The sequence below is a fragment of the Pan paniscus genome, chromosome X (assembly GCF_029289425.2).
Source record: "Pan paniscus chromosome X, NHGRI_mPanPan1-v2.0_pri, whole genome shotgun sequence".
Taxonomy (NCBI): domain Eukaryota; kingdom Metazoa; phylum Chordata; class Mammalia; order Primates; family Hominidae; genus Pan; species Pan paniscus.
Window position 1 is genome coordinate 42,261,618 of NC_073272.2, and position 137,616 is coordinate 42,399,233.

Below are 137,616 nucleotides of genomic sequence, written 5' to 3' on the forward strand. Positions count from 1 at the left end.
CTGGGGGCTGCCTGCATTTTTTTCCATCCATCTTCAAAGCCGGCTATGGAGAATATCCTTCACGTCAAATCCCTCTCATGTTTTGAATCTCTGAATTCCGGTCTCTGACCTCTAGACCCAGATTTAAATGGTTCCTGTGGTTACGGGAGGCTCACTTGGGGGAATCTCTCTATCGTAAGATCTACTGACTCAAAACCTCAATTACATCTGCAAAATCTCTTTTGTCATGTAATCATGGGAATAATGTCTAATGATATTCATAGGTTCCACTCACACTCAAGGGAAGATTATACAAGGGTGAGGGTCATTGGGGCCATCTTAGAATTCTGCCTACCCGATAGCTTCTGCTTGATTCTCTTGTTACGTTTACTCCTGGAACTTAGCCACCATACTGCGAGGAAGCCTGAGCACCCTGTGGAATGATCCACATGGAGAGAAACTGGCCCCTTAACAGCCCCAGCTGAGCTCCCAGCCAATAACCAGCATCAACGTGCTATGTGAGTGAGCCATTTTCAAAGTGGATCCTCCAAGCCCTAGGCTGAAATATCCCCACTGGTGATGCATGGGACAGATGAGCTGTCCCTATTAAGTCCTGCCCAAATGGTAAATTTGGGAGTAAAAGAAAAGATTGTTGTTCTAAGCCACTAAGTTTGGGGATGATTTGTTATACAGCAATAGGTGATCAAAACCAAGTAACTTACGTGAGACAGTCTGTAAGTACTGAAAGATTCTGTGGAAAAGGAGCGGTAGCTTCTGTTTCTTTTAGGACATTGGAGCATCTGGCAGTGTAGGCCTAAAACGTCATTCAATACATGCTTGCTGATTTATTAGTTCAAACTTATACTGACCTGATTTACAACAGTATACCAGTCATCCATATTTGGAAGCTCCGCATTTTAAAAGGGTTATCTAAAAATTATGCCACTTTCCTTTGGAGGAATGGCTATACTATATATTTTTAAGCCATATTTGTAAAATGTTTGGGGTGTAAATGAACACAGATAATGAATATTCATTTTAAAGGTACAATAGGCTTGTATGTAAATCACTACATAAAGCATTAGTATTTCAATGCATATTCAATCACTTTTCAACAGTTGCTGTTTTTGTTTTTGGTTTTGGTTTTATTTATTTATTTATTTTTGAGACGGAATCTTGCTGTGTCTCCCAGGCTGGAGTGCAGTGGCACAATCTCAGCTCATTGCAACCTCTGCCTCTGGGGTTCAAGTGATTCTTCTGCTTCAGCCTCCCGAGTAGCAGGGACTACAGGCACGCACCACCACACCTGGCTAATTTTTATATTTTTAGTAGAGATGGGGTTTTACCATATTGGCCAGACTGGTCTCGAACTCCTGACCTCAGGTGATCCTCCCACCTCAGCATCCCAAACTGCTGGGGTTACAGGCATGAGCCACTGCACCTGGCCAACAGTTGCTGTTTTTATTGGAAAAAAACAGAAAGCACTGGAAAAATAATCACCAGTTTTGTCATTAAGGAATTTGCATCCACAGATATCAAAACTATTAGGTGAAGGAGAGGCCAGGAGAGGTGGCTCATGCCTATAATCCCAGCACTTTGGGAGGCCGAGGCAGGCGGATCACCTGAGGTCAGGAGTTCGAGACCAGCCTGGCCAACATGGCAAAACGCCATCTCTATGAAAAATACAAAAATTAGCCGGGAATAGTGGCACACACCTGTAATCCCAGCTACTAGCGAGGCTGAGGCAGGAGAATTGCTTGAACCCGGGAGGTGGAGGTTGCAGTGAGCCAAGATCATGCCACTGCACTCCAGCCTGGGCAACAGAGCGAGACTCTGTCTCAAAAAAAAAAAAAAAAAAAAAGAAACTGTTGGAGAATAGAATATCCATACACTCTCAAGGCGGCTCCCCCTGGATTATTTGAAGGGAAAAGGTAACTTTACAATGGAGAAACCAGGCGAATAACTTTTTTTTTTTTGAATATATTCATTTTGTTAAATGCATCTGGTCTGAACCATGGAAGATACAGAAACAGTTTCGAAGAGCATTAAACACTGGTTCTTTCAACTGTGGACTGAAAAAATATAAAGCATATGGAGACACTGAGTCTGATAGCTACTCAAACAAGTGGGCCAGAGCTGGTTTCAATGGTGCCAAAAGTACAGGTACTCTACCCCCTGCCAAATGATCCTACCAAAAAAGATGCCAGAAGTACACAGAGAAGATGGGTAACAGACATCTGGAAGGTACAAATTCTCCATGATATGACATTTTCAACATACTAGTGGAACCCATATATGTAGGCTCCATTCTGTCTTGAACAATTCCAAAATATTAAAGAAAAACATCAGGAAGTAGATAGATTACTTAGAGAAAAATTTGAGTTACTTTTAACCAAAGTTATTTCTACTATGCTTTATCACTGACTCAGTAGCTGCCCTCAAAAAAAGAAATATTTTATATATAATATGCATTTTACTAAAAGTATTTTTTACCCATTTCGACTGTGTGGTAGATAGAGCTCCCTCTCCCCTCTCCCCTCTCCCCTCTCCCCTCCCCCCTCTCCCCTCCCCCCTCCCCCCTCTCCCCTCTCCCCTCTCCCCTCTCCCCTCTTTCCACGGTCTCCCTCTGATGCCGAGCCGAAGCTGGACGGTACTGCTGCCATCTCAGCTCACTGCAACCTCCCTGCCCGATTCTCCTGCCTCAGCCTGCCGAGTGCCTGCGATTGCAGGCGTGGCGGCGCCACGCCTGACTGGTTTTCGTATTTTTTTTGGTGGAGACAGGGTTTCGATGTGTCGGCTGGGCTGGTCTCCAGCTCCTAACCGCGAGTGATCCGCCAGCCTCGGCCTCCCGAGGTGCCGGGATTGCAGACTGAGTCTCGTTAACTCAGTGCTCAATGGCGCCCAGGCTGGAGTGCAGTGGCGTGATCTCGGCTCGCTACAACCACCTCCCAGCCGCCTGCCTTGGCCTCCCTAAGTGCCGAGATTGCAGCCTCTGCCTGGCAGCCACCCCGTCTGGGAAGTGAGGAGCGTCTCCGCCTGACCGCCCATCGTCTGGGATGTGAGGAGCCCCTCTGCCTGGCTGCCCAGTCTGGAAAGTGAGGAGGGTCTCTGCCCGGCTGCCCATCGTCTGAGATGTGGGGAGCACCTCTGCCCTGCCGCCCCGTCCGGGATGTGAGGAGCGTCTCTGCCCGGCCGCCCTGTCTGAGAAGTGAGGAGACCCTCTGCCTGGCAACCGCCCCGTCTGAGAAGTGAGGAGCCCCTCCGCCCGGCAGCCACCCCGTCTGAGAAGTGAGGAGCGTCCTCCCTCCTCGTCCGGGAGGGAGGTGGGGGGGTCAGCCCCCCGCCCGGCCAGCCGCCCCGTCCGGGAGGTGAGGGGCGCCTCTGCCCGGCCGCCCCTACCGGGAAGTGAGGAGCCCCTCTGCCCGGCCAGCCGCCTCGTCCGGGAGGGAGGTGGGGGGGTCAGCCCCCCGCCTGGCCAGCCGCCCCGTCCGGGAGGCGAGGGGTGCCTCTGCCCGGCCGCCCCTACCGGGAAGTGAGGAGCCCCTCTGCCCGGCCAGCCGCCCCGTCCAGGAGGGAGGTGGGGGGGTCAGCCCCCCGCCCGGCCAGCCGCCCCGTCCGGGAGGGAGGTGGGGGGGTCAGCCCCCCACCTGGCCAGCCGCCCCATCCGGGAGGGAGGTGGGGGGATCAGCCCCCCGCCCGGCCAGCCGCCCTGTCCAGGAGGTGGGGGGTGCCTCTGCCCGGCCGCCCCTACTGGGAAGTGAGGAGCCCCTCTGCCCGGCCAGCCGCTCTGTCTGGGAGGGAGGTGGGGGGGTCAGCCCCCCACCCGGCCAGCCGCCCCGTCCGGGAGGGAGGTGGGGGGGTTAGCCCCCTGCCTGGCCAGCCGCCCCGTCCGGGAGGTGAGGGGCACCTCTGCCTGGCCGCCCCTACTGGGAAGTGAAGAGCCCCTCTGCCCGGCCAGCCGCTCTGTCTGGGAGGGAGGTGGGGGGGTCAGCCCCCCGCCCGGCCAGCCGCCCCGTCCGGGAGGGAGGTGGGGGGGTCAGCCCCCCGCCCGGCCAGCCGCCCCGTCCGGGAGGGAGGTGGGGGGGTCAGCCCCCCGCCCGGCCAGCCGCCCCGTCCGGGAGGGAGGTGGGGGGGTCAGCCCCCCGCCGGGCCAGCCGCCCCGTCGGGGAAGTGAGGGGTGCCTCTGCCCGGCTGCCCCTACTGGGAAGTGAGGAGCCCCTCTGCCCGGCCAGCCGCCCTGTCCGGGAGGGAGGTGGGGGGTCAGCCCCCCCGCCCGGCCAGCCGCCCCGTCCGGGAGGTGAGGGGCGCTTCTGCCCGGCCGCCCCTACTGGGAAGTGAGGAGCTCCTCTGCCCGGCCACCACCCCATCTGGGAGGTGTACTCAACAGCTCATTGAGAACGGGCCATGAAGACAATGGCGGTTTTGTGGAATAGAAAGGGGGGAAAGGTGGGGCAAAGATTGAGAAATCGGATGGTTGCCGTGTCTGTGTAGAAAGAGGTAGACATGGGAGACTTTTCATTTTGTTCTGTACTAAGAAAAATTCTTCTGCCTTGGGATCCTGTTGATCTGTGACCTTACCCCCAACCCTGTGCTCTCTGAAACATGTGCTGTGTCCACTCAGGGTTGAATGGATTAAGGGCGGTACAAGATGTGCTTTGTTAAACAGATGCTTGAAGGCAGCATGTTCGTTAAGAGTCATCACCACTCCCTAATCTCAAGTACCCAGGGACACAAACACTGCGGAAGGCCGCAGGGTCCTCTGCCTAGGAAAACCAGAGAACTTTGTTCACTTGTTTATCTGCTGACCTTCCCTCCACTATTGTCCTGTGACCCTGCCAAATCCCCCTCTGCCTCTGCGAGAAACACCCAAGAATGATCAATAAAAAAGAAAGAAAGAAAAAAAAAGTATTTTTTACCCATTTCCAATGGGTTGATTGACCAATCTCACTAATCAGTAAGAGTGCTCAACATTTCCCATTTTGGGCCATTTCTATCACTCTCAAATTTTGGTGAATCTGCCCTAAGTTCCCAGCATCACAGCATTCGTGGATCTGAGTAGACATTCCGGAAAACACAGAGATGTTCCAATACTCTCTGTTCTTAATTTCATCTAATTAGTTTTAAAATTTATTCTCTACTCACAAAGAAGCATAAATAAAGGTTTCACTCTTATGTAAAGACCTGACAAAACATACAATGGTCCTCTGCTGATGTGGAAGCAAAGACAGTTTTCTACGATAGTCTGTTCTTTATAACCTATAACTGTTGTGGGAAAAAAAGAAAATCCATTTCTTATTGTAATTATTTTTCTCGTTTGAGGTTTCTTTTCCACACCCTGAATCTACAATGACCCAACCACAAGTTTGGGAACATTGCTTCTGAGGCCCATTCTCTGATGAGAAATGTTCAGTCCCACCTGGGGAAAGTACCTGAGTCCCAGCCTTTTCAGCCTAACATTACACCTAATATCTAAAGTAAGAAATCAGGCTAGGTGTGGTGGTACGCACCTGTAATCCCAGCCACTTGGGAGGCTGAGGCAGGAGAATCGCCTGAACCCGGGTGGCAGAGATTGCAGTGAGCAGAGATCGCACCAGTCACTCCAGCCTGGGCAACACAGTGAGATTCCACCTCAAAAATAAAATAAAATAAAATAAAACATCCAAGTATCCACCTTGGGTTGCAGGAAAATAGTTAATATTATGCATTTACAAAAAATGTAACTATATAATGTGAAACACCATAAAGTCAGATGGCACTGCACGAGGCATTTTTGCTTGTTTTTCTTAGGGAAAAGGAGTTCTACGGAAAATTCTCTCATCCTCTTCTCTCTGCCGCCGACTCCTCTATGTCCAAAGTTTTTTTTTTTTTCTCCCCCCTGAGAGGGAGTCTCACTCTGTCGCCCAGGCTGGAGTGCAGTGGTGCAATCTTGGTTCACTGCAACCTCCGCCCCCTTGGCATTCAAGCGATTCTCCTACCTCAGCCTCCCAAGTAGCTGGGATTACAGGCACGCGCCACCACATCCGGCTAATTTCGTATTTTTAGTAGAGACGGGGTTTCTCCATGTTGGTCAGGCTGGTCTCAAACTCCCAACCTCAGGTGATCCGCCCACCTCGGCCTCCCAAAGTGCTAGGATTATAGACGTGAGCCACCACACCTGACCTAGGTTTTTGTTTAAAATTGGGCCTTTGTTCTTATTCAGTAAATCTATGTCACAGGATGAGCCAGGATTTAAATATATAATTTTTTAGTATCTTTCACGTCAAATTAGAAACACATATTTGGAATTTACTGCTGCAGTCTCTACTGTGCTTATCATGGTAGTGGCTGAAACTGGAAGACATTTTTTTTTAAACCCTGAAGTCATCCATACTTGCTACTTATTTAGTCTTCTTGCTTGGAATGAAAAGTATTCACGAATACCACCACCTAAGCACCTGTTTAAAATGAAACTCAGCCTTCAGCTTGCAAAATGATGTCTTTATAATTAAGCAAACAGCAGAAGACCCATGCAAGTTGTTTCTTTCTTCCTGGAGAAGTTGGCAGGATAACTGGAATCCTAGGAGCTCCTCTGTATTGAATTTGCCAAGTCCTGAGTTCAGAATTTTGTTTTTGAGATGAATATAAAAGCACCTAATGGTCAAGGAAAATTTTCTTCCTGTGATAAGGAACCTTTGCTTTAGTGTAGATGACCACTCCCCTCTGCAAGGTAGGGAGGAAGAATGTTCGGTTAGCTCCTTTCCTCTGGCCGATCTCTTTTTTTCTTCTCTTCGCACAGTCCAACAGATGCGCTCGGCCTCCCGGGAGCTAGCCCGCCCCCGGCCCAGAGGCCAATTTACAGCCGCACGCCTCACTCCACCATCCTCGCAGCTTCTCCGCGGATAACTTCTTAACCAAGTGGCCGAACTTAGTACCACCAATGCTGGAACAAAGTGACATCATGTGCCTCGCATTGTGATGCAACTAAGAATACAACATCTCTTGTGAAGTTGTTTTATCAAAAAATGTTTAACCTAAATCTAACGAGAAAACAGACAAATCCAACTTACAGACATTCTGAAAAGCGACGAGCTTGGACTCTTCAAAAATGTCCATGTCATGAAAGACAAAAAGCCAGGGAACGCTTCTAGATTAAATATTAATCAAAGGAGTTAACTAAACTTGAATTTTGATTGAATCCTGACTTCCCCCTCCAACAAGAAGGAAAAAAAAATACAGCCGTAAAGCTATAAAATTTAAATATGCTCTGCATATTATAGTGTGGATTATTGCATTGTGGTTAAGTAGGGGTCCATCCTTGTTTTTAAGAGACAGATGCTAAAATGTTAAGGTGAAATGTCACTATGTCTGCAAGTAACACTCAGGCAAATTGTGTTAAGGGCTAAAATTCTGAACCTGGTTGAGGAATTTTGTATCAACATCTAGTCAACACTGTCCAGGGACTAGGCAGAACAAGCAGTTTCCCTTTGCATGGCTGAGAAGCAGGCAGCCTGACCCTCGCCTCTCCGGGTGGCACGAGTAACCCTCAGCACTTAAAAGCAGCTGCAGGCCTGTGGGGAACGAAGGCTGAGGCTGTGGTTCCACTTCTGCCAGAGGACACAGACATGCACGCATGCTGTATGCACTTTATGGCAGTCCACGGAAAGCGCAAAAGTGCAAGGGTGAGGCTGCGCCCCTCCCCTAACCCCCACAGGAACATACGACAGCAGCACGTGCTGTCTGGAGCACTTTACAGCAGTCACGTCTGCACAAGGGCGAAGCCACGCCCTTTCACCCCCACAGAACAGCGGCAGCTGCTGTCTGGAGCATTTTACGGCAGTCAGGCAAAGGTGCAAGGATGAGGCCAGGCCCCTTCACTCTCTCAGAACCGCTGCACGTGCTTGTGGAGCACTTTACAGCAGTCATGCAGAGGCGCAAGGGCGAAGCTACGCCCTTTCATTCCCGCAGAACATTGGCATGTAGTCTGGAGCGCTTTACAGCGGTTACATGAGGCGCGAGGGCAAAGCCACGGCCTCGCACGCCCGCAGAACAGGAGCACGTGCTGTCTGCAGCACTTTAACGGCATTCAGGCAAAGACCCGCGGGTGAGGCCACTGCCTTTCGCCCCAATAGCACAGCGGCACGTGCCGTCTGGAGCACTTTACGGTAGTCAACGCGAAGGCGCCAGGGTGAAACCACGCCCTTTCATTCCGACAGAACAGCGGCACGTGCTGTCGGCGCACTTTGTGGCAGTCACGCGAAGGCTCGAGGTCGCGAGCGTGTGCCCAGTGAGGGTCGGCTGCGGGTACTCGGCTTTGCGCTCTATTTCGTTGTGGTCTGGCTGTTGATCCGTAGGCACGCCTACGGCTATTCCATCATGGCGAGGATGGCGGTACTGTGGCGGAAGATGAGAGATAACTTCCAGAGCAAGGAGTTCCGGGAATACGTGAGCAGCACTCACTTCTGGGGTCCCGCGTTCAACTGGGGCCTTCCGCTGGCTGCCTTTAAAGACATGAAGGCGTCGCCGGAGATCATCAGTGGCCGCATGACAACAGCGCTCATCTTGTACTCGGCGATCTTCATGCGCTTCGCCTACCGCGTACAGCCTCGAAACCTGCTGCTGATGGCGTGCCACTGTACCAACGTGATGGCGCAGAGTGTGCAGGCCAGTCGCTACCTACTCTACTACTACGGCGGCGGCGGCGCCGAGGCTAAAGCCCACGACCCTCCGGCTACCGCCGCCGCTGCCACCAGCCCGGGTTCCCAGCCCCCGAAACAAGCTTCTTAAGAACTGAGAGGGCCTGATCTCATCTCTGCAGGTCACAAGCACTGAACTGCCATTCCTCCTGAAAAAAGACCAATGAAGACCTCGGTTTTGACTCTAAAACAGTGCGAATCTGACTTAAACCTGCAGTTTGATTAATAAAGAAATACAAAGTAACATTGAACCGAAGTTGAGTGTTGCCTTTTTTGTAAACTGAAAATGTTTTTTAGAAGGGGAGGGTGGATTAGCTGGTCTTTCTCTTCACAGGACCTGCAACTCAAGATAGTTTATATGGGGGAGGAAGACTTTGAATGAAAAGCACTTCACAGTATTCACTAACTCGTAGCTTTTTTGTTTTTTTTTAAAGCTCTCTTGGGAACGTATTTCTGTTACTTGTTTTGGATGTCCAGAGCGAACAGCGTTGCTTAGTATCACACATGACTCACAACTTGGTGCAGTCACAAATCTGTATATCAAAAAAAGTCTGGGGGCTCTACTGAGGGAAATGTTTCGAAGTGGGTTTTAAATGAATGTCGTGAGGTACAGTGTAGCCTCAAGAGAACCTAGGATCTCTTGGCGACGGAGAGCAATTATAGAATCTGCCATGGAGACAGGATAAACAATTCTGAGGACAATTGCCATCAACCCTGGATTCTAGGTAAATAGGTAAAACGACAAAATCGTTCTTTCCTCCTTTAGTTATCCTTAAAAACGGGGGAAATGGCAGTTTGCAAAACTGGTTACCTATCAACTCTGTTGAATGCTAGCTAGAGCTGGGGGTGAGGGGTCAGTGGTCAACAGCGGCAGCTCAGAGTATTCCCCTAGGAATCTTGGGGGTTCCTACGGATTCTTAAACCACAGAGCCGAGAAAAGGGAAACGAGAAAGGTGGGGTGGTGGGGCAGTAGGCTAAGGCCATTACCTACATAGCAGAGGCTGCCCTCTACGATTTGACCCCAAAATTTCCCCTGTCCCTGCCTCTGAAGGATGCGGAAAGTTCCAGTGTTTACTGGTGAACCCCAAAGTAGGTGTTTAGAAGTGTTTGAACCCTGCTTTAGATAGAGGTTTCAAATGCAAAGAAATTTAAAAGCACTATCAAAGATTCTGAAGACGTTAGTTCTTGGACAAAACAGGCACATTAGTGGAATTCTAGAAGATTCCCCTTTATCTTCTCTGGCATTAAAGCAGAAGTCCTCTTTGTGGGCAGTCTGTGTGTTTCACGAAATTCTGCATGTGGGGACGGGGTTGGGGGGGAGTGGGGGGTAAGGGGGTGGGATACGAACTATGGGGGTAGTGTATTAATTATCTATGGCCGTGTAATCACCCCAACACTTAGTTTAAAACAGTTATCTGACGTAATTTCTGAAGGTCAGGAATCTGGAAGTGATTTAGTGGGGGACTTCTGGCTCAGGGACTCTCAGCTGTCAGCTGGGGCTGCAGTCTCTGAAGATTTGACTGGAGCTGGAAGATCCGCTTCCAAGCTCATAGTTGTTTGTAGGAGGCTTCAGTTCCTTGTCATCTGGGCCTCTCCATATGGCTGCTTGTGACGTGGCTTCCCCCAGAGTGGTGTTCCAAGAGATAGCCCAAGATGGAAGTTCTAGCCTTTTACAGCTTCATCTTGGAAGTCACATACCATCACTTCTGCTGTGTTCACACAAAACAACTCTGGTACACTGTGGGAGGACAATATGAGGATGGGAAGCAGGCATTGTTAGGGGCCATCCTGGATGCTGGCTACCACACGTGGTGCTAAAATAAGAATTCTCACGCCTTTCTAGTAGTCAGTAGGAAAGTAAAGCATGTAAATTTGTTGCTTACCTTCCCAAAGAGAGGTCACAAAATGCTCAGTTTACAGTTTTGTGGTCATTACTAACATGCATATATCATAGAACATGGGTTTGAGAAGCAGAAATCTCTGGAAGATAACAGTGGGTCTTAATGTTTTAGATAATTCAGACTACAATGCAGTATTAAAAACCAGTGCTTAAAGTTATGAAATGAGTAACTTTATATCCACTTCACTAATGATTTCATGAGTAGAAATTAATATATTTTTAGGTTGTCTTAAAATATGCATTTTGTAATTTGAGTCTATTTCAATAAAAGGCCATTGTCTGTTGAAGACATTTCAGAGCCGGTAGGTTTCTAATTAACCTGGTGAGGGAAAAGGAGGTAATCTCTGCTGCTAATTTCCTATTACTCTATACTTACAATTTAGAGGTCAAAACGATTCGAGGAAATATCCAAAAGATTGCAACACCTCCACAATAATGCAATGCTCCACTTACAGCATCTAATTCATAATATGCCCACCCAACTAAGTTAGCTGGGTTCACTTAGACCCTTTGTTGTCTAGGATATTAGTGTTTAAAGCCAAGTAAGTAATTCATACTTTAATAAAAATGAACTTTTTAAATCATTAGGGTAACAATCATTTCATAATCTTCCCAAACTCTCAAACGTAATCCTAACCTTGGCAATTTAAACTGTCTACAGATCTCCACAACTTTATAAAACCAGTAACATTTTCTGAATTGGCAGAGCTAGTTTTCCAGTTTTTGTCACCAACACACTTTAGTCATTTCCCAGAATCAGGTGTTTTACTCTGAGTTGAATATGTAATGTCTTCCTCCTTAGGTACTCTGAGCTCCCTGGTGAAGAATAGGCTAAATCCAAAGAACTGCTTTATCTTTGCAACTATAATGCTAATACCATTTTTTTCCTCTAATTCTTTCAAAACTACGAGCCACATATTGTGTCCCAGGGAGAGGCTGAGAACAAATCATATTGCTGGACGAAGACAAGGCTCTTCACGATGAAACAGACAGCCCTATGTAGAAAGTGATCCACTTGCTGGGCTTCTTCCCACGACCCTGACAATTTGCAGGTGACCCTGGAGGTGGAGCTACAAAATGGAGGAATGGAGGCTACGACATAGTCCAGGAAATGCGACACAGCCAGCTTGCAGTTTGAATTTATATTTTATTATTTTGAAATACAAAAATTTAAAAACATTTCAAAATACACCAGTACATGTTTGTTGTAAAAATTTCACCCAGGAGGATATAAAATAGAAAAGCCGAATATTCCTTCTAACTCTCCCCTCTACCTCAATTCCCTTCAGAGGTAACACAGCAAAAAAAACTGGGGAAAAGCAAACAACTTTCCAGACCTCTACTATTCTAAAACACAAAGAGCATTACAGCTTGCTATGCATTTTTTTTTTTGGGGGGGGGGTTGTTTTTTAGAGACGGAGTCTCCCTCTGTCACCCAGGCTGGAATGCAGTGGTGTGATCTCGGCTCACTGCAACCTCCACCTCCCCATTTCAAGCGATTCTCCTGCCTCAGCCTGCCGAGTAGCTGGGATTACAGGCACGCGCCACCACGCCCAGCTAATTTTTGTAGTTTTAGTAGAGACAGGGTTTCGCCACATTGGCCAGGTTGGTCTCAAACTCCTGACCTCAGGTGATCCGCCCTACTCAGCCTCCCAAAGTGCTGGGATTACAGGCGTGAGTCACTGCGCCCAGCTGCTATACATTGTTAAACCTTTTGCTTTCTAGTTAATATGTCTTAGAGATCACTGCATGACCACAGTGCAGCATCGCTTCATTCTTTCCAACAGTTGCATAAGATCCTGTAGTATGGATGTGCTACACTTTAACAGTGCTGCTGTACACATCCTGTTGTGCACACCCTTGTGCCCAGGTGCACAGTTCTGTTAAATAGAAAGATATGAACAGGTTGATGTCTCTATATATGATGCTACATTGCCTTAAAGCCCTCTCTAGGGCTTTAAAAAGTTTTCGGAACCGTATCTTTAACAGAGCGGACAAATCCAGTAAGATGACAGTTCGTATACCATCATCCATACCTTACACATCCTTGTATTTATATCTACTTCAGTGGCTGGCACATGGTGGACCCTTGATAAAAGCTTCTTGGATAGATAGGCAGAAACTAACTAGACACAGGTATAAAATGGAAGCGTTCATAACCCAAAGTTCCTAAAATTAGAAGTCAGATCTTAAATTGGTTAGTGAATCAAGATTCCATTTGATCCCAAGTTTTGTACCTCACATCTAGAAGCTCTGAAATATTTCACTAAGTTTCCTCGTTTGGAAGAGTTGTGAGATGAACGAAATTTCTTTCTTTACTGTTGAAGTTTTCTCAAGGAATTTCATGAAATAAAGGGAGAAAGAAAATGTAAGACTAAAGACTAAATACTACCTGGACAGATTAAAGGAGGAAGTTACAGGCACATTTGCACTCATCTGCGCTTTACAAAGTGATATTAAGTGCATTTTAATGTAAAAATATACACCAAATAAACCCCTGCCCTCCACCCATTCTACAGATGACATCCTTGGTGGGCGGCTGGATAGGCACACATCTTCACTGGGCTTGGAATGGAGCCTTTCCTGCAGGCAGCGAGGAACATGGCAATTCTGTTCCTGAAGGTCCACAGGCAACTTGACCCAGTTAAGTACCACTGGCCTTGGAAACAAGTAGATGCGGGGAAAGGCGAAAGTGAGGCCGACTCCACGGACCACTGCCTATGATGGGGCAGTCATTGCGCAGTTTGGGAAACCAGCAGGAGGAAGTCAGGAGTGGATGACTTTAGGGGTAAAAGGTATAGAAGAAGCATGAACAAATGTGTGAATTTGTTGAAAGAAAATGATGTCTTTGAATTTCCACAAGAATGTTGCAATTTCATTTTTAAATTTCGTAACAAAGGATCAGGCTTAGTTAATAGTATAACTAACATTTAGGCCTGTGAATACTCCCAAGCTATGAGGGGACCCTTCAGTCAAATATTCACTGAGCATGTGAGGGCCAGGCCCTGGGAGCTTACTTTTCAAAAGTGTACCATAAACCAGCTGCCAAGCGAGAAGCTCCCCTGCTCCTGCCTGACATCCCCGCTTGTAATGCTGGCCTGGGTCCTGCCTGTCCACTGGTCACTCGAGTCACCATTCTCCAGCTCCCCACAGACCAGCCTGGGCCCACCTCCTTGCCCTACTGCCTTAGGCTACTCCAACCTAGTAGTAACAGTTTTTGGGGTTTTTTTTTTGAGACAGGGTCTTGTTCTGTTACCCAGGCTGGAGTGCAGTGGCATGATCATAGCTCACCACAGCCTTGACCACCTGGGCTCAAGGGATCCTCCCACCTCAGCCACCTGAGTAGCTGAGAATAAAGGTGTGTGCCACCATGCCCAGGTAATTTTTAAATTTTTTTGTAGAGATGGGGTCTCGCCATCTTGCCCAGGTTGGTCTCAAACTCCTGGGCTCAAGTGATCCGCCCACAGTGCTGGGATTACAGGCATGAACCACTGCACCCAGAGGCAGTAACATTTCTGTACTAATTGGAAATGACTAGAAAATCACCTTTCAGGCAATGTGTCTTCTTGCTTTCCTCTAAAAAGGAAATATTTCTTTCCTATCCCAACATTTATATCCCAGCCCAGCCTTGGGGATCCTGGGTGAATAGGAATAGGACTTGCCTGCCAGTGGGTGGAGCACTCCAGGTGAGCCTCTGGCACAGGCCTGGCCGAACACAGCCTTTACTAAGTTAAGCAGCTACAGTTTAGTACCAGAAAAGAAATTCACCTTTTAAATAGCAGAAAATCCCTGGATGGTAGCAAGTTTTGTTGTTGTTTTTTGTTTTTTTGGGAGACAGAATCTCGCTCTATTGCCCAGGCTGGAGTACAGTGGCATGGTCTCAGCTCACTGCAACCTCTGCCTCCCAGGTTCAAGCAATTCTCCTGCCTCAGCCTCCCGAGTAGCTGGGATTACAGGCACATGCCACCACGCCCGGCTAATATTTGTATTTTTTTTTTAAGTAGAGATGGGGTTTCGCCATGTTGGCCAGGCTGGTCTCGAACTCCTGACCTCAGGTGATCCGCCCGCCTTGGCCTCCCAAAGTGCTGGGGATTACAGATGTGAGCCATCACACCTGGCCTGGTAGCAAGTTTTGGCATAGAGTATCTAATATTTTTTATTGCAATAGATTATACAACCCCAAGTTTATAAATATTAAAATAGTTCCAAAGAGTTAGAGGAAAGTCCAGGACAAAACAACAAAAATTCCTTTTTGTTTGGGTACAATACTCTGGTAACTTTTTCCTTTTGCACAGAAAAGGATGTCTGAGATGGAAGCCATGCTGACTTTCACAGAACATGCCTGATTTTTGTTGACGGGCAACCTACAATGAAAGAGAATGTTTTATTTATTTATTTTATTTGAGGGGGGAAAAAGTAAAATGCTGAAGACAGTTACTCATTTTAAGAAGTTCTCCTTATGGACATTGACTAGTCAATTGCTATTAATGCCATGGTAAGAGCTAGGCATCAATGGTGTCATTTTAAGGCAGAAATGCTTTTTGATTATGTTATAAAGCTGATTCATTTAATTCTAGACCAATGACTTCAGGTGTATTTGGCTAAACAGGGAGTTGATGCTGAATTACTTCACAGACGTAAGAATCATTAAGTGAAGAACACAAACCTCAGTGTCCTTTCTTTGAAACAATAAGGACAATGGCAAACTTCAGATTAGATTGTTGTGTGTTCATGATGGCCTCACATGAGAGAATAGACATGAAAGAGATGAGGTGATTCTGTCCTTCTTTAACACCATCATCTGCCTGAACTCACCTCAGGCCTTCCTGTCAGGTGTTTGTCTCCCAGGTTCCTGTGAATCCAGTTTTTGATGTAGACAGAGGCTGTCTAGCTTCTGCATATCTTCTGTAAGGCCATTTCTAAGATCCTCATTGTTTCTCAGAAATTCCTTCACCACTTCCAGTCGATTTGAGAGCTGCAAGAGGAAACCATGCAATGTACAGCTTAGACGATTTTATAGCAGATTTGTAATTCAAATGAAAAACCTACTAGCTTCTAGACTGGCTCCTACTCATGTGCCCAAGAGACAGAAATCTTGGCTACAGGCATCTGTCCACAGACAGGTTAAAGTTTGAAAAACAAAACAAATCCTTTAAAACAAAGCATCCTCCACTCCAAAAATAAAAAAGTGACCCAGGATAACTGGTTCTGGGGGTACACAAGGGAATATTTGCTTGTCTCCTTCCATTTTTTTGCTTTAAAACTTCCTGCCTTTACATGAAAGGGCTTCATTTTATACATACACACCCGTGTGTGTGTACAAATAAATAAAATGCCCTTTTCTTTTGAATTCTGTACCTGAATTATTATATATATGGATATATACATATGTTCATATATACGTGTGTGTGTACATATATATACATGTGTATATATATGTGTGTATGTGTATATATATATATACACACACACATGTGTATGTGTGTGTGTGTGTATATTTTTTGTTTTTTTGAGACAGTGTCTTGCTCTGTCACCCAGGCTGGAGTGCAATGGTGTGATCTCGGCTCACTGCAACCTCCGCCTCCTGGGTTCAAGCGATTCTCATGCCTCAGCCTCCTGAGTAACTGGGATTACAGGCACATGCCACCACGCCCGGCTAATTTTTGTTTTTAGTAGAGACGGGGTTTTGCCATGTTGGCCAGGCTGGTCTCAAACCCCTGACCTCAGGTGATTCGCCCGCCTCGGCCTCCCAAAGTGCTGGGATTACAGGTGTGAGCCACTGTGCCCAGCGATGAATGCTTTTAAATGGGGAACCCTCAACTGCAAGTTAAGTCAGGGTTATATAAATCTAATGAAGAAAAATAACGGAGCACCCTGCCCTAAGAGAGCAGTAGTTCTTAAACTGCAGAGCGTACATCACTGATTCCCATGCAGTAGGTCTGGGGTGGAACCCCAGCAAATACTCACGTTATCGTGAAGTAAGCAAATGAAAGAGCCAGATGCCAGATCATGGCTGCTGGGGATGGGAGGGAGGTGGACGGCTGTGGCCAGGATGCATGGGGAGCGGGGAGGGACAGGGAGGAGCTGCAGATGACCAAAGGGTTTCAGATTGGTCAGTAAGTAGACCGGGAATGTGCCCTTCAGGAGCTGGTTAATACACAGCTGGAAACTAGCCTAGAGCTCCTGCAAGATGCTTGGGCTTTAAATAATAAATCTGGAAACCAGAGACATGTGAAATGAAGATCACACGGATGACACTGTTCACAGCAAGCGTTAGGAACTGTGGGCACTGCATCGTTAGCTCTCAGTGACCGTGCCCGGTGCCCTAGACACACCTCAGGGTCTTCCTGAGGCTCTAATCAGATGTCCGTGATGGCACCAGCAGGGCCTGGGCACCACACGCATGATCGCAGATGGACTTTTGCCCTCAGTGGGGTGCCCCTCCACTTGAGCGGAGACTTTCTCACATGATAACCCAGGAACGGTGGTCCTTGTGCTGCTACCTCCTGACCCCCCCTGCAGACTCTCAGGACTGATGTGCTCTGTTCCACTTAGTTTCTTTTCTTTTGCTCATGGTTTCAGTTCTCTTTTCCACCCCAAATTGCCTTTCTTTCCCATTATCTTCAACAGGAGTGTCCCATAGCTGACATTTCTTGAAACTTGTTTTCTCCTTTGTGAAATGCAACAAACGCATGTACTCTTGAAATGTGCTTAAGAGGTGTTCTGGCTGGGGTGATTATTTTAGCTTGGGGTTGGGAGGATGAATCAAAAGGAGGCTTTTAAAAAAAAAGTGTTAAGAACAGGGAAGGTTTTGCATGTTTATATGTAAAGGGGGAAGAGAAAGTAGAGATGGAAAAACTGAAAGTACTAGAAAAATTTGGAATGTAGAAAATTCAGACTTGGACACTGAAGCCCAGCTTTGCCACTTAACTAGCTGTGTGACTTTGGCCAAGACATTTGACCTCTCTGAGCTTACTTTTAGGTATACAAATTAAGGATGATGATAACAACACCACCTAGGATTCTTATGAGGATCAGAAATAAGCTACTAAAAGCACTTAGCAGCATCTCTGGTCCATTCCCTCCTTTTTAACTACATTCATTTAATAAATGTCCAATTTACTGACAGTCTACTACATGCTGGTCTACTGTTGGAGGTAAAAGACGCTCGGCAACTTCACTCTTCCAGTCACCTAAGCCAAAACTCTTGGCCTTGCTTTGATCTCTTTCTTTCTCTCACATGCCACATCTGCCCACCTTCACATCACCTCTACACTTCTACCTTCAGCCTGGCTACCACCATCTTTTACCTGGTCCACTGCAGTAGCCTCCTACCAGTCTACCTGCTTCTATCTTGGCCCCTCCCCTCCAGTACCCCGTAGTACCCTCACCACTGCAGCCAGTGGCTCCTTTTGTCATCCCAATGGCTCACAAGGCCCAGTAGGAACTGCTTCCTCTCCCTCCATTTCTCTGACCTCTTCACCCACTATTCTTTCAAGTCCTCTTCCCCTAGATACACGCATGGCTAATCCTCACCTCCTTCAAGGTACTGCTAAGTCTCACCTTCTCAAAGAGGCCACCCTAACTACCCTACTGCAACCTGACATTCGTCCCCACTCTGCCAATCCTGATCGCCCTCCCTCTGCTCTACACTGGATTTCTCCTTCTACTGCCCCACATCATTACCTTATTATGTTTACTGTTTAGTATCTGTCTCCCACTCTGGAGATATTTGTCTGTTTCATTCACTGACGCATACCAAGCTTCTAGAACTGTGCCTGGCACACAGTAGGTGCTCAATAAAAATTTCTAGAATATAACGAATCAAGTGCCATTTTCTATCCTTTCCCCAATGGCCTTGAGTACACGCTGTCATCGTCCCTTATCCCTAAGCTTCCCCACAGGTCTCTGTGAAGGTGGCTCCCTCACCAGGATTTAAGAAATCAGTCATGATTTTAAAGTCTGTGAAAATTATTTTCAAGTTTTTTAGCCACTAACTGTGCTCAATGTTCTTTAGTTGGATTTTTTTTTAACTCCCAGATCCTAACAGAGCAATGAGGGCTGGCAGGACTATGTGAAGGGCACTTAGGTGGCAGCCGAATTCTGGGGCAGATGAGCCCATGGCCGACACAAACTCCACATGTGTTACAAGGGGGCCAAGCAGCTGCTACCCCCATTTGGCTCCAAAGCAGAAAAAAAAAATCTCACAGTCACAGCAATACATGCACAGTGTATTTTAATGTGAGCCCACTTTTTCTAATGTGCTATACCTTTAAGGGTCACCAAACGAATAGAAAATTGTGGAGATGGTGAGCTCTCTGTGGCACTCCATGATGTGTTTGCAGGAGCTGTCATACTGAATTACCACCATCAATCATTTTTCTCAACTTAGCTTTCTAACCCTACCCCTACTTTTTTTGGCTGGTTGGTCTGTTTAAGAGATGGGGTCTCCCTACATTGCCCAGGCTGGTCCCAAACTCCTGGGCTCAAGTGGTCCTTTCACCTTGGCCTCTGAAAGTGCCGGGATTACAGGCAAGAGCCACTGCACCTCGCCTTCACCCCTACTGTTTTAACAAAAACAAGAAACAGGTCTTGATAACATTTATAACAAAAGTCCTGGGGTCATAATATAATCACTGTATTTCCTGATCCCGGGATGCACATTTTTTCCTATTGTAACGTCTCAAATGAGAATGCATCTTACCATTGATAGTGTCTTGTAATAAACTGGCAGCATTATTTTTTCTTTCTTAGAAGTAACTGAAATAATGGTATGTTTTACAATTGACAGCATTTTACATTCATTGAAATCTGGTCCTAACAAATCCTCTGACTTTGGCAACTAACCCTAAAGAAGATGGAAAATCATATAGGGTACTGAACTTTCTGAAGACGTCAAATTTCATATATGTGGAAACCTGACCTCCAACTTTTTTGAGGTAACATGCCAATCAATCCTCACATTTTGACCAACTGAAATATTATGAGAAATGCCATGGTCTGCTGAAGAGAAAGCATGAAAAATGAGAATTTATCAACTCCACCTAGAGACTCCACCCAGAAGACAAGCCAATTAATCCCTATTTCCTTTCTGTAAAACAGATAATGGGGGTTCAAAACGTACAGCTGCCAGCTCCTCATTATATAAGATCTGCAGCACAGCAGGCGGGAAGCCACAGGATCAGAAGGGGGAGACCTGCGGGCCAGCCCTCAGCCCCAGTGCAAGCTCCTTGGGGCCCTTGCCTCACATGCAAAGCAGGGGATATAAGATGACTGCCAGGTTCCCTTCCAGCTCTCAACTGACACAAAATCCTGGCTCTAGCTTCTGAAAACAGCAGCAGAAAGAAAACTGGGGCTCTAATGGCATTATAAAATAAAGACAGAGGAACTCAAACACATGGATTTAGAAAAGAGAAGATAAACATTCTAATACATCATTTTAAATACCTATGGTGTACCATGGTGGGCACACCCAAAAAACCAGGGGTACCAAGTCCTTGTGCTAAAGGGGCTCACCATGCTGAATAAAGCACCTGGATCAAAGCTGGAATGGTTAATACAGGCATAGTTATCTGCAAGGAGCACAGCTCCGTGAATTTGCATTTAATAAACTCTCCCTATGTTTAATGAGGTAACCAGCAAAACTACTTTCCTTGGACAAGGAGGAATGGAGAGGTGAAATGATTTTTCCAATATCTCCTGGTGATCTAGAAGTCTAATCCAGCCAGTGCTGAAATATTTCTGAACCTTACTGGAATATAATTCTACTACTGTTAATTTCTTTTATACCTTGCATGTGACAAAGGAGATTTGTTTCTCCTGTACTTGGGAGTTTAGACCATCATTAGTCTGCAGGTCCTAAACTAGAAACATTGATAATCCTTTAAACATTCCTCTCCCCACCTTCTCCACCCTTTTCCAGCCCCATGCCATGCTCCAAGTAATCTCCCTGGCCACCAATATCCATCAGTTCTGCTCAGGCACTGCCTCCAGAATCCAGTTCCTCCACAGCCCCTAGTTTCTGTTCTCTCTCACCTTCACACGACTGCAAGAGCCTTCTGGGTAATTGCTAGCCACTCATCCAACCTCCAACTACCACAAGAGTTAACTTTCTAAAAGCTATATCTGATCCTATCACCCTTTCTTGACTGCTTTTTGGGAATGAAGCCCAAACCCCGTGACATGGCCTAGAAAACCTTTTGGCATGTGGCTCCAGCCCACTTTACCATCCACAAACCTGGCCATAGCTCGTGTGCTCACCTGTTCTTGCCCAGGCTCAGACTATCCTTTCCTGCTTTTGCAAGTACTGTGCCCTCTGCCAAGAAGAATCTTTTTCTCTTGCCAATTTGTCAGACTCTTATTTGATTCTGTGAGCCACAGCTCAACAGCATCTTCTTGGCAAAATCTTTTTTGGCAATCCACCTGACCAGCAGAGAACGTCTAGAGCATTTTTTTCAGAATTCTATTGTAGCCTTTATCACATTTTTCCACTTTGTGGCACAGATTAGGCATTCAAATGTTTGCTGATGTGAAAGCGAAAATATTTGTTAAGAGGTAATATTACTCTGTGCCAAAAGCATATTCACACTTCTGGAAATTATTTAACTTATAAATCAAAAACACAATTAATTATTTGTTAAGATGAGCTACTCTTCCTCCCCAGAATCTTTCTTTGTGTTGTTTACTCACACAGAGCCTATAATACTTTTCTTTTACCTCTTCAGGCAACACCTCTTGTTCTTCTGCTTGAAGATATATCTCTTGAAGTTTCTCCTTTAGTAACTGCATTTCTATTTCATTGACTTGGCTCTCACTCAGGTAAGTTCCCATTTCACATTCACACCCATCTCGCTGATCTTCCTCGGGGATGTGAACAGCCCAGTCAGACGTCAACAGCTGAGGGATTGCCACACAAATATATGAACTGATTTCATGAAGAAGGCATTCCACTGAATTACTCAAATAATTTATAATTAAACATAATGAACTGGATCCATATTAATAGTGCACTGTGACCACAGAAAAGCTTCTCAGCCCAGCATAATTACAGATTTCATATCGGCATTCTTTCCCCTGCTTACATTCTAACATTTAGGTTAAATCTAATAAACTTCAAATTCTAAATGTGTGGCTGTTGTTGTTTTCTCTCTCTTCATTCTGTATGCCAGAACTATTAAACATGATTTTTACCTGTTCTATTCTGGAGTATACTGCCACAATCTCTGGGATGTTCTTGAATTCATTCAGAAAATTTTGGATCTTCATCTGAAAATCTCGAAGCCACGTAGAAGATACTTTCATCTCTGAAGAGTGCATGATCTCATTACGACATTTAATTACCTGCAGAAAGACAAAAAGATAAAAGGCTTCAAAATCAAACAATGGGGTAAACTGAGATCTTTCACTCCAAAGAAAAAATCATAGAGAGGCTTTGTTAATTACAAAATCAACAAGAGCAGTCTTCAGATGAGAAGGACTGGAACTTTCTTGGGATCATGGGCATAATCTGGCATGTACCTGTACCAGAGTGGAGGACATTTCAGCCCTCCAGCCCCGCAAGTTGGATCCACATTTAGTTTCATCCTGTCTAGAGGGCAGACACCAAGAAGTGAAGGTCTCCTTTTGCCTTCAAAGGTCAGGCAGGTAGCCTGAGGGAAGCTGGCCATGTGTAATGGTAAGGAGTCATCTCCCTACTAAAAGACTGGTTCAGGGCAAACTGGAGAGCAGAGGCCCTATCTCAAGGGGCAGCCTCTACTTAACACATGGCTTGTTGCCATGGGAGTTACATGAGCCCTGTGTTCCCAGATCTTCTGATTTTTCATGAGAAACTGGAAATTTAGATTTTTATGACAACTAATTTGAAATTTTAAAAAATCATGCAGGACAAATAAGACATGACAATAAGCCAGATTATGGCCACAGGATTCTAGGAATAAAAACATCGCTCCTGGGCAACAGTTCGGCCTTTTCTCCCTCCTTGAGTCTCTGGAGCAGATTTCCAAGCAATCCAGAAATTCCTAACATAACCTGTAGGTACCTGTCAGTGCCGTTGAGGCTTGAGGGGGTGTTCAATCCCCAGCCACATGAATAATACATTAGTCAGGGTAAGAAATACAAATAAGCCTACAACTATTCTTAGCCCTTGAAGTCTTGTGGCCAGCTGGGTATTCCACATTCCCCCAAAATCCCTTAACTTAAAACAACCTGCCAAAGAGCAAGCGCATCAGCTCTTGGTATACCCAAAGGATGAAGCAGACAATACAAAAGTCTTTTAAATACTGTTGGAGCACCAGGAAGCTGGGTCCAGGGAGTTTCCTGATGTGGAAACCATGATGAAAAGAAAATAAACTTTGGCCTCTATCTTTAGAAAAATGGTTGTCTAATCATGTATTAATATATAATTCATATAGAGTCTTCCACAGTTTGGTTAAAAGATATCAAAGGGGTCAACTACTATGACAGTTCTTTGTTTCTGCCGATATCATAAAGGAGTCTCAATCCTGGTAGTTGCTGGTATGCAGACAAAAGATACATGCATTTTCTCTACCTATTATAACTAATCCGGGTATAGCTATATACTCTTTCCAATGACCTTCAGGGTAATAAATGTATGAGTTGTTCTCTGGTGAACTAGAGAAAAATCTAAATTTCCCAGAGGAAATCTAACAAGCACAGTGATCTATTCTGACACTGTTATCCATCAGTGTTCACATTTTCTTCAGTTCCATACCATTTGGCCTTGCAGCTGCTTAGCCAATGAGATTCAGAAGGGTAGGATTCAAATGCTGGCATACAACAGGCAGAATGATGCAATGTTCTGTATTTTTTTTAATAAGGAAAATTACTTTGGTTCTGTTTATGGCAGAACAGGGAAGAGACTTTTAGGTTCATCTACTTCAGTGGCAAACGGCACAATGAGTTGTTAGGAAACTAATTCAGGAGAACTACTCTTGATTGCATTTGCACTGGGGTTCTTGGACATCACGGAAGACATGATATGAGCCACACTAGTTTGCTTAGCGATGCCAACTTCGAACCCAAGTCTAACTTTCTTTGTACACCACTGTTCCGGGGAGCTACTACGTGCTATACCTGCATGGTTGGCTTAGCATCACAGGTGTAGCTCATGACTGGCTCTCACAGCACAGACCCAACTGACTCGGTATGCTTTTGAATCTGACAGCTCTTACCTCTGTGACTTTCTTTCGATCAACCACGAAGTGATCGCAGGAGTTGATGAGACTTAAAAGAGCAACTGCATCACATTCCTCAGGTCCTCGTTTGTCTGCTAGTCCTCGGGGCATGAAGGCCTATAGCAAGGGAGGGAGGAGGGGGACCTGAGTCTCTTCCAACTCTAGGAGATGGAAAGGCAATGGTTACTTGTCTATTTTCCAAATGATGACTGAAGTTCTCTTATGCACTGAGGTTTCAACTTAGAGCCTCATGAGCCCAAAATGCAAGTAGGGAAACTGTCACAGCTAAACCTTGGCCAAGGGCAATAACTGAAGGGCTGTACTATCCCTGCTATTAGATACATATGATATAACAGGCTTTCCATTCTGTCTTAATGGAATATAAACAGAAAGCATAACTAGAAGGCATCTTTTTTCTTTTCCTTACTGAAATTTCAGTGGTTGAGTTGTTAAATAAGAAGATTTAAAAATAAAATAAAAGTGGACACTTTCTAAATGACTTGAGGAAGTTCCGTATGGAAGTATTACATTAAGAGTCTGGGCTTTGGAGTGCAAACTGGGTTCAAATGCCAGCTCTGCCATTTGCCAGCTGTGACCTTGGTCAAGTTACCCTCAGATTCCTTATCAGTAAATGGGGGATAACTGTCCTTATCTACTTCAAAGGATATTGTGAGAATGAAATAAGAGAATGCAGGTATAGCACTAGCACAGTGCTAGGCACGTGCTAGTAACCAGGACATCAATGCTGGCAATTATTATGTAGATGGTGCAAGGCGAGTAGGACCCACATAGGAGTTACAGATGGAATCCGGGGATGGGAGATACTAGATATGCCAGAAGGGCCTCAAGCTAGCAGGATCTTGCCTTTAGTAGGAATTTTATGGCACAGACCCCCAAAATGGTGTTATGGGAAAGCTTGGGCGTATTTCTTTCCTGAAATATTTCTCAACTTATATTGGGATGCAACAACTTTACTAGGCTAAGAATCACAAGGGTACACTCCTGCCAAGGGACTAGAACAAAAAGTTACTCGCAATAAGAACTCTAAATAGGCTGGGTACAGTGGCTCTTTCCTGTAATCCCAGCACTTCGGGAGGCAAAAGCAGGAGGATCATTTGAGCCCAGCCTGGGCAACAAAGCAAGACTCCCATCTCTATTAAAAAAAAAAATTAGCCATGCATGGTGGTGTGTGCTATAGTCCCAGGTACTCAAGAGGCTGAGGCAGGAGGATTGCTTGAGCCCAGGAGTTCAAGGTTGCAATAAGCTCTGATTCACCACTGCACTCCACTCTGGATAAGAGATCAAGACCCTGTTTCAAAACAAAAACGAAAACAAAAAACAACAAAAAAACCTCTTTTATTTAAGAGACCTGTTCCATTGAAAACACATATCAATAGGCAAGCAACTACAATGCCTCCTACAGGGCTGCTCATGAAAGCATTCTGAAAAGGCTGGGGTAAGTGCTCATGTATGCCCAGGAGAGTCAGGGCTACGCTCCTGATGGTGGTGAAATCATACACCTGAGCCCCACATAATTCAGAATTTTGTAAACCCTGGCTGGCCCCTGTCAACAGGTATAATAGCCAGTATCATCACTATCTTTCTGTGCCTTAATAGCCACAGACATGCCGATCCTCTGAAAGAAGTCTATTTTGGGCCGGGCGCACACCTATAATCCCAGCACTTTGGGAGGCCAAGGCGGGCGGATCACCTGAGGTCAGGAGTTCAAGACCAGCCTGGCCAACATGGTGAAACCCCATCTCTACTAAAAATACAAAAACCAGCCAGGCGTGGTGGCACGCGCCTGTAATCCCAGCTACTTGGGAAGCTAAGGCAGGAGAATCACTTGAACCCAGGAGGCGGAGGTTGCAGTGAGCCAAGATTGCTCCACTACTCTCTAGCCTGGGCAACAGAGTGAGACTCTGTCTCAAAAAAAAAAAAAAAAAGTCTATTATGGATGCTACAAAGGTTAACAAAGAAGCTAACTAACTTATCACAGGCAAACTAATGCCATGAAACTGAAGAAAAGAAGCTCTGAAAAATACAAAAAAAAATTAGTCAGGCATAGTCGCACATGCCTGTAGTACCAGCTACTTCGGAGGCTGAAATGGGAAGATCACTTGAGCCCAGGAGGTGGAGGTTGCAGTGAATCAAGATTGTGTAACTGCATTCAAGCCTGGGTGACAGTGCAAGACCCTGTCTCAAAAAGGAAAAAAAAGAAATTGCTGAATTCAGCTGTTGCTGGGAGGAAAATGCAAAGTTAGTGGGGTCTTAGTCACCTCCGAATCAGGTGTAGTAGTTTTCTTTTCCATTATAAGGTAGGTCCTGTCTGGCATTTTCTCACCAATATAAGCCAATCTCTTCCATGTTAAAGTTTTTGTTTTGTTTTGTTTTTGAGAGACAGGGTCTTGCTCTGTTGCCCAGACTGGAATACAGTGGCACAATCACAGCTCACTGCAGCCTCAAACTCCCAGGCTCAAATGATCCTCCCAACTCAGCCTCCCAAGTACCTGTGAGGATTACAGGCATGCACCACCATGCTTGGCTAATTTTTTGTATTTTTTGTAGACATGGGGTTTCGCCATGTTGCCCAGGCTGGTCTTAAACTCCTGGAGTCAAGTGATCCGCCTGCTTCGGCCTCCCAAAGTGCTGGGATTACAGGCGTGAGCCACCGTGCCTGTCCTTGCTACAAGTTTATTTTAGTAATTATTCCCTTTCTTCAGAACTGGAAGCCAACAGGGAAGCTCTGCTGCATCCTTACAGTGAAAGCAGTGTCTTAAAATTGTATTGCATACCACCGTGTTCCACATGCCAAACCCACAGCAGTGAGAAACATGTTTTTGCCTCTATCCTCCACTGTCTCTTCGCTGAGTAGGAGATGGGGCTGGAAAATAAACAGAGGCCCAATTGTGCAGGGCCTTATTGGCTCTGGAAAGGTGTGGGGTTTATTCTAAGGCCATCAGGAAGCCATCCAAGGGTTTTAGGCAAGGGTTATAGAACGATCTAATTCCCATTTGAAGACTGCACATGCTGCTGTGTGAAGGACCGACCACAGATGCTCAGAGCAGCAGAGGCCTGGTAGGAGAGGGTGAGAGTTGTGATGTGGAGATGGAAAAGAAGATTCCAAAAGTATTTTGCAGGTACAAACAAGGAGAGAGGGGGTACTGAGAGGGAAAGAGCTGAAACAAGAGTGACTCTAGAAAGTTGGTAATGGGGAACGGGCATAGGGTGGGGGGCAAAGACAAACTGTTCTACTTTAGAACTAAATAAAATGTGCTCCACAGGCGATGGAGTGGAGGGGGCAAGTAAGCAGTTGGATGTGTGCGTCTAGAACTCAGAAGAGAGGGCAGGGCTAGAGCCATCAATTTGGGAGCCAGTTAGCATTTAACTCCACAGGCCTGGACAATGTCACCAGAGAAGAAGGGAACAGAAGAGGCCCGGCCCTGAGTCCTGAGGAAGGCCAAAAGACATTCAGAAGGAGGCTGAGCAGGAAGAGCCAGGGAGATGGGAGGAAAGCCAAGAGGGTTTCAAGAGCAGCCAGTAATGCCAAATGGCTCTGGGAGGTAAGAGAGACGAGGTCACAGATGCAGTGGAGTGGCAGGGGCAGAAGCCAAGGCGGAGTTGGTTGAAGAGGAAGTGGGAGCAGAGGAGAAGATAACAGGCATGAAACCTCTTTTTTGAGATGCTCTGCTGGATTTGTGTATGGGAGGCAGATAGAGAAATGGGGAGACAGCAGGAGAGAATGGATCAAGGGACATTTTTTTCTCTTTTTTTTCTGAGACAGGGTCTTACTCTGCTGCCCAGGCTGGAGTACAATGGTGCCACCACAGTTCACTGCAGCCTTGACCTCCTGGGCTCAAGCAATCCACCCATCTCAGCCTCCCAAGTAGCTGGGATTACAGGCACACACCACCATAGCTGGCTAATTTTTTTTTTGTATTTTTGGTAGAGACGGGGTTTCACCATGCTGGCCAGGCTGGTCTTGAACTCCTGACCTCAAGTGATCCACTCGTCTCGGCCTCCCAAAGTGCTGGGATTACAGGGATGAACCACCGCGCCCAGCCACGCCCGGCTAATTTTTGTATTTTTTTGTGGAGACAGTTATGGGGTTTCGCCATGTTGCCCAGGCTGGTCTCGAACTTCTGAGCTCAAGCAATCTTCTCACCTCTGCCTCCCAAAGTGCTGTGACAACAGGCATGAGCCACATCCGGCCTCTTAAAATCTTATTTTCCAATTATTTATTCATGTGTTTTTAAAAAAAACAGCTTTCTTGAGATATAATTCACCCATCTACACATTATAATTCAGTGGTTTCCAGCATATTTAAAGAGGTGGGCAACCACCACTACAGTCCATTTTAGAACATTTTCATTGCCTCAAAAAGAAACCCCATACCCATTAGCTATCATCCCTCATTCCCCAAAGCCCTGGCAACCACTAATCTACTTCTGCTTCTATAGATCTGCCTATTCTGGATATTTCTTTTCTTTTCTTTCTTTTCTTTTTTTTTGAGATGGAGTTTCCCTCTTGTTGCCCAGGCTGGAGTGCAATAGCACAATCTCAGCTCACCGCAACCTCCACTTCCCAGGTTCAAGTGATTCTACTGCCTCAGCCTCGCGAGTAGCTGGGATTACAGGCATGCGCCACCACGCCTGGCTAATTTTTTGTATTTTTAGTAGAGACGGGGTTTCTCCTTGCTGGTCAGGTTGGTCTTGAACTCCTGACCTCAGGTGATCCGCCCACCTTGGCCTCCCAAAGTGCTGGGATTACAGGCGTGAGCCACCGTGCCCGGCCTGGACCTTTCTTACAAATGGAGTCTAAATGGAATTTATATAAAATGGACATTTCATATAAATATAATATGTGACTAGCTTCTTTCACTCAGCATACTGTTTTCAAGATTTATCCACATTGTAACTTGTATTAGTACTTAATTCCTTTGTTACATTGTTACAGCAAAACAATATTCCATTGTACAGAGATACTGCATTTTAAAAATTCCATTCATCAGCTGATGGGTATTTGGGTTGTTTCTACCTTTTGGCTATAGTGAATGGAGCTGCTATGAACATCTGCGTACATTTTTTTGTATGAATGTATGGTTTCATTTCTCCTGGGAATATACTTAGGAGGGGAATTGCTGGGTCATGTGGTAACTGTTTAATTCTGTCTTTTAAAAAAATTTAAATAAACCATGGCTATATTAAAGCTTTTTCTATGGAGATGGGAATGAGCAGCAAGAGAGAGAGTGGACAGCTGAAGCCTCAAAGGCCTTGAGCAAGAGAAAAGGGATAAGATCCAACACACGAGTGGAGGTATGAGGCAATAAGAGGAGAGACACCCTTCCTCCTCTGTAGCAGAAGGAAATAGATGGTGCACATGGAGATTAGTTGGTGTTGGCAAAAAGAAGAGGAAGTATAGTCAGCCCTCCATATCCACGAGTTCCACATTCATGGAATCAACCAACTGTGGATGAAAAATTCTCAGGAAAATAATACAACAGTAAAAAGTAATCGAAATTTTTAAAAAATATAGCATAACGACTATTTACATAGCACTTACATTCTATCAGGTATTATAGGTAATCTAGAGATTAGATTTAAAGTATATAGGAGAATGTATGTAAGTAATATGCAAATACCACATACATCATTTTATATCAGGGACTTGAGCATCTGTGGATTTTGGTATCCTTGGGGGTCTTGGAAGCAATACCCCATGGATAAGGAGAGACAACTATATATGTCCAAGGGCCTCCATCAATTCCGTGAAGCATGAGCAAGGGCGGAGGAACGGGAGCAGGGATTTGCCAGGGAAAAGTAGTAGTCTCCAGAAACTGAAGCCTAGAGAGAGATGTGGCCAGACCACTGGGGCTCATGATCAAGAATGAAAGTGAAACCAGTCAGTTCCCTTGTGAGATTCTTTCCCACTAATCAGAAGCAGAAAATGTCATCAGGACTGGAGTTGGGCCAGGCAAGTTCAGAGAAAGGAGAAAAAAAAAGCTGAGATAAGAGCAAGGGACGGATTATAATGATGGGCCATGGAATCTGGGCTAGCTGAGGTGACAAAGGCAGGCAGGAGGACAGAGGGTGCTGGGTATTCAGGAAGCAGTGGAAGCCTCAAAGAGGCGGAAGTAGTATGGGGCACAGGGTTGGGGGCAGGGGTGTATGAATAAGTGTGCCAAAGGCCAGCAGGATGTTAGACACTGAGACTTTCTGTGCCAAGGTCCAGGGTGTGGGCATGCAAAACGGAGGCTGAGGGGGAGTGAAGCAGAGGATGCTGGAATCAGGAGCCCAGAAACTGAGAGGATGGGGTTGGACTAGAAGGTCTGTAGGTGACAGCAACCAAGAGGAGCAAAGAGTGGTATAAGTAGGTAGTACAGGCTACAAGAGGATTCCAATGGTGTGAAAGCAGCAACGCAGACCAAACAGATGAGGGACAGGCATTGTAAAGGGCAGAGTTTTCTTTCTTTCTGTTTTTTTTTCTCTTTTCTAGGTAGAAGTAGAAGTCAGCAACTCTATGGCTGCAGTGGAAAAAAATGGAGAAGAAGGTGTAGGTGTGGTGGGTTTACCGGCTCGTGATACCCAAAAGTCTGGGGACCCCTGATACAGTTCAATTTTTTAAGACAGGGTCTTGCTCTGTCACCCAGGCTGGAATGCAGTGGTGTGATCACGGCTCACTGCAGCCTCGACTTCCCAGGCTCCAGTGATCCTCTCACCTCAGCCTCCTGAGTAGCTGGGACTACAGGCATGCACCACCACACCCAGCTAATTTTTGTATTTTTTTGTAGAGACGGGGTTTTGCCATGTTATCCAGGGTGGTCTTGAACTCCTGAGCTCAAGCCATCCTCCCACCTTGGCCTCCCAAAGTGCTGGGATTACAGGCATGAGCCACCGCGCCCGGCCCCAATTCCTTTCATTTTTGAGACTGGGGAGCACAAGCTGGCCCAGTGTCACACCACGGCAGCTGATCCAGGACTCAGATCATCTGCTTCCCAGGCACTGCTCCTTTCCAGTGCCCACCCTGTGCCTGCTGATAACTACTGGCATGTAGACTGACTGCTAAAGTCAATTTGTGTTAGGAAGCCACTTCTGGCTGTCCCTCTCCGTCCTTTACTGGGCAAAAAAATTTCCTACTCGATCTACTTAGTAAGTGACATTGCCAAGATCTGAAGACAGATCCGGCTGCCTATCCCATTCCCAGCTACCCAAAGTGCCTTTAACTGGGCACTTAAGGTGCTATTTTAGCCCTAACTTCCCTTGGCTTACTCTGTCATCCTATAGCCAAAAAAGAGCTGATGAGCTGTTCAGCGAGCCTTACCCTCAAACAGGCCACACAAGAGTCTCCCTCCCTCCCTGCCTGTGCTCATGATGCTCGCTCTGCATCTTGCCCCAGTATCTCTTGTAGAAATCTTTCCTGTAACTTTCCAAGCAGGGGTAACAAACTCAAATGCCCTCAGGAAGCAGACGGGTAGAAGAAAGCTTCTACTTCACTAAGCTGGGTTGGGTCCCGCATACCACCCCTGAACCGCCTAGACCCTTGATCAATCTCTCTCTCTGCATCTGTTTATGAGGCCCCGGCGTCCACAAGACCAGATAGCCACCCCGAGTGCTGGGTGACCCGCCGCTTCCTCCTTCCGTCCCCGCCTCAGGCGCTTACCTTGGCCACCTCCCAGGCGTCCACGGGCCAGCGGCCCGGCCGGCAGTTTCCCCAGTGCACATCTCCATTTCTGTTGACATGATGTCTCAAAATCTCCCTTTTCCATTCAGCGCACACCTGACACTGAGGCTGAAACTACAGGGGGCGGCGGTGAGGAGGGGTCCAGGAGGGAGGGACGTCGCGGTGGGCCCCGCCTCGCGGAGGGAACAGGACACTTGCGCTCTGGGTCTGGGACAGCAACGGGGATGAGGAGGGGTGGGGTGGGGGCGGTGGTCAAGGCCCCGAGCCAGGTGCTCACCTGGCGGGCGCGAGGGCTGCACCGTGAGCCGCCGCGGCAGACGGCGCGGGGCCCCAGGCCGGGGGCTGCGGCGAGTAGGCCGCGGTGGAAGGAGAGCACCTCGCGGCCGACGAAACCCTGCAGGCAGCTGCGCAGCAGTAGCAGGCAGTGGCCCGCCTTCACCCAGTTCTTGTACTCGGCGCAGTTGAGGCGCGCCGCTAGCTCCGACAGCACCATGTCTCCCACTTGGAACCATGAGGTTGCGGGGCGTGGCGGACGGCAGTGCGCAGGCGCGGAGCCTGGGAGGTACCCGAGGCAGCGGCGCCTGCGCCGGCGATAGCGACGCCTGCGCCTGCGCGGCGCGGTGCCACCGATCCCGGGTCGGGGCATCTTGACTTCCGGGGCACGTCGGCTCCACCCCACTTGGATGACGTCTGACGTCTGACGTCTGACGTCTAACAACTTTGGTGCTTGGGGAAGCAGTTAACTATTTGAAACCCTTAGGCCCTCTTTGTCCCCCAGACAGAGACCCTGTCAGCATCCGATTCGACTCCCTCTCCTAATGTAGGGCACTTCTGTTTTAACTTTTATTGTACAGATGTACAAGGTGCTCAGGGCACATTGCTTGAATCGTGTATGTTCTTTGCATTATACAATTCTAGAGTTACTGGTTCCTAAGCCCACAGACCAGCTGTAGCAAATTGAGGTATTAGTGAAACGTGACCGCTGGCTGCCTGCGGTGTGCCAAGCTAACCCAAAACTCAAAATCCCCCGCCACTGGACCACCTAGAAGGGGGCGTTTGCCTGTTTAGGGCAACACATCACTTGGATTCTAGAAGGCTGCACACCTGAGCCAGATAAGGGCATCCTGAAGCACCTAGGAAAGGTTAGACGATAATTATCTAGTATTCTTGATTATATGATAATTAGTGCTCCTTGCACATGGAAGTCTGATTTAAGTTCCAAAGAAGTGCCACAAAGGTCAGAAGGCACTGGGATTGTCAACTCCAAGTGACAGGTCAGTTTTAGTTGTTTTTAATGAGCTTTCTGAGCTTGGAAAACATGTCAAAATTGTGTGTAGTTAAAAGCCTCTGAGGAAAGAGTCTAAACATTAAACCTTCCCGACTGTGGTTCACAGCAAAAATGTCCGGTGTTTAGGAGCACTAGCTCAGACTCAAACTGCCCCTTCTTAGCAGTTTGATCTTAAGCAACCTTAATTTGATCTCAGGCAAATTACATTTCTCTGGGCCTCCATTTACTCATTTTTAAGAAGAGGATATCAATAACCTACCACATTGGGTTGTTGTGAGGATTAAATACACATTGAAATATTAAGAAAATGCCTAGCACACAGTAAGCTCTCAGTAAATACTTGCTATTATTTTATATTGACCTAAATATGCCCTTTCATCAATCAGTTATATTCTTGGGCAAGGTATTTTAACAAATCACTGGCCACTTGGAAGTGGAGGCAACTTACAGAAAATTGTGAGCATACCATGGAGTTCCTGGAGTTGTGCAGCACAGTGCTGGTTGGCCTCTGCTAACTTTGTCTTAATAACCTCAATGCTAAATCCATCCTAAGTAAATTTAAATCACATCCTTAGACACACTGTCCATTCTCAAACCGAATGAAAAAAAAATTCCACAAGAAACAATGAAATACACATTAACATTTTCCCTCTATGTCCCTTGAATGTAAGTTCTCTTAAAATTTTCTGTATACTGATTTTATATCAAGAACACTTGGATGATAAATAAACATTAAGGTAAAATGTAATAGGCACTTCTTTTGGGGGGAAAAAACTATGAAAGGAACAACTTTTTATATTGAAATTGGATCAGAATCCAGGGTAGCAAAGTTATAACTTCTTGAAGTTATCAAATTAACCACAGTCCAAAGAATGGCTGTTAGTATCCTTTGGCTGAACAGATTACTGTGTTAATTAGAACACAGTTATTAGTGGTTCTTAAATTCAAAGTCATATAAATTTTACTTTATGCTTGCACTTAACTCACTCAGTTAATTTTCAAACATAAGGTTCGACTCCTGTTATTAGCGACTTGACACGTTCTGCTGAAGCTCTCACTTTTCTTCTAATTCTGAAAGTACTTTTATACATTCTGAAATGGCATTTCAGCAGATGGAAAAATGAAGGTGGCAAATCAGGACCAATTTCTTATTTCAAGGTTAAATTAATACTAAACCAGACTATTAATGAAAACATCTTCATCAAAATTAACTAGAGAGTTGGTAGTTCTCTGAAACTTTGTATAAATTTTATTTATTACTGTAAATACTAAAATCACATTGAAAACACCTTAAAGTTAAGTCCCAACCCGATTATTAGAGAAAATCACTTGGGCATCCAGTCCCCTTGATTGAACCCGGGTAACAAAAGAGGCAAAAGACATGATTTGTGATGAAACTTACTATTCAAATGCTAAATGTTTTCAAGCTTTAATAAGGTATATATCAATTCCAAGTACCAAGCATAATATAAAAATTCAAATTCATGGGTTTACTCTTAATAAGCATCAAAAGCAAATTTTGTGCACTGAATCCTATCTTACTCTTGATTGGCACAATGCATTCAGAGATGAGTTATAATTAGGAAAAAAGAGTGTCCACTGAATGCATCATGTGTAAAAATGCAATTAACATTTCAAAACCACATTAAAAGGGAAAATACCTAAAAAGTTAACTCTTAATAAAATTATTTGAAACAATATTATCCTGCAGATAAAAATACATTTCTTGTATATACATGTAGATTTCTACATGAAAGAAAAGATTCAGCTCCAAATAGAAAAGGGCTGACCCTTGATAAAGACATCTTAGATTGCCAAACTGATGTGATTACCACTGTAAGAACTAAAACCAGAAGGATAAAAAGGTTAAGTTAAAGGAAGGATAAAAGTTTAGTCAACTGCTCCTGAACAGTGGCAGAGTTGGGTGAGAAGTGGGAGATGAAGGCAGAAATAAGACAAAGAAGAAAGGCAAAGAAGGCCTCAACTCTGATTGAAAATGAGTGGAGAATCAAGCAAAGTTGAGAACAGATATGATATAGGTGCAGTGAGATACTTGAAACTAGAATTTGATAGTTGATAGTTATAGAAGCTCAATTAAATCATCTTGAAGTGGAATTAGACAAAGCATCTACATTTTAATAGAGAACCAGTATTACAGTGACCAGGTAACTCGGCATGGTATTATCACTTAAAAATTTTTCCTAAATACCGTGAAGTCGGTAGAAGACCATTGCATCAGACCATGTTCTTTGAAGCTTAAAAAAGTCCCTGACTGACTAGGAAAGACAGCACAGTGCTCCAAAAAGAAACCCTGCAGAGATGTATTAATACCAAAACCTCCATTTGACCCTGGACAGGCCCAGGATTCGGGATTCTTCACAATGAGGGGAATGGACCAGGTTTCTTCCAAGCAAAACATTCTATCGTTTTGTTGACAATGAATTAAATTGAATTGTTTAGAACAATCCCAATTTTGGTGGGGAAGGAAAGGAGGATAAGTTAAGCAAGATAAAGAAAGCTCACAGAAACTTCATGCAGAGGTACAGCATTAAAGTTCTTTGTTTCCTAATTAATGTTGTATGCAGAAGTATTCTGTAAACTAAATTTTCCTGACAGAAAAGTTCCCACATCCTCAACAGATGAGAATGATTGCATTATTTGGGATCCTTGATCAATATGAACCACATACTGTCCCTTCTCAAAGACTAAGTTCCTTATTTTTCACCCAAATCCTATATATTGAAAGACAACCGAGGTGCTAAATGTTAACCACTAGTCAAGTTAGGAATGTCTGAAGAAAATATATTAACCTTGACATAAAGAAGATGTTTTTGGTCAAATTTCAGACATGTATTATTATAAATTAATAACTGGCTCCATCCACCAGGTTAAAGATGAAGGGAGGGCCTAAGATGTCTCTAGAGTTTATATACACACAAGTGAGTGTCACTGTTTTGTTTTGTTTTTGACCTAGTTTTATTAAATATTGCTTCCTTGGGGTGTGTTTATAACAACTCCCAGAACATTTCATGTAAGGATTCAAAGCGGTCATATTAAAATACAGCTTCAATATAAAGTTTATCACAGTTTTACAGTATTCAAAAATGACAGACCTGCCTTAAAAAACAAAACAAAAATCAAAAAAGGACTATTACACCCAAAACATAAGAAAACAATTAAATAAACAAGTTTGGCATTTTCATAACTTTATAGTATAAAACAGAATATTAAATTTATTACTGGCAAACGGACACTGATTTATTTCCTTTGAAATGTGTCCCATTTAAACACACTATACAAGTTCATTATACAAAAGATGGATGATCATTTTGATGAAAGAAGTGCACCCTGAAAATTTTTGCCAGTTTAGAATATTTAGCTCTTAAAGTTTTTTAAAAAAGTCCTTTTCCTTTTTTAAACTGAAGGCTGAATTCAGATTTTTTTTGTTGTCTCATCTGTCAGCCTTCCTGGTTTAAAAACAATAGTGTCTATGGACGCCCACCAGGGGGCAGTGTAAGATTAGCCATTAAATCACGAACAGCTGCAAATATTGTGCATTCACCTGCAACAGAGAAAAATGGTCATTAGCTATTCGCAACACAGGAAAGATGTTAACACACCGGTAAGGGAAGGGGTAATTAAATCTAAAATTAGTGAGAACTTTAAAGATCAAAATAAAAGACAATTTTAACTGCCCAGATTATTGGGGATTAAGCTGTGGTGTTAAGTATCAGATTATATTTGGTTTGGATTTTTTTTCTCAGGAGGAAACTTCAAGCAAGTCCCAGTTAGGTTTGTATTTAGGAAGATATGTCTAGAGTTTCTGTTTAGAAATACTGTAGCATTAGATAAGCCTTTGAAGTTGGGCTTTAAGGCTACTGAGTGCTTATAAGGGTATTTTGGATATCATTAAAACATCTAGTTTATATTTATGCATTAGTTACAACTTTGGTGGTATCTTTCAAACGTTGCATTAAAGGCCAGATAAAAATGTTTAGGACAGCGCTGTCCAATAGAACTTTTTGTGATGATGGAAATGTTGTATAAGTGTGCCATGGCTATTAAGCACTTGTAATATAGCTAGTGTGACTGAGGAACTGAATTTAAAGTTTTATTTAATTTTCATCAACTTAAATTTAAATAGCCACATGCTGGCTAGTGGCAGTTATACTGGACAGTGCATGTCTCTGACATCTATTGGAGTTTTCTCCCAAAATTCAAGGAAATGGTCAACTTCCAGAGTTCAACATTAAAATCAATTAAATACAAAAATGATTTTCTTAAAAGCACTTCATCAGAAGAGAAGTGATGGGTGTGGGAGGTGGGGTGGGAGACTGAAGTATGGTACACCAACAATCCAAAAACAGGATTTGTGGGTGGGGAGGGTGCTGGCGATTCATCCTGTCAACTTCTCCTTTGCTCAAAGAAACCAAATACTCTGCTTCTTGTAATTATTATAAGTATTTAAATATTATAAACCAAAAGCTGGATCCCTTCCTCTACAGCATGGTCTAACACTGTATACAGTGGCTGAAAGTGGGAGAACTGAAGACCTCATGTGAACCATGGCCTTTCAGCAAAGGGCAGGATGTGCAGTGATCCTGTGCACATGAGAAGGTACAGAAAGAAAAAGGAAATCCAAAGGTCTGCCCAGTCCAAGGGGGGAAAAAAATGAAAACACTTCCAAAATATCTCAACAATTTCTGAAAAGGAGAAGTATTGTTTTTTAAAAAACACATTTTCATTACTGATAGGCAAGAAAACTTGCTTGATCCCAATAGGATCAAAACATTTTCCTTTTAATTTTAAATTCCACAAGACATAATACATAAAAACACATAAGATAATGACAGCCATCTGCTTGTGAAGGAATGGTGTGTATTATCAAGGTTCTACTGGACTGTTACTTTGAGAATTCTGATAGCTTTAAACTTTGATTCTTGAGGACCTATTTTTAGCTGAAAGAAGAGAGAAGTCAAAGGATGAAAGCAGAAAATTGTAAGAAGTAGAAGAAGTATTACAACAAAAGAAGCACACCCTTCTCTACTGCCCAGTGTATTCCTTATACATTAAAGTGAGAACTCGCCTGCATATCCAATGTGGGGAAACAAATAGCTAAATATATCATTTCTCTCCTGATTCCTAGTTCTAGAAAACTTTGGACACTGTAGTACCTAAAAATGTTTCAGAGAACAACTTTCCCTCATTTAAAAACATAATTGTTATTTAACTATTCTAAACAGAGAGAGATACAGAGAACTTCCTTAATATTAGAAATAAGCAAATTTTAAATTTCCTTAATATTAGAAATGAGCAAAATGGAAGAAAAGTTCTCTTTGCTGAGCTTTGTATTTTGCAACCCCAAATTTAGCACTGCCAGGAGTTACGTGTTAAGTGAAGTCTACTCCAGTATTGCAGGGACCTTGTTTATCTTTCTAGAAACATTCTGGTTTCCTCGGAAATGTTCAGTTTGAGAGCTTCATTGTGCACATGGTGAAAAGGTTCACTTGCACCCACCTGACACTTATATAAGAAGCCCAAAAAAGCAGTAATGCCATTTGTATCAGCTTTTATTCTTCACAAAACATTTAGAAGATACAGAACTTTTAATAATATTCTTCTATTCGTGATTGAACCATGAAATATGAGAAACCAACATGCATTTCAACTTTGTGATGTACAGAGTGGCAGGTATTGATGGTAGGGCAGGAATTCACAGCCGTGGAAAATTCTATCATCCTAACCTAGGTCTTTGTGGCAATGTGTGCTATAAATACAAGCTTCTGGCATTAGCAACTGGGTCAGTCCCAATAGTAAATCACTAACAAAAAGTCCAGGCAGCAGAGAAATGGACAAAAATGAAGAACCAGTGAGAAAGGAAGAAAGCGACAGGCAGACATTAAGAGGGCCACGGCAACCAGACCTCTATTGCTATGACTGGGTGGTAGAGTAGGTAAGGAGGGAGAAGAGAAGAGGAGAAAGGGGTGTCTCTCAAAAGAACTTTTATAACATATATGCAATAAAATATTGTCTACTGGTCATGTACCTTGTCGTGGTGGATTCATCTCTGCAAACCTCTTCAGAATGTTGCTGACCATCATGGGAGCAGCAACAGAAGAGTTCTGCTGTCTGGGAATGTCTGCCTGCTGGGTTGTACCTGAAGCCATGTCATAAATGATTGGAACTATAATACTAACAGGTTCTTGGGGAGGGACCGATGTTTTCTGAGTTAGTTGAAGCTGTATACACACAACACACACAAAGAGAATAAAAACATCATAAAACATCTGTCTAAATGTATCAAAGGTACTATCATTTACTATACTTTCAGATTAAGATAAGCAAGCAAAAGAAAATTACACATGACAAGAAAAGTGACAAACAACTGAATATTATGGTTAAGATGCAACTGTGCTACACAATTACCTGGTTCAATAAATTTCTGTTTTATTACTAAAGGAACCAGGATGTCATGACATCTATGCTGACAATTAAGGAATCCTGGCCTCTATTTGGCAACAAGAGATAATTTATGCAGTTATCCAAAAGTTGCTCTATTATCACGTGGCATTTCCCTCAGAAGCTCTGTACATGCACACATGCTGGGTGGTACTTACAAAAAATAGCATTTTGGATTTCAGCACCACAGCAGGCGTCCCAGGAGGTGCAATCGGCGGCGCGCTGGGAGGGATCGTCAGGCAAAACTGAACATTCCATTTTAGCTGTGTTGCTTGGTCAGGGAACTATTTTGAGGGGGAAAAATCAAGATAAAGGCATATAAACATTTAAAATCATATTCTAGGTAGGAAAGTCTGAGAGGTTAGAATTTTGTTTCATACCCAATTATTAACAGAACATAAAGTTAATAACTGCACTTTTTCAAAACAAATACATACATGAAGTTGCTAACTGAAAAGTCAACTGTGGACTTATGTAAGATTTTCCCCTTCCTTCCCTCCCACTTCGTTAATTTCTAAGGCCTATGGATTCGGCTTCTGCAGGGTCTCTGACATCTGTTCCCTCCTCTCTATATTCATTGAGGCCACCATGTGCAGGGCTTTATTACTTCTCCTGTGCTCCCCTAACAGCTCTTTCCAGTGGCTGCCTCTTCCAGTCCATCCTCATACCACCATCAGATATAGGTCCTACAACATGGTTCCAGTCAAGCTCACAAATGTTCAGTGACATTTAGTGACACATGCTATCCCCCTACCACCCACAACTGAGGACCAACACCTAGCATTCAAGGCCCTTCTTAACTGTGCCAATCTAGACTTCCCAGTCCTGTTTCCAACTCTTTGCCTAAACAAACTAGTCAAACTGTGTGAAAGATTTTTAAATTATATCCATTGGTGCTTTTTTAGCCACATAAATATTTACTCCTTTAAAAATTCAAATGGATTTCTTTTTGACATAAATAATGTTTCCTACAGCCTATTAGATCAGAAGCCAAATGTTGAGACTATTAGCAAAAGAACACTGTTGCCCCAATATTTATAGTAAAACGCTAACTAAAAAAAGAGTGAGGTAATTGAAGTTACTCAAATCAACACTAGAAACATTAAAATGAAAAGACCACTGTAAGACTGAAAAAAATACATCAGCTGCCATCTGGATTCCATCCATATAACTACATACTTTCACAGTATAAATCTCCCCATACAGAGAAGATTGATTATATGATAAATGAGCATCTGAAAAAGTTGGATCCATACCTCCTCATATTTGACACCAAAACAAAGTGAGACCCTGTCTCAAAATAAATAAATAAAAATATATTTAAAAATTTAAATAATTAAAAAAAGGAATCCAAATGGTATTAGAAAAAAAACTTTGGGAGGATTATTTCAAAATCTGGGAGTGAGAAGAATCTAACAATGATACAAAATCAGGAAAACTTAAAAACCAATATTGATACATTTCACTATTTAAAAGAAAATTTTGCATAGCTAAACCTACCAAAAAGTCAAGTCAAAACACAAATGAAAAACGCGGAAAAAATATTTACAATGAATATCCCAAGGGGCTAACTTCGCTAATGTACATACCCAATTCCTACAAATCAAAAGACCTAAAAATCTACAAATTAGAAAGACCCAAAGTCTAAACGCTGATAAAACTGTTGACAAGGATGTGGGAAAAAGCCAGTACTCTCACTGCTGGTGGGAATATAAACTGGCATAACCTCTATGGAGAACAATTTGGCAAAATCTACCAAAATTACAATTACATATATCCTCCGACCCAACAATTCTACAGGTATACTGGCACATCCATAAAAAGGCTCTTTATTGTGGCACTGTTTGTAACAGCAAAATATCAGAAGAAACCAAAATGGCCAACAAGTTGGGACTACTCAGCAATTTTAATACATTCATCTAATGAAATACTAAGCTTTGTTAAACAACAGAAAACAAACACATCCTTCATATACTGATATGGAAATATCTCCAAGATTTGTTCAGTGAATAAAGCAAGATGCTCCTCCATTTCGAGCAATATGCCAGGTTAGATATCCTGGAAATCACATCCACCACAAACACTAAAAATACTGGGGGTGGAAAGGCATCTTTTTATTTTTTATTTTTTGAGACGGAGTCTTGCTCTGTCACCCAGGCTGGAGTGCAATGATGTGATCTCGGCTCACTGCAGCCTCTGCCTTCTGGGTTCGAGCGATTCTCCTGCCTCAGCCTCCTGTGCAGCTGGGATTACAGGTGCCCGTCACCACACCTGGCTAATTCTTTGTATTTTTAGTAGAGATGGAGTTTCACCATGTTGGCCAGGATGGTCTCAAACTCCCAACCTCACGTGATCCACCCGCCTTGGCCTCCTAAAGTGCTGGGATTACAGGCATGAGCCCCCATGCCCAGCCAAAAGCCATCTTTTTAAATGCTATTATGCACTGAATTGCGCACCTGAAGAAGACATGAAGTCCTAACCCCCAGCACCCATGAATATGATCTTATCTGAAAACCAGGTCTTTGGAGATGTAATCAAATTAAGATGAGGTCATTAGAATGGTCCCTAATCCAATATGACTGTTGTCCTTTATAAGAAGAGAAGAGACACAGGCAGAGACACACACAGAGAGAACACCATGTGACGACAGAGGCAGAGGTTGCAGTAGCTAAGGAATACCAAAGACCGCTGGAACCACCTGAAGCTAAGAGAAACGCATGGAATAGATTCAACCCTAGGGTCTTCAGAGAGCATGGCCCCACTGACCCCTTGGTTTAGGATTTCTGGTCTCCAGAACCATGAGAGAATAAACTCCTATTGTTTTAAGCCACTCAGCTTGCCGTAATTTGTTGTGGCAGCCCTAAAAAACGAACACGAATGCAGACTGAGCTATGCAGAAACTAAGGGAAATCCCCCAAGGGCCAACAACAAACCAAGAACAGATATTCAGTGCTCTGAAGGCAGCTGCTGCCCACGGAGCATCTTGCTGTCTCTTACTTTGCACTTCGGATTGACTGATTGATTGATTTTTTTGGAGATGTAGTCTCACTTGGTCGTCCAGGTTGGAGTGCAGTGTCATGATCTCGGCTCACTGCAACCTCTGCCTCCTGGGTTCAGGCAATTCTCCTGCCTCAGCCTCCCAAGTAGTTGGGACTACAGGCTTGTGCCACCACGCCTGGCTAATTTTTTTGTATTTTTAGTAGAGACGAGGTTTCACCATGTTGCCCAAGCTGGTCTGGAACTCCTGAGCTCAGGAAATCGGCCCGCCTCAGCCTTCCAAAGTGCTAGGATTACAGGCGTGAGCCACCGTGCACGGCCTTTTTTTTGTGTGTGTGAGACAGTCTCACTCCATCACCCAAGCTGGAGTGCAGTGGCATGATCTCGGCTCACTGCAACCTCCGCCTCCCGGGTTCAAGCGATTTTTCTGCCTCAGCCTCCCAAGTAGCTGGGACTACAGGCTGTGCCACCATGCCTAGCTAATTTTTTAGTATTTTTAGTAGAGACAGGGTTTCACCACATTGCCCAGGCTGGTCTCGAGCTCCTGAGCTCAGGCAATCTGCCTGCCTCAGCCTCCCAAAGTACTAGAATTACAGGTATGAGCCACCGCACCCGGCCTGCACTTCAGTTTTAATAGCTATTCAGGACACAAAGTCTAGGACCAACAAAGCTGAGGAGTCAGATTTTTAAAAATTATATGTTATAAATTTATACATAAACCATCTCATAATAAAAATGGAAAAAAGTACAAAACAGGATGTGTAAATATCATTTCATTTAAAATATTTATAAGAAGGCCACGCACAGTGGCTCACACCTGTAATCCCAGCACTTTGGGAGGCCAAGGTGGGTGGATCACTTGAGACCTGAAGTCTGAGACCAGCCTGAGCAACACGGTGAAACTCCGTCTCTACAAAAAAAAAAAAAAAAAAAAAAAAGCCAGGCGCGGTGGCGTGCACCTGTAGTCCCAACTACTCAGGAGGCTGAGGTGGGAGAATCACCTGAGCCCCAGAGGTCGAGGGTGCAGGGAACTGAGATCTCATCACTGCACTCCAGCCTGGGTATCGGAGTGAGATCCTGCCTCAATCAATCAAAAGTTTATGAGAGCAATGTTATTTGCTTTTATGAATGGACCATCTCTGGAAGGAGAGGCAAGCCATGGTAACTCTGGTTGGCCAGAAGACAGTTGGACAGGGATAGAGGGGACAGGGATAGCTAGACAGGAACTGATGGGAAATTTCTCACTATATTATCTTGTTTTAAATTCAAAAGATAAAACAGAATTGTGTTACCTATTCAAAGATAAATAAAATTTAAGTTAAAAATTAAGAATTTAAGAGAAAAATAGAAGAAACTACATAGATGGGTGAAAACCAATAAACACTGCTCCCACCAAGTCTAACCTCCTCAAACAAACCTTGCTAGAAATGTATATCTCTGTGACTTACCAGCTCCAGCTTCATAATGTGCACACAATCCCTGAGGATGTGTGTAGGAGCTCCTAATAGCTTGGTGAAGGCTATTAACGTATTAGCTTTAAATGGTGGTCCTGCAACCTACAGGGATAAATAAAGCAAGTTACTCTTCATTCTACATTAATGCTTCTGTTTCATTAATTATATTCAAATTATGCACTATTAAACACATACTCTTGTTTCAAAGAATTTCTCCAAAACTTGAAGTTCATCAGGTTTCCACTGTCCTGCATTTTCAGGTGTCACTTTTAGCTGAAGCGTTTGGTTGGTTTTGGGACTAAGGGCTACTCTGCATTTCAGTGCATCAGTCTTAAACATGATCACTCCGGGTTCATTAGAATTTATCAGCTGCAGCTACAAAACAAGGACACATCAAATTAACATGTAAGTCAAAGAGAAAATGAAGATGTTACTGAGAGAATTGTTCCAAAAGGAAAACCACTAAGTTGATATCTATTCCAAAACAAAGGCACCTACAGCATTGAGCATCAACTGCTGGCAACACTGCAAAAAGAGATGCGATCAGACATTATGTGCCTCTTGATGGAAGAACATAACTCTACCTATGAAGTATTCTTGCAAAACAACATAAAAAAACTTGAGCCTGAATTCATGCAGTAGTTTGATCCAGAGGACTGACCAATGTGATAGAAAACATAGGGATCAAAAAAATACTAAGTGATTCCGAATTGCATAAGGATGAAGGAGAACTAGATGGGGGAACCAAAAGTTTGAAGGGGCCTTAGAAAAACTTATTTCGGTTCTGATTCAAAGTGTAAAAAATGAGACAACCTGGGAAATCTGGGTATTAACTAGATATGTGATACAGAAATTATTTTTTTTAGGTATGAGAATGGTGCAGGTTGTGTTTTTTGTTTTGTTTTGTTTTAAGAGTCTATACTTTTTAGAGACATATGCAAAAATTTTTATGCAAGAAATTATGTCTGAGATTTGCTGTGAAAATCTGGGGGGAGGAGTTCTAGATGAAACAATACTGATATTAGTTAACTGTTGGAGGTGGGTGGTGAGAGTACAGAAGTTCATTATACCATTCTACTTCTGTATATGCTGAACATTTTCCACAATTTTTTTTTTTTTTTTTTTTTGAGACGGAGTCTCGCTCTGTCGCCCAGGCTGGAGTGCAGTGGCGCGATCTCGGCTCACTGCAAGCTCCGCCTCCCGGGTTCACGCCATTCTCCTGCCTCAGCCTCCCGAGTAGCTGGGACTACAGGCGCCCGCTACCACGCCCGGCTAATTTTTTTGTATTTTTAGTAGAGACGGGGTTTCACCATGTTAGCCAGGATGGTCTCGATCTCCTGACCTCGTGATCCGCCCACCTCGGCCTCCCAAAGTGCTGGGATTACAGGCGTGAGCCACCGCGCCCGGCCTGCACAATATTTTTTTTTAAAGTGGCACATTAGAAAAAAAGAAGACAGAGTACAATTACCAAAGGTTAGATCTGGATTAGGCTCTTATTCTAGCCCCGGGGGTTGACAAACTTTTTCTGTAAAGTGTTATATAGAAAAAGTTGCAGGTTTTATGCACTATATGGTCTCTGTCACAATTATTCAATGTTGTCATCACAGCTGAAAGCAGCTATAGACAATAAATAAATGAACAGGTGTGGCTGTGTTCCAATAAAACTTTATTTACAAAAACAGGTGGTAAGGACATAGCACCAGGGGCCGTAGTTTACTGACCCGTTTTAGCAGAGTATGTTGATTATGCAGCTGAGCAAAATGAGGCCAAAGAGCTGAAAGCTTACATAGATGGTAAGTGGCATAGCTGAGGCTAGATCCCGGGTCTGATGATTACCATTTTGAGTGCTATTTTAGTTTATTTTATTATTTTTCTTTCTTTTCTTTTGAATGCTAATTTATTCAAAAACGTTTCCCCACCAAATCTTAGTATGAAGGTTGCAAAATGGCTTTACACTAAACATGGAGTGAATATTTTAAACATTCACCATTTTTAATTCTTTTTTTATTTTTTGAGACGGAGTCTCGCTCTGTTGCCCAGGCTGGAGTGCAGTGTCACGATCTCGGCTCACTGCAACCTCTGCCTCCCAGGTTCAAGCGATTCTCCTGCCTCAGTCTCCCGAGTAGCTGGAATTACAGGCATGTGCCACCACACCCAGATAATTTTTGTTTTTCGTTTGTTTTGAGAGTCTCGCTCTGTCTGCTCAGGCTGGAGTACAGTGGCACGATCTCGGCTCACTGCAACCTCTGCCTCCCGGGTTCAAATGATTCTCATGCTTCAGCCACCCAAGTAGCTGCGATTACAGGCGTGCACCACCACACCCAGCTAATTTTTGTGTTTCCAGTAGAGATGGGATTTCACCATGTTGGCCAGGCTGGTCTCGAACTCCTGGGCTCAAGTGATCCGCCTGCCTCAGCCTCCCAAAGTACTGGGATTACAGGCATGAGCCACCGCGCCTGGCCTTGTATTTTCAGTAGAGATGGGGTGTCGCCATGTTGGCCAGGCTGGTCTCAAACTCCTGACCTCAAGTGATCCGCCCACCTCAGTCTCCCAAAGTGCTGGGATTACAGGCATGAGCCACTGTGCCCGGCCTAAACATTCACCATTTTGACTACCTCATTAGCACATGCATCTACCAATAATAACAGTAATTATAAATAATGAAAATGCCAAGACAGTATATTAAGGGCTTTACATGAAATATCTCAAATTCACACAACTGTTATCAGTTAGGTAAATACTATTATCTGAAGAAATTTGCCTAAGCACACATTAGCAGGTAGTATGGCTGGCTACAAACCCAGGCAGCCTGACTCTAGAACTGGTGCTCTCAATTATAAATTATCTCCTAAGGCTATCAGCATAGGATAAGTTAGAAGTCTCTTTTCTTCTTTTTTTTTTTTAGAAGTCTTTTTTCTACAAGAGTTTTTAAAAATTCAATTGTTCATTTATTTATTTATTTATGAGACACAGTCTCACTCTGTTGCCCAGGCTGGAGTGCAGTGGCGCGATCTTGGCTCACTGCAACCTCCGCCTCCCAGGTTCAAGCAATTCTCCTGCCTCAACCTCCCATATAGCTGGGATTATAGGTGCGCACCACCATGCCTGGCTAATTTTTGTATTTTTTAGTAGACGACGGGGTTTCATCATGTTGCCCAGGCTGGTCTTGAACTCCTGACCTCAAGAGATCTGCCCACCTCAGCCTCTCAAAGTGCTGGGATTACAGGCGTGAGCCACCGTGCCCGTCTTGTTCACATATTTAAAAAGAAGCTTTTGTCCTTGTAACCATAAATAATTTTCTTCAAATTTTTTTTCTCTTTTTATTTTTTTAGAGACAGGGTCTCACTCGATCACCCAGGACAGAGTGCAGCAGCATGATCACAGCTCACTGTAACCTGGAACTCCTGGTCTCAAGCAATCCTCCTGCCTCAACCTCCCAAGTAGCTAGGACTACAGGTACATGCCTGCTAATTTTTTAAATTTTTTGTAGAGAGAGGGTCTTGCTATATTGCCTAGGGTGGTCTGGAACTCTTGGGCTCAGTGATCCTCCTGCCTCAGCCTTCCAAAGTGCTGGGATTACAGGTATAAGCCACCACACCCAGCCAATTATTTTATTTCAATAAAGACTCAGAGTCAAAATCAGCCTCCCCGCACGGGCACTCCAGAAGGCAAATAATTACTGGTATGCTATTCTCTGCAAGGCCAGATCCTGTGCGCAGCGCTCCTGTGTGCTGCAGAAATCTATCTCCAGGTCCATGTTAGCCACACAACATAGAAGCCACAGCACAGCAAACTGTATAATGCAGAAATATGTTAACATAAGAATGGAAAAGAAAATAATGGAGTCCATTTTTAATGCCAGGTTAGGGTGAAAATCATAATTCTAACAAGCTTGTTAAAGGAGGGAAGGTGAAGGAATGTCACGTTAGTTCAGATCCTATCCTGCAGGACAATTTAGCATTTTACCCTTAACAATCACCACTTAGAAGGTCACTAGGTACCCATACCGTTTCTTGTTGAATAATTCTTTGAAGATGTCGTCTCATGATGACTGATCCAAGGAATCTCTCAAGTGGAGAACAAAGGTAACTACCTGCCAGGCCGGGCACAAGGCCTGGAGTTGGAGAGGGCAGCAGTAAAATGTTCAAGGCACTGTGAGTGAGGATGGTAGGTATGGATGCCGCCCAAGAGCGCTGAGGTAGTTTACGAGGTGGAGGCATGTTTGTTGGCATTGTTTGAGAACCTTTTGGGAAGGAAAACATGTTATGTCATTTACAAATACATACTATCTCATTGCTTCCTGTTTTGCTTTCATCATAAATCTTTGATGTTCTAAATCATTCTGTACTGTTTTAGTTACTCCTTGTGGTGTAACAATCATGTATTAACAACCTGTTAGCAAAAATGGCCACTATTTTTCTCCTTCTTATATCCAGGCCCCTTGCAATGTGACTTTGCAGCAACTCCTTTAAGGGGTGGACTCTATTTCTCCACCTGAAACCTGGCTGGCCTAGTGACTTGCTTCTGACCAACAGAATGTGGTGGAAGTGACACTGGGCTAGTTGTAGGCCTTAGCTTCTACTCCCTGCCTTAAAATCCTGTTGAGCCACCATGTGAACAAACCTCAGATCAAGTGTGAAACCACACAAAGCAGAGAGAAACCTTGCCATCTGAGGCCATCTAGTCCCAAACCAACCCAGCAGCTGACTACAGACACATGAGTGAGCTGCCCAGCAGAGTCTGAAAGAATCACTCAGCTGTGCTTAGTCTAAACTGCCAACCTGCAGAATTGTGAACCAATATATAACAATCATATATTGTTTTAAGCCACTAAATGTAGCAAAAGCTAACCAATAAATGTGTACAATTCTCTTCTCTGTTATTATGTGTGATATTGTGAAATATATATTTGGTCTTTGTCCTAGCTCCTGGCATACAAATCCTAAAATTTTTGGACTCTTCAAAGTGGTTAAGTGTCCTTTTGTATGCTAATGAGATGGCTGATGGCTGGCAGCCCCTAGGTAGCTTCAGGAAGGGGGCTGATCACAGGAAAGACACGGCAGGATTAGAGGGTTGGTAGTTTCAGCCCCACCCCCAAAGTTGATCACCAGTGGCCAGTGATTTAATCAATAATGCCTACGTGATGAAACTTCCGTAAAAACCCAAAAGGACAGTGTTTGGAGAACTTCCAGATAGCCAAACATGTGAAGGCTCACAGAGGGCATGGAAACTGCACTCCCCTTAAGCATCTCTTCATCTGCATCCTTTGTAATATCCTTTAAGTATCCTCTCTCAAAAAGTAGGTCATGACTTTCAAATGTGAGGATGCAACAAAATAGGTCACTTTGGGTTATACTAAAAAAGAACATAAAAATGTTGATGATACTCACTTGTTCCAGCTCGAGGGGAATGAGAAGCATCTGGAACCGGAGAATGTAGTGAGGGGTTGGCTGGTGACATTCCAGGCATGCGTGCTGCTGGTGAGGGGCCAGACACTTGAGGAGATCCTGGCCAGTTCCCTGCTCGTCCACTTGGTGACACCATAGTGTATGGGGAACTAGGGTCAAGAGTTCCTATAAAAAAGGTAAACAAATGATTCTCAAAACCTATATTTTAATAACTGAAAATTATTTGACAGCATTCAAATCTTTACACAGTAATAATTTTATTTTTTCTTCCAATAAGATGTTTCACTGAAGCTTGATGTGTGTTAACATGTCATGCCTGAATCTCTATTTTGTGTAAGGTACTTTTTAACATGATACAAAAATTAGAAAAATATAAAGCTTGAGAGAGGATAAAATTTACCTTCACACAAGCTTCAATGTATGTAATAGGTAACAATGTATGCTACTATATGCATTAAAATATTAAGCAAACAATCTCAGAGTTCCTTTAAAAGCAGAAATATTATATTTTTAAACCAACTTTGACAAACCATATTTTCATTCTACTCCAAGTAGAATGAGAAGGAAATTTTCCATATTCTTTATTTAGACTACGTTGACTAAGAAATGAACCAAGACTCAAGTTTTGAAAGCAGTGACTTCCTGAACAATTTGATATTTAAATTTCACCCTCCATTGGTATCTACGAAGATATTCAAAAATAAAAAATAAATAAATTTCATCCTCCAGATACCTTCAACATATTATTTATATCCCTCTGTAACCAAATGACAAACTGAAAAAATACTTTTACCATGTATATGTCAGAGAGTAAATGGTCTTTACTTAGGTCTTACAAATGGGCAAGAAAAAACACAAGAACATAGGCAAAGTATATATAACTGGGAGGTATAAAATAAGAAACACCAAAGACCGGCCAGGCACGGTGGCTCACACTTGTAATCCCAGCACTTTGGAAGGCTGAGGTGGGTGGATTGCTTGAGTCCAGGAGTTCGAGACCAGCCTGGGCAACACGGCAAAACCCCATCTCTACAAAAAAATACAAAAACTAGCCAGGCATGGTTGTGCACATCTGTAGTCCCAGCTACTTTGCTGGGGAGGAGGTTGAGGCAGGAGGATCACTTGAACTTGAGAAGCCGAGGTTGCAGTGCACTGAGACTGCACCACTGCACTCCAGCCTGGGTAACAGAGTGAGACTCTGTCTCAAAAAAACAAAACAAAACAAAGCAAAAACAAAAAAACCAAAGACCAACCAAAAAAGGTTCAATTTTCTTCACTAATAAATACATTAAACAATAAGATACCATTTTTCACCTATGAAAATGTCCAAGGTCTTTAAAATATGTAATACTCCCTGGCGACGATGCAGGATAACAGACATTCTTGTATGATGGCATGGGAAATGGTACAGCCTTTCAGATGAGCAGTTATATGTTTCGAAAGCTTTAGAATTTGTCAAATCCCTTGATACAACAATTCCACTTCTGGAACTTACTTAAGGAAATAATCATGGATATGAGCACAGATGGCACCATTTTTAATTGTGAAAAAATGGAAACATTCTAAACATGTAACAATAGGAGAGCAGTTAAGTCATGGTATGCCCAGACAAGCGGATATTATTACACCATATGGTATGATGATGTGGAGTTTTTAATGACAGAAATGTTCCCACAAATATTAATAGTAAAAACTAAAATCCAGGTGCTACACAGCTTAAAAACTGAGGAACCTGTTTATGTTCTATGGTATCATACTCATGATATATTAAGTGAAAAAAGGCACTGAACACTGTAAAGTATGCTGTCATGTGTGTAAAGGAGAGGGGAAAGAACACTTGCATGTATTTGCTTGTGTATGCATAAAACAGCTCTGCAAGAATATCTACATGTTTCTGGGAAGAGGAACTAGGTGGTTAGTGGAATAAAAAGGAAACCTTTCATTGACTACTTGTTCTATTTTTTATCTAGTTGAATCAATTCAAAATAAAATTTTGAGGTCAAAAGTTAAAAAATTCAAGTCTCAAAACAATTCATATGTTCGGGTACCCATTGTTGGGGGGCAAGGGCAGGTATTTGAGCGGGGAGACAAGCAGCTTGGTAGACAGCAAGTGAGAATAACAGAAACGTGAGAGGGCAGGCAAGCAGGGCATGTGTGACAGGAAGGGCAAGGCAGAGCAACGGAGACAGCAAGGGAGAGTCCAAGGCAGAGACAAACTCACTGGTCGTTACCTCTGTGTGGTGGGATTAGATAAATTTGATTTTCTTTTTGCTTGAGCAATATTTTTGCTACTTCCTCAATAAACAAGTATTAATTTTGCAATGAAAAAATTTACTCAACAAAAATTATTTTCACATCAAGCTCTTATGCTATATCGATTTCCATGTATGGACTCACCATGTGGACTAGCAAAACTGGCCCCTGGTCCTATTGAGATTCCATGCGAGGATGGGGGAGGAGTTGGAACAAATGACGCTGGTGATGGGGCTCTCAAAGCCCCACTGGGGGAGCTGGCAGCATGCAGATTTCCTAATAAAGGAAAATAATTATAGATAATCTTGCAGGACACATTTTATGTCCTGTCTAAGGACCCCAAGTTAAAAATCTCCCTATAAACTAAAGAAACAAGTAGTATAGCTCCCATATATATAACACAGAGAAAAACTGGCACGATTTCATTATTGAAAGAGACTGTTCAATTCCATGCGCCCAAATTCTAGCTCTTATATTGACTGATTAAAAAAAAAAATCCGGTGTACTTTTTATTCAGTTCCTCATTCATTCAACAAGAAGGCCTGAATGACAACTTCATGCCAAGCACTGTTTCAGGCATTGGGGAAGCAGCAGTTAACAAAAGAGACAAAAATTCCTGCCCTCACAAAGCTTATATTCTAATAGAATGAGAAAGACAAGTATCTGTCAGGTAAGTGCTATGGAAAAAAATACAACAGGGTAAGGGGACAATATTGTGTAGTGAAGGAGGTGGGTGTTGTTCCTTATATACAGCAATCAGAAAAGACCTCTCTAAGGAAGGGGGCATGTGAGCTGAGACGTGAAGAAAGTGAAGGATAAGGCATGAGGATACCCAGGGTATGAGATATTCCAGCCAAACAGAGAGCTAGTGCAAATGCCCCAAAGGTGGAAGCAGTTATCAGGGAGGAAGCCGGTGTGGCAAGAACAGAGTGAACGAGGGGGGCAGTGGGAAGAGAGGACACCAGAGAGGTTGGAGGAAGAGGGGTGGGTCCCAGATCACATGGGGACTTGTGGGCCACTCTAAGAACTTAGGGTTTACCCTGAATGAGTGGGAATCCAATGCAGAGTTTGGAGCGGAAATCATGGACGAACTTCTGTCCCAGAAGGATCATTCTAGCTGCTGTGGGACAGACTATAGAGCAAGGGTAGGGGTAGGGACAGGAAAACCAGTTAGAAACAACTGCAATAATTCAGGTGAGAGAGGACTAGTGGCTTGGTAAAGGTGACAGACTATGGTAGTGAAAAGTGGTTGGATTCTGGGTAAATTCTGAAAATCAAGCTGATAGTATTTGGTAAATGACCGAACATGGGTATGAAAGAGACGTCCAGCATGACTCGAAGAGCTTCGGCCCAAGTAGCAGGAAGGAAGGGCCTGCCATTTACTGAGCTGGGGTGTCTGTGGGAAGAGGAGCACTGGGGCAGTGAAGAGATCCAGAGTTTAGTTTTGGCCATGCTGAGTTGCAGATATCTACCAGACATTACATGGAAATGATGCCGAATAGACAGCTAGAAAATACAATACTAAGGCTGGGTGTGGTGGCTCACGCCTGTAATCCCAGCACTTTGGGAGGGCGAAGTGGGCGGTTCACCTGAGGTCAGGAGTTTGAGACTAGCCTGGCCAACATGGCAAAACCCCGTCTCTACTAAAAATACAAACATTAGCCAGGCACAGTGGCATGTGCCTGTAATCCCAGCTACTCAGGAGGCTGAGGCAGGAGAATCACTTGAACCCGGAAGGCGGATGTTGCAGCAAGCTGAGATCACGCCATGGCACTCCAGCCTGTACGACAGAGCAAGACTCTGTCTCCAAAAACAAAACAAAACAAAAAATCAAAGAAAAAAGAAAATACAATACTTATGGAGAGACTGAGATTGGAGATATAAAAAACAGTGAAACGTTAACTTATTTAAAGGCACAGGACTAGTTTTAATTTAGGATTATGAAAGTGTGAACTATGGCTACCAAAACTATGAATAAATGCAACATTTAAACACTTGCTACATTATCATAATTACCTTTAATATCAGCATGTTTCAAATTCTCTACTATAGCAGTCCCCGCCTTATCCACAGGGGATAGGTTCCAAGACCCCCAGTGGATGCCTGAAACCTCAGATAGTATTGAAACCTGTTTTTTTCCTATACACATATATGATAAAGTTTAATTAACAAATTAAGCACAGTAAAAAAATTAACAGTAACAGTAAAATAGAACACTCTTAGCAGTAGATTGTAATAAAAGTTATGTGAATATGGTATCTCTCTGTCTCTAAATATCTTATTGTACTATACTTGCCCATTTTTGGTCCTCAGTTGACCTCAGGCCAACTAAAACCTTGGAGAGCAATAAGAGGGGGGACTGTACTATGTGAGATAATTTCATATTTTTGTGTTCTGTAATACCTAAAGCACTGTCTTACTTTCAATCAGTATGTTGATCAACTTGACTAACCTTTAAGTGTTTATGTTTACTTATTTAGCTGCATGATCTGGACAAGTGACCTAACTTCTCCATGTCTCAGTTTTCCTCCATAAAATGTGAATAATAATAGGACCTACACCACAGGTTTGCTGTGAGGATTAAACGGGTAAAGTACTTAGAATAGGGCTTGGCACATAGTAAGCACTATATGCTTGTCTACTACTATTATAATTATTTCAAAATATTTTTCCCTTCCTACTATATAAAAACAATGTCAACTCCTATCCTAGAAACACACTCCCCTGGGGTTCTACAATCCTGTTTCTCCTGTTTTGTCTACTTCCTCCCTAGCTGCTACTTCCCCACTGACCACTGGTATTCCTAGGGGTGGACTCAACCACCCACTTGGGCTTCAATGACCCTAGACATGACAACAACAACTTCCAAGTCTTCATCTGTGGTCCAACCATCTCTGATGAGCCATAGGCTCATACAGCCAACTGCCTACTGGACATCTTGACTTAGTAATCTCTGGGGACTTGCAAAATCAACAGGTTCAAGAGAACTCCCTCCTCCTTTCTCTGTGAAATCTGCCCGTCCACCACTCGTCACTTTCAGTTGTACAAATTTAACCCAGACTAAAATCCAACAATGGCTTCCTATTTACCCATACAATAAAGGCCAAAATTGTTAACAGCGCCCTGTCTCTCCATACACCAGCCATTTGGAAGAGTCTACCATCTTCTGGGAGTTCAGACTCCACACACCCTGCACAGTCTGCCTGAGATATCCTCCTTGTCCATGTCCCTGCACCTGGGTAACTCTTGACCCTTCAAGTCTCAGCTTAACCAGTGTCGAAAGGAGGGAGGCAAACAACGCATCCTCAAGAAAGAAACAATCGAACCCCCCTTATCGAATGCTCTTTCAGAAGCCCAAGTGACCCTTTTTGTAACACTCATCATACTTGGCATTACAGATAAAGACTGTTTATCTAGGAATCTAAGCAGAGGAAGCACAACCCACCCCCCAAATGAAAGTGAATTTAAAGATTTTTAAAATGAGGATCTATTTTTTTAAAACGACACCACTGAAGTAATGTGAAGAGCAATATGAGTGGCTAAGTGTGAGACATGGTGGGGGTGGGATCTGCCAGGGTGTGAGTGCCTAGGCAGTGTGGGATGTCGAGCAGCCCAATCTGGGCAACAAGACAGATTACAATGGACTGGTCAAAGAGGCATTTGTCATGTACCACGCCCCAGGCTAAACACTTTATGTGAACTATTTCATTCGATTCTCACAACATCTCTATGGAAGAGGTTTTATATTATTCTCATTTTACAAATGGAATTAGCTATTGAATAAGTGATGTCACTACATCTCCCACCTGCAGATTAACAGATTCTCTGGTCAATACAAATTTCTCATACACAGACATACATATACATATCTATAAGAATTTTTGTATTTTATAAAGGAGAACAGTATGCACTGCAAATTCTGCTTTTCAAAGTGAAAACTTAAAAGCAGATGTATTTGTTGGGTTTGCTACTTAAAAAATTAACGTAGTTTTGTTTGCCCTGTTTTCTGATAAGCCCGAATGCCTTCAATTGGTACAAAACTACTTAATGTATTCTTTAGTTCAGTGGACTGATATATTTACACTAGATAAAAGGTTTTATTACACATGCTTTTAAAAATCATTTAATTTCTTATATTTTACATCCTATATTACATATCACATCTTTTATGCTAAAACTTTCTTTGAAAAAACCATCATTATGCTCTGGAAATATTACTAGGACCTAGTAGGCAACGGGTCATTCTCCCCAATAAATCTGATGACCTAGCTTCCTCGCTAGATGATAAGCTCAAGAGCAGGGCTGGTATCTGGTTCACTGCTAAATCTTCAGCACCGGGCAGCATTTGGCACAGAGCAAGTGCTCAAGAGATACCACTGAATCATTCAGTTAAAAGCAAAAATTTGGCATTCTCAAGCACTTTTACGGTGCACTTCATAGGGCTGCCAACAAAGCCATTATGTCTGGACAAGCAGACTATGCACTGCCTAACTCTGGAGCTTGGGGGCAGGCCACCCTTCACCTATTCCATGGCTTAGCAAACTTTTTCTGTAAAGGGCTGTCGTAGTGGGAAAGCAGCCATAGACATTATATAAACAAGTGTGGCTTCATTCCAATGAAACTTTATTTACAAAAACAGGTGACAGGCAGGATTTGGCTCATAGGCCTTAGAGTCTGTCAACCTGTAATATAGATCATGTTGTGATTAGCACCCCCTGGAGTTGTGCTGTGAGTCTGGCTCTGGGTGACATTAATTTAAACCTTTTAAAGTGCTCCCAAGCCTGGACACAGATTTCACAAACCTTCCATAATAAATGAGTGACAATTATCTAGCCATAGACTAGAAAGGGAATTCTCTCTGAAGCCTGAGACTAGATGCACAGTGCTTCTCAATGTGGGGTGTGTGTGTGTATTTTGGATTTGAAAGTTGAACATGACAAGAGAATAAGTAATATCTTACCTGGAGACTGTGTGTGCATCATTGAGGGAGACTGATTGACTGTGCTATGATAAGATGTAGGGGGTGAAGTAAGAGGATAAGCACCTGATGTTCCTGGCTGCTTTGGAAATGGCTGAAAAGAAGAAAATTAAATGTTGGTAAAATGGCCAACCGCACGGAGCATAAGAGTGTGGCTTTCACTAATTATAGCTACAGTGTTAATATTTACACGCTTTGCTGGTTACCAAATAGGAAACATGAGGTATAAAAGTGTGCAAAATAAATACACATCACCAGCACAAGTCTTTATAAACCCCGACTTTCGAAATGTTTTAAAATAGCAACATCCTCTTTCCCGATCTTGCAATGCTTTCTATCCCTCAAGATGTTTTTTGCTCATTTTCTATCTAGCATATAACCGATTTATCTTTATTATTTATCTACCATTTCATTGATTCTAAGACATTTTCCCCCTACACTTTAATATCTCTAAAATCAGGGTGTGTCTTTCCATTTATGGGATGTTAGTTTAACTGGCAGTGTTTTTTCTTTCTGAGCGGTAGATAAAAACTGATGCATCTTACATTTGGTGGCATTTAGTATCAATGAAATATGGTAGCTCAGCCTGACCTTTACTCATCTTTATCACTATCACAAGGTAGTTGTAACATTTTACATATTTTCTAGTGGCAAACGAGAGTTTCAATTGTTCCTAATATCAAATGTTGGAAATAATTATCAATTTTTTTCTTAAAACCATTTTTGTGGGTGTGGAGTGTTATCTCATTGTAGCTTTAATTTGTATTTCTGTGATGGCAAATAATGTTTGAATACCTTTTCGGTGCTTATTGGCCACTTGGACATCCTATTATGTGAAATGACTTGAATCTTTTACCTACTTTTAAAACCAGATTGTCTACTTTTTTTTTTATTGATTCTTTCTAAGCTATCTTAAAGAAATTATAGAATTCAGGCTAACTCATAAGCTACAAAATCATATATTTGCCCATACTGTTTTATCCAATAATGTAGAATGTACCTTTATGTTTGGAGATGTAAGCCATACTAACTTGTTAATTAAAACTATGATATTCATAAGCTTTTATATTTTCTTCCTTTCCTTTCTCATGGACTAGCTTATGCACTAAAACTGCATTTTATATAAAAGAAGAAAAGCTACCTGCTAACATCAAGTAAAATGTACATGAATCCCTTTATGAACATTTTTTTCTCACAACTATCTTATCAGGGAGACAAATAGTTTACAACAAATAGAAGCATAGCACAGATATCTGATAAACAGAAAAAAACTGAAAACTGAAACTGCTCAATAAAAGGCTCAATCTTTAGGAGGTACATAAAGCCAAAGCCACCAACTAAAGACATTTAACCATGGCAGATGAATATTCTTTTAAAAGGATTCTGACTTGGTATTAAGTGTCAAACTTTTTAACTTAAAAACAAACAGAAAAGCTCTACCTACAGGTTGAATAGAGAGCAAGAAAAGGCAGAAAATTCCTCAAGTTTTCCCAAAGTGACAAATCATTCTAACTTTTCTAGAATATCCTAACCTTTGGCCAATCTACCCACTTCTAATCCTTCTGCCTTAGCCTGCAACTATTTTCCTACTTAGAAATCTCATGTTCAGTATGAAATGTTACTGGGTGTATATTGCTCTTAGCCAAATCAGAATATCTAATAAACTAGCGCTGCAGGCTCTCACTGTGTCAAATTATGATTTTTTTCAGTAACAAAAGCACTTTGGGAGGCCAAGGCGGGCAGATTACCTGAGGTCGGGAGTTCGAGACCAGCCTGACCAACATGGAGAAACCCCCTCTCTAGTAAAAATACAAAATTAGCCAGGCATGGTGATGCACGCCTGTAGTCCCAGCTACTCAGGAGGCTGAGGCAGAAGAATCACTTGAACCTGGGAGGCGGAGGCTGTGGTGAGCTGAGATCACGCCATTGCACTCCAGCCTGGGCAACAAGAGTGAAACTCCATCTCAAAAAAAAAAAAAAATCATTACAGAGGGGCCAATGAACAACTTATTTTGGGAGAGGGAGAGAATAATGGACCACATTCTCCCTCCATTCCCCCTATAACATTGGCCCTGCTACGGCCATGGTCATCAGCCAGCCCATCTCAGTTACTTCTTTCCCCCAAAGGATGTGGCTCGTCCCCTGCTCCATATCAGGTACAGGAAAGATTGAAAATGCAAGAAAGTGGCTTCCACAAGAAAAAAGCTGCTCTGATATCCGCTGGGCCAAGGTACTTCTCTCCCATGGTGGCCCAGCATCTTCAAAGGGCTAGTATCTCATCTGAGTCAATGTCTGTCACAAGAGCCCCGCACCTCGGCCACACAGAGACATTCGCATAGGCCTTTACTGAGCTTCCCTGTTCTACATGAAGGCCAAGAAGGGAAACAGTGAGAAGGCAAGTAACCCTAAATAGCTGCCAGGAACAATACAGCTTCCACAAAACCCTCCTTCTAGTAAGAATCTAGTACTTTTTCAAAGATTTAAGCACTGGAAAGTTGTAGTCAGTAAGTAGCCAGACCAGAAGCTAAGCAATAAAATAAGCTAAGAGGATTCTCTGCACAATGCTGGTTTCAAGCAATGCTATTCATGAAAGCTTCTGGGTGAGAAGCAGTGAGCTATTTCGTAAACCAAAACTAAAGGATGTGCCAAAGAGCCTTGCCTACAGGCTGTGTGCTCATATACAACTAAAAATGAAGCCCCTGAAGACTCCGGCCCAGAGTCTACAGCCCCATTGAGGATTTTCCAGACTAGGGAGTCACACAGGACTGTTGAAGGGCTAGACAATCACTGTTCACCTTCTATTTCAGGAGGGTCAGTGAGAGAACAATGGCTAGCCTAGGGGCCTGTTCAACTCTCAGACATGTGAAGGTGACAGGACAGAACTGAAAGCTCTTATGGTTCTATAATGTGGCTTATCCAAATGGTCTTGAGGACAGAACCCTGAAAATTTGTCCACCTGTTCTCTGTAGGAGTCCCTACTGAACATCGCTAGACATTTAGTCTACTGTGCTCTACTTTAATAGCATCTGTCCTTCAAGACAAGGTAAGGAAACTCTCTCAAAGATCTCAGATCCTGCGGATGGTATTTCCATCCCTGGAATCATAACATCATTTTAAGTGTGTGAATGACCTGAGATTAATGCTGTTTCCAACACTATTCATTTCTTGTCACTGGAAGTCTCCTCACCTCTTTCTGTAACTCTTTATTTCATAAGTATTTCCTGGGCATCTCAGGCCCACCAAGGACCTCCTTGTCTTTCAATGAAGTCTTGACACCTATAGAACCTGTGAAGTTACAGAAATGTGATACCACTTGGAATTCTGGCTAGATATTACCTGTTGCTGGGGTGGTGGCTGGAGCTGCGATATTAAAGAATCCATCATATCTCCTCCTATAGGAGAAGGGGGATTATCGTCCTCATTTACAGACCTTCTTCGAGCATCCTGATTGCTGTCAACAAACATATTCAGGAACGTCTACGGATATAAACAGGTAAAATTTAGATTATCTTACCTAACATTATTAGTAAAATATTTTAAATTATTTAGAATATTTAAACAGAAACACAGTATGTTGATCCTTGAAGATCGTTACTGGACAACCTAGAAGAAATATTGTTAATTTTGAAGCGGGAAACTGAGGAAAACAGTTAACAAAAACAGCATCTAAAAAAAGTCATATTGACTAAGAAATATTGTGTGAGCAAAAAGTTGAAGAAAGAAGTACATCCTGGCACCTCTTACCATCAGATCATAATATTTTCTTATTAACTTCTAATCCAGAAATGGGGGTAAAAAATGAAAAGCATATTGGCCATAACTTCAATGACTTGGAAAATTTCCCAGCTAGTGAGCCATCTCTCACTTTTTAAACTAGAAAATATGAAAGGAAAACTGAGTAAGAAACGATCCAATTTTTTCCTTTTTTATATTATATAATTTAATCTTGAACCATTAAGAGTGGGACAGCCTTGTTTTACATATTGTCAAAACTGAGCAAAGCTATCAGAGTTTGTGTTTCAAGCACAGATTCTCTTTAACACTCCTCACATCCCCAGTATTCGAATATACATATATTTGAATCATAAGCTTATCAGAATCACTAGAGAACTATTAATAGCCCATAGTGGGCTGAGCATGGTGGCTCATGCCTATAATCGCAGCACTTCGGGAGGCCAAGATGGGAGGATCCCTTGCGAGACCAACCTGGGCAATAATGGCAAAACCTCATCTCTACAAAAAATAGAAAAATCAGCCAGGCATGGTGGTGCACACCTGTGGATCCAGCTACTAGGGAGGCTGAGATGGGAGGACTGCTTGAGCCCGGGAAGTTGAGGCTGCAGTGAGCCGTGATCCCACCACTGCGCTCCAGCCTGGGCGACAGAGCGAGACCCTGTCTCAAAAAAGAAGTCTACAGTCTACTTTTAATTAAAGATGATGGGCTCACAACACACATTGCATTCTTTCCCCACTAAACTACTGGAAAGAATTTTTTGAAGCAATAAGTAACAAAGACAAAAAGAATAGGAGAAGAGAAGAAACAGCAATACATCCGGGAGGCTGCAAAGCAGATGGCTGAGTAGCAACTAGAACCATCCAATGTGAGAAAGTTGTATCCTAAGTAAGCTGTGGGAAAAGCCAAGAAGCAAGCTATTTCCATCCAGATCCCTGAGATACTTTGGAACTGGCAGTATCAGGCACTGATATGGTTTGGCTCTGTGTCCCCACCCGAATCTCATCTTGAATTGTAATCAAATTGTGATCCCCGAGTTGAGAGAGGGACCGATTGATTGGATTATGGGGACAGTTCCCCCCATGCTGTTGTGATAGTGAGTTCTCACCAGATCTGATGGTTTTATAAGTAGCAGTTTCCCCTGCTCTCACGCTTCTCCCCTGCAGCCATGTAAGGCTTGCTTGCTTCCCCTTTACCTTCCACCACGATTGTAAATTTCCTGAGGCCTCCTAGCCGTTCTTTCTGTTAAGCTTGTGGAACTGTGAGTCAATTAAACCTCTTTCCTTTATAAATTACCCAGTCTTGGGTAGTATCTTTACAGCAATGTGAAAACAGACTAATATGGGTACCTTTGGAAGTGGGGATAAAAGTGGGACTAATAACAGAAGGACTAAGTGAAAGTCTAAGAGACACTTAGACCCTCCCAGATCCTCTGCTATTCTCACTGAGCTCGGTTATCTCTTCCACCATGGAGGAGGATCTCTGACTTGAGGGATGCCAAAGACCAACTCAGAGAAGGACTACTATATAAAAAATGGGGATCAAAGTCTACATAAATTTGAGAATACTCGTTTTTTCATTTGACTTTCCCAATATTGAAAGCAAGATGCATACCATCTATGCAGAAGATTTGGATACTCCTGTCTTGGTACTCACACCAGCCCAACAAAAAGACCTAAAGCTACTGATATCGGGAGTTTCCCAAAGAAATGGCCCAAGGAGATCATCCTGCAATGAAGACCACAGTCAATAAGTCTACCTTTAAATAAGAGCAGAGAGTTAAGAATCGCTTAACATTTGAGGAAAGACACTAATATAAAAGAAATCAATACCACACCCCCCCACACACAAAAGCAAGGTGAATAAAATAGAGATTATGTAGGATAAAAAGAAAAAGTAATGTTGCCATATAATAGAATGTTTAAAATAAACATTTAGAAACAAAAAAAGATCTTTTGAAAAAATTTTTTAAAGAATGGCCAAAATAAAATATTGGTAGAAATAAAAAAGAGGGATTAGAGGAAAAAAGTGAGGTATCTCCCAGAAACAAGAGACAAAAAAACAAAAGAAATAAGAAAATTGGAGGACAAGTCCACAATGCCTAGCATCAGAACATTAGGAGTACCCGAACGAGCTAACAGAGAAAACAACGGAGATGAACCAAGAAACAGTGCAAGGAAATTTCCCAAAGCAAAAGGATATTAAGTTTTCAGACAGAAAGAGCCCACTCAAGTCACATAATGTTCAACAGTGTGAACTCATTACACATCTCAATAGTCACAATGGAAGCCAGGAGACAATGAAGTAGTACCTTCAAAATTTTTACAGAAAATGATTGCAACCTAGAGTTCTTTATCTAGCCACTTCAGTTAGATGAGGGTAAACTAAAGATGCTTTCAGGCATATGTGATTTCAAATTAATTCCCCACCCCCCATGTACCTTCTCCCAGTAATCAAAACAATGAAGTAAACCAAGAAAAAAAACAAGGCGCCCACCACACAAGGCATGCAATGTGCAACATAAAAGAGAAATGAAGGAATCTCCCCTTTCATCCTTTTGCAGATTCTTAAGTGAACACTGTGTAGAAGGCCCAGACTGCTATCAGTCCAAATTGGAGCAGGTCAGAGGCCTATTGAAGAGATTTCTTCAAGATGAAATCAATAAGTTATCTTGATATGTTTGAACATACTAAAAGGAGTTACATAACTAGGAGAGAGTTTAAGGTTAATTAGTGATAGGTACTACAGAGAAAGCGAAACCAAAAAAGACCCAATTAATAATTCCCAATAAAATAAAATGTTGAGCAAGACAGGAAAAATAATCATAGTAAGCTTGGTTGCAGCAGCGCTTACATATTCATAACAGCACAAATGCTGAAAAATAATCTAATCGAAATTGCTACCTAACCATGTTACAAAGATAGGAGGAAAGACAAATGTGTTTATGCACTGAGAGCAGCCTGGAAGGGGGAAAGCACACATAAAAAAGAATTTAATAAGAATTAAAGCCTGGGCAACAAGATGAAACCCCATCTCTACAAAAAATACAAAAATTACCCAGGTGTGGTCCCAACTACTGGGGACGCTGAGGTGGGAGGATGGATTTAGCCCTGGTGGTTGAGGCTGCAGTGAGCCATGATCATGCCACTGCACTCCAGCCAGGAGGACAGAACGAGACCCTGTCTCCAAAAAAAGAAAAGAAAAACAGAAAAAAAAAAAAAAAATAGAAAAAAGAATACTCATCTTCCATTGTGAGAATCAGATAATGCCCTCAACCAAAAAGTAAACAAATAGCAATGTAGACATTCTACTTAGAGATAAAGATATAAATACCAAGAGAATCAGCTATATAAGAATTGAAAACAAGGCATCTGGGGAGCAAGAAAATGACAAGAGTGGGCTGCAGGAGACTATTTTTCAAATCAAGCCTTTTAGATTTATTTGACTCTAGACTAAAAACACATACAACTGAGCTATCACATCAGTTAACCACTCTGGCAGTTGTGGTCCAGGACCTTACATTTTTAAAAAGCATCAGGCCAGGCACAGGTTACTGTGATCCTAGCACTTTGGGAGGGTCCCAGGACCTTACATTTTTTTAAATGCATCAGGCCAGGCACAGATTACATCATGCCTGTAATCCCAGCACTTTGGGAGGCTGAGGCAGGTGGATCACCTGAGGTCAGGAGTTCAAGACCAGCCAGGCCAACATAGTGAAACCCCATCACTAAAAATACAAAAATTAGCCAGGTGTGGTGGTGCATGCCTATAATCTCAGCTACTGGGGAGGCTGAGGCAGGAGAGGCACTTGAACCCACATGGCTGAAGTTGCAGTGAGCCAAGATTGTGCCGCTGCACTCCAGCCTGGGTGACAGAGTGAGACTCTGTCTCATAAATAAATAAGCATCACAGTAGAATTGATGACCAAACCTTTTCAAAAATCAATGATAAAAACTACTTTTAAAGTTCCAAAGACCAAACACAAATTGTTTTTAGTATCTTCACCCTACTGATCAGAAGGTAAGAATATAAAGAAAAATACTTTTAATCATCTCATACACATAAGCACAGCACTTTATCAGAACTTCTAGCGCCTTCAGAATGACGTTATACAGATGATGAGTTAACACTGCTACTTACTAAATTTAAACAGGAATTTGTTGCTTTTCCCCATTATTTCCCCCTCAAAGAAACTATTTTAGAGATAATTTTTATGTTTACTCATGTTATAACACTAAAGTCTGTTACCTTTAGTCCTGGTGCAGGATAGAAACCTTCAACTAGTTTGCTGTTATCAAAAAGACTATAGGCACCATCCCGTATTGCCACAACACCTCGACTCCGGCAGTATATATCAATGCAATACATGTTCCTGAAGGCCAGTCTGATGTGGGTGGACGACTGTGGCAGAATGGAGAAGCACTGGTAGGCAGTGTTGGTTCTCTGGGTCAAGCCCAACATCGGCACAGTGGGGAGTTTGTTGATGGCATTTAATGGAGCCTGAGTATCAAACAGTACCTATAAGGAACAAACACAGTGAGAGCAGCCAGTTTCTGTACAAATGTTAAAACCTCAGAATTTTCAGTGTATAACTGTCAAAAATGAAACAACGTCCTTCTGGCACATTCCATAAAACTTCCCCTTGAAGAGAATGCAAACTAGATCACTGGGTCCACATTGAATCAAAGAAAATTCTCAAAGAAGTGTTCAAGATATAAAAGACAAAATTATCAGCCTTAGTCATTAAAGACAAGTCCCCATGATCTTTTGAAGAGTTTTGCCTGAGACACTAAATGCTGTTTTTTGTTTGTTTGTTTTCTGAGACAGGGTCTCATTCCGACACCCAGGCTGGAGTACAGTGGCACAATCACCGCTCACTGCAGCCTTGACCTCCCCAGGCTCAGGTGATCCTCCCACTTCAGCCTCCCAAGTAGCTGGGACTACAGGTGTGCATCGCCACACCTGACTAATTTTTGTATTTTTGTAGAGACAGGGTTTTGCCACATTGCCCAAGCTGGTCTTGAACTCCTGAGCACAAGCAATCCTTCCACCTCAGCCTCCCAAAGGGTTGGGATTACAGGTGTGAACCAGCACAGCTGGCATACTAAGTCTTATTTTTAGACAGAAAATAAACTTAATTACCTGTAATAACTGAACCACATTTGGTGTTTTGTTGAACATTTCTTGAAGCTGATGGAGAATGGTATTGTGACAGTTACTGCAACCTGAGTTTGGGCCAACAGTTCCCAAAGAAATGTGGAATTTTTGATGGATCGAATTCCATTGGATACTAATCTAAATAAAAAAGATTACATGTTTCAGAAACTGAGAAAGTAACAGATTCAAGTAGGAGAAAAAAAAATGTAAAAAGTAAGGCAAAACACCAAAAATCTAAATAGATTTTTTTTTTGGAAAACAAGCAATAAAATAAGACTGGATTCGAACTCCAGATGTGCTGTTAATATTGAACAGTACATTCCCTGACCATGTGTTAGTCCTCTTTTACTAAATAAAACAGAAAGGCGCTAAAACAACTTTATTAAACTTTATTTGAAAATTATCATTAGTGTTTCTTTTCGTTTTTCTCTTGAACTGAAGAAGAGTCACACTTTTGGTACCATCAACTAAGGAGCACTGTCATAAAGGGGAAGGGCGCCACTCTGGACACAGATACACTTGGTTAACAGATTTTAAAAAGCTCAAGTAACCTGACATTACTTGACGTAGAAGTCTAGAGAGAAACCAGCTGGCTGCATTTTTATACTACATTTCTAGGACTTTACATATGAGGTGGGAAAAAAAATAAAGAACTATAGATTACAGGAAATATTTCAAGATTAAGTTAAGATGAAACAATGTTAACATTCATGTGACCAAAAGCAAAAACATATCATATTGTTATAACCACTCATACATAATTTTCCTTACAATAATCACATTGCCAAGCAAATTTGTAATCAGTGAAGAAAAAAATACAAACACCATCAGTACATTACCTTGTCCAAATTGCTTCAAGATTATATACCCCATCACAGGGTATTATTTTTGTTTTCAATTTTAAAGAGTTAAGCATTATAGTATACTATATTTATAGCCACAAAGCATTTAAAATTTACCATTTTATCCCTAACTTTTACTTGAGCTCTTACTTATATTAAGGTAATTTTCATGTTTTTTTAATTCTTGATTTTTAAGATTCATAAGACAGGAACTTCAGCATTTTAATCAGACTTACTGAGCTTCCCTTGGTGGTTCCATAACACAAGATAAGTTTTCGGTAATTATAAACACGAACTTCTGAGAAAATATTTAGATGAGCAGGTATGTCTAAACAGAAGGAAACAAAAAGGAGATTAATATTATACATGTAAAATTTTAAAATATAAATTTGAATAACAGGGCATTTTGGCAATATTATATGCCCAGACAGGTCTCTAGTTAAGTAATTTAGTTTTTTAAAAAAAAGCAACAGCACAAACAGATAATACGCTTCCGTTTCTACAAAAGGGGGCAAGGGTAGGTGAGATATACTGAAGCAGTCTAGCATAGTGGTTAGAGGGTTCCAATTCCAACTCTGCCACTCACTAGCTATGGGACTTTATGCAAAGTTCTTAGTCTCTGCAACTTGTTTTCTTCTGTAAAATGAGGAATAATACCTACCCTCATGATTGTGATTGTGAAGATTGTGAAAACTCATTTGTTAACACAAGCAAACTGTTTATAATATTGTATGGCACACAGTAAATAAGCACTATTATTATGATATGGTATACCTGTGTGTAAAATTTTTGCAAACTAAAGAAACTTAACAGTGGTTGTCTTTAGGGGAAGGAAATTGAAGTCTGAAGTGAAAGGAATACTTAAGTTTTATTAGATATACTTTGATTTTTTTGCTTGGAACACTGTGCATGTTTCACTTCAGTTAAAAAAAGGGTGAGGGCTTTTTTTTTAAAATTTATTTAAAAAAGAGATTATCTCCACACGTACCTGGTAGAGAACGTGCAAATTCCAACACACACTCATATAATCGTGCAATGCTATTCCAGTCATTAAGAAACATTTCAACCACCTTTCTACCACCAACAGGCTCAGACAACAGATTTTCATATGTCAGGTAAACGTGCCGGGATGGTCCTACAGGATTAAAAGAGAATATTAATAGTAATCGATACCAAAAAAATCCAGAAATATGCAAAGACAAAATGTGTGAAACATCTCACCTTGCTCCCTAGTAGAAGTGCCATTAAGTGGACAATTTGCAAACACTAACTCTGCTACCCAAGTGCGGTTATTTCTACCTTGTAATCGGAAAGTGCAATCAAGAAGAGAGCGGTCCAGAGCCTTTTGGGTTTCCTCAGTTATACCCTTACAGGGAGGAATTCTGGTGATAAAAGACAGCATATGAAGTATACTTTACACAGACAAAGCACAATGTACACAATGACAGACAAGGTATGACATTAGAGCTTCAGTTCAAACTCCACTTCTAGATACCTTCTGCAAAAGGAGGAAGCAATTCACAGCAATTAATAGTATTTAATCCATTTCCATTCACATCAATATGGATTAGAACTCTCATTTTAACAGTGATGTTTGTCTTTATTCATAATTTTGTTCTTTAAAAAAGACTACAATTCTACAGAATGAAAATCAAGAATACTGGTTTTCTACAAAATCTATCTAGAACATCCTCAAGGAAAAGCTAAGGGGACCAAATCCTTATAAAACCACTCTTTGAAGACAGAATGATATAGTACAAAGAATAAGGGCCTTGGAGTCAGAGACCCACATTCTAACTCTGACTCAGCCACATTTAATGTCTCTGAATTTCCCAACTACAAAATAGAGATGAAGAATTACTTTATGTGTCATTGACGAAGAAAATGAAAGTGCTTATGGTGGCTGACACAGCAAGTATTCATATGTTTTGTTTTTTAAGAGATGGAGTCTTGCTGTGTTGCTCAGGCTAGCCTTGAACTCCTGAGCGATCCTCCCACCTCAGCCTCCCGAGTAGCTAGAATTACAGGTGCACACCACCAAGCCTGGCCCCATGTATGTTAATTCTCCCTTGCAGTAAAACCAAATCTTGGTCACTGACTGAATAACCATGATAAAATTCCAGGTTCATTATCCCCACTTTGCCACCTCCTCCTCTGTAGAGGTAACTCTTATTTTCATAGAGCTTTACATGTGTTAACTCATTTAACATACATATTGTCACACATACATCACATATACAAGAGGAATGTAGTAGCTTGGTGTCTTAAAATACCTACCTATCCATTTTCCTTCTACAGTTTTACAAACTATCTCATTGGTCATAAAACATGATGAGGTAATATATTTTAGCTATTCATGAGTTATTTCAGTGAGATGAAATAATGAGATTACTTAATTATATATAACCTTTAACTCATACAGAAGGTGGTTAATTCTCAGATTTGGTATAATAAATATCTATATTGAGGCAAAAAAACAACAAATATAATTGGAATTAGAGAATCTTGGTTCAGACCCCTTAATTCAGAATATAACAAAGTTTCTCAGTCTTGGCAGGATTGGCATTTGGGGCTGGAAAATCCTTTGTTGTGGGGTGAGGGGGCTGTCTTGTGCAGCCCAGGCCTCTACCTACTGGGTGCCAGTAGCACTTCCTACTCCCTCTTCTCAGTTAATGATCAAAAACATCTGCAGACATTGCCAGAAGTCCCCTGCAGGGCAAAACTGCCCTGGGGTTGAGAACCACTGACCTGGAATAAACAACTTAAGAGAGCAAAAAATAGATTGCATGTGCTAATTAAAACTTCTATCACAGCTCCTCTTCAATATACAGCTTTTGAAGTTTTTCAAAAGTTAATCTTTCACACTACATACTTTTTATCACTGCCAGAAAGATTTTGTGCAACTGTATTTTGGGTAGTTATTACAGAAATTGCATAAACTACCTATCTGTTCTTCAACGTGACAGGTATACTGAGGACTTGCCTGCCCTTACCCCTCACGACATAGCCCTCTCCGTAGGAGTTATAAAGCAGCCAATTCAGACAGATTTTTTAAATCTCAAGTTTGAAAATATAAATGCAGTACATTATCTTCCTTTCAAATAAAACAGGTTTTTCACAAAATCTATCTAGTTAGAAAAGGAAAGCACAGAAGCCAGCATGTGTTCAAGTGAGAACTAACATCAGTGTAAGCCTCTTTTCCCATTTATGCTCTTAGGGACAGCGGAACCCTGAAAGTGCATTGTATATCACTTTAATCTGTGATGCAGATACAATGAGCTCTACCTCAAGGAATTCGTAAAATAGTTACTTGCTTTTAAGGTTATGAATGGAACAGAATGAATAAAAATAAACTGTAACTTTTATCTTCCCAGCATGATCATGTGAGGGGAAAAAAGCAACAACCCGAAACCAGGTTCCCCAAAAGGAAACCTGACAAAATTGTTACAAACTTAAAATACTGCAAAATACTATTATAGTACCCAAAAATTAAGAACCGAGGAAGGTATTTTCTGGACAATGGATTAACCTATCTGAAAATTTTTACCAATTCAAAAATGTTTGATTTACACAGCTGCTCCTAACCAACTTTTCTCCTGTACTTCTCAGTACTAAACAAATTGAGGAGCCAGGCTATGGTCTTTTAAGGTCTGGCAGATGTGTGTCAGCTTTGTTGTGAGGGCTTTTACAAACATCATTAACCCCACTATGGCCCTGCAGTGCAAAACCAGGGAGATCACTGACAGTGCTAGCAAAAGCAGCATGAGTGTGCCTAAAAGGAAAGTGAAGAGGTTTTTATAAAGATTGCACACGTGTATGAAGGACAAGCTGGGCTGCACAACTTGCAAAAAAAGAGCTGTGCCTGTGCATTATCAGCATAAGCTACAGGAGGCAAAGAAACAAAATGGAGGAAATGAAAAACCCTCGTGGGTGTGGCCAGAGGACCTTTACTACTGCACATGACTGTGACATGAGTTCAACGAGAAGGTGGGAAGTTTGCTGAAGCGTTCAAAACTAGGCACCATGAGCATGCTGCTCTCTCAAAACTTGTGTCCCAATCCTAATTTGGGTTATAGGATCAAGGCTCTTGAATTTGCACAAGGCAACAGGTCCACGAATCATAGCAATCGAAGAAATTTACTATGATCCATTTGATACTATGATTGCAGAGATGCATCAAGGAGGCCTGTTTAACAAATTTTCAAGGGGATAAAGTAGAACAAGAACAGAATGTATTTTTGGCAAAGAAAAGGAAAGTGTGCCAATTTTAAAGCTTTGAAGTATCAACTCATATTCATATTCAATATTAATATATCCAGAACTAAAAGCTTGTTACAAGAGTTTCTAAAGAATAAATGCATGAGTCCAATTCCATACTCATTAGGTCTATATAGGATTTTAATAAAATCATGTTGAGACATTTATTATTTACTTTTTTCTTCTTCACTTCTTCACTTCTATACCCTACCCCAATAATGGACAGCACTTACTGGACCAACAGTCATCTTTAACATATCCATTTATGTATATTTTCCTTTACATTTTAAAATAAAGAAAACAAAAGCCAAGATTAAAGACTTTAAGAATTATTATAAAATGAAGCTAAAAAATATAAAGTACTTCCTTCCTAGGTAGGACTCTTACGCATTCTCTTGAGTTCAAGAAGAAAGGAGACTGAAATTTCTCTTGTAAAAATGCCGAGAACAAGATATTTTTAAAATTTCACAAACCATGAAAAATACAACTAAGAGAATAGAATGCAAATGTTAACATTATCAACTTATCTACAGGTGCCAAGAAGAGTAAAAAGAAAAAAAAAACCTATATTCAAGGCAAAGCAATTCAAAACCAAATGCAACTGGAAGTATTGCATTTTCCTACTGATTTCCATTTTAAGACTAGCTCTCTCTCTCCTGAAAACGTTTTTGTGGAAATGGTGTTAAGATAGCCAGGAAGAGGAACTATTCTAGTTCAATTCTGTAGTATCTAAAGTGAGCACTAATGACACATGGGTTATATGACACTATTTGCTAGCTCTATCTACCTTCCACGGAAACAGATTCCTAGATAACAAATGGTAAAGCCCCACTGCTCAAATTGCAGAGCTGCTATGTCTTAGCAGACAGAGGAATTCAATAAATAAAAATTGCTTATATAATTTATATCATTAAGCAACATCTGGGAAACAATAAAGTGTACCCCTCCTTTGCAAAGAAACCTGTTTCCTGGACCAAAAAGGTTGATCTCTTAGATGGTATTCTGGCTTTGCAAGTCCATACTGGGTCACTTTTAAAGCACATGTACCACATTAGCTTTACTTCTAAGCATCTTTTGGCTCCTCATCCTTTGTCCATTAGAACTAAGCCCTATGCCCATCTCCTTCTGTATACTCTTTCCTGGTGATCTAATTTACTACCCCAGCTCAATTACTATCACCATGGTGATGACTTTATCTACTTCTCCTTCCCAGATCTGTTACCTGAGCTTGAAACACATCTCTGCCTGCCCAAAGGGTATTCAGGCACCTTAAACTTAGCAAAGTCCATTCAAACTCACATCTTTGGTGTCCCTCATCTCAGAAAACACTGCCACCATCCATCATTTGCCCAAGATAAAACCAAGAATCATCTTTGCCACTTTCCCCTCTTTCTCACCTTCAACACCAATCTAATCATAACTCGTGAATATTTTCTCTCCTAACTCCTTGTGGAACGTACCCTACTCTGAGCTACCAACAACTCTAATGTGAACCACTTCAACAAGTGGTTTCATTACTTTAGTCTTGTTCCCATTCAATTTATTCTCCATATTGCTATCAGGTTGAGCTTTCAAAAACACCTATCTAATGATGTCAGTTTTAGCTTAAAATCATCTGATAGCTTCTTAGTGCCATTAGGATAAAGCCTAAATTGTTGAAGGACATTTACATAGGCCTAAAGGATGTGACCCTTTCCTGCTTACATTTCCAGCCTCATTTCTCCCATCTCCTGCCATGCCGAACTCCTTTCAGCACAAAAATGCCAAGCTCTCTCTTCCCTCCAAGCCTTCACATTAGCAGTTATCCCTCTGGTTAGGACCTCCCACTGCCTCTGCCCCACTTTCCTCTGACTAATTCTCACCTCTCCTTCAGTCCAAGTATAACTGGTACTTCCTCAGGGATACCCTTCCTGACTTCTGAACTAGCCCATATTCCTCTGCTTTATGAACCCACAGCATTCTGAGGGGATGTCAGTATTCAAGCCTGACACACAGTCACACTCAATGTATATCTGCTGAATGAATCAAAGAAATGCAGAGAAAAGACATCCAAAAATACCAAGTGAGGCCAGGTGCGGTGGCTTATGCCTGTAATCCCAACACTTTGGGAGGCCGAGGTGGGTGGATCACTTGAGGCCAGGAGTTCGAGACCAGCCTGGTCAACATGGCGAAACCCCATCTCTATTAAAAATACACAAAAACTAGCTGGGCGTCGTGGTGTGTGCCTGTAGTCCCAGCTACTCGGGAGGCTGAGGCACGAGAATTGCTTGAACCTAGGAGGCAGAGGTTGGGAGGCTGCAGTGAGCCAAGATAGTGCCACTGCACTCCAGTCAACCTGAGCAACAGAATGAGACTCTGTCTCAAAACAAGCAAACAAACAAACAACAAAAAAAAACAAAACCAAGTGATGCTGGATTGCCACTCCATAGATTAAAGGGAATCTTCCCCCAGACCCTAGTAACTCTATGCAGAAATCCACAACACCCACAGGTTCTGAACACTGCTTTATGTTGTCTCATGAAAGAGAAGCAGCTTTCAGAGTGTGACTGCAACATGTGGCACCAAGTGAAACATATGACAGGGGCTTACTTTAATAAGCGAATCGCATGGCTGAAGCCATCACCTTCCACTTGCACTCCTTGATGTGGAATCTCCAGATTGGACAACTAGAAAGAGAAAAACAATTATATCAGATGACCAATTTTACAAAAACAACTACCATTTCTAAGTACTACGGTCTCTATTCTTGTGGCACCTGTTCTAGGACCATCCTTTCCACAAGTTACAACATATTAGGCATGAGTATTATCCCCATCATTAGATTCCCTGGGAAACGACATGAAGTCCAGTGGAACTCAAAGCTGTCCCAGTGCATCTAGTTTAAGAAACACCTCCACAAGTGGCAAATATTCAAAATTTAGGAGATTAGTCTAATTTTTGCAGGGAGCCAAAAGTAATCTAGAATCAATTTTAGTAGTTCAAGAGGCCACAAGAATGGTTTCTCGTGTAATTCTCTTCTGTTTGTTCAAAACAATGTTTGAGTCACTGTCATAGCTTATTTCTAAACGATATTTTTTAGTTTACAACATTTCTGAAATACATTTTTAAGAATTAAACTACTTCCTATGTGAAACCCAAGAAAAGATTTCCAATTTGTGCATTTACCCAATGACATCTCTTTCCCAATTAAAGGATTCAGAAAGCAAATCAAAAAGATAAATGCAGAGATAGTGCCTGAAACCCTTTCCATGGGACTGCAAGTAATTACAGTATGCCAGAAAGTCATCTGATCTAAAGAAATGCTTGCCTTTGGCAGATATTCCCAGGTCTTGCATGACAGACTATTTATATCTACCATGTTCTGGAAAGGATTTAAGGAAGTTCCAAGTATTTGAGTGAGCCCTGCTCTTTGGGCCTGGGAAAGGGAAAGGTTTAGAAAAATAGCTGCTACCAAATAGGAACTAGGGGTTCAGATTCAAAAGGAAATGAAGTGTGGGCCAGCTCAAAAATGTTGCTGCTATTCTATCAATCAGATATATAAACATCCAGCCAGATGCGGTGGCTCACACCTGTAATCCCAGCACTTTGGGAGGCCGAGGCAGTTGGATCACCTGAGGTCAGGAGTTCAAGACGAGCCTAGCCAACATGGTAAAACCCCGTCTCTACTAATACAAAAATTAGCTGGGTGTGGTGGTGTACGCCTGTAATCTCAGCTACTTGGGAGGCTGAGGCAGGAGAATCGCTTGAATCGGGGAGGTGGAGGTTGCAGTAAGCCAAGATTGCACCATTGCACTCCAGCCTGGGTGACAAGAGTGAAACTCCATTTCAAAAAAAAAAAGATATATAAACATCCCTTATAAGATGAGATTTAGTTTTAGTTATTCACATCTCAGCCTAAATTACTTTAAGCAGAAAATATACTTGCTTTTATCTTTAACATAGCTAGAATGTTCACTGAGAATAAAAAGTAGGTAAGTTTTTAAGAGCTTGACTGAGTTCAATAGAGAACTACAGAATGTTCATCTGTGTCCCATATGTGCAGCAGGTATAGGAATACAGAGAAGGTGGACAGAGAGGACGTATGTCTACAGTCATTAACCTACGTAGGCCTACAAAGACACACATTTTTGCCAATTCTGGCCTGTGGGTAGGGGAAGAGAGGATATAAATGCATTGCTTTGCCTCAGCACCATATATCCATCTTCCCTTCCCACTGCAAAGGTAGTAACTGAATGATATTCATATAATCAATCCAAATAACACAATAAAAGAGTCCAAGAACACAGTCAATTACATAGGAAACATGGACACACTCCACAGTTTAGGAGCTAAGGCCAGTATCCAGATAAGAGGACATTCATCAGGCTCACAGTTCTAGGAGCTGGGTCATCAAGGACATGAGTATTTATTTTAGGTGCCTGTTTCTAGGCTTGGGTTTCTCTCTGGGCTCTTTACAATTTCACACCTTATCCTCTGCCTACAGATTCCAAATTCCTGTAAAGCAGGAGTTGGCAAACAACAGCTCATGAGCCAAATCCAGCCCACTGCCTGGTTTTTTTGTTTGTTTGTTTTGAGAAGGAGTCTCGCTCTGTCACCCAGGCTGGAGTGGCTTGATCTTGGCTCACTGCAACCTCCGCCTCCCAGGTTCAAGCAATTCTCCTGCCTCAGCCTCCCGAGTAGCTGGGATTACAGGCGCCCGCTACCACGCCTGACTAAGTTTTGTATTTTTAGTAGAGACGGGGTTTCACCATGTTGGCCAGGTTGGTCTCAAATTCCTGACCTCAGGTGATCTGCCCACCTCGGCCTCCCAAAGTGCTGGGACTACAGGCATGAGTCACCGCACCCAGCCCACTGCCTGTTTTTGTAAATGAAGTTTTTTACCGTAACACAGCCATGCTCATTTGTTTAAATATCAGCTCTGGCTGGTTCACACTACAACAGCAGATTTGAGCAGCTATAACAGAGACCACTTGACCGACAAAGTTTAAAATATTTATATTTGGCTCTTTACAGAAAAAGGTTCCCAATCCCTGTTCTAAAGCATGAAAGCTATTTTCAACAAATCTTCCCAAGGCCATCATCATCAGCCCAACTGAAAAAGTCCATTTTCACATTTCCAGGTCTCTCCTTCATTCACAATAACTTACAGAGGAGGGGATTCTTACAAAACATAAAACTTTAACCTACAGGGAAATAACTGGGGTTTTAGTGTATCACTTTTGAGGGGCTACCCATCCTTGGCCAAACTCCTTTTTGGAAATACAAAAAATGCAGGTCTGTTACCTCCCTTTCACGTTTGAGGATTATATTGGATATCACAACTGCGTATTCTTTCAAGGCACTAATTCTGCATAAAGCTATTGCTTCTCCCATGTGAGAAAAGTAAAAATTTAGTTTAATATTCTTTCTGATCTGCTTCTTAGAAAGGAACCCAGTTTTACTAGGGCTTAAGCAATATACATGGCTTTACCAACTCAAAAATAAGCCACCCGGCTATCAGCTAACCATCTCTAATAGGCTTAAACAATGCTCCTACTAAGAGGTATAAAAGTAAAATGTTAATTCTTAAAAACTGTCCACTTGTTTTTCTTTAATTTTTTTAAAAGAGACAAGGTCTTGCTATGTTGCCCAGGCTGGTCTTGAACTCCCAAGCTCAAGCAATCCTTCCACCTTGGCCTCCCAAAGTACTGGGATTACAGGCATCAGTCACTGCACTCAGTCTGTCCACTTTTCCTTTTATCTTTTTTTTTTTTTTTTTTTTTTTTGGAGACAGAGTCTTGCTTTGTTGCCCAGGCTGGAGTGCAGTGGTGCAATCTTGACTCACTGCAACCTATACCTCCTGGGTTCAAGTAGTTCTCCTGCTTCAGCCTCCCAAGTAGCTGGGATTACAGGCGTGTGCCACCACACCCGGATAATTTTTGTATTTTTAGTAGAGACAAAGTTTTACCATGTTGGCCAGGCTGGACTCAAACTCCTGACCTCAAGTGATCCACCCACCTCGGCCTCCCAAAGTGCTGGGATTACAGGTGTGAGCCACCGTGCCCAGCCCTGTCCACTTTTTTTAACTGGGAAAAATTTACATTCAATTTCCATAAAGAGCAGAAGACCCAGAATCTGGAATCAGAGAGATGAAATAATTCAAGTCATGTTTTACATGTATACCATGAGATGCTATGATTGTAACCCTACCACTCCTCCCAAAATGAACAGGATCACAAACATTCTGCTTTTCCTAATGGAATCTATATATACCCTGAGCAACACATTTTAAAAACTACTCTTTCATTTGGGGTATCCAGAACTGTTCCAAAAAACTTACCTCCAACCGAAGTCCTACAAATGGCATATTTGTATCACACATAGCGACGAAGTGGGCTAAAACTTTATTGAAGGCACACATTTCTCCTGCTCGTTTCGTTTTCTTGGATTCTACTGGACATGGATCATCAGACAACTAGAATTTAAGTAAAGAACACAAACAGGTAAAAAAAAAAAAAAAAAGTACATGTGATGCAATTCATTAAGATAGTTAAAATACTGGAAGAAAGCTCAGGGTTAACCAAAACAAATGTTATTGTATTTACTGAGTAAATACTGACCTAAACACTGGTAATTTATTAGTAAATATTTTGTGTTTCACAAGTTCTCTCATGGAAAATGGTGGACAATTATTTAATTAAAACAGAAGCATTTTCAAGAAAATGTAGACAATTGTTACTTAAGCCTTATTGCTGCCTCGTCTCTTAAAAACTGTATCTTAGTTCTTTCTCATATTAAAAACGAGTAAAGAACACAACCAAGTTAACACACACAAATTCTGTGCTCATTTTCATATGGAATACCTTGCGCTTGGCATTGGTTCTGGTCTGTTTCCCGGTTTTTGTACGAAAAACCAAGTCCTGAATGTTTTCCTTGAACTGCTGCAGCAGCAATGCCATTGCAGGGCTGTCTTCACGATCTGCAGCATTCACAGACATAAAGTAGTACTTGTACGACAGTTGTGTGGGTTTATTGGGAACCTCCAACATCTCCACAACCTAAAAATCCCAAAAAGAAATAAGACTTAGAGAAATAAGAAGTGTCAGATATTTTCCTCCGTACATCATCAAGTAAGGCTCAGAATTATAAATCTAATGTAGATGTCTTAAAAAAAAAAAAAAGGTTAAATCAATCGTATCAAAAAAAAGCATTCCTAGCAAATACATAATTTGTTTTCCAAAAAGTAGATGAGACCAAAGAAGAATGATAAAAGCAAAAGCAACCATAAACTATAACAAATGGGGCATTTAAACTATTATGTATTAAGTGTTCTTGATATTCACACCTCAGCTTATAAATTGAAAAAAACAAAAAACAATTTGCCTAAATCCAGTAGGTCTGTGATATGGTTTGGCTTTATGTTCCCACCCAAATCTCATCTTGTAGCTCCCGTAATTCCCATGTGTTGTGGGAAGGACCTGGTAGGAGATGACTGAATCATGGGGGCGGGTCTTTCCTGTGATGTTCTTGTAATAGTGAATGGGTCTCACGAAATCTGATGGTTTTAAAAACGGTAGTTTCTTTGCACAAGCTCTCTCTTTGCCTGCCACCATCCACGTAAGCTGTGACTTGCTCCTCCTTGCCTTCCACTGTGATTCTGAGGCCTCCCCAGTCACATGGAACTGTGAGTCCAATTAAACCTCTTTCTTTTGTAAATTGTCCAGTCTCAGGTATTTCTTTATCAGCAGTGCCAAAACAGACTAATACAGTCTGCTAGATTTTCTAGAATGGTATCTATTTTAAATTGCTCTGCTGCCTCCCTTAACCACTCAAACATCCTAAAAATTCCATTATTAAGGCAGAGAAAAATGACAACCATCCCTCATACTTGGAAACATGTAAAAACAAACCCTAATTTTTCAACTGAAAAATATGGTCACTGTGAGGGTAACAATATTGACAGTTAACACTGATACAGAGCTTAATATGTGCCAAGTATTGTCCTAATACTTTACAGATGCTAACATATTTAATCTTCCTAATAACCCTGTGAAGTAGGTTTGTTTGTTTTTTTGAGACAGTCTCACTCTGTCACCCAGGCTGGAGTGCAGTGGCACAATGTCAGCTCACTGCAACCTCCGCCTCCCAGGTTCAAGCAATTCTTGTGCCTCAGCCTCCCAAGTAGCTGGGATTACAGGTGTGTGCCACTACACTAGGCTAATTTTTTGTATTTTTATTAGAGGTGGGGTTTTGCCATGTTGTCCAAGCTGGTCTTGAACTGCTGACCTCGGGTGATCCACCTGCCTTGGCCTCCCAGAGTACTAGGATTACAGGCATGAGCCACCGCAACTGGCCTATCTTTATTTTTGTGATGAGGAAACTGAGGCACAAAAAAAGCAAGTTACTTGCCCAAGGTCACACACGTAGTAAGTGACAGACTCATGCTTTGATTCCAGAAGTTTGGCTCCAGAGGCCTTGTTCTTCCTACTATACCTGCTTACTGTTTCCAAGGTCTAGCTAAAATTTAAGAAAAGTCCCCTAAATGCTTTAGTGACAAAAATATATGCCATTAGGAAAGGCTCCTGACCAACACACATTCTTTTCCATCTCTCTTCCTGCTTCCTTTCTCCCTTGCTCCCCCTCCTCCCCACACATACTCTTCAGGAAAGCATCACACTGATGATGTACCTCAGGAAATGTTAAAATTAAAAGTCAAATGGCCATTTCACCAAAGAAGACAGGATGAGCACATGAAAATATGCTCAACATCTTCAGCCATTAGGGCAGTGTAAATTAGGCCTACGATAAGACACCACTACATACCTATCAGAATGGTTAATATTTTTAAAAAATTCTAATGACTAACTGTTGGCAAGCATGAGGAGCAACGAGAACTCATATATTGCTGGCTGGAATGCAAAATAGTACATCACTTTGGAAAACAGTTGGCAGTTTTCTACAAAGTTAAACACACATTTACCGTATGACCCAATAATCCCACTCCTAGTTACTTATCCAAGATGAAATAAAAAATGACAACTTATGAACACACACAAAAATCTATATGCAAATGTTTAACAGCTTTAGTCAAAATTACCCCAAACTGGAAACAACCCCAATGTCCTTCAATGAGTGACTCATTAAACACAAACTGTGGTACTCCCACACCATGGAATGCTACTCTGCAACAAAAGGAAGGAACTATTATACACACAACAACACAGATGAATGTCAAAGGCATTATGCTGAGTCAAAGAAACTGGACGGAAAAGGCAAACCTATAGAGACAGAAAACAAGTCAGTGATTACTAGTTGGAGGGGGCTGATTATAAGGGGTATTATGTGGCAATTTTGGGGGATAATGGATCTGTTCTGTGCCCTGAGATGGAGGCTACACAACTGTATGCATTTATCAGAACTCATGCTAAAAAGTCTGTATTTTTACTTTATGTAAATTATATCTTAATAAAGCTAACCAAAAAAGAAAGGTAAAATGGCAGAAAGACATTTAAAGGGGTATCAACTGCAGCAAGACTTTCCTCTGTTCTTCTTAATGTCCATGTTAGTAGTTCTTTCCACTTCCATGAACTTATCACCCCTAAGTGATAAATCTAGAGGACGAGGAATAATCTACATTCAGTTTTGGTCTAAGCCATATGAAACAAATTATTGCTTTATAATAGATCACTGGTCACTGACATTAAAGCGTGGTTAAATGTCGTAAAATAATAAATTATAACCATTTTTGTCTTATTTTGTGCATGGCTGATTATAAGAGATCTTTGTATGTTCATGGGTTTTGCTATGATGCATGTATTCTGTATTATCATTTCACATGTAGACCAAGCAAGCTCACTGAGAACTGAAACAATAGTCTTTTGTAGTGGGCCAAATCTAGTTCTACAGCTGCTGTTTTAAAATTCAGAAAAAAGTAAAATTCAGATCAATGACAGACTCACTAGTCTACATAAGTATCCCGAGCTTAAGATATGTCAGCCTACAATGGTGTCCTTTTAAAATAATATCTTTTAAAAGTACAGGTCAAAACCTTAAAAAGTTCACTCCCATTACTTCCAACAAACAATCTTGAATTAAAATTTTTATTTTATTTTTATAAGCGACGAGGTCTCACTATATTGCTTAAGCTGATCTCAAACTTCTGGGCTCAAGTGATCCTCCTGCCTCGGCCTCCCAAAGTGTTAGTTTTACAGGCATGAGCCACCACACCTGGCCTGAATTAAAATTTGTAAAACATAGATTCTTAGCCAACATATCTACTTGGTATATACAGAATTTTTTTTTTTTTTTTTGTGATGGAGTCTCACTCTGTCGCCCAGGCTGGAGTGCAGTGGCACGATCTCGGCTCACTGCAAGCTCCGCCTCCCGGGTTCACACCATTCTCCTGCCTCAGCCTCCCGAGTAGCTAGGACTACAGGCGCCCGCCACCACGCCTGGCTAATTTTTTGTTTTTGTATTTTTAGTAGAAACAGGATTTCACTGTGTTAGCCAGGATGGTCTCAATCTCCTGACCTCGTGATCCACCCGCCTCAGCCTCCCAAGTGCTAGGATTACAGGTGTGAGCCACCGCGCCTGGCCAGAAATTTCAACAAGCAGGAAAATATATTCAGGATGAGTTCATATTTAAAATTATTGCAAATTTTAACTAATTCAAAAATAAAGAAACTAAAAAACATACAGAAACAGTGAAAAAGGAATAGAGAGGACCTTACTATGCACTAAAAGGAACACATACTCAATAAAATGAAAGATGCCTTCAATCAAAGAAGGATGAAAAAATAAAGCTAATTCAGCCAGTCCATATTTGAAAGGTTTCACTATACAAGTTAATATTTCAAGTGAAACAAGTTTATCTGACATCAAAACATCGCCAGACCTTCATAAGAATTGGTCTTAAATTTTTTATTCTTACAGAGATGTCTCATTCCAATCAAAGACTAGGCCTCATCATAGGACAGACCCTAGAGTGAGGGATGGGGTTATACCTCATGTTCCCCAACTGAGACGTGACATTCCTCTCTCCCCCATTCTAAACCCCTGGGTTTCACTATACCAAAGTCAAATATTCAATAAAATTCATTGGCAAGTTAAACAATAAGTCATTCAAGATACTAACAGAATTACTAAACTTGATCACTCCAAATCACTCCTTTGCATACTTACAATGTAGTATTGTGGAAGGCGGGTAAGTTTAATGAACAGTTTATTCTTAGAAAGGTTTCCAATAGGATGAGTTGAGTAATTGGAAAGCTGCAATGTTTCACTGCTTATCGTAGGCAGATGTTTTATAGACTGCTTGCAACGCTGTTGTCCAAGCCAAAACCTGAATTTAAAAGTGATAATCCACATCAAATCTCAGACTTTTCTGATTATCTGTGTGCTATCGATTTACAAATGATTAAAGACCATTAAAAAAACAATTAATTGAAATTTAACTGAATAAAAGGACACATGGCCATAATGACAAATCATTTTTTCATAGTTTTGCATTACTGTCAATTCTAGTTTTAGTTTAAGAAGTTTAAACTGCAATGTGAATGATCTTAGTTATAAGGTAGAATTCACTATAAGGATGAGATACTATGTTAGTTTATTATTAAGGAGTGACAGATTTCCTATGGTTTAAAGACAGCACCAACTAATCTCAACATTCTTTATATAGCCCCAGTTTTTAAATTGTGTATGTGTGAAGTGTGTAGTATACCTAGCGGGTCCCAGTAGTATTAACTACCTTTGTTCCCACGTTCCTTTCAGGTAAGCTGCCAGATTTCACTCACGTTTTTAATATAGTACTCCTTTTATTCCTTTTATTTGATTATCTATCCTTGAAGCTAGGATATCATATAATATGTAAAAAAGGGATAAAATGGCTGGTTCACAAACTCCACTGATGCATAATGAAACTACAGAAAATAAGAATTTTCACAGCAGCATAACGATGCCACAACATCCCAGCTCATGATCAGCAGACTTGCCTTGATGAATAGGGCAAAGACCAGGTTGGGTGCTGATACATTTGTGCGGCAAGTTGCATGTGGTACAAACTGTATACCAGTTATGTGCAGTAAAACCATGTTATAATATATGATATTTTAAGGATAGTTTGTCAACTGTTCTGGAAACCATTTTGTTTTTTTCATTGAAAGACAAATTTAACTACAACTCTACGGATCAAATGCAAGAACTGGTTACTGATGAAGGAATGAAGATAAATTTTGAAAATATACCATCACTTGCTTCATTTTGAATAAAAGTTAAAAATGAATATCCTGAACTTGCCAAAATTTATTTCAAATCTCTACTTTGATTCCCATCAACATACCTTTGTGAGAATGATTTCTCTAGTATGTATGTTATTAAAAGGAAAACATGACAAACATCTCTCATGATTAGCATTATCATCAATCCAACATGGACAAGTTATTACAAACAAGAAACAAGCTCATGTGTCACATTAAAAATTCTAAATACTGATATACAAGGTGGCCTTTTCAAAGTCGATCTGGAATTGCTATTTCACTCTTCATTATTTGTTATGATTCTGAGGGACAAAAAACTTGAGTCTAAGTGACTTTCTATATTAATTGCCTGTGTATACACTTTCAATGAAAAATGTACACAGTTTCTATAATTTTCTTTTTTCCTATGTTCTGATTATATTTACTGAAGTATAACTTTATCTGTTGATTCTAATAAAAAACATTGGGGCTTATATCTTATACATGTTCTTTCATTTCTTTTTTCCTAGAATTCATTTTTATTGCACATTATTTAAAAAAGTAATCACATGAACAAACAGATGCTCAACATCATTATTTGTTAGGGAAATATAAATCAAAATCACAAGGAGATACTTCTTCATACTCATTATTAGGATGTCTATATTCAAAGACAGTAACAACTGTTGGCAAGGATGTAGAGAAATGGAAATTCTCACAACATTACTGATGAGGTTGTAAAATGGCACAGTCACTCTGGAAAACAGTTTGGCATTTTCTTTTAAAAGCTAAACAAATTACTGTACGCCCTAGCAGTTCCATTCCTTGGTTCTACTCCAAGAGAAAAGAAAACATAAGTCCACATATAGATTTACACATGAATGTTCACAGCATCATTATGCATAATAACCAAAAAGTGGAAACAACCCAAATGTTCATCAATTGATGACTGGATAAACCAAATGTGGTATATCCATACAGTGAAATATTATTCAGTCATAAAAAGGAATGAAGTACTGATACATGCTAAAATATGGATGAACCTTGAAAACATTATGCTAAGTGAAAGAAGCCAGTCACAAAAAGACAGCATATTTTGATTCTACTTTATATGAAATGACCAGAAAAGGCAAATAGAAAGTGGATTCATAGTTTTCTGAGGTTGGGAATGGTTATTAACTATAAATGGACATTTCTTTGGGGTGATGGAAATGTCCTACACGTTCTAAAAGTGGATTGTGGTGATGCTTGCAAAAGTCAGTAAATTTACTACAAATCATTGAATTGTACACTTAAAATGGGTGCATTTTTATGGTATGTAAATTATACCTCAATAAAGTTATTTTGAAAAATCAGTGTCCCATGATAGATTAGTGATAAACTGGTCATTCACCACAGATCATCTGAGAAACACTATTATAACTAACAATCAGGGGACTTTTCTTATAAATAAATCATGTAAGTTTACATACAGGCACACATTTGGTAAGTTAAAGGCTTTTGGAACTTAACTTTCTGGTTTTAGTTTATATTTTGGGCAGCTAGAACTGCCAGATAAACAACCTCAAGTTATGCAAGATGTGAATTATTAAGCGTGTTAGGATATTTAAACCTTGCTTATTTAGCCAAAATGCACAATGATGCTAAAACACTAAAAGTTTTAGAAATCATTACCCAGATTAATGACTGATTTTTTTCACGTACAGATAAACTAAATAGCTGCTCAAAAAAAAAGGCTCACATAATATTATCTATCTACTGGCTTTAAAAATCATGCCCTGCGCTGGGCACGGTGGCTCACGCCTGTAATCCCAGTACTTTGGGAGGCCAAGGCAGGCACATCACACCTCAAGTCAGGAGTTTGGGACCAGTCTGGCCAACAAGGTGAAACTCCGTCTCTACTAAAAATACAAAAAATTAGTTTGGCATGGTGGCACACACCTGTAATCCCAGCCATTCGGAAGACTGAGGCAGGAGAATCCCTTGAACCCGGGAGGGAGAGGTTGCAGTGAGCCGAGATGACGCCACTGCACTCCAGCCCAGGCAAGAGAGTGAGACTCTGTCTCAATAAAAAATAAATAAATAAATAAAACAAAAAATCATGCCCTGAATACAAAAATTGGCTGGGCATGGTAGTATGCACCTGTGGTCCCAGCTACTTAGGAGGCTGAAGTAGAAGAATCGCTTGAGCCTGGGAGGCAGAGGTTGCAGTGAGCTGAGATCACGCTATTGTACTCCCCTCCAGCCTTGGTGGCAACAAAGTAAAACCCTGTCTCAAAAAAAAAAAAAAAATATCATGCCCTGCTAATGAAAACATTACTTGGTTATATTGAATTTTTCAAATATTGGCTAAAGGGAAGGGCAGAGGCTAAAAGATTATAAGAACAATAGATCCCACTTTATAGTCTTTTCTTTAGATACCGCCCCCCCACTGCCCCACCCCCCCCACTCCCCCACCCCCCCACCCCCACCGCCTTCTCCATTTGCCAGTTTTGGTTTTAGTCTCTGAATTTTTTTTTTATCCTTTGGAATTCTATTAATTTTAAGAAAGAGTTTGTTAGAGTTGCTATAAGGGTACCTTTGTGTACCAGAGTGGTAATGAAACTCCACAGAATTATATCTAGCTCCATTTTCAATTTTATTTAAACAGTGTGAAGCATTTAAAGGATTTTGAGACAAATTGAATGACTGTGTTCGAGAAGCAGAAATGACTATTTTGAAAGTGTCAGTTGGTAGTCAACCATGACGATTACCCTGGATAAGAACAAATAGGACTTTATTACAGAGAACACTTGATACAATAAAATTCACTGTGTAAGTGATTTGTAAAGTGCTTGTATAGAAGAAAATGTGGTAAGGGATGAAAGCTGAGTGTTATGCCCTTCACACCTATATTTGCTCTAGAGGAGAATTTGATATGAGAAACTGACATCTTGGAACTATTCCAAGAGAATTTAGATTCTAAGGTACCAAACGGCACTTAAGTTTCATGTCATAAACCTTAAGGACAGTGAATGACCAAGAGTAATGATGGAGAAGAAAACATATCTTGTCAAAATAAGTTTCCATTTTCAGTCTTGAGCTATATAAATAAGCTTACTTAAGTTGCTGAATCCAGGGTATGATTCGTTTCATATCATCATTCACAGACTTCTCCATGTCATCCAGAGTGGCCTGGTCTACAGAATAAAGCACTTCATTAATTAATTGCTTATATGAGAAACAAAATCTTTATCTAGGTAGTGTAAAACAAATGAAAATTATTGTTTAAGGCAGAAAATCATGTTGTTTTTGAGTCAGAGAAAAATTAAACTAAATGTACCATTAGATATAAGCCAACCTAATTTGTTTTCCCTCTTTAACTTTTAGGGAGCATTATAGATACGACAACTAATGGCAAATGTACACTGGCAGAAAGAACAAGTAACAAATACATGAATCCATTCTTTGCCTATATTTTAATTCCCCAAACTCCTAGTCTACTTAATCAGTATTTTAAAATTATAAGTATTTAAAACTCATAGTATTATTAGACTTAGAACCTTAAAAATCATAAAAACAAAAAACTCCACTGAAATATTTACTTATGAAACACAAATGATCTCTGGCATATGGAAGAGCTGTTGGCTGAAGATCAGCTTGCAAATTAAGTCAGAATTTTTAATGACACTAGAAAATGCTAGTAAACAGAATAATGAGCAAAAAAAGCAAGATACAAAATGATTTTGATTAATGGGGACAAAGTATAGAAAAAATTAGAAAAGCACTGCTATGGGGTCAACTATGTCCCCCCAAGATCCATATGTTGTACCCCTAATCCTCAGTGTGATGGTATTTGGAGAAGGGGTCTTTGGGAGGCAATTAGGTTTAAATGAGGTCATGAAGGTAGGGACTTCATGAAGGGATCAGTAGCAGACTTATAAGAACGGATGCCAGAGAAGTCGCTCTCTCAGCCATGTGAAGACACAGCAAGAAGGCAGCTGTCTATATACGATCTATATACAAGCTAGAAAGAGAGCCCTCATCAGAAATCAACCATGCTGACACCTTAATCTTGAATTTCTGGCCTCCAGAACTATGACAAAATAAATTTCTGTTGTTTAAGTCACCTAGTCTATGATATTTTGTTAACGGCAGCCTGAGCTGCTAAGACAAGCATACATCCCTAAAAGACTATTTTCTGTTGCTTTTCTAATTTTTGTGTGTTTAAGTTTTTTATTTATGAGTATGTACTATGTTAATAATCAGAAAAACAGTTAAATATACTTTTTTTTTTTTTTTTTTGAGACGGAGTCTCGCTCTACCGCCCAGGCTGGAGTGCAGTGGCGCGATCTCGGCTCACTGCAATCTCCGCCTCCCAGGTTCACGCCATTCTCCTGCCTCAGCCTCCCGAGTAGCTGGGACTACAGGCACCCGCCACCACGTCTGGCTAATTTTTTGTGTTTTTAGTAGAGACGGGGTTTCACCGTGTTAGCCAGGGTGGTCTCGATCTCCTGACCTTGTGATCCGCCCACTTCGGCCTCCCAAAGTGCTGGGATTACAGGCGTTTGAGCCACCATGCCTGGCCTAAATATAAGTTTTTAAGAACAAACAACATTTGCCCTATTTGGAACCCACAGTTAAAGTAATTCATAAATGCGTCATTTAGCCATCATAAATGTGATGTCATTCAAAGTAATTAGTTCAGTTTTCCATGAGCAGCCCATAGAAAAAAAATCTATAGCTATAAAATATAACCAGAAAGCCTTTATTTTCAACCTTTCTAGCTGAATATTAATTTCAAATAGCAGATGTCCTAATATATTCAAGAACACTGTCCAGTAGCAATACAAAAACACTAAATTCTTATTTCATCATTTCATAACACTGACTCAGTAACAGAACAAGTAAGAAATCAAACTTTAATTTCTACTGTGTTTAGGCCAGAAAAAAAAATCCTTTCCTCCAGGATTCTGTACCTCAAGTCATCTTAGATGTTTCTACTGTCATAAAAATGTTCTTCAGCCACAAATGACATTAGAATTCCTTATTGTGATTTCCATGTCACCCAGTGGTAAAATAGAAACTGAGCTACTGGGATAGATAAGTTAACCTAAAAAACAGCAGCCATCAACATTATTAATTTTGCATAAGGAAACACGAATGTGCATTATACTGGGAAGTTTAACATCTGCTACAAGAAAATCCAAAGTAGTTAAAACGGCCCCGAGGAACTGACATCAGTCAGAGTTATGGTTTCCATACCCACTTTCAACACTGCATATACCATTCTTTCTAATACCTAATGACAGAAAATGTTTATTTTGTTTTTGTTAAAAATAATTTTTCTTACATTGAATGATTATATCATTTAGTAACTTACCAAGTCCATAAAGCATCAATTGAAACATTCCAGAATGCAAATCTACAAAAATGTGCAGACACTCTGAATTACCACAGGGCTCCAAGATGGGAACAACAAGAGCTGGGAGTGCAGTCTCTATGGAAGCTGAACAATCAAGAATTAAAAATTATTTTTCTATCTGAATATTTTCCAGAAAAATTATTTCTCAATCAATGAGTACAAACAAACCAACTATTGAAGGATCCTAAATGTTAGAGGAAAAACATGACTTTGCAAAATTTGCAATAGTATTATTATGTCAGTTAGCAGCTCAAAAAGGAAAGAATGTAATTTTCAAGGTGACTTGAAACAAACATGCCTGTCTCAAATACTACAGCAAAAAAAATCCAAAGTTTCTTAAAGAGGGTTGAAATAGCTAGTGAAAATTCAACTTCATCAGTGAGCTGAGTTCTAGTTTTACTTTCACTTGGTAATTACTAATAAGCTAATTAATTTTTAAGGATTTTCTCTTTTGTATAATGGAAAGAAAACTAGTTGTTTATAAACAGAATAAATATCTTCTATGGCCTCATGATTTTCAATGCCATTCCTCATAAAAAAGAGGTATTCTGGCAATTAGAGCCCATGTGTTTAAACTAATAAATATTATTGATTACCCAGGAAGAAAAATTTTTTCAAGTCATTTGTATACTCCATTTCAAGTCACAGATGAATTAAGAACATAGGCAATTGCTAAACACAAATCCCCAAAGTTGACAATATGCCTGATCTAGAGTTTCATAGTATTTCCACCAGGCCCAATTAACTTTTCTCTTAATTCTGCAAGTGACATAATGAAATCCAGTAAACAAGCAAAACACTGAAAACACACTAAGTGCTGATCAGATTGAGGGGCTGTAAAAGGAATATGCTCTTCTTGTTACCAAGTTCCTCTGAAGCTACAGCACAGAAAAAAAAGGCAGATACAGAGGAGAATGGCGATGCAGGTGCTCGGAAGGAGAGGTAACGTGGCAGGCGCAGAGGGGAGTGGCGATGCAGGCCTTTCACCAGGCGTGGCTTCTGCCTGCTTTTTTGTCAAACAAGGAAAATAACATCTTCCCCTCCATGCCACAGGTTGTTAGGAGCAAGAAATGACAAGGCTGTAAAAGTGCTTTAAAAAGCAAAGTGTTCGACAAATGTATATTATCTATATTCCTTTTGAATCAAAGAAACAAACCAAAACCTTTTACTATAAATTTTCAATAGTTCAAATGGATGACATTACCATTGGTACTGTCTACACAAACAAATTATCAAACAAATTAATAAAGTAAAAGATTGCAGAAGACATATTTAATTAGAGAAAAATAAATTGCTTTAAAACATAGGGTGAGCATCCTAAACTCCAAAATTTGAAATGCTCCAAAATCCAAAATTTTTTGAGTGCTGACATGATGCTCAAAGGAAATGCTTAATGAAGCATTTTGGATTTCGGATTTTCAGATTTGGGATGCTCAACCAGTAAGTACAAATGCAAATATTCCAAAACCCAAAAAAACATCCGAGATCTGAAATACTTCTGGTCTCAAGCATTTCAGATAAGGGATACTCAACCTGTACATCTAATACATATTTGTATACAAAATGTTTAACATGCAAATCCAGCAGAACTCTGACCTGAAAAAAACAGAACAAAAAGGGCAAAAACAAAAATTTATTTTACCATAGAATTCAGACCAATGTGACAAATTAGTTCAAATCAGTGACGTTTTGCTGAACTTACTATGTTAATAAAAAGTTATTACAAATGTGAAACAGAGTTGCTGATTTTTGAAACATTTCCATAGTGTTACAATTCCTGACAGGGTAGGAGTGAATTCTCTAAAGCAAAACAATTTCTAAAGTGTGGCAACAGAGTAAAACTAGTTCTGGGAATTGGGGTAACAATTATAATTTCAATCTAATCACCACAATTGAGTATTCTTAGAAAAATAGGGCATCAGAGAAGAATACAGATAACACAGTTCAAAAGACAAGAAATACTCTGATACAAATCGATGTACATATTTTTTGACTACCAATGTCCATATTTTTCTTTACAGAAAATAAAATACACAATGCCCTAAAGCATTTAAAGGCAACAGGTTTTAGGCATACAAAAATGGGGAAACTTGCAAAGAAAATAAAGAAGAGGGAATTAAAAGCAGTGTAAGATGACAGGACTTGCTGCTATTTCGTCCTGCCAGAACATATATATATCTCCTTTTATTTCTATCATTTATTGAGAACAAGATGAGAATGGATAACAGACAGAATATAAAGTGTGAAGAGTGAAGAGCGGCAACTAAGCTCAATTAGGAATGGCTGTGTGTGGTTCATAGCTTCCAAACTGATCATGATGCCCTGATTATAAGTGCTGAAGGGTAGAGTACAACACAAGGGAGCAGCACCCTGGCTTTCAAGAGTTAGGCAATGCTGCCAAGTGGGCCATATCTCAAGTTACCTTTAGTGCCTTGCACTGCCTTTTTGGAACTTATCTCCAAAGTCCTGCCTCCTCTCCCCTAAACCATTTCTACCCCCACGAAACCACATGCCTGAGCTGCTCAAAACCTGAAGTCTATGCCTTCCCCTAGCCTTCCCTTGAAATGCTCCACTCTCTGAGCTACTCATTTCCTTGGGTTATTCCAGTTAGGTGTTAGAAGAAAAGCCAGCTGATTTAAGGGTGACTGCGCTAAGGGATTCTAAGAATAGACTATGTAGTCCCTCATTCCAGTAAGGATCTTAATAAAGCATGCTCGCCCATCACAAAAAAGGATCAAGTAAGACTACATGGAGAGTATAAATGCATGCACATGAATTTAAAACACAAGTTAAAGCACATGCCCTAAGATGGTGGGTCGGCACACCCTTTCCTCTAGCAGTCCTCATTTCTAGAACTGTCCTGATTAAAGCAGAACTGAGGAGATCAACCCCGCATGCAAGCTTCCCCCTTCCTTCCAAATTATAGTCCCTAAGTCACCCTTCTCTAACACCTGGGACTCTACAAAACACCTAGGGCTTGAAAACTACTGGTGTAGTACATTCCTACTAGAGTTTAAGATCTAGGAAGAGCCTGGACTATTATAATATCCTCAAATTTCAGATGAGGAGAATGGCCCAAATAGTGTAAATGACTTGTTCAAGAGCAGACAGCTGAACTCAGATCTCTAACATTTCTACAAAAAGGAATTTTACACTTGGGTTCTGAAGATTTCTCTAAATTTCTCTTTAGAAATCTTCAGCACCTAGGTGAACAGCACACAAAACCATTCCTATGTAAACGTATGCTTTGAGTTTATTTTTCAAAGTAATTTAACTATCCCTTGGCAATCATAGTTTTTTGTTTCTGTTTTTTAACTTACTAAGTTTTTGTTCTGTTTTTTAACTTACTAAGCCTTGTTTACAGATGATACTAAAGTAAACCAGAGCCTATCAAAAGATTACAAACTCCCTATTTTCTGGAATCTCAACAAACGAAGTTTTGAAAAATTAGAAAAATTAAGATTGCAAAATACTTAAAGTCTTCTTTAAGAACAAAAGAGTTGGACATGGTGGTTCATGCTTGTAATCCCAGCACTTTGGGAGGCCAATGTGGTAGGATTGCTTGAGCCCAGGAGCATAAGACCAGCCTGTTCAGCAGGCCATGGACTTAAAATAGATACATAGATGGATAGATAGATAGATAGATAGATAGATAGATAAAGACCAGCCTGGGCAACACAGTGAGACTCCATTTCTTAAAAAAGAACAAAAGGGGAATTTCAACAAGGGTGACAAGACAATTAAACAGGAGAAAATAGTCTTCAACAAATGTTACTGAGATAACTGCATATCCTCACGTAAAAGAATGCAAACAATAACAAGTATTGGTGAGGATGTGGAGAAAATGAAACCTTCCCACATTGCTGGTTAGATTGTAAAGTGGTGTTAAACACGTCAAAAGGTTAAACAGTTACAAGACCCGGCCATTACACTCCTAGGTGTACAGCCAAGAGAAATGAAAACTTACGTCCACATAAAAACTTGGGCATGAATGTTCATAGCAGCATTATCCACAATAGCCAAAAAAGAAAAACAACCCCAATGTTCAACAATGATGAATGGATAAACAAAAGACGGTATAGCCATACAATGGATTATTTGACAATAAAAGTGAATGAAGTATTGAAACATGCTGTGAACCTCAAAAAAAATGTGTTAAAAACAGTATGTAAGAGACCACACATTATGAGTCCATTTATATGAAATGTCCAAATAGGCAAATCTATAGAGTTAGAAAGTAGATTAATGATTGCCAAAAGGGAGGCAGGAAGGGAGAGGAGTGAATGGGTTGTGACTGCTAATGGGTACACGGTTTCTTTCTGGGATGATTAAAATGTTCTAAAATCAAATTGTAGTGATAGTTGCACAACTCTTTCAGTAAAAACCATTGAATGAGGTAATTATATGTGAATTATATCTCAATAAAGCTGTTAAGAAAAAAAGACCAAAAGGCAGCGGTGGTTAGTAGCCTTTCTAATTCCAGTGAGAGTTTCAATTATACTTTCCAATCATAATTTTTAGGTCTGTATTTAACATCTTTGCTTGAGGGATTAAAGGGGAGGGCCTTCTACTGAAGCTTTTAATTAAATTAAGATAATGAAGTGCTGATAAAGCTAATGTTAAACCCTGATAGGGCTAATGGACAGGCACCCCCAAGACACATCTAACCAATACATTCACCAAATTTCTGGCAGATCCTTTATTTCTTTTTTAAGGCCCATATTTGCATTTTTGTTAAGTTAGGCTGCCCCTCTCCTTAGTCTCTTTAAAAATATAAGCTAATGCTTTGGTTTATCTTAGATCCCCTCTTTCACCTCTATCTTTTCACTTTCCTTGAATGAGTATGTATTCTAAATACACACTTATTTTTCTAACTTTCTGTCTTTCCTTCAGGCAATTTTTAAAAATCTATTTCTGTCAAAGTGATTTTAATCCAGAGTTACTAGTACATACCTAAGAAGCTGCTTCTTTAAGTATAATGGATTGAGCTGAGCTCTGTGATGACAAAAGGCAGCACCTTCGTTACTAGCACTATTAAGACTTCCTACTTATAAGGCACTTCACTTACGTCATCTAACTTAATTAAAGACTGTGCACTGTGGGCACAAGGTAATTATGGCCAAAAACAATTGGGGCAGGGATAGTAAATATGCCCATTATGATGTTGCGAACCTATATTCCCAGAATGAAAGGGTTTACTTTCTAAATGACTGTCCCTCAAAGCTCTGAATATACTTACTAGGTAATTAAACTTGGAAGATTTTTCACTATGTCCATGTATCTGCATTCCTTATTTGAACTGTTAATAATTTTTAAAAATTTTTAAAAAAGACAAGGGATGAATTCTGCTTCACTCAAAGGGGCATATTTTACAAGTATATTATAAATATTTGGAATGCTGTTTTATCACTAGAAAAAAGTTTAAAAATAAGGTTCATATTAAAATGTTAGCTCATGTTTCATAAAGTTTTTCTTTTTTATTTAAAAAATTTTATAAATAGAGACGGGGTCTCATTTTTTGCCCTGGCTTGTCTAAAACTCCTGGCCTCAAGTGATCCTTACATCTCGGCCTCCCAAAGTGCTGGTATTACAGGCGTGAGCCACCATGCCCAGCCCCATTTCATAAAGTTTTAAGGAAATCCAATACACAAATATTTCAAAAATGAGGCCAAGCTAAATATGTAACAAGGGAAAAATTAGCATAAGTTTGGCAGATCACAAGTTAAAATGCAGAAATACCAGCTTCCACAATAAAAGCAAAATATCAGGAAAAAGTCATATTAAGATTCTCATCAAATAAAACTGGATTCTAGTTTAAACAAAAGAAAAACAAATGTCAATTTAAAAGAACCTACAGTTTTCATTGGCATTGAAGCCTCTAAGAATGGCCTTCAGTTCTTGGAGCTTCTGATGAGCTCTTGCATGGACACTGTCAATCAGGAGTTTTTCTATCGATAAGTGGTCGATCTGCATAAATAAGAACAACAAATTCAAATGTGCAATTTAAACATTTTTACTTTAAAAGCCCAAGAGTAGATTACTGTGCTTCAAAATATTTCCTTTTGGAATCACACTGATTAAGTGTTAACCCTAACAGAAAGCAAACTTAAAGTTAAAAATTAACTAATATGGTATTGAGTTAAAAATTAACTTACAATTGATAGCTTAAAAACTATAGTTAACATTTTGGTAAGTAATAGGAGAAGATATTACAAATCAGTTATGGTGCTCTAATGCCAGACCTTAAAATTAAAATGGTATCTGATCTAAATTATAAAATATGAAAGAATATCTTAAAAATTATATATTATAGTATCAGATTTTTTAAAAAACAACAAATGTAAGAAGTGTAACATTTACTTAAAATAAGTTTCATAAAAGGTTTTAGGAAGAATTAGATATTTTCAAAAATTTGTGCTAAGAGTTTAAGGATAAATGGCAAGTTACATTCATTTAAACCAATATGAAAATATATTGAGATCTTTTACCTTCATGGCTCTTTCTACTAATTTGGAATCAGAAGCTGGCAAAGGAGGATCATGAAAAATCTGTAAAGGCTTGGAGACATCATTCTCATCAATTTTAATTGTAACTTTGTGAACAGATGCTGTTCCAGTTTTTCTCCCAAGAACCTGTTGACTAAAGAAAAAAATGAAGAATTTTTTTCAACACAGTCTGTTAACTTCTAGAATAAAATAGAGACAATCCATTGTGCAGTTTAGCCACAGCCTGGAATACGGCAGGCCCTCAGTGTTTGTGGAGGGAATAATAATGGGAAGATAGCTATTCTGTAATCCAATACAATATTTGATTTATTGCATTAAAAAAAGACATATAATTTAAAAATAAAACATATGCACACATGAAAAAGAACCCCAAAACAAAAACTACCTGTCTTCTAAGTAGTATCTACTCACCTCTGACTCCTTTACAGAAAATGGGGGTCATTTGGGATAATAAGATGCCGGAGTGGGGAGAAAAACAGGAATCAAGTAAAATTCAAACAGGGAATTGAGAGTTACAAACAGTCCAATACGAATTTTCTCCCAAAGAAAGTTTTTAACAGGCATAATTCAAAGTGGAAAACTGTGATAAGCATGCATGTTTTAAAAAATGATACCCAACAATCTAACCTAATGGTCTTTTCTAACCTAACGGTCTTTTAGCTATTTGGTATAAACCCAAAGTAAACTAACCTCTCAAACTTTTTAATAATAGTAAGTCTTAGTACAAACAGGTAAATGTCTATGTATTTAAAACATGTTCTAAGACAGGTGTCAACTATGGATGTCCTATGTGGTCTACATAATACTATGGGACCTTACTACACAAAAGCATGTTACTAGAGGTGCATAGCTATTGGTATACAGTCATTCCTTGGTATACTTGGGAGACTGGCTCCAGGATTCCCGTCCCAATACCAAAATCCACGCAAACTCACGTCCTGCCGTCAGTCCTGCGGTCAGCCAGCAGAACCCACGTATAGGGAAGGTTGGCCCTATACGCAGGTTTCACATCTTGCAAATTGATCTGCATATAAGTGGACCCACACAATTCAAGCTTGTGTTGTCCAAGGGTCAACTGTATATTAAATCAGATGTATGAGAGAAAAAGAGAAATAAAAAGAGTATTTACAGTCATAGCACGAACCCACCAGAACTGATTTTACTTACTTCCAAACTGAAAGGGAGAGGCACTTTCCAGCATGATACCTTTCCACCTGCACAAGGTCTCCCCACCGTTCTCGGATTAACATTAGAGTTTGGGAATGTAACACTTCTAACTGAAGTGATAAACAGAAAGAATCTGATAGATGTTGTTAAGTAAAATTAATACATTACACCAACAGTCAATCAAGTCCAGGTGAACTTCATTTAAGGAAGGTTCTCTTATTGAAAACCTGGAGAAAAATTTCTGAAGAAAATTTCTGAAATGATTATTTCTCCAATGCCTCATCGTAAAAAGTATTATAATTTATAGCATAATTTCAGAAAAAGGTTTTATATTTAATTTTAAACCAATATAAAACCATAAAGTCTGGGTTGTGTCTTAATTCATCATAGTTTAGAGAACATGGATTGACCAAATAGTACTATTTTTTTCACCAAACAGTACTTTTTTATTATTATTATTTTGTGTGTGTGTGTGACGGAGTCTTGCTCTGTCATCCAGGCTGGAGTGCAGTGGCACGATCTCGGCTCACTGCAACCTCTGCTTCCTGGGTTCAAGCGATTCTCCTGTCTCAGGCTCCCTAGTAGCTGGGATTACAGGTGCCCGCCACCACACCAGGCTTCTTTTTTTTTTTTGGATTTTTAGTAGAGACAGGGTTTCACCATGGTGGCCAGGCAGGTCTTGAACTCCTGACCTCAAGTGATACACCCGCCTCAGCCTCCCAAAGTGCCGGGATTACAAGCATGAGCCACCGTGCCCAGCCTCAAACAATACTATTTTTAACTAATCACTTTTTGCTTTTACCTGCAAAGTCAACAGTAAAATTTTAAATTTGGTTTATTACAAACATATCACTATTCTTCACTATTCTCCAGCCCTATTTGCACCTCAAAAAGGGTGGGGGAGATGGGGGCAAGGAATGTAGGCTGCTACAGTTCAAGACTAAGGACAAATGAAAAATGTGGGAGAGGTACCACAAAATCCTTACAAATACATGTCTCAAATTTCAGAAGGATACGTAGGCAGTTGTACATATCCTGAAGAGGTTTCTCATCAGCAAAGAGCCTAGACTGCACCAGTTGATGGATGAAGCTGATTTGCATGCTATGAACCAAAGCTCGCCCATCTTCCGTTGGCAGAAGAAAAGAAAGCAGTTAATCAAATAGGTGTACAAGTGTGTCACTATACCAACTAAGGAAGCACATAATAACAATGAATTTTTTTAAAAAGCACTGAAATTATCTACAGAAACTTGACATTGTACTCTGAGAAACACTGAAACTTCCATGGTCAATAGGCAGTTACAATTATAAAACTTGCTTCAAATTACAGGATAAATTGCTGCATGCATTTATTATTTTGCAGGAATATATATAGAGAGAGACAGGATCTTGCTCTGTCACCCAGGCTAGAGTGCAGTGGCGTGATCATGGCTCATTGCAGCCTCAACCTCCCTGGGCTCAGGTGATCCTCCCACCTCCCAACCCCAGCCTCCCAAGTAGCTGGGACTACAGGAACACACCACCACGCCTGGCTAATTTTTAAATTTTTTGTAGAGACAGGGTCTTGCTATATTGTCTAGGCTGGTCTCAAACTCCTGAGCTCAAGCGATCCACCTGCCTCGGCCTCCCAAAGTAGTGGGATTACAAGCATGAGCCATCATCCCCAGCCGGGAATATTTCAATAATATAAAAAATCAAACATTTAAATTAATACTTATGATTTAAATCACTACTTATGATTTACCTCCTGTTTCCTTATCCTCAACTAGAATTTCTAGCTTGAGAAGACGCCATGGAACATCAGGGTCATCTCCCATCACAGTCAAGGTGGCTTCAAATTCTCCTTCAACACGAAACTTCACCCGGCCATTTGCTTTTAGAAGAAAAAGATGAAGAAAAAGAAGTGTACTTTGCTAGAAAATGAGAATCTTCCTCCTGACCTAGAACTTTCAGTCTTACTTATAAAAATTTTTAAATAGATTGAAGGTTCTTTCATAAGGTTCCAACAATTCAATGGTTCCTGAATAAGAAGTAGCCAGCTTCCAGGTCAAGAAATGAAAGGCAACTCTTCTAACATAAATGAACAACATTTTCTTGAGGCTCAACTCTGGGGACTCTTCTCTCTTTCCAGCCCCACTCCCAAGCTGCAAATACCAGCACTGTATTTCTAGGTACTAAAGAGAAATGATACAGCTGGCAAGTCATAGAATCAAACACCATAAAACTGTCAGTCAAATCTTCATAATGCTATTTTTCCTTGAATAAAACCCAAAAAGCTGTTTAGGAAAATATTCTAACATGCAAATTCTGTCACCCAGGCTGGAGTACAGTGGTGCAATCTTGGCTCACTGCAACCTCTGCCTCCCAGGTTCAAGCAATTCTCATGCCTCAGCCACCCGAATACCTGGGATTACAGGTGCGGGCCACCGCACCCGGCTAATTTTTGTATTTTTAGTAGAGATGGGGTTTCACCATGTTGGCCAGGCTGGTCTCAAACTCCTGACCTCAAGTGATCTGCCTGCCTCAGTCTCCCAAAGTGCTGAGATTACAGGCATGAGCCACCACACCTGGCCATCAACTCTTAAAAAAATAAATTTCAGATACATACCAACTGTAAGATTTGCTAACTGAGGAGGAAGATCTGTGGTTACAAGCCGATGTCTAAGAATCTGATTCAGCTGATGGAGTGTGGCTTGTTTTTCAATTTTGGTAATTGGGTCTGGAGGAATAATTTTATCCTGCAAAAAAATTTAAGTGATTTTTAAATAATGTACAAAAGGGGATTTTTTTTTCAATCTTTTCCTGTCTTTATACAGTGTTGCGTACTTTACCTAAGAGAATCTCAACACTCATTTCTGCAGTCTACATACAAAAACAATGGCCATTACTATCATGCATAAGAGCAACAATGATTCTAGTCATTTAGCTAAGATCATAATACAACATGACCTCCCTTATGCTCTATTTATAAACCAACTAAATATCACTTGATAGCTTCCACAAGTTCTTACAAGTATAAAATACAATATGGCACCAAGTCAGTAAACTACCAAAACAATAAAAGTTTAAAACACTTTCAAAAAGCAACTAGCATGTAGCATTTTCACATCTGAAATAGATGTTATGTCTGCACATCCGCGCATCCCTGGGGGAAAAAAAAATAAAACCTTCACCCATTTTGATATCTACTCACATCTGGCCCCAACTTATTTCAAAAAAGCACAACTTTAGTTACAGAGAAAAAAAGCAAACTATATGTACTGTTTGTTTTAACAATGTTTTTTGCTGGGCTACTTAATAATACAATCCAATCCAGTGCCAAAACCTTTAGTTTTTAGGAACATGGGGGCAAGCAAAGAACTTACCCTAATGCAGGTTGGCAGCCGTGGGTAAGATCCAGTAGTTAGTACATCAATGGCATATGGGATGGCAAAACTAGGCAGGCGTGCATGGACCAGAGCATCTCTAGCTAACGAGGCCAGGCGATCAGCAGTGTCCACAAACAGGATGGCTTGCTGATCTAAAAAGCTTGAAATCATCTTTAAAGTAAAGGGTAAATGTATTAAGCATCCCTGAAAACTATCTCCTTTTCACACTAAATATTGTTAAATAATTCCAAAGTAAACTTCAAGGGGAATTAGTATCAGTTTTCCATATTTCAAAGTAGTTCTTCAAATATTCTCCAGTAACTTGAAGAAGAAATATTTAATACACTAGTATTTGATATTAAGAGCAATAATTTTCTGTCACTTTAAGTAAAAGCTTTCTAATTCATTTCTCCATCCTTAACATTACACACACATAATATCAAAGTTAGGAAAAATAAGTAGAATAAAATGGTTTTTTCCTCTTACAGACTTCCAGAGTTGGTTGGTAATGAAGGAGTTAAAAGCATGGACTCCTAGACCTAGACTGCCTTGTTCTCCATTTTAACTCTGCTACTTACCAGTCTTGTAACCTTGGGCAAGTAACTTAACCTCTTTGTGCCTCAGCTTTTTTCAACTGTAAAATGGAGGTGATCATGATTCCCAATCTCATAAAGTTGTTCTCTGTATTAAGAGATAATGCAAAATAGAGAACACAGAAATCCACACATAGCCAACTCATTTTCCAAAACAGCACCAAGAACATACACTGGGGAAAGGACAGTTTCTTTAATAAATGGTGATGGGAAAACTCGATAACCATCATATGCAAAAGAATGAAACTAGACCCCCATCTCTCACACTATACAAAAATGAACTGAAAATGAATTAAAGGCTTAAGCATGAGACCTGAGACTATGAAACTACTAGAAGAAAGCATTGGAAAAATGCTCTAAGACATTGGCCTGGGCTGGGTGCGGTGGCTCAGGTCTGTAATCCCAGCACTTTGGGAGGCCAAGGTGGGCAGGTCACGAGGTCAGGAGATTGAGACCATTCTGGCTAACATGATGAAACCCCGTCTCTACTAAAAATACAAAAAATTAGCTGGGCGCGGTGGCACGAGCCTGTAGTCCCAGCTACTCGGGAGGCTGAGGCAGGAGAATTGCTTGAACCCGGAAGGCGGAGGTTGCAGTGAGCCAAGATCGTGCCACTGCACTCCAGCCTGGGCGGTAGAGTGAGACTCCATCTCAAAAAAAAAAAAAAAAAAAAAAGGCAACAAAAGCAAAAATAAACAAAAGAGATTATATCAAGCTAAAAAGCTTCTGCACAACAAAAGAAATAATCAACAGTGTGAAGAGACCACCCACAGAATGGGAGAAAATGTCTGCAAAATATCCATCTGACAAGGGATTAATATCCAGAATACATAAGGAACTCAACTCAATAGCAAAATAAAACAGAATAACTCCATTTAAAAAATGAGCAAAATACCTGAATAGACATTTCTCAAAAGAAGACATACAAATGGCCAAAAGGTATTATGAAAAAATGCAACATTACTAATCATCAAGGAAATGTAAATAAAAACCACAATGAGATATCATCTCACCCCAGTTAAAATGACTATTATCAAAAAGACAAAAAATAACAGATGCTTGTGAGGATGTGGAAGAAGGGGAACCCTCACGCTGTTGGTGGGAATGTGAAGTACTACAGCCACTACAGAGAACACTATGGAGGTTCCTCAAAAAAAAACTAAAAATAGGCTGTGTGTGGTGGCTCACATATGTAATCCTAGCATTTGGGGAGACAGAGGCAGGAGGATTGCTTGAGCCCAGGACTTGCAGACCAACCTGGACAACATAGGGAGACCCTGTCTCTACAAAAAATTAAAAAACAAAAAAATTAGCCTGGCATAGTGGTGTATGCCTATGGTCTCACAGCTACTAGCGAGGATCACTTGAGCCCAGGAGGTTGACGCTGCAAAGAGCCATGACTGTGCCACTGCACTCCAGTCTGGGTGACAGAATGAGACCCTGTCTCAAAAAAAAAAAACAAAAACCACTAACAACTAAAAATATAATTACCATATGATCCAGCAATTCCACTGCTGAGTATATATATATTCAAGAGAAAGGAAATCAGCATACCAAAAAGATATCTGCACTCCCAGGTTTACTGCAGCACTACTCACAATAGCCAAGATACAGAATCAACCCAAGTGTCCATCAACAGATGAATAAAGAAAATACAGTACATATACACAATGGAATACTATTCAGCCATAAAAAAGAATGAAAGCCCGCCGTTTGCAACAGCACGTATGGAAGTGAAGGTCACTATGGTAAGTGAAATAAGCCAGGCACAGAAAGACAAGTATTGCACATTCTCTCTCCTATGTGGGAGTTAAAAAAGTGGATAACACGGAAGTAGAGAGTAGAATGCTGGTTAGGAGAAGCTGGGAAGGGGGGAGGAGGTATGAAGAAAAGTTGGTACAAAAATATAGTTAAAAGGAATAAGTTCCAGTATTTAATAGTAGAGTAGGGAAATTATAATTAACAATAATTTATTGTATATTCAAAACGACCAGAAGAGAAGAACTATAACATTCCCAACACAAAGAAAAATGTCTGAGGTAATTAATATCCCAATTATCCTGCTTTGATCACTATGTACATGTATCAAAATATCACATGTACCCCCAAAATATGTACAACTATGATATATCAATTGAAAAAAAAAAAGAGTTAACACATAAAAAAACCTTTAGAACAGTGCCTAGAAAGAACATAGAAAACACTCCAAAACACCCATTATGAGATACAGGTCAACTTCATGCCCAATACAGAAATCCTTTCCATCAGTTTTCTACCCAATGCATTTCATAAGGATACCTAAACTAGTAGAGCTCATCACAGAGCTAAAAACTACCTCCCTAAAACCTTTATCTTCTAGTTCATGGTTTTTTTGTTGTTGTTGTTTCGTTTTGTTTTGTTTTTGAGACAGAGTCTTGCTCTGTCTCCCAGGCTGGAGTGCAGTGGCATGATCTCTGCTCACTGCGACCTCCACCTCCCGGGTTCAAGCAATTCTCCTGGCTCAGCCTCCTGAGTAGCTGGGATTACAGGAGTGCACCACCACCCCCAGCTAATTTTTGTATTTTTAGTAAAGACGGGGTTTCACCATGCTGGCCAGGCTAGTCTCGAACTCCTGACCTCAGGTGATCCACCCGCCCTCAGCCTCCCAAAGTGCTGGGATTACAGGCGTGAGCCACTGCACCCGGCCATCTTCTAGTTCTATTCTAGAACAACACTTAAAGTTTTCTCTCTCATGTCCTTCAAACAGGCTGTCAGTGGCCAACTTAAAACATAGTACCCAGAATTAATACCAACATCACACAAACACAGCACTCTACAATTTCTCAGTGTTTTCAAACATTTTATTTGATTTTTGCAACTCTAGGAAGTACAACCAGATAATTACTATGATCTTAGAGATGAGAAAATTGAGGCTTAGGTTAAGACACTTGCCCAAAGAAAGTCAATTATCAGAAGAGCTGAAACAACAACAACAAAAATATTTCTTCTAATTCTTAGTTAGACCCAATATACAGCATGGTCCAGTAAAAATGCTACCTTCTATGACTAGTACAATGAATTTCTATCAATGCCACCAACACTAACTTCTTATTAACAGTCATGACACTGCTAATACATTCTCAACTTTTTAACTGGCTTTTACTCAGATTTAGGCCATCTCACATCTCCCTTAACTCAGGTCACTGTAAAAATGCTTATCAGACCAAGGTCAAGCTCAAAGAGTACCAAAGACCTCCCCGGCAGAAAGACATGCATCAACCTTACTGGGATGCCACAGTTTATCCAGCCCCTATTGCTCCACTTAAACATAAACAATTAATGAAACACTCTCTAAACTACTTCACTGAACTCAAAATACACTAGCTTCAGCTACATTCCTTGAACTTAGAAATACAATTAATAAAGATAAAACTTGGCTGGGTGTGGTGGCTCACACCTGTAATCCCCAGCAGTTTGGGAGGCAGAGGCGGAAAGACTGCTTGAAGCCAGGAGTTCGAAACCAGCCTGGGCAACCAAGTAAGACCCCATCTCTATAAAAACTTTTTAAAAATTAGATGGGCACAGTAGTGTGAGTGCCTGTGGTCTCAGGTACTCAGGGAGGCTGAGGTGGGAGGGCTGCTTGAACCCAGAAGTTTGAGGTTGCAGTGAGCTGTGATTACACCACTGCACTCCAGCCTGGGTGACAGAGTGAGACTTCATGTCTTAAAATAAATAAATAAAAGATAAAACTTGAGTTTTGAGTAACTGATTAGTGAATCCATTCACATAGTCTTAGTTCACAAAGAACTAATCCATGTTATTTTTAGGTATTCACACACCAGCTGTGAATATGTTTAATAATAATCTCCTTTAGAATTTAACACCAAATAAATGTTTCTCTAAACAAGATACACAAATGGCCAATAAGCACATGAAAACATGTTCAACATCTCTGGTCATCAGGAAAATACAAATTAAAACTTTAATGAGATGCCACTTCATACCTACTAGGATGGCTAGACTCAAAAAGTCAGGTAACAACCAGTGTTGGCATAGATGTGGAGAAACTAAACTTCCATACATTGCTGGTGGAAATGTAAAATGGTGTGGCCACTTTGTAAAATAGTCTGGCAGTTCCACAAAAAGTTCAACAAAGAGTTACCATATGACCTAGCCATCCCACTCCTAGGTATACAGTCAAGAGAAATAAAAGCACACATCCCGACAGTTGGACATGACTATTTACAACAGCATTAGTCATAATAATCCAAAACTGGAAACAACCCAAATGCCTATTAACTGATGAACAGATAAACAAAATGTAGTATATCCATGCAATTCAGCCATAAAAAGGAATGTAGTGACACAAGCTACCACATGAATCAATCTTGAAAATACCACACTAAAAAAAAAAATGCTAAGTTAAAGAAGCCAATCACAACACAACACATTTGATTCCATTTATATGAAATGTTCAGAATAGGCACATCTATTGAAACAAAGTACATTAGTGGCTGCTTAGGGCTAGAGGAGAGCTGGGGTGGTAACTAAAGGGCACAGGTTTTCTTTCTGAGGTGATTAAAATGTTCTAAAATTGACTGTGATGATGGTTGCACAGATCTGTGAATATAACAAAAACCACTGAATTGTATACTTTAAGTGGGTGAATAGTATGGTATGTAAATTATATCTCAATAAAGCTACTGAAAAAAATATCTAGGAGAATGAGAGATATTTTATCTTTTTCTTAGGCAAAACATTATCCAGGTTGTTTTACCATTAGTCAGAGTTCTATAAACTATGGATCTATACACTCATAACACATCTGGCATGGCTAAAGATCATTATCAAGAATCTCTAACAAACTAGTTAAATAATCATTAGGTTGAGAACAGAAGTGCTGAAACATGAACAATCCCTCTAATTCTCATTGATGGACTTTATCCCTGACATAAACACATCTGTATCTACATTCAGAATACAAAAATGCTGAGAGGGTCAGAGCAAGATGGTGGAATACAAGCCAACACCAGTCACCCCCTCTCCAGGAACACGAAATTTTTACTATCTGCACACAGAAAAGCACTGTTACAAAAACCAAAAATCAGGTGAGCAATCACAGTACTTGGTTTTAACTTCATATCACTGAAAGAGGCATTGAGGAGGGCAGGAGAGGCAGTCTTGAATCCCTGACACCACCCCTCCCCTGCCACCCCAACAGAGGCCCTGCACTTAAGGGAGGGAGAGAACAGTGACTGGGGGACTTTACACTGAACTCAGTACTGCCCTGTCATAGTGGAGAGCAAAGCTGTGCTGGGCCAGAGGGAGCATTTGGACCAGCCTTGGCTAGAGAATTGCCCATCGCAGCGGTTGGAACTTGAGTTTCTCAGCAAGCCTTGCTAATGTGGGCCAAAGTACTCTGGAGTCCTAGGTAAACATGAAAGGCTGTCTAGGACACAAGCACTGCAATTCCTAGGCAACTCCTAGTGCTAGGCTGGACTCAGAGCCAGAGGACTAGGTGGCACATGACCTAGGGATACACCCGCTGGGGGGCCTAAGGGAGTGCTTGCACCACCCTTCCACAAACCCCAGGCAGCGCAGCTTTTGACAACAAAAGAGACTCCTTCCTTCTGCTTGAGGAGAGGAGAGCAAAGAGTAAAAAGGACTTTGTCTTGCATCTTGGATACCAGCTCAGCCACACTAGGACAGGGTACCGGGCAGAGTAGTGAGGCCCCTATTCGAGGCTCTAGCTCACAGACGACAAAGACACACCCTGGGCCAGAAGGGAACCTGCTGCCTTGAAGGAAAGGACCCAGTCCTGGCAGGATTCATCGCCTGCTGAATAAAAGAGCCCTTGGGCCCTGAATAACCAGCGGCAATACCCAGGTAGTATGCCGTGGACCTTGGGCTCTGAAATGTGCTGACTTCAGGTGTGACCAAGCACATTCCGAGCTGTGGTGGCTATGGTGAAAGACTCCTTCTGTTAGAGAAAAGCAGGGGGAAAAGTAAAGGGGACTTTGTTTTGCACCTTAGGTACCAGCTCAGCCAAAGTGGGGTAGAGCACCAAGCAGGCTCTTGGGGTCCCCAAGTCTAGGCCTAGGCTCTTGGACTGCATTTTTGGACCTCCCCAGGGCCAGAGGGAAGCCCACTGCCCTGAAAGATGAGTCCCAGGCCTGGCAGTATTCACCACAAGCTGACTGAAGAACCCTTAGATTTTAAGTGAGCATCAGTGGTGGCCTAGCAGAACCCCTCCCATGAGCCAGTGATGGCCAAAGGGGGAGGCTCCTCTGCCTGTGGAAAGGGGAGAGAAAAGCAGGAAGGAATTCGTATTGTGGTTTGAGTGCCAGCTTAGCCGCAGTAAGAAAAGAATATCAGGCAAATTACTAAGGTTTTTGACTCTAATCCCTGGCCACCAGACAGCATCTCTGGGCTCACCCAAAGCCTGGGGAAACTTGCCATCCCAAAAAACACAAACCTGACTGGCTTCGCCACCTGCTGATCATAGAGCCCTAGGGCCTGGAGTGAAGGTAAGTGGTAGCCAGGTTACCAGTGTAACCAGTGGTTACACTGAGCCTTGGGCAAGACCCAGTGCTGTGCTGACTTCAGGTCTGAGCTGGTACAGTCCTAGTGCTGGTGGCCATATGGGTGCTTACATCACCATACCCCCAGTTCCAGGTGGCTCAGCACAAAGAGCAAGACTTTGTTTGTTTGGAAGAAACTAAGGAAAAAGAACAAGAGCCTTTGGTTGGTAATCCAGAGAAATCTTCCAGATCTTATCCAAGACCATCAAGGCAGTACCTCTATGAGTCGGCAAAAACCACAGCATTATTGAGCTTGGGGCCTAAGTACCTTTGAATATCTAGAAAGCCTCCTCAAGAAGGACAGACATAAACAGGCCCAGACTGCAAAGACTACAATAAATACCTAACTCTTTGAGGCCCAGATCTAAAAGCATCAAGATCATCCAGGAAAACAGGACCTCACCAAACGAACAAAAGAAGGTACCAGGAACTAATCCAGGAGAAACAGAGATATGTGACCTTTCAGACAGAAAATTCAAAATAGCTGTTTTGAGGAAACTCAAAGAAATTCAAGAAAACACAGACAATGAATTCAGAATCCTATCAGATAAATTTAACAGAGATTGAAATAATTTTTTTAAAAATCAAGCAGAAACTCTAGAGTTGAAAAATGCAATCGGCATACTGAAGAATGCATCAGAATCTCTTAATAACAGAGTTGATCAACCAGAAGAAAGAATTAGTGAGCTTGAAGACAGGCTATTTGAAAATACACAGTCAGAAGAGACAAAAGACAAAAGAACAAAAAAGAATGAAGCACACCTACAAGATTTAGAAAACAGCCTCAAAAGGACAAATCTCAGAGTTACTGGCCTTAGAGAGGAGGCAGAAAAAGAGAGATAAGGGCAGTAAGTTTATTGAAAAGGATAACAACAGAAAAAACTTCCCAAACCTAGAGAAAGATACCAACATTAAAGTACAAGAAGATTATAGAACACCAAGCAGATTCAGCCCAAAGACGACTCAAGGCATCTAATAATCAAACTCCCAAAGGTCAAGGATAAAGATGGGATCCTAAAAGCAGCAAGAGAAAAGAAACAAATAACATACAATGATGCTCTCTAATATGTTTGGTAGGAGACTTTTCAGTGAAAACCTTACAGGCCAGAAGAGAGTGGTATGACATTAAATTTAAAGTGCTGAAGGAAAAAAACTTTTACCCTAGGATAGTATATCCGGTGGAAACATCCTTCAAGCATGAAGGAGAAATAAAGACTTTCTCTGACAAACAAGATGAGAGATTTCATCAACATCAGACCTGTCCTACAAGAAATGCTAAAGGGAGTTATTTAATCTGAAAGAAAAATATGTCAATAAGCAAGAAGAAATCATCTGAAGGTACAAACTCACTGGTAATAGTGAGCACACAGAAAAACACAGAATATTATAACACTGTAATTGTACTATGTAAACTACTCCTATCTTCAGTAGAAAGACTAAATGGTAAACCAACAGGAAATCGTAACTACAACAACTTTTGAAGATACAGAACTTTTGAAGACAATAAGAACTAAAGAGAAACAAAAAAGTTAAAAAGGAGGGAGATAAAGTTAAACTGCAGAGTTTTCATTAGTTTTCTTTTTGTGTGTTTGTTTATGCAATCAGTGTCAAGTTGTCATCAGTTTAAAATAATGGGTTATAAGACAGTATTTGCAAGCCTCATAGTAACCTCAAATCAAAAACCATACAATGGGCCAGGCGCAGTGGCTCACGCCTGTAATCCCAGCACTTTGGGAAGCTGAGGCAGGTGGATCACCTGAGGTCCAAAGTTCAAGACCAGCCCGGCCAACACGGCGAAACCCCATCTCTACTAAAAATACAAAAATTAGCTGGGCATGGTGGCATGCACCTGTAATCCCAGCTACTCAGGAGGCTGAGGCAGTAGAATCGCTTGAATCTGGGAGTCAGAGGTTACAGTGGGCCAAGATTGCGCCACTGCACTCCAGCCTGGGCAACAGAGTGAGACTCCGTCTCAGAAAAAAAAAAAAAAAAAAATACAATGGATACAAAAAATAAAAAACAAGAAATTACATCGTGTCACCAGAGAAAATCACCTTCACTAAAAGGAAGACAAGAAGGAAGGAAAAAAGAGAAGACCACAAAACAACGAGAAAACAACAAAATGGCAGGAGTAAATCTCTACTTATCAATAATAACACTGAATGTAATGAACAAAACTCTCTAATAAAAAGGCACAGAGTGGCTGAATAGATTTAAAAAAACAAGACTCAATGATCCGTTGCCTATAAGAAACATACTTCACCTATAAAGACACACATACATAGACTGAAAATAAAGGGATGGGAAAAGATTTATATGTCGACAGAAACCAAAAAGGAGTAGGAGTAGCTATACTTAGGCAAAATAGATTTCAAGACAAAAACTATGAAAAGAGACAAAGAAGGTCATTAATGATAAAGGAGTCAATTCAGCAAAAGGATATGATTGTAAACATATATGTATCCAACACTGGAACACCCAGATATATAAACCAAATACTAATATTATTAAAGAACAAAATGTCAATACAATAATAGCTGGAGACTTCAACACCCCGCTTTCAGCATTGGACGGATCTCCCAGACAGAAACTCAACAGAGAAACATGGAACTTAATCTGCACTGTGGAACAAATAAACCTAATAGATATTTATGGAACATTTTATCCAAAGGCTGCAGGATACACATTCTTCTCCTCAGCACACAGATCATTCTCAAGGACAGACCGTATGTTAGGCCACAAAGCAAGTCTTAAAACATTCAGAAAAACTGAAATAATATCAAGCATCTTCTCTGACCACAATGGAATAAAACTAGAAAACAACAAGAGGAATTTTGGAAACCATACAAACACACGGAAACAATACACTCCCAAATGAACGGTGAGTCAATGAACAAATTAAGAAGAAAATTTAAAAATTTATTGTAATAAATGATAATGGAAACACAACACACCAAAACCTATGGGATGCAGCACTAAGAGATAAATTTATAGTTATAAGTGCCTACATCAAAAAAGAAGAAAAACTTCAAATAAATAACCTAACGATGCATCTTAAAGACTATAAAAGCAAGAGAAACCTGAAACCAAAATTAGAAGAAATAATAAAGATCAGGGCAGAAATAAATGAATTTGAAATGAAGAAAACAATGCAAAAGATCAATGAAACAAGAAGCTGGTTTTCTGAAAAACTGAACAAAATTGACAAACCTTTACCCAGACTCACAAAGAAAAAAAGGGAGAAGACCCAAATGAATAAAATCAGGGATGAAAAAGGAAACATTACAACTAATACCACAGAAATTCAAAGGATCATTAGTGGCTACTGTAAGCAACTATATGACAATAAATTGGAAAATCTAGAGGAAATGGATAAATTCCTAGACACATACAACCTGTGAAGACTGAACCATGAAGAAATTCAAAACCCGAATAGACTAATAACAAGTAACAAGAATGGAGCTATAATTCATTATATTAATTATAATTTGTCTCCCAGCAAATAAAAGCCCAGGACCTTATGGCTTCACTACTGAATTCTACCAAACATTTAAAGACAAACTAATACCAATCCTACTTAAACTATTCCAAAAAATAGTGGAAGAGGGAAAACTTCCAAACTCATTCTACAAGGCCAGTATTACCCTGATACCAAAACCAGACAAAGACACATCAAAAAAAGAAAATTACAGGCCAATACATCTGATGAATATTAATACAAAAATCCTCTCAACAAAATACTAGCAAACCAAATTGAACAAAACATTAAAAAGATCGTTCATCATGACCAAGTGGGATTTATCCCAGGGATGCAAGGATGGTTCAAAATATACAAATCAATCACTGTGATACATCATATCTATAGAATGAAAAACAAAAACCATGTGATCATTTCAACTGATGCTGAAAACACATGTAATAGCATTCAACATCCCTTCATGATAAAAACCCTCAAAAAACTGGGTATAGAAGGAACATACCTCAACATAATAAAAGCCATATTTGACGGACCCACAGCTAATTATCATGCTGAATGGAGAAAAACTGAAAGCCCTTCCTCTCAGATCTGGAACACGACAAGGATGCCCATTTTCACCACTATTATTCAACATAGTACTGGAAGTCCTAGCTAGAGCAATCAGACAAAAGAAAGAAAGAAAGGGCATCCAAATTGGAAAGGAAGAAGTCAAATTATCCTTGTTTGCAGATGATATGATCTTATATTTGGAAAAACCTAAAGACCCCACCAAAAAACTATTAGAACTGATAAATTCAGTAAAGTTGCAGAATACAAAATCAACATACAAAACATCAGTAGTATTTCTATATGCCAATAGTGAACAATCTGAAAAACAATCAAGTTTTTACTCCTTAACGCTTCTTGAACATAGCATAAAACTTTATTTTTGGTAGATTTTAGCATCTTTGGTACACTGCACTGCATGTCACTTTGCATTCCAAAGAGTGATTCAACAGTCAAAAGACCATGAGGTTCTCGAAGGCAGGGACTATTCCTTATTGAAGATTCCATCCTCTGTGCCCTAACCCTGTGCTTATTAGAGGTTTAGAGAATTAGTAGATAAACAAACAGAAAAATGCTGTTATCAGCCTCTGTGACCTTGAAGAAGCCATGTAACTTCTAGGAACCTTATCATTTTGTCATCTGTAAAACTGGAGAAAAAAAAAAAACCAACTCTGCCATTCTCACAGGATGTCAAGAATTCATAAGCAAAATTTAAGGGAGAACCTTGCAAATTCTAAAGAATAGCACGAATATAAACTAACAATTTTCCCCCTTTAGTTCCAGTCTCATATTTAAAGTCTCCTCACGTAATGATGTCTCCAGCTATCTCCTCTTCTTTCTGATCAGGTGTCCATAAACAAATACTAAGTTTCTGCAGAAATATACATTATCATTCAGAAATATGATCATTCACATGTCACTCAAATCAGCAGGGATAAGTTAAAGCTAAAATGTAAAACTATGTCTATCATAACATTCGAAAAGTTATTTTATACAAAGTAAAATAAAAAGTTTAACTCACCGCACATTTTTCCACTTTGCCAGCATTATTAGCCCATTTCACTAAAGCTAATAATCGAACGAAGAGTTGGCGTGTCCGGCTAGCAAACTGCACTATTTCTATTTTCCTATAAAATAAAACAACTCTTAATGAACCAACATATTAGAAAAAGTATTTCACAATTTATTTCAGCTAAGCAAAAAATAAACAAATAAATAAATCAGCCTTTGCTTACAACCACTACAAAATGAGCCACCTAAAATATTTATCTAAATATGAACTATTGTCACATTTTGTATATTATCTGCATATGCTTTTTCACCTCAGAGCAATAAACCCAATAGAATGTTTTAGCAATAAGTCACATTTTAAAATTAATTTTATATTGTAATAAAAGTTGTTTACAAAAATATACTAAATTCAGTATATGGTGATAGAAGTAAACTGGTTCACAGAAGGGATTAAATGAGGAGTTATGAATTATAAGTTCATAACTGAAATTAGGAGTAATTTAATTAGTAAGTAATTAGTAACCCTTTTGGTAAGTGAAAGGAATTGAAACTGATCTTTACCAAAGCCTGAAACTGTATTCATTCTACAAAAGGGCACCAGTTCCCATCCTGCACCAGCATGAAAGATTGAGCAATTAAAGAACTTAACTATGTAACTCTTTACCAAACTAATTTCAATGACAAACTTGGATACATTAAAAAATATCCAAGCAAAGCTAAAGAAATTATGTTGAGTACTAAAAATAAAAGGTCTGTCCATATCTAGTTTTATCCCATACTCACTATTATTACTTTTCCCCTAATACTCATCAGTACTTTTATCTCATCCTAAAATCCCAAAAGCTTTACTAATATCAATCAACATGTTAGCTAGATCTCTCAACTTCATAGCAGCTATAAAACTGATAATCATATCTTTTATGGTTTACTTTAAAACACTGAAAAAAATATTCAGCAAGCCAGGACCGATGACCAGACCCAGCAGGACACCAACCTCCCTCCAAGTAGACTCTGACCTATTAATCTTAGTACAGCTGTTCAATGACCTGCAGATCCAATCCACATCTCTGCATCTTGCCAATACCACCACCATGACGCAATGCACCAAAGTAAAAGTTCTTGCTGAAGTACAATCCTGACTGAAGGCTAGAGGCTAGCTCCTACTGAGAGCACACATAGCCCACAAGCACCCTAAAAGGCTCTCTTAAAAATCGGCCAGCAATATGATTAGTGGTACTATAAAGAGAAGAATCAAGGGCATAATTATGACTCTTTGCCAGTGTCTACGAAGGATCATAAGACAAGACTGAGACATAGCAGAAATGTTAAACACACATTAAGATCCAGCAGATCTCAGGGCTGGGAACCTCAGTACCTTTCACTCTAACTCAGCAATGGCTTATAGAGGATGCAAGGTCTCTGCTCCTCTCACAGAGCAAACACACTTGTCTATCATTAATTCGGTTTCCCAAATGCAGTCCTCTACTACAATGGAGATGTCCCCCTTTGTAAACTATAGTAACATGGTTTTCTGACACCATGTTGTCTCAAGTGCTAGGCAACATGAGTCAGTTTTTCAAAGGCCCAGTTTCCCTTCATACCCCAGAGCGGACAGAACAAATCCTTGACTTAACGTTTTCCTCCTTTAATACTGACCAGCCAAACCATAACACAGGTTGCCCTAGTTGTCTCTTTCACTTCTACCTTTTTGATCTCTAATTCGATCAAAAAGTTAAGTTGGGGTTGGCAATGGAGTGTTGCCATTAAGAAATGCTAAAAAGTTGCCAAGTGATTTGGTATTAAAAAAAAAAAAAATCAACCAAGGAGCATAAGTAGTGCCAAAGACATGGTCAAGTACCATATACTTTAGTTACAATTTAAATCTCCGTCAAATGATTTCTTTGAAACTTTAATTTCGCTTGTTCCTTTGGCCTCTGGAAACATTTTAGCCTTAAGTTAAATCTTAAGCTCCAAGCTCCAACTGAACCAAAATGTTAACTATGTAACAGTAGGAGCAGTAGGCAAATGTCAACTCTCTAAAGATACTTAATAGCATCATTGTTGCAAGTGATAAATTAGCAGCCAACTTTCTTTTTTTTTTTGAGACAAAGTTTTGCTCTGTCGCCCAGGCTAGAGTGCAGTGGCGTGACCTCGGCTCACTGCAACTTCCACCTTCTGGGTTCAAACAATTATTCTGCCTCAGCCTCCTGAGTAGCTGGGACTACAGGCGCCCGCCACTATGCCCGTGGCAGTCAACTTTCTAAAGCCAGTCTGCTGCTCCTCAGCATCTTCCTTTACAGACTATACCTTCTTTATCTTAATATCACCCTTAGGGACTTGACCAGGTCAGTCACTCAATAAAGGTTTGTAGAATAGAAGATTTAGAACTGGTCTCACAACAAGTATTGTTAAGGGCGAGGAAATTACATTTCCCAGGACTCCCTAAATACATGGTGTGAAAAATCATTCTAGACTCTTTGGGCCTAGGTTTCCAATCCACAGCCCTACACCACCCATACCCACACACCAACACTCATAGATTGATCAATAAAGAGACTTTAAGGGTTTTTTTTTTCCATACTCACCTTTCCACATCAGATTTCCTTGGCAGTCTAAGAAGAAAAAAAAAAAACGGATTAAATACATGCATACCTTCATTCTAATGTGATAATAGTCTTTACTTTGACTCTATTAAATATGTTAATGTTTCAGAAAAACTGGGTAAACAGCTACTACAGGCTCATGTGGCTACCTACTCTTTTTTAGATTTATGAGTTTCCAGCAGTATGGTTATAAGGCAAAAACCAACAAAAGAACATTTTTCTCCATTCAAAATACTTCAAAATGTATTGCATGAACCTTAAACATTTAAAAAGCCCAAGTCCCACATTAGCACACTATATCATAGGGTGTCAGAGAAAAGATTATTTTAAGACCAAAATGGTCACAGATGCAGAAGAACTTACTACTTGGTTGCCAGCCTCCCTGTATCCAATGGATACCTGTTTCCAAGCAATAATCCCTCCACATTGTGTTATGGTGGACAAAACTGGAAGCTAAGCATACAAAAGGACCAGTGTATGTCAAGGGTTTTACAGTAATTATGCTGCATGGTGGTTAGATGAAAAATTTTTATTGCTTTTAAACAGCTCCAACAGGATTTTTAAGTTTCTTTTTGCTAGTCCTCCAATACTGATAGCCAGCAACCAATGTCAACTTCTTCCCAGATAAGCTATACCATTTAACATTCACATCCACTGATGCCTAGAAAGATCCTTAATGCCTCCTGAATTGCCACATTCTGTTAACCTCTATCCCATAGTCCAAGATTCAATGGCCTAAACAACTCTCATGCCTTTCCCACAGCTAATCAGTTCTTGAAGTACACACACCCAGCCATTTAGATTGTCTCCCACCCACGTGCCACAGGAACAGAAAAACTAACTACTTCCAGAGGTTCAAAGTACAAGGAGGAGAAAATATTAAAATGATCTCTGGCTTATAGTTACCTCCTACTCTTAGGGTAGACGGTGGGATGGAAGTTAAAGTTATGGTCAGAATGATAAAGGGAACTAGGTGGGGGCTGGAAGGGCCAGCAGACCAGAGAGATGAAGCAGAAATTAAGGCCCTGTTAGAAGACTGCAAATAAAGGCAGCTACTGGCAAGTTCCTCTACAAGCCAAACCTCTTGAGAACACTCCTTGAGAAGCCACAGCCCTTGTCTTCACCTCAAGGGAGGGGGAGAATAAGAACGATGGGTATCTATAAGGGGAGAAGGGGAGCAGAGTTTCTGGGGGTAGAAAGAACAGGAATCATTGTTCCCACTCCTCCTACCTGCCTCAGAGACCCTAAAAGAACCATCTCATGTCAGAGGTAGTATCAGTTCAGGGACAAAAGACAGGCTTTGCTGCCTGCCTCCCCTTTCCCCTATTCCTCCTAATCTATTTGAAATTCTTTTATGGATAAGAAAGCTACCATTTAGAGTAAAAGTTCTAAAATGCAAATGTTGGGAAGTAAGGCATAGAAACTTATTTACACCAAAGCACAATAAGACAAGATTACATGACTGAGATCCTGGCATTTTCTGAATTAAAAGAAGTTTAAAAAAAGGGGGGCGGGGGGGTCAGGTGCGGTGGCTCACACCTGTAATCCAAGCACTTTGGGAGGCTTGGTGGCGGGGGGTGGGGTGCAGATCGCTTGAGTCCGGGAGTTTGGGACCAGCCTGGGCACACATGGCAACCCCATCTCTACAAATAATACATATTAGCCAAGTGTGGTGGCAAGTAGTCCAGCTACTTGGAAGGCTGAAGTGGGAGAATCACCTGAGCCCTGTAAGTCAAGGCTGCAGTGAGCCATGATTGTGCCACTGCATTCCAGCCTGGGTGACAGAGCAAGACCCTGTCTCAAAAAAAAAAAAAAATAAAGAGTAGAACCTAGGTCTCTAAAAAGTCAAGGCAGAGAGTAAACTCTAGGATGAGAGCATGTATGTTGAGGGGGAAGGGAGGTGGACAAGCAGAAGGAAAAAACCCAGAAATCTGAGACCAAAACAAAACCACCTAAGTTGCCAAGGTTGTCCTTTTTACCTTCAATAGTTCACACACAAGCATCACATATTACTGAAGTAAGTAACTGTTTCCCTAAAGACTCATAAAGTATACCTCGAACACTGGCTCTACATTAACATATTAATCCTGACAGTTTTTAGGGAAAATACACTATTTAGGAACTCCATGGTAAGTTCCCAAACTAATTAATTAATAATTACCACAATCAAAAGTGAAAAAAGTTGTTTAGTATACCTGTGTATCAAGAACAAAAATAACTTTTCCTATTAAATTTCCCATGGTTTACAATTCTTTTTGAACAATATTTTTATTGATGCATTAAACATGTACAGTTTCACAGTACATATAATTTCATACATTTATATAATTTGTAAAGATGAAATCAGTGTACTTGTGATATCCATCACCTTAAATATTTGTTTTTTCTTTATGCTGGAAACATCTGAATTATTCTCATCTAGCTATTTTGAAATGTACAATAGATTCTTGCAAACTAGTCACCCTACTGAGTTATCAAACACTAGTTATTATTTCTTCTATCAAACCATATATTGATTTATGACAATTCTAAACATTCATTCATTCATGTATTAAATCAATAAATACTTAGTTAAGCCCTGTGTGCCAGGCATTGTTCTAGGCACCAGGGAAAGTCACAAACAAATCAAAATCTCTGTCCTCATGGGGTGGGAATGGACAACAAACTAATAATGTCAGGTGGCAATAAGTGCTGTAAAGAAAAATAAAGCAGCAAGTAAGAAGGACAGAGTGAAGGGGCAGAGTACTATTTTATAGGTGGTCAGAGAAAATCTTTCTGATAAATTGTATGTAAACAAGGACCTAAAGGACTAATGAGAAAGCAATTCACACAGATTTCTAGGGAAAAAGCAAAGGCTCTAAGATGGCAGTGTGCTAGGCACTAACAAGAAACATCAAGAAGGTTTGGAGGCTGGGCACAGCGGCTCACGCCTGTAATCCCAGCATTTTGGAAGGCCAAGGCGGGTAGATCACCTGAAGTTGGGAGTTTGAGACCAGCCTGGTCAGCATGGTGAAATCCCATTTCTACTAAAAATACAAAAATTAACCAGGTGTGGTGGTGCATGCCTGTAATCGCAGCTACTCAGGAGGCTGAGGCACAAGAATCACTTGAACCCGGGAGGTGGAGGCTGCAGCAAGCCGAGATCACACCACTGCACTCCAGCCTGGGCAACACCGTGAGACTCTGTCTCAAAAAAAAAAAAAAAGGTTTGGGAGGCAGAGGTGGGAGGACTCCTTAAGCCCAGGAGTTCAAGATCAGCCTGGGCAAGTGAGACTCTTGTCTCTACCAAAAATAAAAAAATTAGCTGGGCATGGTGGCACATGCCTGTAGTTCCAGCTATTTGGGAGGCTGAGGCAGGAGGAGCAGTTTTGCCCATGTCGAGAGGCTGCAGTGAGCATGACTGTGCCACACTGCACTCCAGCCTGGGCAACAGAGTGAGACCCTGTCTCAAAAATAAAAAAGAAACATCAGGAAGGGTAATGTGGTCGGAACAGGATAAGCAAAGAGGAGAGTTTCAGGACATGCAGTTAAAGAGGTAAGGGACAAACCAAAAGTGGTTAAGAGGTTGGAGAAAAAAAAAAAAGGTTAAGGAACAGAGAAGGCACATCGTGTAAGGCCTTAAAGGTAAGATGACCACATGTTCTGGTTTTCTGGTTTGCCCAAGACAATCCTGGTTTATGCCTCTTGTTCTGACATTATTATCATCAGCCCCATTATGCTCAAAAGTGTCCCGGTTTGGACTATAAATTTTATGGTCACTATACAGATGATTATCAATACTTTTTTTTTTTTTTTTTTTTTTTGAGATAGGATCTCACTGTCACCCAGTCTGGAGTGCAGTGGTGCGAACATGCTCACTGCAGCCTCAACCTCCTGGGCTCAAGCGAACCTCCTGGGCCCAAGCAATCCTCCCACCTCCACCTTCCAAGTAGCTGGAACTACAGGCTTGGGCCACCACACCCAGCTAATTTTCTATTTTTGGTAGAGACAGAGTCTCGAACTCCTGGGCTCAAGTGACCCCCTCCCCTGCCTCAGCCTCCCAAAGTGCTGGGATTACAGGTATAAGCCACCACACCTGGCAATTATCAACACTTTTTAATCTCAGTGAGATGGGGAACCATCGAAGGGTTCTAAGCAGAGAAATTTTAAAAGAATCATCCTGGCTATTTTGTGGAGAAGAAACTATAGAAGGGGCAAGGGAACTACAGAGATACCAGTGAACTGACTATTGCAGTACACAGGTGAAGGATTAGGTGGCTTGGACCAACACTTGGTGGAAGTGTTGAGAAATGGTCAGACTCTGAAGTCAAAGATAACAGGACTTGCTGATGTATGTAGGATGTGAAGAGAGAGGAGCCAGGAGTTATTCCAAAATATCTGGCCTGAGCAACAACAGGAAGAATGGAGAGACTAGTGAGATAGCAAAGAAGGTTTTGCAGGAGGGAGGACAGTGGAATCAGGAGTTTGGTGCTGGAGTTGCTATGTTGAAATGCCCATCAAGATACTGAAATGTAGGCATCTGGATATAGAGTCTGGAGTTCATCAGAGAGGTCTGTGCTGGAGATACAAATATGGGAACCATCATATAAAGGGTGTGGGACTATAACTACATACTTATTCTACGGCAATAAAACAGATGTTCCTCTCTTCATAAACCAAGTCCTAAAATAGTAAAAAGACAACCACAATTCAAGGAATTTCTACAAAGCCCCTATGGAAAAGCAAATTACACCACCGATAGCAGCAGTTTTCAACATTTTTTTTTCCACAGCTCTATATAGGACAGGTGACCTTCACATACATGAAACTTTCTCATGGATATTCTTGGATTTTTATGAAATCCAACAATAAATGGTGCAGAGAGGTATATCATTATAATAGTCCCTAAACCTGACAGCGATTTAAATTTCTCATTAGCCACGGGTAGGCTTCTTTAACTCTACTTTTTTCTGTCCCATTCAAAAAAGTACAATACATCAAAACTGAGAATGACGTTTTACAGGAGTTAAGTGGAGCCTACTCTTTCAGTCATCTGCAAACAAGTATCTGTTATCAGTCTCTAAAAACAAATTACTGTGCCGCTTTAGAGCCTAATATCTGCATACTAATGTATCTCAATTGATAACCCTGATCTGAAGTCTTGCAATAGATACAAAATAAAATCCTGATTAACTTTTTCTGAACCTGGGTTATAAGATGTACAACAGAGTCCCAAAATGTTACGGTGCCTTTTCTTCACACACTGAAATTCATTAGTATATTCTGATCCTATTCTGAAGGGATTAACAACTTAATCATGCCCCAAGGCATTTCATGGGTAACTAGGTGATTTATAAACCCCCTTCATACTCCAAGAAATAACAGACTTACAAAAAAATTTTACTCGCACTAACTTCATTAAGACCTCAAACACTCAAAAGTTCCAGAAAAAAAGTACTTTGAATTCAAATTTGTATTTTATACACAACGTATGTAGCTCCTGCATTAACTTAGAAGCAATAACAGTTTACATTTAAAACGTATCGTCAAGAGGCTGTAATACAAATTTCCCATCTATGGAGTTTTTTCTAAAAGCTCGAATATTATGTATTCCAGCCAAGAAATCAAGAGAGTTCTGTTGGGAACTCGGACAAAAATTTCACACAATTTTCAGTGGAAGTGTAACAACATGCAAAATTAACAAGTCTCTGTTGCATCGTCGCCAGGAAGACCCCAGATGCAAAGCTTCTTCTCCACCTCCGCTGAACCCCAGGAGTTCAAAAATTCTAGACTAAGCAGTCCAGCGGAGAACACAGCAGCCTCTCGGGGAGAGGGAGGTGCAAACGTCTCAGCCGGTTGGGCGGGAAGGGGGGCTGGGGAACAGGCAGGGGTTTCGGGGCACTTACAGGTCCGTCAACACCATAAGCTCCGAGTAGGCCCGGTGCAGCAGAAATTCAATGAGGGTGCTCAGCCGGTAGCCCGGGCTAGCCGCAGCTGCAGCGGCCGCCGCCACGGCGGCTCCCGGGGGAGGAGGGGCTGGGGCTGACGGGGGTCCGCCGCTGCCCCCGCCGCCGCCTCCGGGCGGGACCAGCTGGTGGTTCTCCAGCTGCACTGGGGCCATGGCGGCGCAGGACCAGGCTTGGCGCAACGGCACACGATGCGGTCCTCGAGCCTCCCGGGCGCTCGGTCACCGCGCCGAAACGGGAGCGGGCAGAGTCGCCACCGCCTACCGCCGGGCCGCTTCAGAACAGGAAGCCGTGCGCCGACCGCGGAAGCCCGCCCCCATGTAGCGAGAAGTCCGCCGACCCCAGGGACAGGAGCGAGGGGCGGGGGGAGGCGGGGATGGGGGGGAAGCAGGGCGGCCCCGCAGAGGGGAAGCTGCGCCTCCGCAAACGCTCAGAAGCAGCTTCGCCAGACAGCCGCAACGTACATGTTGACTGCCCGAGGCGGAAGTCGATCGGCAGAGCGGAAGGGGGACCTACAGAGGACCCTCCGACAGGTCTGTGTCTGTTCTCTCAGCTGTCTAGCACCGCAGCGCTGGGGGGCGCGTGGGAGTGAGGCGGTACCTGTGAGCGCGCGGGAGAGCGGAAAAGGGACCCGCGCGCCGCCGGAAACCAGGGTGAGGGCTGAGCCGGAGCCGTCACCGGGAACGTCAGCAGTTGCCCCGCCCTTACCCTCGCCGCTCTCCCTCCCGCCTCCGCCCCCTGGCGTTGTAAAGGCGACAATTTGCCCAGAGAAATCCACCATCGCTTCCTAAGTGGGGCACAAACACAGCCAGGGGAGGCCTCCTCTAAATGTTCGTGAATTCTGGTTCTGGAATCGCGAAGAAATGGGAGCGGCCGCGCGCTTGTGATTCTCAGGCCTTTGCTCCTCCCATACACGTCCACGGCGCGTTACGTGGGAGAACGTTTTCGCCCTTTTTTTTTTTTCCAAACTGTGGGAAAAGGTGCTAGAAAATATGATTGCGGGTAGAGACAGGGCCGCTGGCAGAGTAACTCAATTTTAATAGAGTCGGGTGTATGCTGAGGTCGTCACCATCCCCCAAATCCTGTCAGTCCCACACAAAAACGGCCCTTAAATCCCCTGCCACGGGCTCTCGTATAGTTTTTGTCCTTGCTCTTGCAGTCACCGCTCTATTCTGAAGGGTTTTTCAGTTCATCCATGCCTACCGACACTCCCGTCCCCCCCATCAAAGTCCACGTTTAATTTTTTGCACCTGCTTTAAAACAGCGATTCTCAACCTTGGCTGCACTTTGGAATTATCTGAGGAGCTGTTTTTTAAAAAAATACTTAGATATATGGGTTCCACCCCTGTAGATTCAGATTTAATTGGTCTGGCTTGAGGTCTGGGCTTGGGGAATTTTTGAACTTTCCCAAGGTGATTCTAACATGCCCAAACGTAGAGATTCACTATTAGAAGCATTCGTTGCTGCGACCCCTTTCAAACATCTTTTTGCAGTTTCATTTCCTCTTGGTGTAAGAGATGTTCATGATGTTCCCTAAGGTTAGAATATTCTTACTGTCATCACTTGGGTAATTCTTTATCATTGTTGAAAGCGGTTCATCTGCTTCTGAAGGTGTAAGCTCACTTGTTCCCTCCCTTGGTGGTCCTAAAGCACATTGAAACAGAATATCATTGTGCTAGTTATTAAAATGCATTGGGATTATTTATACCCCTTACAGATACAGTTGCTGGAAGGCAGCTACCTTATTTTTAAATATTATTTTTATTTTTAATTGATAGTATATACTTATGGGATACAATGTGATGTTTTGAAACATGTAACCATTGTGGAATGAGCAAATCAGGTTACTAACATATCTATCAAATGATATACATACTTACTTCTTTTGGTGAGAACATTTAAAATCCGCTTTTAGCAACTTTGGAAGATACAAAAGGTTATTGTTAATTGTAGTCACATTGCTGTGCAATAGATCACCAGAACTTATTCCGCCTATCTAACTGAAACTTTGTACCCTTTGACTAATATTTCCCCTTTCTCCACCCACTGTCCTACCCGGCCTCTGGTGGTAACCACCATTCTACTCTTTACTTTTTTTTTTTTTTTTTTTTTTGAGACAGAGTCTCGCTCTGTCGCCCAGGCTGGAATGCAGTGACGCGATCTTGGCTCACTACAACCTCGCGTCCCGAGTTCAAGCGATTCTCCTGCCTCAGCCTCCTGAGTAGCTGGGATTACAGGCACGCGCCACCACGCCCAGCTAATTTTTTTAAAATTTTTTTATTTTTAGTAGAGATGGGGTTTCGCCATGTTGGCCAGGCTGGTCTCAAACTCCTGACCTCAGGTGATCCACCCACCTTGGCCTCCCAAAGTGCTGGGATTACAGGCATGAGCCACCATGCCCGGCCTGAATTTCATTCTTTTTTAAGGCTGAATAGTATTCTGTTGTATATTTATACCACATTTTTTAATTCATTCATTGGTTGATGGACACTTTGATTCCGCATCTTAGCTATTATGAATAATGGTGCAATGAACATGGGAGTGCAGATATCTCTTCAACATACTGATTTCAGTTCCTTTGGATATATACCCAGAAGTAAGATTGCTGCATCCTGTAGTAATTCTATTTTTAGTTTCTTAAGGAACCTCCATACTGTTTTCCAAAATGGGTGTACTACAAATTTACATTCACATCAATAGTGTACAAGGGTTCCCTTTTCTCCACACCTTCACCAACACTTGTTATCTTTCATCTTTTTGATTATAGACATTCTAACAAAATTTGTTTGCTCCCTACACAAATTAATTGTGTGGTTTTAATTTGCATAGAGAGGCAGGCAAAGGCTACTCTGCTAATGGCTTTAGAGGCCACAGTAAGAAGTTTGGGTTTTATTCTAAATGCAAAGCCATTACAATGTTCTCATTTTTTTCTAGGTTGGTCAGACCGTGCCCATGGTTCCTCCTCTCGACTTCACTATGAATGCCGCATCTGTTGAATGAATGCAGTTTCTGCTCTTGCTTTTGGATAGAAGTGATTGCAAATCTTATCAAAATAATGAAAAAAAATTACTTTTCAATTCCTTTTCAACCCTTTTGAGTCTGAGGGGCAGCTGTACATTAAATGAAACCATATGTATCATAATTTCATTTTTCCATCAAAAGAGCTTTAAAGGAAATTCCCCTTTTTCTCCATGTTTTCAATATTTTTTGTTCCTTTTGTTAAAATCAGATTAATCTCATGAAACATCTGAAGCATTTAAGTCAATTTAAGAGCTGAGAAAATATCATGCTGCTAGTTCTGAAACGATCTGAAGTGCGAATCAGGTGATCACCAAATAGGGGAACAACTGAAAAATGTGAATGAAAGAAGTATGTACCTATACTATAGTGTCAAATATTGTACTGTAAGCTTTAAAATGATAAATTGGAAACTTTCCAAAAGTGGTTTGAATATGGGTCATTTATTTAGTAACTCAGCCAAACATGCTAACATTTTCTTTCCTTCCCCATTAATTTATTTTACTAGCCCTTCCTATGTTTGCCAAGTGGCTATGTTACTGAAACCAGCCCAATTGTCCCATAGAACCGATGTTTACAGTCTTCTAAAATAAACATAGATATTGACCCTTCCAGTTTTAAAGCTTGAAACTTATATTAGTCTTAACTGAGTTCCTTCCTCAGGAAAATAACCCTCATGCCTCCCAGATAGTTTCAAGAAACTGAAACCAGGTCACCATATCTAGACAATGAGAAGCCAGGTCCCTCCTGTTTACCCACATGTAGTTACATTCCTTTCCCACTATATAAACCCCCAATTTTAGTCAGTCAGAGAGATGGAATGACTACTTCCCTGGCAACAGTCATTGTCTCAGTGATTGGCTTTCTGTGCAGGGAGCAATGGGACCTAGACCAAACCCCTGGCATTTTGGTAACACTATCTGGTTGGGAGGTGGGATATCACTGCACTCAGGAGCTTTCATTTACTTTACCTCTCTGGTCTCCAATAATTCAAGCACAGTAAGTTTCATAGTCCTATTGCTGAATTTTCACCTTATTTTTCTTTAGAACATTCTTTTTGATAAATAGTACTTTTCCATTTTTAAAGATACCTATTCAACTCACAGAAATTTCAATAAACTCCCCATCTCCTGCCACTTATTCCCTTACTACACTGTAACTTCACTACATAGTACATGCCATTCCCTCCCACTGAAGATAGCTTGCATTATGTTGCAGATACTTGAAATATTGTTTCCTGGCTGGCTTCTCATCCTTCAAGTATCAGTTTAATGATAAAATCCTCAGAGAGGCTTTCCTGACTATATTACATTAGGCATGTACAAGGAACTTCATTGCAGCTTTATTTGTAGAAGCAAGAAAATATGAACAATCTTAACTGTCTCTCAGTAGGAGAATAGATAAGTAAACTATATTTTTGCCCAGGCATGGTGGCTTATACCTGTAATCCCAGCACTTTGGGAGGCTGAGGCCAGCTAATTGCTTGAGGCCAGGAGTTCCAGACCAGCCTGGCCAACATGATGAAAACTCCGTCTCTACTAAAAATACAAAAACAACAACAACAACAACAACAACAAAAACAAATTAGCTGAGCGTGGTGGTGCAAGCCTGTAATCCCAACTGCTTGGGAGACCGAGGCACAAAAATTGCTTGAACCCGGGAGGCGCAGTTGCAGTGAGCCGAGATCCACCACTGCACTCCAGCCTGAGTGACAGAGCAAGACTGTCTCAAAAATAAAAATAAATAAATAAATAAATATATTTTTATGTAACTGTTCAAATGTATCACAGCTACGTAAACCGACATGAATACATCTTAAAAACAATACTGAATAAAGAAAAGCAATCTTTCTGATACCACTTGTGTCCATTTTAAAAGCACACAAAAGCCGGGCACGGTGGCTCATGCCTGTAATCTCAGCACTTTGGGAGGCCGAAGCGGGCAGATCACCTGAGCCCAGGAGTTCGAGACCAGCCTGGTCAACACAACAAGACTCTGTCTCTACAAAAAATGCAAGAAATTAGCTAGGTGTGATGGCATGCACCTGTGGTCCCAGCTACTCGGGAGGCTGAGGTGGGAGGATTGCTGGAGCCTGGGAGGCAGAGGTTGCAGTGAGCTGAGATCACACCACTGCATGCCAGCCTGGGCAATAGAGCAAGACCTTATGTCAAAAAAAAAAAAAAAAAAAGAGAAAAGAAAAGCACACAAAATAATACTCTATAATTTAGTATATTGTGTAGTAAAAGTAAAAAATATAAATGGGGATGATATATACCACCTTCAGGATAGTAGTTACTTCTAGGGAGGGCTAAAGGATAAGATGATGCTTTATTGGTTACTAGCTATTTTATCTAATGGATTTCTGGAAGAAAAACATAAAGGAAATGTGACAATATTAATATCTATTAAATCAGGGGATAGAGATCTGATTGTTAATATATTCTGTACTTTTCAATATTTTTAAATATTTCATAATTTTAAAACATTTAAATTTAAATGTTTCTATCAGTATAATTTACACTAGCTACCATTACAAACTCCAAAATCTTGGTGACTTAACAGAGTAAGAGTTTATTTCTCATGCTCATGAATCTCAATAAAGATGTACCTGATGGGGATGGTCCTCTAAGTAGTAACTTGGAGACCCAAGCTTCTTCCATCTTGGGAAGCCATCACTGTATGAGAATTTTGTGTGTGTGTGTCCACCCATGTTCCATTAGCCAGAATTAGTCATACAGCCCATTTAAAGGCTAGGGACCTGGAAAATATGGTCTTCTTGTGTGCTTAGGGAAGAAATGAAATAGTATGATGAACAGATAGCATTGTTTTTACCACAATATTAAAGTAGTCTCCTCCTTTTTTCCCCTTAGAGCACAGCCCCTGAAGTCAGACTGCTTAGATTCAAATCCTAGCTCTACCACACACTATCTGAATGCTCTCCAGCAAGTTACTTTACTTTGCGTGATCTCAGTTTCTTCATCTGTAATAATACTGCTTACCTCAAAGGATGATTGTGAAGAATGAATGAGTTGACATGTGCAAAGGGCTTAAAATAGTAAGTGGTCTTCATCCTTTGATGATCAAACAGTAAGTGATCATCATCATTTAGGATCAGTAAGTCTTGTATTTGCTTATTCACCTAATAACCTGTGAACTTTCTTCTCCTGTCCTCATGTGGCTATCTTTCTGATCTCCCCACCTACCATAGTGCCTAGCTACCTGGCTTTAATGAATGAATGGGATGAATATATTTTTGCACCAACCTAATATTTCTTCATTTATATGCTATAGTTCTATTTGTATTACATTTACTTTTGTAGGATTAATATTGACTTACAGGCTGGGCGCAGTGGCTCACGCCTGTAATTCCAGCACTTTGGGAGGTCAAGGCAGGCAGATCAGGAGGTCAGGAGTTCGAGACCAGCCTGGCCAACATGGAGAAACCCCGTCTCTACTAAAAAAAAAATACAAAATTAGCCGGATGTGGTGGTGGGCACCTGTAATCCCAGCTACTTGGGAGGCTGAGGCAGGAGAATTGATTGAACCCAGGAGGCAGAGGTTGCAGTGAGCTGAGATTGTGCCATTGCACCCCAGCCTGGGTGACAAGAGCAAGACTCTCTAAAAAAAAAAAAAACCAACCAAACAAACAAACATTGACTTACATATATTTACATGAAATAAAGTGTCAGGATTTTTTTGTGGGGGGGAGAGGGGACAGGGTCTCACTCTATTGCCTAGGCTGGAGTGCCATGGCACAATCATAGCTCACTGCAACCTCTATCTTCTGGGCTCAAGTGATCTTCCTGCCTCAGCGGAGACTACAGGCACACATTACTGCACCCAGCTGATTTTTAATTTTTTTTCTTTTGTAAAAAGGAGGTCTTGCTATATTGCCCCAGCTGATCTTGAACACCTGGCCTCAAGCTGGCCTCAAGCAATCCTCCTACCTTGGCCTCCCAAAGTGTTAGAATTACAGGTGTGAGCCTCCATGCCTGGCCTCAGGATTTTTTTAAAAATGCTTCAGAAAAAAATGTTGGGGAGTTACATGAAATAAGATTAGCAGAATGTTGACAGTTGTTAAAGCTGATGATGAATACATGGGCGTTCATTATAGTCTTCTTTTCTGTGTTTCAGAATATACATAATAAAAGTTCAAAAAAAAGACTGGAAATGGGGAGCCAACTAAAGGCCCAGATCTTTTCTCTTTCCTAATGAACAGCCTTTAATATATATCTATTCGTTTTCAGATTTAAAAAATTCTAATTTACAGAGTGTCTAACATAAAAAAGAAAACTACACGGAAACTTCAATTATAATTGCCTATGAAAGAGATGAAAGTGTCAAATATTTTAACAGTTTTGGTTTCAGGCCTTGAAAAGAATGTTTCTGAGGAACTCTTAAAAAAAACTTACACAATTTTATAATCTTAAAATTTTCTAGCTATGCTAAAATTCAGTATCTTTTAAATAAATGATTTCTAATGGGTGAACAAAAGAAGAAGAAAAAGAAGGGCATTACTAGAAATAGAAACGAGGAGGAGGGAAGGAGTCCATTTAGAATTATTATATTCTTCATTAAGAGATAAAAATCTTGTCTTGCCTTGTTCTCTTTGTTGGAGAAGAGCCCCCTCACCTCTGGAAGGGGCAAGGAGTAAACCTGCCATCCATAGCTGCTCAAAATAAACAATGAAATCAGAGTAAGACACCAGGGCAAATAGCAGGGGCATGAGCATGGTAGCTCTGGTTCCAGTGCCTCCAAGTCTCACGGAGTGTTGTGATGAGCATGGAGACTATATGCACAGTGAGTTGTGCCATAGCTAATGGAACCCAGGGCTGAGGGCTCCATGCGTTAATTCTTACCAGTCAGATTGAAGCAAAGTTGCCTTGGTGCACATATGAGGAAGGAGCTGAGGTGTCATGCACAGCCAAATAGTCATGTTATTGTGAGGGTGTCAGGTATGGCTAAACAGCGCTGCTATTGTAAGAGTGTCATGCACAGTGAAATAGTTCAGATCCTGCCATACCTACATGAGTGTTCTGTTTTTATAGCATGAGGATGGGGATGGTAAACCCAGCAGCAGCGTTGTGTTGCCAATTGCAGCTGCCGCCTGACTCAGGTGGACCATGTGATTGTTTTGCCATGCTGCAGTGCTACATCTAGGGGGCAAAGAAAGCATTAAATGTTTCCCCCCTTCCCACACCTCCTGGAGACTAAGGTATTCCTTCCCCAGGTCCCAGGTTTATTGCTCTTTCCATATAGTCCATTTGTTTTAAATCAGTAGCCACTATTTCTCCTTTCGCCCAGCCATCCACCACCTCTACCCAGATGGACGAAGACTCATGGGAACTGGGCACCATGGGTAGAACTTGCAACAGCCTGTGATGTCCTCTAACATTGCCCAAGCAGGCCACTGTAGGGATACTCTAGTGCCCATGAATTTCACCAACTATTATCCTCATGGCCAGCACTCTTCCATATCCAACACCTGAAACCAAGTCATAGCAGAAGCAAAAGGTTGCAGTCACCTTCCTCCTGTTGCCTAACCTTAGGCTGAAACCAGTCAGGCTTACCAGGCACTAAGGGCCAGCGGAAAAAAAGAATAGGGGTGGCTGAAGATTGTCAGGATGCAATCATAGATACATAGCACCAGTCTCCCATTCCTCCTACCCCTTCCATCCTGGCCTTCCCTAGGCAATGGGAAATTTTAAATATAATTGATCAGAAAACTCTTTCAGTCATGTGCATATTCTAGGAATATCTAGTGTAGGTAAATTGTCACACATGTCTATGAGAAAGAAAAAATTTAATAAACTATTTATTTCACTTAAAAATATAGAGACAAGTAAGTTTAAATAATAGCCTTTGTTACTGTAGTTACATCCAGTGAGGAGCGAAGGGGGAAGAGCCCCTCATAACCAACAGATCTTGTGAAAACTCACTCACTATCACAAGAACAGCATGGGGGAAACTGTCCCCATGATCCAATCACCCCCAACTGGGTTCCTCCCTGGACATGTGAGGATTATGGGGATTACAATTCGAGATGAAATTTGAGTTGGGACACAGAGCCAAACTGTATGATTCTGTCCCTGGCCCCTCCTAAATGTCATGTCCTTTTCACATTTCAAAACCAATCATGCCTTCCCAACAGTCCCCCAAAGTCTTCACTCATTTCAGCATTAACGCAAAAGTCCAAGTCTCATTTGAGACAAGGAAATTCCCTTCTGCCTATGAACCTGTAAAATAAAAAACAAATTAGTTACTTCCAAGATACAGTGGGGGTACAGGCATTGAGTAAATGTTCCCATTCCAAACGGGAGAAATTGGCCAAAACAAAGGGGCCACAGGCCCCATGCAAATCCGAAACCCGGTGTGGCAGTCATTAAATCTTAAAGCTCCAAAATGATCTCTTTTGACTCCATGTCTCACATCCAGAGCACGCTCATGCAAGGGGTGGGCTCCCACAGCCTTGGGCAGCTCCTGCATGGGCTGGCATTGAGTATCTGAGGCTTTTCCAGGTGCATGGTGCAAGTTGTTGGTGGATCTACCATCCTGGGGGCTGGAGAACAGCGGCCCTCTTGTCATAGCTAGCTCTGTAGACCCTTAAGATTGGGGATAGGACCTATAGTCTTAGTTTAATTTTGGACACACTTGTTTCCTAAAAGTATACTACAAAGTCTGATTATAAAATCTTCTGTTAGCTCTCCCTCTCCCTCTCCCTCTCCCCACGGTCCCCCTCTCCCCACGGTCTCCCTCTCCCTCTCTTTCCATGGTCTCCCTCTGATGCCGAGCCGAAGCTGGACTGTACTGCTACCATCTCGGCTCACTGCAACCTCCCTGCCTGATTCTCCTGCCTCAGTCTGCTGAGTGCCTGCGATTACAGGCACGCGCCGCCACGCCTGACTGGTTTTCGTACTTTTTTGGTGGAGACGGGGTTTCGCTGTGTTGGCCGGGCTGGTCTCCAGCTCCTAACCGCGAGTGATCTGCCAGCCTCGGCCTCCCGAGGTGCCGGGTTTGCAGACGGAGTCTGGTTCACTCAGTGCTCAATGGTGCCCAGGCTGGAGTGCAGTGGCGTGATCTCGGCTCGCTACAACCTCCACCTCCTAGCCGCCTGCCTTGGCCTCCCAAAGTGCCGAGATTGCAGCCTCTGCCCGGCCGCCACCCCGTCTGGGAAGTGAGGAGCGTCTCTGCCCGGCCGCCCATCGTCTGGGACGTGAGGAGCCCCTCTGCCTGGCTGCCCAGTCTGGAAAGTGAGGAGCATCTCTGCCCGGCCGCCATCCCATCTAGGAAGTGAGGAGCACCTCTTCCCGGCTGCCATCACATCTAGGAAGTGAGGAGCGTCTCTGCCTGGCCGCCCATCGTCTGAGATGTGGGGAGCACCTCTGCCCCGCCGCCCCGTCTGGGATGTGAGGAGCGCCTCTGCCCGGCCGCGACCCCGTCTCGGAACTGAGGAGCGTCTCTGCCCGGCCGCCCCATCTGAGAAGTGAGGAGACCCTCCACCTGGCAACCGCCCCGTCTGAGAAGTGAGGAGCCCCTCCGCCCGGCAGCCACCCCGTCTGGGAAGTGAGGAGCGTCTCCGCCCGGCAGCCACCCCATCCGGGAGGGAGGTGGGGGTCAGCCCTCGCCAGGCCAGCCGCCCCGTCCGGGAGAGAGGTGGGGGGGTCAGCCCCCCGCCCGGCCAGCCGCCCCATCCGGGAGGTGAGGGGCGCCTCTGCCCTGCTGCCCCTACTGGGAAGTGAGGAGCCCCTCTGCCCGGCCACCACCCCGTCTGGGAGGTGTACCCAACAGCTCATTGAGAACGGGCCGGGATGACAATGGCGGTTTTGTGGAATAGAAAGGGGGGAAAGGTGGGGAAAAGATTGAGAAATCAGATGGTTGCCATGTCTGTGTAGAAAGAAGTAGACATGGGAGACTTTTCATTTTGTTCTGTACTAAGAAAAATTCTTCTGCCTTGGGATCCTGCTAATCGGTGACCTTACCCCCAACCCTGTGCTCTCTGAAACATGTGCTGTGTCCACTCAAGAGTTGAATGGATTAAGGGCGGTGCAATATGTGCTTTGTTAAACAGATGCTTGAAGGCAGCATGCTCGTTAAGAATCATCACCACTCCCTAATCTCAAGTACCCAGGGACACAAACACTGCGGAAGGCCGCAGGGTCCTCTGCCTAGGAAAACCAGAGACCTTTGTTCACTTGTTTATCTGCTGACCTTCCCTCCACTATTGTCCTATGACCCTGCCAAATCCCCCTCTGCGAGAAACACCCAAGAATGATCAATTAAAAAAAAAAAAAAAAAATCTGCTCAAGAAACCTTCAATGAAATCCCTCAGAATCCTTATCTTTTGGGGAGAGTATCTGTCTGAGCTATGTCATATGTAATCATCTTAATAGTTAACAAAATTATTTAATTATTTATTGTTGAATAAACAGATCTCCTCCAGGATTCTAAGGTCAACAGTCTATGAGTGGTCCTGAAATGTTCAGGTGAAGTAGAAATTTTAATTTAATGTAATATAATGCATCAGAATTCTCTAAAAGCATTATGCAACTGAATGTGTGCCTTGAATTACTAGCAACATAATCATTAATATGATTTCCAATTCTATCCATGAGTCTCTAGGCAGGCTATCATACCTCTAAACTATCATAATTACCGAAATAACTTGAAATTTTTCATTTAAACATAAATCTGAGAACTAACTATATTACATTAGCCTGATCTTTGCACAGAATAAAAACTCTCCAAAATAAATAAATAAATAAATAAAATCTTCTGTTAGTATTTGTCTGGGTTACAGTGTTCATATGTGTGATCTTCAGAGTCTTAAATGCTATTATTCAGTCACTGTCACATAAATTGACTCAAAAGTTCATCTTACAGTGAAAGAAACATGAAGGATTGACTTTAATCCAACTATCCGAATAGCCTTCCTATCAGTGGAACTCAGACAGTGGTGCAGATCTGGATTTCACAAAATAATGTCCTGTGGTCCGAATTTTATAGCCCTTGGCCAAAAGAAAGGACTAAGAAAGTACAACCTAGCTCAGAGTGAGAAAGTGTTACAGAAATCTGTCCAGCCATTCATTAGACTGGAATAATACACAGATAAAGTCAGCTACAGAGTTCAGTATCAGGGGATGGTTAGGCCTTAGTGTGGCACACTTAGCAAGACTGTGCAAAGATCTTTGAGACCTATGGCAGACTACCTCACCTGTAAACCAGTAGAAAGATTTGTACAGAATTCATTTTTACTTCCAAAAAAATTAGCCCATTATTTCTAGTGATTTTTGAAGAAGATAGAATTGAGCCAAAAGGGAAGGAAACTTCAAATTCTAGGATAAAAGTAAAGCTTAGAGAGAAAACAATGCTCCTGAAGAAAATATGGATTATAATTTTAGTTTTGCTTTGATATTTATGAAACATGCCAAAATTACTTCCTTTGGATGTTATCAAAAGGCATAAATGAAATGTGAAAACATTTAGGTCTGCATTAAAAAAATATAGGAGGAAAAATAAGAGGAAAGATTAGAGCCCTCCAAACCAGAGATAATAGGCTAAAATTTGAAAGAAAATATAAAATCAGTATATTTTAGACAATTAGAAACCTAAAAGAATAATTGAAATGCTAAGAAAAGAACAAGACAATATGACAAAAAGAAAAGACAGACTAGGGAAAAATAACCATAGAAATGTAAAGATTAAAAAATTCGGAATTGCTTCTGAAAAGCAATTTAGTGAAAAGTTAGAAAGCAGATTAGACAGCTAAAAAGAGAAGAAATAAACTGTACAATAGATTTAAGGAAATTTTTCAGAATGCTGTGACACGGAGTTACCCAAAGACTGAAAATATTAAACAAGTTAAAAAGACCTAGAAGATAAAACGTGTAAGGTTCAGAGCAGTGTTTATGGAATGCTATCTTTGATGTAAGAAAAAGGAAAATAATATGTATTCATATATTATTATATTACCATAACAAATTCAGAGGATACACAAGTAGTACATCTGTTTGAATGTGGTTGTGGTGAGGGAAATAGTAGATTTGGGCAAGGGTGGGACTGAGACTTGCATTACTGTATACATTTTATATTGGTTTAATTCACAAACCATGTCTGAGTCCTCTGAGAAGCAGAAGCCAACATGGGATTGGACATGCAAGGATTGATTGGAGAAATCCTCTGAGGGTAAAAGGGGAGGGAGGGATCCCCAAGAGGTGGGAAGAGGCTTCAGGCCACTCTGCCGGTCTGAAACCAATGAAAGGAGCATTGCATAGGCAGAGTCTAAGACTGCATTGAGATTCTAAGAAAGGTTCGGCCAGGTTGATGAGGCATCCTGAAGCCAAAGTAGCCCATCAGAGGAGTCACATGTCTTACAGGAATGGGTCTACCTTATTATCCCTGCCATGCGGAATCATTGACTGAAAGCAGCCTGTGTGAAGTGTGGTCTCCATGTTAACAGGCGGTAGATTCGTAGCGCAGCAGCTGAGGCCATCTGTCAATTATGCTTCCTGTAGCAAGAGATCTGAGTGGCGTATTTTCATAGCTGCCACACCATGGGACTACATTTTGTATTCAAAGAAGGGCAAAATAAAGACATTTTCAGACAAAGATTAAAGGAGCTTATCATTCACAGACTGTCACCCTGAAAACCTCTAAAGGATTCACTTTAGAAAGAACTGTTTTGAATCCTGAAGGACAGTGTAGGATGCAAGAAGCAATGGTGAGCAAATAAATTGGTAAACCTGTGGGAAAGAAGTTAGTAAATATGCAGATAAATCTAAATAGACATTGACTATTAAAAAAAAACTAAGAAAATGGAAAAAAGCAAGAAAAATGGCAATAATGATTGAGTATATTTTAAAAGATGGAGTTAAAATATTAGCAATAACATGAAAAATTGGAAGGAGAAATTGGAGGTAGAGTATTTTAAGGTCCATGCGTTAGTCAGGGGGACAGTAAAGATATAGATTAACTTTATTTTATTTTTATTATTATTTTTTTTTGGAGTCAAGGTCTCACTGTGTCACCCAGGCTGGAATGCAGTGGCACTATCACGGCTCACTGCAGTCTCAACCTCCTGGGCTCAAACAATCCTCCTGCCTCAGCCTTTCAAGTAGCTGGGACTACAGGCATGCACCAGCACATGCCACTAATTTTTTTGTATTTTTTGCAGAGACGGGGTCTCACTATGTTGCCCAGGCTGGTCTCTCAAATTCCTGGGCTCAAGCAATCCTCTGGCCCCAGCCTCCCAAAGTGCCGGGATTACAGGTGTGAGCCACCAAGCCCGGCCAATATAGATTAACTTTAGATTTCAAACCAAGTATGCCAAATTTAAGAGAAACTACTACAAGAGCACAAGTGGGTTATATGACTTCCAAGCCAGAAGAGGAAAAAGAAGAGAAAAAATGAAGCATGGTGAATCCAATAATTGGCATGAAATGAGGAGGAAAAAATAAAGCAAAAGAATGGGAAATAGCATAAATTAAGAAAAAAAGAAATACTAATATATCAGTAATCACTATAACTATACATTATTTTATTTGCACTAGGGATATCCCCCTTGTAAAGAGACCAAATAAATTGCAGATCAGTTCCTTTAACTCTTTCCTTCTTGCAAATGTGTGTATGTTCATGCATGTGCATGTGTACAAACATGTGTACATTTACACACATATTTGTTTCCACATCTGTCTCTCTCTCTCTCTCTCTCTCTATATATATATATATATATATTAAAGCCATGAGTTCATACTGATACCTCATATTTCAATCCAACACCAGAGGTTCATTCTAGTCTTCCCCCTTTCCATATTTGTAACTTCCTTTTCTGACAGTGAACAATCTGGCTCAATATATTTATTTGCTTAATCCTAGAATACATAGAAAGTCGTTTCAGAATAGATAATCTATACCATTGTGAAAAACTAGCCTTCTGGGTTTGGAGGACAGTGGCAATACTGCCTCATTCTGAATCTCCCTACTCACCCCTCTCTCCACAAATAAATCTCATAAAATAAAGCAACATATGACTGATATAGTTTAACTGTGTCCCCATCCAAATCTCATCTTGAATTGTAGCTCCCACAATTCCCACGTGTCATGGGAGGGACCTGGTGGGAGGTAATTGAATCATGGGGGTGGGTCTTTCTTGTGCTGTTCTCATGATAGTGAATAAGTCTCACGAGATCTGATGGTTTTGTAAGGGGGAGTTTCCCTGCACAAGTTCTCTCTCATCTGCTGCCATGTAAGATGTGCCTTTCACCTTCCACCATGATTGTGAGGCCTCCCCAGCCACATGGAACTGTTGAGTCCATTAAACCTCTTTTTCTTTATAAATTACCCAGTCTCAGGTATGTCTTTATCAGCATCACGAAAATGGACTAATACAGTGACTTATTCCTTCATCAGTATTTGGTGAAAGAGAATATTCTGATGTTTAAATTACTTGTAAGTAAAGAAATAAACCAAATTCTAATAGAGCTCCTGCCATCTGCCTGCTGCTGCACGCCTGTGGGTGCAGAGTGCAGAGGAGAAGAGGCGTAAAGAAATGCCATGAAAAAATATAGTGGGGCATAGAGGACTTGGATAAGGCACGGACAAAATAACCCTTAGAAAGAGAAAGCCAGATAAGATAAATGCCAAAATATAGAATATAGGTCAGGATATGGTAAGTTCATGTTAGTTTGTTATGCAACAATAGAAAACGAATATGGATTTTAGTACCTGAAAGTGTGGTGCTGCTATAAGAAATACTTAAAAACGTGGAAGTGTCTTTGGAACCAAGTTTGAAGAGGATTTTGTGGAGCATGATAACAGCCTAAGTTGCCTTGAACAGAATGTTAGTAGAAATATGGACTGTGGGAAGGCTGCTGGTGAGGCCTCAGAAGGAAGTGAGGCTCATGTTATAAGAATCTGGAGGAAGTGAGATCCTTGTTATGTATTGGCAGCAAGCTTAGCAAAACTGAAACTTGTGTCCTGCAATTATTTGGAAGGTAGAATTTGAAAGCAATGAACTCACATATTTAGCTGAAAAGATTTCCAAGTAAAGTTGTTTTTGCTTGTTTTTTTTTTGTTTGTTTGTTTTTTTGTTTTTTAGAGACAGGGTCTCCCTCTGTTGCCCAGGCAGGAGTGCAGTGGTGCAATTATGGCTCACTGCAGCCTCAAACTCCTGGGCTCAAATGATCCTCCTGCTTCAGCCTCCTGAGTAACTGGGACTACAGGCACGTGCCACAACACCTGGCTAATTTATTTTTATTTTTATAGAGATGGGGTCTCGCTGGATTGGTCAAGTAAAGTGTTGAAGGTGCCATCTAGTTTCTTCTTGCTGATTATAGTAAAACCCAAGAAGAGAGTGACAAATTGAGGAAAGTACTGTTAAACACAAAGGAATTGGGTAATTCTCAGCATATCAAGATTGACGAAGACACTAAAATTAAGAGACAAAAGGTTAGAGTATTTGATCACAAGAGGTTTATGCTGTGCCTCACAGATCTCATTCAAATCAGTGGCTTCTAGGAAGCTTAAGGGTGTTCCTGAGCCATCTCAGCAGCAGCCAAAGCTAGAGAAGGAATGATCTCTACCAGATTTGTGGACATGGCTTCTGTTCAATGTAGTGAATTCCTATGACATCTACTCAAAGCAGACAAGGTTCTTGAGAAATTTATATCAGCAGAAATACTGCCAGCTTGGACTGAAAGTGACAGAGTTTGAAGTGAAAGGAAGCTGTCAAACTCCCAGAATTCCTCTGGCAGAAAGGAGGTTGATAAAACTACTCAGCTGTAAACACATTCTACCTTTCATGAAAAAAGGACGGCTCAGAGAGAGGAACTAAAAGCCCAGGGGGCACAGGCGAGAGCCAGAGGGCAGAACTGAAAGGCACGTGGAATTATTTCCAAGTCTTGAAACCCAAGGGAGTTTCCCAGCTTTTAAAACTGCTTTGGACTGGTGATCCTTTTTACCTTCCATTTTCCTCCCTTTTGAACTAGAATGTCTGTAACTCTTACCCTATGCCTGTTCCATCATCATGTGTTGGCAATAGATAACTTGTTTCTACAGTTTCATAGGTCCACAGATGGAGAGAAATTGTGCCAGGCGTCTCACCCACACCTAATCTAAGTGATTTGATGATGAGATATTGGATTTTTGAATTGATGAGATTTAGATGAGAGTTTGGACTTTAAGTTTAAGCTGTAATGGTATTGACACCCTTGGCAAATTTGGGAGAAGGTGAATGTATTTTGCATTTAGGAGAGACATGAATCACTGGGGGCCAGAGGGCAGACTGTGGTAAACAGAATTGTTCTTTTTTTTTTTTATTTTTCTTTTGAGACAGGGTCTTGCTGGGTCGCCTAGACTGGAGTGCAGTGGTGTGATCATAGCTCACTGCAACCTCGAACTCCTGGGTTCAAGTGATCCTCCCTCCTCAGCCTTCTGAGTACTGGGACTACAGGCATGCATCAACACACCTGGCTAATTAAAAAAAAAAAAAACTGTAGAAACAGGGGTCTCCCTGTGTTGACCAGGCTGGTCTCGAACTCCTGGCCTCAAGTGATCCTCTTGCCTCAGCCTCTCATAGTGTTGGGATTACAGGCATGAGCCACCTTGCCTGACCTTGATGTTTGATATATGTTTACATTGTGGAACGATTAAATCAAGCAAATTAACAAATTCACCACCTCAACTACTTAAACATCTCCGCTTTCCATGTCTACCCCTCTCCTCCAGCCTCTGGGAATTGCCATTGTACTCTCTACTTGTATGAATTTGACTTTTTAAAATTTCACATGTAAGTGAGATGGTGTGATATTTGTCTTTCTGTGCCTGGCTTATTTCACTTAACATAATGTCCTCCATGTTCATCCATGTTGTCACATGTGACAGAATTTTATTCTTTTTAAAGGCTGAATAGTATTCCATTGTGTATATATACCACATTTTAAAAAATCCATTCATCCA

At 41.1% G+C, this 137,616-nt stretch overlaps 3 protein-coding genes across 13 annotated transcripts; 1 reads left to right on the top strand and 2 right to left on the bottom strand.

Moving 5' to 3' along the window:
• The first annotated feature begins 6,211 nt into the window (after positions 1-6,211).
• On the top strand, positions 6,212-9,275 carry MPC1L (mitochondrial pyruvate carrier 1 like). The gene has a single exon (XM_063601811.1). The coding sequence runs from the start codon at positions 8,332-8,334 to the stop codon at positions 8,740-8,742; it is 411 nt and encodes a 136-aa protein (XP_063457881.1). The 5' UTR covers positions 6,212-8,331; the 3' UTR covers positions 8,743-9,275.
• A 2,403-nt stretch (positions 9,276-11,678) lies between these two features.
• On the bottom strand, positions 11,679-32,052 carry CXHXorf38 (chromosome X CXorf38 homolog). Of its 5 annotated transcripts, none has more exons than XM_034949872.4 (7): positions 31,702-32,052; positions 31,404-31,538; positions 23,742-23,861; positions 21,742-21,891; positions 21,268-21,447; positions 15,367-15,526; positions 11,679-14,915 (listed from the first exon to the last, which is right to left on the bottom strand). In XM_034949872.4, the coding sequence occupies exons 1-6, from the start codon at positions 31,915-31,917 to the stop codon at positions 15,368-15,370; spliced, it is 960 nt and encodes a 319-aa protein (XP_034805763.1). In that variant the 5' UTR covers positions 31,918-32,052; the 3' UTR covers positions 11,679-14,915; position 15,367. The 5 variants fall into 5 exon arrangements, with proteins under 5 accessions (XP_034805763.1, XP_034805764.1, XP_063457828.1 ...); XM_034949873.3 differs by having other exon boundaries at positions 11,679-13,331; positions 31,702-31,977; XM_063601758.1 differs by lacking the exon at positions 31,404-31,538 and having other exon boundaries at positions 11,679-13,331; positions 31,702-31,977.
• A 2,045-nt stretch (positions 32,053-34,097) lies between these two features.
• Positions 34,098-120,685, bottom strand: MED14 (mediator complex subunit 14). Of its 7 annotated transcripts, none has more exons than XM_055106909.2 (32): positions 120,111-120,685; positions 113,684-113,710; positions 111,109-111,214; positions 98,908-99,081; positions 98,151-98,280; positions 97,287-97,415; positions 96,559-96,666; positions 95,543-95,675; positions 94,358-94,508; positions 93,725-93,836; positions 87,828-87,953; positions 85,566-85,644; positions 81,411-81,570; positions 77,093-77,287; positions 76,570-76,704; positions 72,840-72,916; positions 67,215-67,375; positions 66,982-67,128; positions 66,230-66,321; positions 65,137-65,289; positions 64,243-64,512; positions 59,598-59,738; positions 56,244-56,355; positions 52,323-52,415; positions 51,428-51,559; positions 49,013-49,195; positions 47,630-47,865; positions 43,818-43,997; positions 43,617-43,724; positions 39,330-39,455; positions 38,759-38,951; positions 34,098-36,274 (listed from the first exon to the last, which is right to left on the bottom strand). In XM_055106909.2, the coding sequence occupies exons 1-32, from the start codon at positions 120,425-120,427 to the stop codon at positions 36,201-36,203; spliced, it is 4,560 nt and encodes a 1,519-aa protein (XP_054962884.1). In that variant the 5' UTR covers positions 120,428-120,685; the 3' UTR covers positions 34,098-36,200. The 7 variants fall into 7 exon arrangements, with proteins under 7 accessions (XP_054962884.1, XP_034806517.1, XP_054962887.1 ...); XM_034950626.3 differs by having other exon boundaries at positions 119,587-120,682; XM_055106912.2 differs by lacking the exon at positions 120,111-120,685 and adding an exon at positions 99,489-99,591.
• Between the last annotated feature and the right edge of the window lie 16,931 nt (positions 120,686-137,616).

Coding starts and splice junctions, on each gene's coding strand:
- MPC1L (XM_063601811.1), top strand. CDS start 8,332: ATGGCGAGGATGGCGGTACTGTGGCGGAAGATGAGAGATAACTTCCAG.
- CXHXorf38 (XM_034949872.4), bottom strand. CDS start 31,917: ATGGTGCTGTCGGAGCTAGCGGCGCGCCTCAACTGCGCCGAGTACAAG. Junction 31,539..31,701: donor GCAGCCCTCGCGCCCGCCAG/GTGAGCACCTGG, acceptor CGCCCCCTGTAG/TTTCAGCCTCAGTGTCAGGT. Junction 23,862..31,403: donor ACGCCTGGGAGGTGGCCAAG/GTAAGCGCCTGA, acceptor CCCTTGCTATAG/GCCTTCATGCCCCGAGGACT.
- MED14 (XM_055106909.2), bottom strand. CDS start 120,427: ATGGTGGATTTCTCTGGGCAAATTGTCGCCTTTACAACGCCAGGGGGC. Junction 67,376..72,839: donor CATGCGATTCGCTTATTAAA/GTAAGCCCCTGT, acceptor TTTTATCACCAG/AATTCCTCCCTGTAAGGGTA. Junction 66,322..66,981: donor ATTTGCACGTTCTCTACCAG/GTACGTGTGGAG, acceptor CCTTCTGTTTAG/ACATACCTGCTCATCTAAAT.